We start from the raw sequence: 144,179 nt of genomic DNA, 5'->3' as shown, positions 1-144,179 counted from the left end.
CAGCACTGTGGTTACAACTGAGCTCACACTTCCAACTGGAGGCAACTTGGAGACAGGATTGCAAGAACCAGACAGGGCTTTTCTGACCTTTCCTTCATAGGAAATAACAGGGAGATAAGGGACATAACAGCTTCATACTTAGATCATTACGGAAACTTTCAAGGCATCATGCTGTGCTAGGAAGAGATGTTTTGAAGTTCAAGCATGCTATAAAGCACATTAGGGTCTCCATTCTAATGTTGGTAAGTACCATGCATGGACAACAAAGCAAGCGTGCAGGATCCCCTCCTTTCTGAAGCACAAGTATTTATTGGGGTCATTATTTCCTTGCTTACAGTGCACCCAGGTGGGACATGCACCTTGCAGGAGCACCTGCTTCACTCCAATGGTCAGTACAAAGAGCAAGCAGCTCATCCCAGGGCAAAGGCAGACCTTGCTGGGATGTGGTGGAAATGTAAACCACGTGCATATATAGATACACACGCATAGAGGGGCTGGAGCAGCTCTGCTCTGGAGCCAGGCTGAGAGAGCTGGGCTGGGTCAGCCTGGAGAAGAGAAGGCTCCTGAAGGGGAGACCTGAGAGCAGCTCCAGTGCCTAAAGGGGCTGCAGGGAAGCTGGAGAGGGGCTTGGGACAAGGGCCTGTAGGGACAGGCCAAGGGGAATGGCTTGAACCTGCCCGAGGGGAGACTGAGCTGAGCTCTTAGGCAGAAGCTCTTCCCTGTGAGGGTGCTGAGGCGCTGGCACAGGGTGCCCAGAGAAGCTGTGGCTGCCCCATCCCTGGCAGTGCTCAAGGCCAGGTTGGACACAGGGGCTTGGAGCAAGCTGCTCCAGTGGAAGGGGTCCCTGCCCGTGGCAGGGGTTGGAGCTGGAGGAGCTTTGAGGTCCCTTCCAACCCAAACCAGGCTGGGGTGCTGTGATTCTATAGCAAATAAACAAACAAATACATAAATACATAAAGACACTTCCACCTGTTAACTGGGATGCTGTGATAAAAAATTTGGACTGTTTATGGAACGTGAGGCAGGAACATCCTTAGCTGAGTTTCACACAAATCGTTTCTCCTAAAATGACAGCATTCCCCAAGGATCTTGTGACCTGATTTTCAACACTGCTGAAGCCATTCAAATCCCAGCGGAGCCAGAGGGGTTCAGCACCTTTAGGGCTGCAGGACTGTGTAATTCTGGTCAGGTGTGTAGTAGTTCCAGCATAACAGGGAGAGCAGGGCCCTGTTCTTGTACCCAGGCCAAGGAAAAATGGCTGATTTTCCTGCTTTGTGAATTCTGCTAGTGGAGAACTACACGAGCCCATCAGGGTTTCTCTGCTGTGGAACCCTCCAGCTCTGCCTGAGGAACAGATGAAAATGATTCTGCATTTTTGTTCCCATTTAGCCAGGACTCTGTGCTGATTCCCAGCACCACATGATGGGTGCTGTGCATGAAATGCTTTTACTGTATCCTCAGATGATTTATGTTTTGTGTATTGGTATTAATATGTGTCTAATGTCACTGTATGTGTCTAATGTCACTGTCCTCGAACAGGCAGGGGTCACCAGCATCGAGGCCACATTGCTGAAACTGCAGCTGCGCTGGGCAGGGCACGTCTCTAGAATGAAGGATCACCGCCTCCCCAAGATCGTGTTTTACGGTGACCTTGCCACCGGTAGCCGCAAGAGAGGTGCCCCAAAGAAGAGATACAAGGACTCCCTGAAACAGTACCTTAGCCTTGGCCATATTGACTACCATCAGTGGTCCACCTTGGCCTCCAATCGGGAGACTTGGAGGCACACCATACATAATGCCGCTGACTCCTTTGAGAGTTCACGAAGAACTAGTCTCGAGGAGAAAAGACAACGCAGGAAGAATCGTGTCCCACCTGTTCCACCCAAGGAGACCTTCTGCTGTGCTTTTTGTAGCCGGATTTGCCTATCCCACATTGGCCTTCTTAGTCATCAGTGCGCTTGTAGTAAGCGTGGGTAAATGCCCTTCCCAAATCTTCGTTCGCGAAGTCAAGCCATAATTGGTATTAATAGCACAGAAACTTCAGGACATTACTCCTCTGGCATGGGATTTTCTATAGGCTCTTTACTCTGTCCACACCTGGAATTCATATGACTCTGCTGACTAACCTGCTTTGGCTCTTAGCCTTGTTTTCTTTGAAAAGACACTATTCTACTTTACTTTAGTCACCAAAAGAGATGCAATATATCATTAATAGAAGTAGTTATCAAAAATCCGTTATAGGATTGCTGTGTATCAAACTATCAGGAAAGTTTACCTGTGCTCTAAGGTAAAGTTGGTGCAGTTTTTAAATCAATGATTTTTCTGCTAGAAGAAAGGACCTGAATTCAGTTTTAACTCCATGACTGCTACTGTTGTTTTGTAATAACCTGTGGGGCAGGCTCAAAACCTACCCCCAGATAAGGTCCTTCTCTGGCACTGCTGCTGCCTCCTGTCACCGCACTTGGTGTTCCTTTGGCAAACAAGCCAGTGTCCTATAGAATCAACCAGGTTGGAAAAGACCTTTATGATCATCAGCTCCAACCATTAGCCCAGCACTGCCAAGACCACCACTAACCCACGTCCCTAAGGGCCTTATCTACACGCGTTTTGAACGCTTTCTTTGCCACTAAGCACAAAGCTCCCGCTGTCATTGCCGCTGCAACTGCTTGCAATCACTGCTCAGAGCTTTTCTTCGTCGCTGTGTGGCAGCACTGCTCCATGCAGCGGGTGCTGCTTAATTCCCTGCAGCTTGAGGACCAGGTGAGCGATCGCAGCCCTTTTGTCACTAGACCTATCGCTGTTCCTCTTTATTTCTTATCCTTCCCACGCTCATTTTGCATCTTCCACTGTCCTCCCTTCCTCAGAGGTTTCAAAGTGAGTCACATTTCTCTGGCTTTAACATTAGAATTTTCTTTTTTGTACGTGCCTTCCAATTAGGAAGTTCTTAAGATGTGAAAATATACGTGAGGCTGTAACAGGCTTGGAAAAAGTTGTTGTTCATCCCTGTCTGAGAGTATCTAACCTTGGGTTCCCAGTTTAGATACTTAATCCTGCAATAGAGGCGTGTGCTCCTCCGCAGGGCTGGTCAGTGTCTAAATCTGATGCCTGCTCCCAGTGCCTCTGCAGGCTGCTCCTCCTCTCCGTATACCTGTGTAGGTGTTGTGGTCTAACCCCACCAGCAGCTCAGCCCCACGCAGCTGCCTGCCTCTTGGTGGGATGTGGGAGAGAACTGGAAAGTGAGAGAACCCATGGGCTGAGATAAAAACAGCTCAACAGGTAAAGGATAAGCGATGCATGAAGGCAAAGCAAAACAAGGAATTCATTCACTACTTCCCACCACAGGCAGGACAGCAGGGCTCCATCATGTGTAGCCGTTACTTGGGAACACAAACACCATCACTCTGAACATCCCCCCCTTCCTCCTTCTTCCCTCAGCTCTATATGCTGAGCATGACACATAGAGTATCCCTGGGCTCAGATGGGGTCAGCTGCTCCCACTGTATCTGCTCCCCCCAACTCCTTGTGCACCCCCAGCCTGCTCTTTGGTGTGGTGGGGAGCAGAAAAGGCCTTGACTCTGTGCAAGCACTGATCAGCAGGAAGGAAAACATCCCTGTGCCATCAGCACTGTTTACAGCACAAAGCCAAAACACAGCCCCAATACCAGCTACTATAGAGAAGATTAACTCTGTTCCAGCCAACACCAGCACAGTGAGGACCAAGGGAAACTGATCAGATGCCTCCTGCAGATGGTGTGAGGGCTCCCCTCAGCCCCACTAAAGGTACAAATGCTGATCTCAGCCCGGACACCTCACTGGAGGAACAGAGAACCAGAATCCTCCCAGCCTGATGCTCCTCAGGCTCTGTCTCAGCATTCGCTCCCAGATGTCATAGAATCATGGAATAATTAGGGTTAAAATGGAGCTTAAGATCAAGTCCCTACCCCACTGCCATGGCCACGCAGCCTCTTTTTCTATGGCTATGGACAGAACCACCAATGTGAAAGAAGGGGTGAAGAGTAGCTGCTGCCTGCGGCCCAGAGCAAATATTTGCCTGAAAGTTGTCTGTCCTTGGCAACAGCCACTGTTGTTCTGTGGCTCTGCTCCACGCCACGTCTGCAGATGACAACTCTCTCCACTAAACGACACCCTCTGCCCACCTTGCCCTGCCCCTGCTAACAACTTCTTTTTACAGCAAAATATGTTGAGTTTTCTGGACTCTTCCTGTTCACCTGTTTCCTGCCCTTTGGCCAATTTTCAGCTCATTTTGTTGTTTTTTTTTTTTTTATTCCTTTTCTTTTATCCTGTAACAACCACCAGATGAATTGCATTAGAATGGAGGAAAATATTCTTTTTTTTTTTTTTTCTATTAGATAGGATTTGTATTCAGTAAGAATATCAGAATCTTACAAATGAGCATGAATTCTGTAGGGAAATAGGAGAATGCCAGAATCATGGAATCCCAGACTGGTTTGTGTTGGAATGGAGCTTAAAGCTCCTCCAGTTCCAACCCCTGCCACGGGCAGGGACCCCTTCCACTGGAGCAGCTTGCTCCAAGCCCCTGTGTCCAACCTGGCCTTGAGCACTGCCAGGGATGGGGCAGCCACAGCTTCTCTGGGCACCCTGTGCCAGCGCCTCAGCACCCTCACAGGGAAGAGCTTCTGCCTAAGAGCTCAGCTCAGTCTCCCCTCGGGCAGGTTCAAGCCATTCCCCTTGGCCTGTCCCTACAGGCCCTTGTCCCAAGCCCCTCTCCAGCTTCCCTGCAGCCCCTTTAGGCACTGGAGCTGCTCTCAGGTCTCCCCTTCAGGAGCCTTCTCTTCTCCAGGCTGACCCAGCCCAGCTCTCTCAGCCTGGCTCCAGAACAGAGCTGCTCCAGCCCTCGCAGCAGCCCCATGGCCTCCTCTGGCCTCACTCCAACAGCTCCATGTCCTTTTTACACTGGGCCCTAGAGCTGGTCTCAGGACTGCAGGTACCTTCCAGCTAACAGTTCCTTGGCACCTCCGAAGCCAGAAGACCCACGGGTGTAAGATGCAAAATCCACCTTGGCTAGGAGAGTTTACACAGTCACAGAACAAATCCGTTCAGTTCGGAGCCAGGCATGTCAACGCCGGCCTGGGGCAAGAGGAGGAGGACGCTTTCAGGTGTCTTCAGGTGAGGCACTTCTTGCAAGAGGCTTGATCTAGGTCAGTCCAGGGCTGTCAGTGCCTTACACATTGTAATGTTGGTATGTCTGATCTCCCCTGTGCTGTGTTGAATGTGGCAGCCACGGGCAGGACAAGGAATCACTCGTGAAGCTGCCAACTGCTCGTGTGTATTTTCGCCCCTCATAGGGGAGGGAAGGCCAGGCTGGAGTGTGGGCTGGGACCATGAGAGTCCCAGTGCTCTCCCTGCACCATTTATCTTATCAAGGCCACACATGTTACACTCGCAGCGTGCTGGCACTAAGGAAGGCGCCTGATTCAACACAGCTGCCTGATACTGCGCAGAAACATCCTGTAGCTCTCTGTGTCAAAGTGCTCCTGGTTCCTGTTTCCAGACAGGGGAAATATTAATATATAATGAGCCAAGAAAATGATTCTGTATGTAGGAAATGCAAACCCAAGAATTAAAAGGGGCTTTTTTTTATAATAAAAAAATGATTTCAGTTTTGCAGGAAAAAAAGAAAATGTTCTGGGAGCCACCCAGATCTGTGAAGAGGGCTGGAAGAGCAGGAACCTGGAGAGGGGCTTGGGACAAGGGCCTGTAGGGACAGGCCAAGGGGAATGGCTTGAACCTGCCCGAGGGGAGACTGAGCTGAGCTCTTAGGCAGAAGCTCTTCCCTGTGAGGGTGCTGAGGCGCTGGCACAGGGTGCCCAGAGAAGCTGTGGCTGCCCCATCCCTGGCAGTGCTCAAGGCCAGGTTGGACACAGGGGCTTGGAGCAAGCTGCTCCAGTGGAAGGGGTCCCTGCCCGTGGCAGGGGTTGGAACTGGAGGAGCTTTAAGGTCCCTTCCAGCCCAAAGCAGGCTGGGATTCTATGATTATATAAGAGGGGAATTTTGGGTCACGGTGACTGTGCCTGGCTGAAGTAAAATGCTTACAAACCAGTCAGCACTAGTTCTGTAGCTGAAGAAGTAACTCATGTTGTCATGTCCCCAACACTGCATCACCCACCCTCTTGCTTCCCCCACTCCAGTCCTCCCAGTCATCCTGCCCACTAATGGAGCAAGACATGCTGCGGTGTGAAGGGTGCAGGGTTTTGGCAGGTCAGACACTACAGATGATTGCCCAGTGAGCTCTGCAGCTTTCCTCTAGTGTGATTTGGGTGTAATGAGAAAGTGTAATTTGGGTCTCCAGTTTCTCTCTGGCCATTGGTGTTCTTAAGGGAGGTGGATATGTAAAATCACTGAGAACACCAACCTGCTGCCAGATGCAGCAGCAGATCTTTCTAGAGGAAACCAGGCAAAAATAACTTCCATTATAACATTAATCTCCTACATTCACTCTTACACTGCTGTTTCATGAAGAACCAACCTGCACAACAGCAACACCACGATAAACCTGAGATTTTCATCATTATTTATCTGTTATTGAGAGCTGTGCTGATTAGTACTGCAAAGATTCTTAATATGGCAGTGGACTTACCAGTTCTCAATGCATATTTTAATGAACTAATCACATTAGTGTTATTTATCTTTGTTTCCATTTTCACTTTCTCATTCCACTTGTACAAGAAGCTTGTGCTTCAAAAGACAGCATGAGAGACAGACATGTGCACACCAATTTCCCCTCTCTTCTCATCAGAGGCAAGGAAATCAAATGCTTCCCCAATTTACATCCTCCTTAATCCTGCTGATATTAATTTACTTAAATCTGGGTATGATATTTGTCCAATTAGATCTGTACAGTATGCAAAACATGAGGGTTTGGCTAGGTCTCTTCAAAATGATGTACTTTAATGTATTGCTTATTTTAAAACACAAGCTACCTGTATTTCTCCTTTATCAGTATTTGTTATGGAGGAGGCCAAAAAAGACCATTTCTAGCTATTAATTTATTTAAAATCCACTTTTTTTGTTTCTTCTTGTTTCAGGTGTACGTTTTGTGCGTGGCATGTTCAGCTCTAGGAACCTGGGCACTTCAACTGATACCACTGTTCTCAGCAGGGACCTTGAGGGAGATGAACTGCATACATTTGGACATCTGAGGTAAGTGAAAAACAATTAGATGCATTAATAGTGGCTGTGAAGTTTTTCACGTTTTTCATGGTTTGCATGAATCATACAATGGTTTGGGTTGGAAAGGACCTTAAGATCATCCAGTTCCAATCCCCCTGCCATGGGCAGGGACACCTCACACTAAACCATATCACCCAAGGCTCTGTCCACCCTAGCCTTGAACACTGCCAGGGATAGAGCATTCACAACCTCCCTGGGCAACCCATTCCAGTGCCTCACCACCCTAACATCTGGTTGTTGACAGTGGCATGAAGGTGCATTTGAATTGCTGAGGATAGAGAGTGTCTGATTTTGCCAGCTGAATCTCAGTCTTGTTGGATGTTAATGCCTGGGTTCTTATGGACTTCACTAGCACCAGGTTTCCATCTGCTGGATTTCTGACCTGGCACAGCAATTCTGAAGCATTGATGCTAGAAGCAACTCATGAGGGTCCATCAAGACTTGCCTTCAGCTTTTGGGTATGCAGTGCTGGTAACAGCTGTGCGGTCTCAGATCCACAGGGCAGTATAAGATGGAATTCAAAAAGCACCTTGGCTCCCAAAATAGCAGAACAGCCTAAGTACATCATGGTACAGCTTTTTGACAGTAGGCCAACTACTGTTCTCCACTGAACATCAACATTAATCAGTTGTCTAGGTCTGGATCAATCTATAGAGGTGGAATTACAGGGACATTAGGAAGGTTAATCATGTTTATTACACAAGTGCCTAAGGCTGAGAAACTACAAGGTTTCTCCCCACAGGTCACTGTACTCCTTGCTCCAAAAAAGCTCAGAGCTGGAGAAAAGCAGTTTAATGTATGTATAGAAGTGAAGGTTGCAGTTTGACAACAAGCATGTAGGTTATGTAGCAATTTGGTGACGTGAGACTAGTTATGAGAATACAAATGGGAAGAAAACAGGAGAAGAGATACAGAAAAGAGGGTTGTTGGGAGTGACAGTAACAGGAGTGGAATGAAGCTGCTGTAAAGACATTTTGGCACAGGAGCTGGAACACACAACCCGTGAACGTGGGTGAGAGTCGAGCCAGAACTGCAGGGTGGCTTTGGGGATGGCTGTCACTCCTGCCTTAGCAGCTGCCCTCATGACTTGCTTCTTCCTGCTCTGAGGCCTGGTTCCCCCAGGAATGGGGACTGCTGTCACCACAGATGTGAGCCAGAGCACCTCTAGTTTGGATTTTTTCCCTTTCTGAACTTTGCTTTTAAGCAGACTTGAGGAGTGAAACACATGGCACATGGCGTACATTGCAGTAATATCGGCCCAGATCTTCAAGTTTAGGGACTACAACTAGGTATGCACAAGCTGAATTAGAGAAACTCCAATGCTGCTTTGAAATGAAATCTGTCTGCTCACAGCTTCATTTGCCACGGGACATAAAACTAGAGATGTTTTGATGCCCCCTTTCACTACATCAGCTCTGGATCTGTCCTCCGCTGAGGGAGTTCTCCTGTAACACACTGAGCTGGCTGTTTGTTTCCCCCATCTGCTCCTATCTGCTAGAGCAGGGATTAGATTTTGTCTTGAGGAATCCCCATTTCCTTTTTATAGCTTCATGCAGATTCACCATGGGAAGTGGTTCAGGTATGAGGAATGTCAGGCTGTGAATTATATCCTGCTCAGCTGTACGCCTACAGCTTCCACTGCCTTGTAAAAGAAGACTGACATGTATTCAAGCGTTTGGGCCTGTTCCTGTTATTAGACTTGCATGACTGGATATTGCTCAGAAATCGTTTTATAGCTTTTGGAAGCCTGTTGTTATCATTAGGAGACTCTGCTGCTCTTTGAAGGAAGAAGCAGGCTTTTGACAAAGAGTAATTCTCCTCTCCGTATCTTCAAGCCTCTTGTTCCCTTTTCAGTTATGTTCAAACACAACAGCTGGGACAAAAGAGCCGGTCTCCTTTCTCTGCATGGACAGGTCATTTGTAGCTGCATTCTCTCCAAGATTCTGTATAAATCACAAAGTGTGTGTGGTGTTTTTTTCACCTATTTCTTTGATCCAAGCAATTCCTGTCCCCCCAAAGGAAAGAAAACAATGTCCAATCCTGCAAAGGAAACAGCAAAGAAGACATTATTTTAATGCATTTTAAACCCAGGGTGTATTTAATCAGAATCCTCAGGAACAGCTGATCCAGCTGGGGGTAGGAGAATGCAGGGAATGAGCCCATCTCAGTGTCCCTTCCAGTTATGTTTTCTCAGATATTATGATTGGGAAGAGGCTAATTATCAGCACTATCCAGTGCGAACACAGGAGCAGATTTGGAGTACTGCCTGATTACAAGGTATTTGTCTAACACTCACTGTCATTGTATGAGAGTGCTTTAATTAGCACTGAAAATATTTAGTTGCACAGACCGTCTCTGGCAAAAATAGACTGTGTGCTTGATGCTTTTTAGACTGCATCAAATGCTGAGTATTTAGACCTACATGAGCACACAATATCATCACCTGAAAAGCCTAAAACCTGTAAATCCCTGATTTGCATTTGCAACAGAAATACCATGAATCATGCAGATTGTTGATGTATCAACACTGATTTTGATGCTGAGATGACTGAACATATCAACCAGGCAGCAGATTTCAGTGCCAGGTAAACATTTTCTTGTCAGTAAGGATGAACAATCACAAAGTGTGTTTTATCTACTCAAAAATAGATAATCAGCTTATAATCATGAAGAGGACTAATGATCCTGATCTGTTTCTACAAAGGTAGATCCTGTTCTGGCATCTGAACAGCTGAGTAGGAGGGATGTATATATTTAAAGATAAGATACTGCACATACAGAGCAGATTCCTGTTTGGTTCTTACACTGGTTTATATCCAGTTCCCAACACACTTCAGACTCCATATCCATATTTCCCATATTGTTTACTTCTCTTCCTTTAGTTCATCAAAGTTATTCAAACTTGGATTTTAAACCTGTGTTTCTACCAAGCTGACTGGAAGCGAATTTCCCTAATGGAAAGGTTAGACTTGGCACACAGATTAAGAAACCTAAATTTAGGTGTCTGCACGTAGGTGTTTACATGTGAGCTAGCTGGCATAGCTCCCATCATGGTCAGAGGAGGCACCTACGGTTGGTAAGCTTGAGAGCACTCAAAGTTCATTGACTACTCCTCAGATCACCATTATCTGCAAAGGGAGCTTGGACACCTAACTTGCATCTTGAAGATGTGTTGTTAGGTGTCTCAGACTGCAAATTGAACCTGATTTTAGGCATTTATAAACCAGACATCTAAATCTGAGAAAGTACTTAACCATTTCCCAGTATAATCAATGAAGAGCTGATCAGTGGAGCTTAGGGTGTGATTAATCCCATCAGCTATAAATGTCTGTTTTATAATGAGCTGAATCATGCCCTAGTCCTTTGACTAACCCTCCAGCAACCACAATGGGAGCCCAGACACCTAGTTTACATGTAGGTACATACATTGTAGACACAGGTTAAGTGAGATCAATCCTACTCTAAGTGAGGAGATCCTCTCACCTGACTTCTTGCATGAAAGAGGCTTAGAAGTGAGTTCAGCCATCTCTGGATAAGCAGTCTCACAAAGAGGGGATCAGATCCACTTATGACTCCACTCACCTATGGCTTTCCTGGAGACTCTGCACACCCCAGGCTTTTCCCAGCTTTCCCACAAAGTCCAGGCAAGGAGAAAAAAAGATTCCTTTATGCACAAATAAGTGGGGTCATCAACGATTCCTTCTTGCCATGGAAAGACTTGGGGGGACTGAGGCGGGACACAATATGATTATGCTTTTCTACCTCAATGTCAACGTTCCAGAACTCAATTATCAAGAAAAGGCTGCTGCAGCTTGTGTGACAGATTGTCATGACTGTACGGAAGGCACGGCATGTATTTTAAGTGTCATTTAATTAACTGATACAGTGGGTATGTTGGCAGAAGATTTCTAAACTCTTTTTACAACTAATTTAGTTGAGAGACAGTACAATGAACTCACTCCATTTTCTGCATTTCCCCAAAGGCAGATTTCACCCTTTATCTTAACTGAAGTGGGAGCAGCACCTTGTATTTTCCATCACCTCCCCTGTTTCTAATTTAAATTCAACTATAGGTCAAACCTTTGTCTGGAAAGAGTGTATACAGACCAGGATCTGCCTTGTATAAGAAACAAAAACAGGATGTGTTTTATTTGACTGTAGTGAACTTAATGGTCAGGGGTCATTTTCATTTAAGCCACATTTTTCTTCTCATGGTTTTCAGATGTATTTTGTTTCTTAAATGAAAGTAAAGATAAAACAGATTTTTCTCAGCATTTTTTTTCTGAAGCATCTCAAGGCACTTTTTTGGCAGTGATTTGCTGCATCTTGCAGTCTCCTGTACAGTGAATCTATCGCTGCTTGCCTTATCTGCTTTCTCAGCTTTCAGGCTTGTTTCCCTCCAGTGGGAGGGAAGACACTGGGTACTTTCCAATCTATAATTATTAAGAGGACAGAAACACCATATGCTTTTACAGACTACTTATGCTTTTCTGTTACTTGTGGTTTCTTTCGTTTTGTCTTCCCAATCTGAACACTTGGTAATAGGTTCTTCCTTTCTTTCACTGGCATGCTGGACTTTCCCCTTGTTTTTAACTGCTCCCCAGCGAGTCTCCGGTTTGCCCTGTTCCATTCATTCCCTTTGGAAGGGCTTTCAGGTTTTGAAAGTTCACTTCAGGAAGATTTCATAATAAGAACTTGAGGAAAATAATATAATCTTGCTTTAAAACACTTCCTTCCTCTGTTTTGCTGATGAATTGTAACACTTCACAATACCAGCTGGCCTGCGACGGGTACAGAACTTACTTCATTGTTTGAAATGTATTTCTTTTGGTTGTCGAGCACATAACATGAGGATTCCCCAGCTGCTGTTCTGTAATCAGACAGAACCAGGTGACATGGGATGAAGATGTACCCAAACGTTTGGAACTGGGCTAGAAAAAGCTTTCGCAATTGTTCTGTAGTTTTACAGTGAAGCAGAATGTGAGTTCTGTGGTGGAGCGCAAAATGCAGGTCTGAATTTGCAGCTTGAGAGAAGTCTGAAGAAAAATCCAAACTTCCCCTTTGTTGAACTTCTGAAGCTCATAGATCCAATTCAGAATGAGAAAGGAACCTGTTTTCTGAATACAGTTCTGACGTAACCCAGGATAATGGAAACAGAGCTGGACAAGCTCCCGCAGGCTTCCTCCAGTCCCAGTTTTGAGGAATTTCACAGAACAGTTTGGGAAGCTGGGTGGTGCTCTAGACCCAAGTCTAGGAAGGATAAACTCCATTCCAGAACCCAAGGGACACACTAAGCATCGTCCAGCCCTGAATTAGACCATGCATGGACGGGAAGCATTTGTGGTGATGTGGAGGGCAAGTACTGGCCTGAGCCTCTCAATACATCATCTGAAGCACTTAATGCATGATGTGAGTGAGACCACAGGGCTTTCTAGGTAAAGCAGGTTGGGAACACAATGACTACAGGACTTTTAATGCAGAATTTGAGGCCTGATTCAGTGTGGATCTTAAGGTGGTGCAATTTCAGTGAAACTACCTCTCTTCATCCTACAGCCAAAGTTAATTTAATTCCCTTGTGTGTTTTTGAATAGACTGCAGACGAAGAATCAGTCAAAACAGTCTCCAGTCATGTGGTTTTGAACTAACAGAGGGGAGACTGAGATTAGACATTAGGAAGAAGTTTTTCCCTGTGAGGGTGCTGAGGCGCTGGCACAGGGTGCCCAGAGAAGCTGTGGCTGCCCCATCCCTGGCAGTGCTCAAGGCCAGGTTGGACACAGGGGCTTGGAGCAAGCTGCTCCAGTGGAAGGGGTCCCTGCCTGTGGCAGGGGTTGGAGCTGGAGGAGCTTTAAAGTCCCTTCCAACTCAAACCCTCCTGTGATTCTATGGTTCTATGATATGGATGTCCTTGCAGCCATTATTGTAAGCTGAATGTTATGGTGTAAATGTACAGAGCACTTGGCAGCAGAGATTCACTGCCTGACCCGTAGACAAATGTTAATCTCTAGTATCAGCGCTGCTGCAGCCACAGCCCTGCTGACCAATGCCATGTGTGGTGTTGAGTTTTTCATACACATCTCTTGATCACCAGCTTTTTCATATAAGCCACGGCTGAGTAACAAGAGGCAAAGGTTAGCTTCACTCTGATGACAGAGGGGGTCATGTTCTTATCATTTATTTTTAGTTCAGCAAACCATTCCAGTCTCAGATTTAGATTCTCTAAAGCAAACATAACTGTTTACCCCACACATGTATTTTCTCACATTGCCTCATTTTCCTGTGCTCACATCACTCCAGTGTGAATTCTGGCATGATGAAAAGCAATGCTGTATTCTTTTAATTTTGATACTGAAGGGTTTCAAATAGAACTGAACATAATTAGATTACGTGTAATTTTGTCCCATTTGGATCCTATTCTCAAGAGTGTTTGCAAGGATGCTTACTGGAGCCTTACATGCATAACTTGAAATTATGCTGATGATGACTAGGAGAAGCACACTCTTAGGCAAACACACTGATGGGCAGGACAACACCTCATGACTTTAGCAAAGGAAACGGGAATCTCTATTGGCAGTGCCTGCTTTAAATTTAAGCTTCTCCACAAAACGCCAACACGTTGATTCAGAATCTTTCCTTACCCATTTTTCTCCTGAATCAACACAAACCCTTACTAATATCTGCTCTTAACAGGCTTCCCAAAGAGATGGTATAGTTTCTATTGAGGTGTCAGCCTTCAACATAAACTGCAGTTTAGAAGCATTTTCAAACAGCCATTACCTTCCTGGTAGTATATTAGAAGAGATTATGCGTTGCCAGACACAGCGAGCCTTGTCAGGGCAGGGCAAACCAACATTTTAAGCTGCTTGGCTCATATATCTCAAGGTACATGTGTCCCTGCACAAATTAACTTTCCCTTCAACCCAGTAGTTAAGAAAACCCACTGTTCATGATGTTGATCGATCTGCAGTGTGGTCAGATTGAATCCTGTTTCTTATTTTAAGCGTAGAGAAGGAGAAAAAAATTCAAATGTGATAGTAAATGATTGGATTATATGGAAATTTTGAGGAAAAAGCCTGTTATTTGGTTCTTGGTGCCTCACCAAAGCAAGCTCTTTGTACAATTTTTCTGGGGACAGGATAAAGCATGTTTACATTTCATAGGTATCTGCCAAATGGTTGTGTAGATTCAGACTGCTTTAGAGCCCAAAGCTGGCTCTGTCTGCCAAAGGTGAGTGGTGCCTCGACTAATGATGGTGGCTGTCTACAGGGTCACTTGGCTTCCTCAGAGGATGGAACTGGGAAACTGGTCCCCTGTAAGACCTGGTGTAAACACCAGTATCTGTGAGCACATCTTCATCAGCCAGGAATGGGAATTACTCCACAGCCCCCATACATGGGCAGGCACACTGCTGGCCCTCTGTGGGGAATGAACTCAGTTTCTTACTGGTGTCAAACAGCTTGAGGGAGCTTGGACACCCTCTAGTTGGCTTGTTTCACTCTATGGTAGCCATATGGGCTTGATTAGGGAAAAGATTAACGGATGGGACTTGTATTTCCCCAGCAAGCTATTTCTACAGTTAAGGCTTCACAGGAAACCTCCACGCTGCCTCACCTCAACAGGAGGCTGCCTGAGCACAGATGGCTCAAAGCTGAAGAGGAAAAATGTGCTTAAAACCCCAAATTGCATCCCCCATTTCATGTTGTGCTGTATAAATTCTACATGAAGTGGAGTCAGGAAAAGACTCTAAATACCATGCTGTTAGAAAAAAACTCATTTTGGTCTTCCACAGGGAGCTTTACATGGCTTCGAACAACCTGCTCTAGTGGAAGGTGTCCCTGCCTGTGGCAGGTGGTTGGAGCTGGAGGAGCTTTATGGTCCCTTCCAACCCAAATCATTCTGTGATTCTATGACATTCCTTCTCCATCAGTCATTCACATCTCTCTCTGCTTGTTCAGCAGCACATGGAAAAGGTCATGAAGATCTAACTTTTCCACTATGTTAGAGAAGTAATTACACCTTTTGCAGGACACACTCTTACAGCACAGAGCATTGAGACATTTTATCACAGGCTCCTGTTTCCATTTGCTTATAACTTCATGAAAATGTATCCCTTTGAGGTTTTGAAAATTGCTGGTATCTAAGCAATTCCTTCTGTTAAAGTCTGAGTTACTTCTGACATCCTGGTGGTTACAGGTGAGTGATAATAAACTTCCGTAGTGACACTAAAACCTGACTCCATCAAATACTGTCATGAGATTCCAGGTTCCTTCTCTTACTGTAACTCTACGTCGGATAATCCGTGCTTATAAAAATGTATTTTCCAACTACTGTCCTGGAAAACCACACTAGGGAAAACACAAGAGATGAAGGTGATGTTTTGTTCTGTTTTGTTCTGTTGTGCGTCACTGCCAGCAAGACCTAATCTGTCTTCTTATCTGGTCCTTTTCTTTCTCCGTTCTCCGTTCTCCTACTTTTCCTTGATTTGATTATAGCTGTTCCCTCTCTTTCATCAAATCCCTTCTCCTTCTGCTGGTGGAGTGGGATGAAATCTGGTTAACGAAAATCTAAAATTCAGATTCAGGAGAACACTCTAATTTCTAAGGTTAAACCCATCGTGTGCTTCAGCTCTGATACCGCCACAGGTGCCTTCTCCAGTCAGGCTTTCTAACTTATGCATTTGCTTCATAGAGCCCTCTTGCACCATCTATCAAGTGAGTGGAGAAAGGGATCTCTGGGAAATTCAGTGATATGGTATATGCAGGTAAGAGATGCATTTTTGGTATTGGGATGTTCTGATGGTAAGGAGACATTTAAAAAAGCTGTAGTGCACTGTATGAGTGTATTAAACTTGATGTGTACTTTTCAGAGAGAAAAGAATCCTGAAAGCTGAATCAACATTTAAAAAGAGAGGGAAAAAGAAGAGAACATTGAAGTAATGGAAGGAGTAAGACAGAAAGATGTGAATGGATATGCAAGAAAATGTGAGAGGAGACAGAGAATCTGGGAAAAAAGGAAGGAGTTGAAGAAAATCTGTCTTGACAGACAGAGGGGACATAAATAGCCCTTGTCATCAGGCAGCAGCAGCAAGTGCTGCATACACTCAAATCCAATTCCCAGGGCAGCAGCCACCAAAAGCAGGAAGAGAGGCCTTAGTCAGTGAAACCTGAACCTCAGTGAAGCCATGAGCCTGCAGACAATGGGACCGAGTGAGGGCAAGTGAACAATCAGAACTAGAAGGAAAACATACTTTAGGCAGACAAAAATATTACATCAGCAGTCAATAAGGAAGAAAAGGGCAAACCCTCCTGCTTAAGAGTCCCACTCCCACCCCTGCTTTTAACACATTCCTTCCTCAGTCTGATGCAGTGATTTCTTTTGGCTGTAATATTGCTGCTAAATACTGTCAGTGGCCATGCTGAGCACTTGGCATCTTGATGAGGAATGGCCTAAATGCAGGCTTGATGAGATGAAGTGTGAGCTTGCAAGGTATTCAGCAGCTTCACTTCTATGGTTCCACTCACAGCTGTGGGTGGCTACATCTGAACCTGAACACAGACCAGGTCATCTTTTGAGGTAACCACTAACATTAACAGGTATTACCAATTCAGAATGTCTGACATAAAGGTCTAGACTGTGATGCCCAACAGAAATCTCGATGTGCCTTACATCTCTCTCCAGTCTGAGCTCACACTCTGTGAGCAGACTGCAGCTTTCCCATTTCAGAGCAGATAGACTTGACACAGGCAAGTTTTCGACCATGTAACCACAGTGCTCATCCTACCTACATGACATGGAGGACAGGTCAGCACACTGGGAATTGCATGAAGCCAAGCAGTACAGGGTCAGTCAGCAGGTTACAGAAGGACTAGTTTTGAGGGCAGCGCAGATATACCAGTGGCCAAACAGCAGGGAGAACCACGCTGAGATGTGCCTGCTTCCTGGGGCAAAAGCAGCAAAGACGCAGGAAACATGTATCCGATGTTCCTGTTATGTCACATAGAACTTTAAGCATTATAAATAACAATGATCACAAATACTTTCTCAGATGAAGAACTGTTACAAAAATGAAATGTGGTGGAAATGCTATTGCAGGATTTGTATGTGGGAGTAGTGATAAAACAAGTATGATCCCACAGTCAGCCGGTTGGAAAGCTGTGAGTCTAGAACGATTCCACATCCTCGTTATAGTAGTGAGACAGGAAACAATGAGCATATGGGGAAACAAAAATGGGGATCTGTAGTTTGAGAATGTGTGAAATAGAGACGAGATGGTTCAGATGGAGAGGAGAGCTCCCCATAGAAGACATTTATCTTAACTAACTAGCCATTCAGGGCAGAAATGAATCCCTAGCTGCAAGTATGGTTTTATATCCCAACACTGTCTGAGATTTTTAAAAAGACAATTAAGACTTGGACTTGGAAGGATTCAGATCCAACCACAGCTGCCTCTTGGGATTACGGGATACTGATAGGTTAGTGAATCACAATTACTTTCCAAACTGGATTGCAAAGCAATAAATAATGTCTGTTTTCTGTTCCACTTTGTCTGCCCAAGGAGCGGAATCATTCAGACAACAGCAATGCAACCTGCCATGTCTTACTTACTGCCTTTAGCCATTTTCTCCCACATGAAACACATGTCATCTGCATCCGTGCTCACACACAGCTATGCAGGTTTCCCACATGCTCAGAGGCAGTGAGATGTGCTGGTAAGGGTTTTCCCTATGTCAGGGATGATACCTCCAGTTTCTCCAGAAGTAACACTATCTGTGCTAGTTTTAATCTAAAATGAGAGAGAACTCCAAGGAAGGAAAGCCTATCAAAAAATGGAAGTATCTGCTGAAAAGATTAACTGATCTTTTTCTAACCAGACAATAATTACTCAACCCATTTCATTTACCCTGGAATAATGGAGTTTTCTACGGACTGTCACAAAATGTCCTTGTACTGCAGAGTGAGTAAAAATTCATACTGGAAGTTGAAAGCCCCACAACTCAGTGCAAGTTGTCTAGAACTGCTTGTCTTAAACAGGTTTCTTAATATGTTATGCTAAATTCCTCAGTTACTATTGGACTGGGAAGCATTTAACTATAATGATTTCACAAACACAGGATTGTTTAAAACACTCAAAATATTTACTAAGCATGCTCTTTTTGTACCATTACTGGGTGTCTTTTGGTTGTATATTTTAACTACTGTTTATTTTAATCATACTTCTTATGTAGCATCATATTTTACTGCTACTTCAAATTCCCTCTTAACCACAATTGTTTTTTTTTAACCCAAAGTTGCTCCTTCTGCTCCTAACACCGCTGTGGCTTTTTAGATGTCAGTCTCAAGCAGCTGTCTGTCGCATTCCCATGCTTCCAGCCCTCCAGTTTGGTTTGCTGCCCCATGCAAAGCACAGGGATGTATATGCATAAGGAATTTGCACACAGGGAGTGGGAGCACTCTGTTTAAGGAAGAGGTGGGGCTGGGATCAAAGTCATCCCTCTCATGATGTGCACACGAAAGTCAGGAGAGCTGGAATGACGAACCTGGCCTATCCCGTCCTATGCATTTTCATCTACCAATAGAAGCATTGAATGGTTTGTGTTGAAAGGGAGCTTAAAGCTCATCCAGCTCCAACGCCTGCCACAGGCAGGGACCCCTTCCACTGGAGCAGCTTGCTCCAAGCCCCTGTGTCCAACCTGGCCTTGAGCACTGCCAGGGATGGGGCAGCCACAGCTTCTCTGGGCACCCTGTGCCAGCGCCTCAGCACCCTCACAGGGAAGAGCTTCTGCCTAAGAGCTCAGCTCAGTCTCCCCTCGGGCAGGTTCAAGCCATTCCCCTTGGCCTGTCCCTACAGGCCCTTGTCCCAAGCCCCTCTCCAGCTTTCCTGCAGCCCCTTTAGGCACTGGAGCTGCTCTCAGGTCTCCCCTTCAGGAGCCTTCTCTTCTCCAGGCTGCCCCAGCCCAGCTCTCTCAGCCTGGCTCCAGAGCACAGCTGCTCCAGCCCTCGCAGTATCTCCATGGCCCTTCTCTGGCCTCACTCCAACAGCTCCACGTCCTTCTTTTGTTGCAGGTGGGGTCTGGCAAGAGCAGAAGGAGAGAACCACCTCCGTCAACCTGCTGCTCACACTGCCTTTGAATTTGTGTGTGATTTTCACACAAGCCTCAGAAATTCACCCATAAAGCTGCATAAGACCCATATCCAATGCTGGTGGTTTGCAGGGGAAACCAGAACAGGGGTTTCCAAACGAGGGTGTTGTTTTCAAAGCACAGCTGCCAAGATAAATTCGAGGGGAAGAACGCCTGTTTTATGATTTCCTCTCTTTATTTTTTCACAGGAAGCCTCCTCCTGCCAGGTACCTCAGCGCAGAGGCTCAGCCTGCCGCTCCTGGGTAGGTGCCCGAGATAGGTGTTGGAGGGAGCAGGGCTCAGCCCAGGACCCAGACACGCTCCTCGCTGTGCACTCATCCCTACGCGCACCAGGGCAGCGCGGCCCAGGCGAGCGCTGGCTCCGTGAGCCCCGGCCCGCCATCCACTGCCCAGGCCTCGTCACGGGCACAAGATGGCGGCAGCGGGCGCACAGCGCACAACGCGGCCGGTCACCTCCGCGCCTCGTTGTGAGTCCAAGATGGCGGCGGGTCAGCGCTGTGGAACGTTGCTGGCGCGGGAGGGGCGGGGACGGTTGCCATAGTGCCGGTGTCACACCGGGGCACTTCCTGGTTGGAGGCCGCCGGTCCCGGGGCAGTTGGGCGGGGACCTGCCGCTGGTGAGGGGGCTGGCGGAGGCCCCGGAGAGGAGGAGGAAGCTGAGCAAAGGTAAAGGCGAGCCGGCAATGTCCGGCCATTGTGCGGCTCCCCCCGGGGTGGGGGAGCGCCCCACGCGCGGCAGGGTGGCCGCCTGGACCCTTCCTTTCCCCTGGCGTGGTGGGGATGTGTGTGTGTATGAGGGGAGATGCCGCGCCGGAGCTCTCCATCGGGGCGGCCGGGGTGGGACCTCGTTCCTACAGAGCTGAGAGAGGTGGGCGATACCATCCTCCCCCTGGGGGGAGACCGGGCTGCGCGCACCACCCCCGGGGCTGGGGAGGTGGAAGCGGCGGGAGCCGGCTCCCGGAGGGTAGTGGAGGGATTCGGACTGTTCCATTCCAAGCGGAGGGGCTGTGTGTGTGGAGAGTCCAGGCTGTTTCTGCTGAGGGGAGAGGCGGGAAGGGCAGTGTATATGGAGCTGTGGGGCCGGAGAGCTGCGGAAGGCGGTTGAGCCCAGAGGGCCGCGGGAGCCCGAGGGGAGCCCCGTTGGAGATGCCCCTGGGTCCTATTATAACGCTTGAGTGAGGTGTGGTGGCGGCTTGGGGGGGGGGGGGAAGGGATCCCCAAACGTGGTGAGGGGTGCACTTCCATCAGGAGAGTGAGGGGCACTGGGCCTCGCACAGGGGCTGGGGATGCTGTGTGTCTGTGGAGTGTTTTGGGGTTCACGGCTTTGGGGCCTTGTTGTGGATCACTGTCCTCTGTCCAGGTGGGAGCAGGGAGGTTTTGGATGGCTGAGCCCCTGTTTTAATGCGACTTGCGGGCTGTGCTTCTTTCAGTACCTGCTCTCTCTTCTGCCTTTTGTAATGCTTCAGGTATGTGGTGGAAAGTGCCAGGTCTGGCACACAAGGGTCGTCAGCCCTGCGTGCTTCCCTTCCCCCAGGCTGTGCTGCCAGCAGCCTTCAGTCTCCCTCACTTGGTCCTTGCTGGGACCATCCACAAAAGAGCCAGTTACGAGATGTTTCGGGTTCTTTTGGTGGTGTGGATGGTTGCCTGTAGGAAACCACCAGAGCCGTTGGACTGCGGCTGAATGAGAGTCAACTGGTGACTTAAATCGCTGTCGCCAAACTCCTGTACCAGTCGTTTGCCCGCATGCACTTGAGAATAACTTTCTTTGTGCCGATCTCTGGAGCAGGCAGCTGCACAGAAAGCTGTCTGTGAGTGTAGTTACTTTTTAGCTTTCAGTTACAGTGAAATGACACTAAGTGCACATCTGCATTGTTCAGAGCAAGTGCATTTTGTGGAGGATGAGTTTTATTAGAATCATTTTATTAAGTGGTTGTTCTCTGTGCTTGTTTAGCTTGGTGTGTACCCTGCAATCCGCAGCTGCTGTGTGACACTCGAAACTCAAACTCTGCTAGGCGTGTGTCTATGAAATACAGTGGCCAATCAGCAGTGCCTGAAACTCAAAGCAATTTGCTTCAGCGCTTTGTAGTGTAAATATTCCTACTATGAACAAAGGAGGGTGTGTCATTGTGCTTGTTTCGTTTGTGCTTCCTCATTTGTCGCCAGTCAATGGTTGTGTAGGTTCTTAGACAGTAGTAGACCTGTTTTGGTGTGAGTCTTGCATGTGAGCTGTCTTGGGCATTCTCCTGAGCTGGAGCACTCGAAAGCTTGGTGTTGTATTAGGAATTTTTATGGTTTTCTTCTTAATAGTCGTGCTCTTAAGTAGCTTAGTTTTGCTCTTTTTTAACTTATGTTTTCACTGCTTATAACTTTGAAGTTAATTTAACTTGGATGCAGTGTGAAGTAAGTATTCAGTAGAACTGCCTTTTAACCAGCTGTTCTTTTGCCCTCTGATTATATAGCATGGAAACCAATAATTTCAGACTTAATGTTTTGCCAGCCAGCTATCTATAAAACTTTGAAGCATGTGCTTCTGAAATCTCTGTGTTTTCTTTGAGGTACCATAACATTTTGGTTCAAAGAAAAAAGCAAAGGCAGTAAAATACTGATTTGTGTCAGTCAGGCTCTCTTCAGGCTATTTTGTCTTTGTGTGTGTGTTTAAACAGTGCAGTTGCATGGTGCTCCTGTGATTTGAGGTACTTGGGAATTGGGGATATAAATTCTTAATGTTAACTTCTTAGCATCTAAGTTAAACGGATACTAGAATTTCATACAGACTAGACACACATCTTTAATTGACAATTTAAAGGAGTATCTTTTCTCTAGTTCATACAGTTCTAATATGCTGTAATTTACGTGCAGTCTGGGTCCTATTAAGTATCCTGAAACAGAGTACTTGGTAAAAAAACAAACAAAACCAAACAAAAAGAGACCTGTAGGTGTGGAAACAGATAACTGAATGTATTATTAGTGTGCTTGATTTGAAGTCCTAAAAGGCTTCTCTCATTTGAAGTGTTCCTTTCAAATCTAGGATAAAACCCTGGTAGTTTCACAGCTCCTTAAGGTGGATACCACCAAGGGCTGGTGGGTGTGTGTTAGCAGAGGAAAGAGTGACTGGAATACAAGGATTGGCTGTTTAGGAACTGAGAGGGATCAAAGGTATGTGTGTGGGTTTTTTATAGCCTTGTTAATTGCAATGGAAAGCATTATAGGACGTCAGGTATTATTCTGAATAAGAAGACAGTTTTTCCAAGATTGTATCTTTCAGCAAGACACTCAACAAGTAATGCTCTTTCTTTCTTTCTTTCTTTCTCTGTTGTGCAATAGTTGGAGAGAACCTTATAAGCATTGAAAGAAATCAGGTCATTGGCTGGGAGAGCTGAAGAATAACTGTTTAGTTTTTTTTACACATATCGTAAGGAAAAGCATCAATGTTGTAATGTGCTAGTACAGACCTGATTTTTGCCAGTGTTGATTTTTCCTGACTTTCTGGTACATCTTGCTAATGCTATACTTGAAATTACAGCCTAAAAATGAAACTTTCTTTTTTTTTTTTCAGGGACTTAAGCACTTTCCAGTAGTTAGGTAAAATGATAAAGTTGTGAACTTAAGAGAAATCTTATAAAGCAGTGTTATTTCAAAGAACAAAATGTGAATTTAACCAGAAGTGTGTATTAGCTACTAAGCAGATATTGGCAATAGCTAAGTAAAATACTTAGATGGAGAAGGCAAGATAGGAGTGACATCTTGGAGCTGGTAATCCAGTTCTGTGGTGTACTGCAACAGTTGCTTTCATGGTTCTGGCACGCTTTTAGGTAGTATTTAGCTGCTATATTTTCCCCTACGTGTTTCCTTAGTATGTGACTAGATTTTTGTAAACCATACAGTGCATAATTATCTATTATTAGCCTTAAGTGGTTTTCAGAACTGATGTTTTGTTTTTTCCTAATGAACAGCCTTTTCCTGTGTATACACACAATAAAATGTCTTGTAAAGTGGTGTCTCTGAGGCATAGGGGTGTTAGTTCATATTTACAAAACTAAGGTGAGACTGTATCTTTGGAAAAACAAGTTGGATGGGAGACTCTGTGGAAGATTAAAGAACAATTTGGCCTTAAAGGGTAGTAGACTCTGGTCAAAAGTGCTTTGAACCTGGGTTGAAGGGCACCTGTTTGACTCATTTGATGTTCTCAAGATAATAACTGTAATTAGTCCAGTAAATAATTAAATGTCATGGAAGTCCTGTCTGTGAATTCTGACACCAGTAATAAAAAGTAAGGTGGCAAGACTGCACTTCTAGTGATGTGTTTTAACCAAACACTTTGGTTAGGCTGTGTGTGCTTCATGTGGCAGCCGTTCATAGAGAATTGACAGGACCAGCAGTTCAAACTGTTCCTCTTCAGTGACTGCACCATTTAATGGCTTTATGTTCATCGGGGTTAATTTATAACATTTGCATACGTATTTCTTCAGCATGATACCATTTTCTTCCCCTATTAAGCCTCTTCCCTGCCTTTTTCAAGGCAAAAAGAGTTGCTTGTAATTGTCAGTCTGCAGTGTTTTCAAAGGCTTCCTGTTGCAGTTGGATTCTTTTTCTTTTACAAAACTGGTTTTAGCATTTGATACAGGAGCCTTCCTGTGATGTGAATCCGGTCCTGTGATAGTTCCTCTACTTCTTTGGCACATGCTGTAAATCTGGAAACGTTGTGTAAAGTATCGGGAAAAAGTTAGATCCCTACTTTTGTCTTTTTGTGTTTAAACCTTAAGAGATCAAGAGAGTTGAGGCTTGAAATCTGAGTCAGCACAAGATCCTCTTTGGCTGGATTAACACATGTGGTCAGGTTCAGCAAGTTCTGGTTGATTTTGGAAAGAGGAAAGAAATCTCATTCTGTAATTTACAGGAACTTTCTGCTTGTGCAGGTATTAGAGGAGAGCTCTTAAGCTTAATAGATGTGTTTAGTTTTCTCTTTTCATCTCAGCTGTGAGGTTAAGTTACTTTCGGTTCACTGTTCTGTCAGACTTGTATAAACTTGCTTTTAGCAGCAGGAGGGAGATTATATAATAAATTTTCCAGAATGTCCTTGCTGTGCTGTTGTTGTTGGAGATTAAATCCTCTACATCTCGCTTCGGGGAGAGCCAGGCACATTGTTAGTGAATCCATATCTGCCCTACTTTGATACCTCTTCTCATTTTGGTTATGAATTGACTGAGCTGATGAGTTACGGTTGCTACAAACAGAAACTTCTCTCAGGTTTTGTTCCTGAGGAGGAAGTGTTGGCTGCTAATGCCAACCCATGCTGCTTTAGTAAACTGATTTGTAGTTCTTGTGTGTTCATTAAAGAATATATTACACCTTCCTGCTTGCTGAAGGAAATACTACTGTGGTATTTTCAGTTACTGTCTCCATGTTATAGTCTTGTACTTTTAAATTCTGAAGGGAGAAGTTATGCTTTATGAAATAGTGCATGCACACAAGTTTCTAATATGAATGTTACAAGAAAGTACACATTTGGAGTTGATAAACTACAAAATATATCCATAAGCAGTGAAGTTCCCCAGTCTTAACAAATACATCTTTGTGTTCCTTTTTTTTAACAAGGAGGATGAAAGGATAGTAGGAAAGGCAGTTTATATGTAAACATTTATTCTAGTTATTTGAAGTTCAAAAATGATTTGTCTCTTTATTTTCCTACCGTCATTAGGACATGTATACATCTGAGAAACCTCCTCCAACAACATACTTTGCTTCAAGACCTCTCCTGGATTATACGCAAGGAAGTTTCCAGTCATGAGTAAGTAGATTTATTTATTTAAGAGAAAAGAAACGCCTAATTTGCAGTTGAGAAGCAGTGTACTTCTGTAGTGGGTTTTATAAGGTGGTTCCTCCTCAGAAATGTTCATATGAAGTTTTCTCTCCACAGTCATTTAAAAATAACCAACTAAAACTGAGATTTGGCAGATGCTGTTCTTAATCTGCAGGTTTCTGATCTGTGTATGCTCTGTAAGACTCCTGTGTTGGTAGTCTGGTAGAGTTTTCAAGAATGTGAGTTCTGTTACAAGCCAATACTTGTTTTTTTTCAGTATAAATGAAACATAAAAAATGTCTTGAGTTTGTAAAGAGCTACAAAATATGTGACCAACCAGTAAAGTAAAATAGCTGGTAAAAATCCAATGTAAAATGAATGGATTTCATTTTATGGGGAAAAATACATATATTACTTAAATTTCAGTATACATGTCTGCTTCCAAAGGAATTTTGGCATGAGTTGGAAATATCTGAGCCATAGAAAACTGACTGAAGATCTGTTTTGGAAAAAAAACAGATGAAAGACATCAGAAGTTTTGTTTTAGGCCATATCTGATGGGTAAGATAATCTCTTTTTAGCAAACTGTTTTGAGTATTTGAAGGACTTTCATAAATTTTGTGAATGTGAGAGTTCTTCATGTAATTCTTGGCAGCAACGTTATGCAGACTTACACCATGTAGAAATAAGGATATAACTTTATATGCACAGGAACTGTATTTATAATGTAACTTGGTCTCAACACAACTGTACTGAATCTCTTGAAGAACGAGCATCCAGTTCATAGGATAATTATATTCTGTGGTAGTAAAATAAGACCATTTGATTTTCTGGGAGGAAGTGAGTAAAGAAAATTGTTGGTTAAATTTCTTGTCAAACTAAATGAAAAATGACTGTTCATGACATCTGGAAGGAAAAACAAGCATGATAAAGGAAATGGTTGCTAAATGCAGCAAAGGGAAATCTAAACCAAAAAAGAAGGTCTGCAAGTATTGCTGAACTTTAGAGTTTGTGCTTTGAGTAGATAGAATTATTTTAGTATTTATATAGGATACCTGTTTTCTCTTTCATATTACTATTCACACTTGTTTCCTTTCTGGCGTTTAAAGTATTTGCTGTATTGCATCGATGACAATGTTCTAGGCAGTTATTCAAGTAGCTGAATGTTCAGTTTGTGAAATGCTGCTGTATTAATCATCACTTGTTTTATAAAGCATCTCATATGTGCTGTCACTGCCTTATGTATAGTCTTAAACATAACTAAAGATTGCAAGTCTTCTTGAGTCATAGTTGCTGTGTTAAATGTGACTTGTGAGTGTGTTGTGACAGTTTGAGTACAACAAACACTGTTGGGGCTGAGCAAAACACCATTGGTTTTTGGGCAGATTTTGACAGGATTCCAGACTGAAGAGTTTGCCTTTATATTAGGAAGAGTGAAGATCCTTATTCAAATGAAAGATAACATTTTAGCAGTATTTTTTGTGGCGGTTAATAAAGATACTATGCAAAATACAGTCTCTGCAGGACACTGTATTCTTGTGATAGATTAGCTGCTTAAGTCCATGCTTAAGTGATGAGCTTCATGGGCATAACAGAAAATTTCTGTTCAGCTGGTACTGGATTTCTTAGTTTATGGTTTACTTCAGAGAAACTTGGAACTATAAGCACAGTCTACATTTTAGGTTTCTCTCTACTAAATACATCAATCTATAAGGTATTTATCATCTTACAAAGATGCATTTATGTGCATACTTCTGGAGATGTAAGCTATTCACAAAATCTGTGGGCACCTAGAATAGCTAGATGTGCTAAAAGCGATGGGAGTCTCTAGTATTCCAGACTTGTGCATCACCTAGTGTAATTCAAACCAAAAATCTGTATAAAATTTGGGAACTTCAGACTTGGGAATGTCAATAACTTCATGGTGTTAAGAGAATTCAGAATGGTATGTTCTGGCTGCATTATAGAATCCTACTTGTTAATTTCTTGTGATACACTTGATGAAATTTCTATTTCCATTGCTGCTTGTGAAGGGCTGTTCTGGAATTTCAGATTAAATCCCTCTTCTAATAGCTGTCCTAAATTTACTCCCAGGCAGTTCATATCTATTGGGTTTTTTGTTGCCAAACTTTATTCTTTAGCTTAAAAAGTCATTTTTACCTTATATCATGTTTGTCATTTCAGCAGTTTGTTCCATAGAGTGTATTACTTCACTGAAATAGCTTGTAGAAGTAAATCTGTAATATCTTGGTGCTTCAGAAAGATGCAAGCTTATTTTTAAGCAAATAATTAGTTAAATGTTTTTGAAAGGTGAACAGGGGAGCTACTGTTGTGTAACTTGTAATAGTTACCAGGTGTGTGGGTAAGTGCTTTGGATCCTGTTGTACTGGATCTTCCCCCGAGTATGGGAAGAGTATCCACAGAGTTAAGAAGTCCAGCATTCATGGCAATATTGGGCAACACAGAGTGTCTGAAAAGGTGTTAAAACTGAGGCAGTCTCTATTAATAAGGCTTTTATTTTGTGGAATGCCTTTATAAATGTTTGCTTTCATAAATAAGGATAAGAGAAATCTGTATTTGAAGTTACATTTTAACGCTGTGTGCTCCATAGGACAGTGATGGCATATGCTTCAAGGGTGGGTAAGAGTATACAGTGGAGCTAAGTTAGACTGACTTTTGTTTTATATTTAAAGATAACTTGTCAGAGAAATCCTGTCTGTGTGTAACCTGCCATCAGTGTCACACCACAGAAGCAGCTGGTTTCATAGAATCATAGAATAGTTAGGGTTGGAAAGGACCTTAAGATCATCCAGTTCCAACCCCCCTGCCATGGGCAGGGACACCTCACACTAAACCATGCTACCCAAGGCCCTGTCCAACCTGGCCTTGAACACTGCCAGGGATGGAGCATTCACAACCTCCCTGGGCAACCCATTCCAGTGCCTCACTACCCTAACAGTAAAGAATTTCCTCTTTATATGCAATCTAAACTTCCCCTGTTTAAGTTTTAACCCGTTACCCCTTGTCCTGTCACTACAGTCCCTAATGAAGAGTCCCTCCCCAGCATCCCTATAGGGACATGGAACTGTTGGAACAAGTCCAGAGGAGGGCCACAAGGACAATCAGGGGACTGGAGCACCTCCCATATGAAGATAGGCTGAGAAAGTTGGGGCTGTTCAGCCTGGAGAAGAGAAGGCTGCATGGAGACCTCATAGCAGCCTTCCAGTATCTGAAGGGGGCCTATAAGGATGCTGGAGAGGGACTCTTCATTAGGGACTGTAGTGATAGGACAAGGGGTAATGGGTTAAAACTTCAACAGGGGAAGTTTAGATTGGATATAAGGAGGCAATTCTTTCCTATGAGGGTGGTGAGGCACTGGAGTGGGTTGTCCAGGGAGGTTGTGAATGCTCCATCCCTGGCAGTGTTCAAGGCCAGGTTGAACAGAGCCTTGGGTGGCATGGTTTAGTGTGAGGTGTCCCTGCCCATGGCAGGGGGGTTGGAACTGGATGATCTTAAGGTCCTTTCCAACCCTAACTATTCTATGATTCTGTGATAAATTCTTATAAACCATGCTCCTTATGTTTGGGATTTTTCCCATGCTTTCCTGTGCTTTTTCCTTTGAAGCAAGTTCAATGCAGTGAACTTACTTGAGTTGCTGCAGTGAACTGTGCAAACAATTAAACTTAAATGTTAGTGTATATTGCAACAAGCTCCTGATACCTTCATACTCTTTCCCCTCTTAAATGCATGGGATGCAGTGCCAACCTTGTTTTTTTTTTCTGTTACTCTGCTGTCATAATAAATTGCACAGAAGAATTCTTTCTTGGCTGTGTCTTTCTGCTTTTAGTTTTGTTCCTCACACCCTAGAGACTTAACAGTGCAGGCAGTTGGGAAGTTAACCTGCTATTCTTCATGGTTCAATATATCTCTGTAGGTTTGCCTTGTGATTGACGGAGGGTAGGAGCATGTTTAGTGTGTTTGCAGAGACGCTGTGCAATGTAATCTTGTATTTTGAAAATGGTCAGTGTGGTCTGGTGATGAGGTGGGAAACTTTTTGCTTCAGTTCAAATCAAGACCACAATGGTGTGATTAAAGGTTGCTTCTGTTTGATAGCTGATTATATATCGTGACCTCTCATTACAGCTGGCTTTCTAGTTTGTGTTCACAGAGGAGTCTTTGCGCTTTGTGACTTCTAAAAAAACCTAGAAATGCTTGCCTTTCTTTTTGAGCTCTTGTAGTGTGTGTAAAGAAATACTTCGGCTGTCAGTTTCTTTGTTCATGAGCAATAAACTTGGGAATTAAACCAGATGTTAAGGTCAGCCTTAACAGGTAAACATCCAATGCTTTAGTAAGCATGAGTTGTTATTTGTATGCTTGCAACTGGGGAAAGCGTGCTGTGGGCTTCTGTAAAGCTTCCTATGCTATGAAAAGTCTGTCTGGTTGAGACTGGCTCAATTCTCCCTCCTCACTTTCAATCTACCTTCCCTGTATGCCAGAATGAATTTGAGCCGAGGATCAAGGCAAAGTGTTCATTGCTAAAATACCTCTTGAATGGAGTAGTATAATGAATAGCTAAAGGATATTGGATTATGTTGTTACATGCTAGTTTTTTTTTTTTACTTTTGAACCATGAACCCTGAAAACCCATTTATAAAATACAACCTTGAAGATGGAGAACATGAAGTATTTTCTTCAGTAGTTCTTCTGACTTCATTGCACAGTTACCTCCTAATATATAAATACTGTGACTTGAGAAAGTGGAAGAAGCTTGTCTTCTAGGTCAGCTTTACTGAGATTTGAAATAGTTATGCTTTATGAGAAACTGAAGATCTGAATGATAAAGAATTGTAGAGCATAGGGAATAAAGGACTATAATGCAGAGTTGGAAAAGGTTAGTTTGAAGACTTTGGATACATTTAAATTACTTTAAGAGTTAAATAACAGTAACTCCCCCTGCAATTCAACTATCTGAAAAAGAATAAAACCCACAAGATGTTTAAAACAGTAAGCTCCTGTAACAACCCCATAAAAACAACTCCATAAAAATAATGTTTGCTCTTTTTTTTTTCTTGAAACTATCTGTGGAGTTTATCACTGTATGTAACTGTAGTGGCACATGAGTGCTTGGGTCAGAAGTAGCAGTGTAGTAACTATTTGTTTTTTTGTAGTGAGAGGATGAAGCATGAAAAATACATTTGTACTAAGTTGTTTGGCTCCTGAGCCTAGTGGTCAGGAGAAGCTCTTAACCATTCTTGAACTTGCTTTGCTGTTATGCTTCTGTGTTGTCTTAACTTTTTACTTCTGTTTTCTTCAGACACTTCTCCTTACTGCTGTAGGTGCTGGCTGTCCCCGCAGTGTAGTGTAGCTGGTTGGGGAGCACTAACAGCAAGCTTGTTGGAGATAGTATTCTGAGTTTAAATGTGGATTCAGAGGTCAGAGTTAGTGGGTTATAGAAGCTTGTGTGGACCTGCAGCAAAGCTTTGCACAGAGTTGAGTTTCATTAGTACAGTCTGGCCTGTAGGAGCTAAAGCTGAACTGAGGGTCTTTATTCATGATCCCCTTAACATGTTGCTGTTGCCAATAGAGAGGGTGGTGTCCTTTCCCTTTCTGAATTCCTGCATTCTTCCTTGTTGCAGGAGCATTCAGGAGTTTGGTTTGAATTGAGTGGGCTCCTAAAGCTGTTTGTTGCGTGGCTGCATGAATGGTTGTACTGATGTAAAGCAGGGAGAGAACATGGGTCAGAGTAAGTGGTTGGTGGGTGAGGCTGTGGTAATGCTGTTTTTCCCTTGAAGCTTGTATGGAACTGTAGGTCAAGTTGTTTAGGAATGTGGTAATCTCAGGCTTCTTCTATACTAAGTGCAGAGAGGCATCTCCAGAGGGTTAATCAGATCTGGTATGACCCAGTTTCTCACCAGTGCTGAAGTGAAACAGCTCCTCTAAATAGAGTGTGCATCAGTAGCAAGAAAGTATAAACCCAGATACTTCACATGCACAGAACTGATGCATCACATTGAGGAAACGTTGGCATGTTAGTAGAAATTTAATTGTTTTCTTAATACTTGTATTCCGTAATGTTTGATTTCTTCTTACTTATCCAATTGACAGAATGATGCAACTTTTCAGACCTTGTGAATTTTTCTTCTTTGCTGATAACTATTTAAACATATCAGAACACAACTGAAAGCTTTTTGAATTTTTTCTGTAGTTAAGCTGACTTTTTAGATTTATTTATTTATAATAAATAAGAGGAGGCTGTGCGGAGACCTCAGAGCAGCCTTCCAGTATCTGAAGGGGGCTACAAAGGTGCACGTGACATTTGTATTATATATTTTTATTATTTTCTATTATTTTATGTAAGTGTATAATTTATATAACTATTTTTTATGTAACAGTATTTTTTTTTCATTCTTTTTTTCTATGTGTGTATACTTAGAGGGAGGGAGTAATCTTTCTGAGTTTGCCTCTCACTGTTTTGGTTGGTGGCCAGTAAGGACTGATAAGTATTATGACTGCCTTGCATACACAGAAGTACATGCTTTTGGCATGATAATATTCTCGTGTTACAGGGCGTTTTATTTAAATCTTAGTCTTTGAGCCTATCTCTGTACTTTATATAGAATGTTGCACAATAATGCCTTTATTATGGGTCTTTGGTACTCCTGCAGGAGAGAGTAGCAAAAGAACACTGTAACCTTGTTCTCTGGAGTGAGTATCAAGTATCCACCACTATGTAAGCAATTCATATTTCTGGGATTCTATTCATCCTGTGATAAGTTGAGGGTGGTGTTCAAGTACATTCCGAAGGGGGAAGGATGCAGGAACTCACAGCTGAAACAGAGATGAAAAGTGAGAGCTGTAAACGTAGCTGTTTTGGCAGACGCCCACTCTTCGCATGCAGACACAGAGCAGTGTTCTAGCAACTGCATGGAGGCTGCAGTAACTCCCCACTGGTGTTAAAATTTCCTATTGAATTGGAGAAGTCACAAAACAGCAGCTGAGTCAGATGAGGGATTAGAAATGGGCTGAAGAAGGTTTCCAACACCAGTGTTAAGTGAGGTATTTAGAGGACTTTCCTTGCCTGTGTGAGTCATATTGTTCTCCCTTTCTTTACAAGCGATTGAGTAATATGTGCTACTGTGTTGGAAAAGTGAAGCTATTGGTGCTCATTAGTGTAACTTTGCCACAGATGACAAAAAAAGTGAGCTGCAGCCTCGTTTTATGTTGTATTCCATTACTTGCATACATATTCCAGGAATAAAATGCCTGACGTACAAGATGTGTGGTTATTTTGAGCTGAATAGACCATGTTTCAAGAAAAACAACTCTTGACATTTTTTTCATCCAATTTTTGATAGGAAACAACTTTGATTTGTAGCATGGATGAAAAACATTTGGATTGTTGCCATCAGTGGGGTTATGCCAGCAGTCCCAGAAGGGTTACTGGCTCCATGTTTGTTTAAGGTTAAGATCTTCTCTGTGCTTAAACTGTCAAATCTGTTGTTTTTCTGTTTAAAGGATGGTTGCAGATGTTTGTGTAAACAAAGGAGCTGCACATAGGGGATACCTTATCTATCAACTGATTATAAGGTTTGCTTCATCTCTTATTGCATAAAAGCCCCCTATAACGATGAGATTTTAATGCTTAAAATAATGTGGAAGAATGACAGAATGGCACTGGAATTTTTTCAAGGCTATTGGTAAACCTGCACCTATCCTGTTTAAATTCCGAAAGGAAGCAGAAACCTGTGTAGGACTTCCAAGTTGCTTTGGTAGCTGGTATGTTGCAGTCTCCTCTTCTGTTTTTCTTCGTTTCTCCATTTTATTTTATGTAACATAAATATTCTCTGGAATGCAAGGCATCCCAACATGCTGTAGAATCTCAAGTGCATTTGGCCAGTGCAATCATTAATCTAATAGATCATTAATATAAAAGGGCACTTTGTTTTAATAAAGCACATTGGTTTGCCATAGTAGAGGATTCTTGAATGCAGTCTTTCTGTGTTACCCTTGAAAAGCTCTTTGAAACCCTGCCTAATTCCCTGGTAGGTTGCTGAAAGGCTCCTTCAGAACCCTTTTGAGCAGCAGTCCAACTTCCCAGAACTTCTAGACATTGGGAAACAAGTCTCTCACCAGAATGTGTGCTCTTGCTTTCAATATAAAGCTTTTCCCATTCCTCTCTTTTTTTTTTTTGGTAGTAGAATGTTGTACAGTGTTACAGGAGAAGTTTTACTTTGGGATGCTTGTATTTGAGCTGTACGAACGCTGTGACGTACCCCTCCTTCCCTGCCATCTCCCAAACTCACTTCTTGAGTGACTTGTCAGCTGCAGCTCTCTGCTGTTATGATGCTGTGCTACAGCCATAATTTATGTCAAGCCTGTTCTAAGGACCCAGCTTGCCTTGCATGCTTCAGAGTGGCTGTATTTTCATATTACATTATATCTGGTTTAAACTAGGCAAGCTTTGAGCTTCCTGTTTCTTCTCTCCCCCCACCAAGTTACAGCAAGTTAATGTAAGAATGTTTGAAGGACATCAGGGTTGGTCTTGGAAAATGGGAGAGGCAAATTTAGGTTTATAGTTTGCCTTGAGAAGATTAGCTACAAACTGGAAAGTGTCAGTTTTGCTTGGTATTTCCTCCCCATTTCCTCCATATGCTTTTCTATGCCAGAAGCAATTACAAAAAATGTCCATAGTTTTTACTGTCACACTATGGTATGAAAGTAGTTCTTTTTAGAGCAAAGGCTATTGAGTCACTTTTAGTGGCATTTCAAGGTTTGTTTATTCCCCATGCGATAAAACAAGCTCAAAGAAATCGTGGAATCATAGAGTAGTTAGGGTTGGAAAGGACCTTAAGATCATTAAGTTCCAACCCCCCTGCCATGGGCAGGGGCACCTTGCTCTAAACCATATCACCCAAGGCCTCGTCCAACCTGGCCTTGAACACTGCCGGGGATGAAGCATTCACAACCTCCCCGGGCAACCCATTCCAGTGCCTCACCACCCTCACAGGAAAGAATTTCCTCCTTATATCCAATCTAAACTTCCCCTGTTTAAGTTTGAACCCGTTACCCCTTGTCCTGTCACTACAGACCCTAATGAAGAGTCCCTCCCCAGCATCCCTATAGGCCCCCTTCAGATACCGGAAGGCTGCTCTGAGGTCTCCATGCAGCCTTCTCTTCTCCAGGCTGAACAGCCCCAACTTTCTCAGCCTGTCTTCATACGGGAGGTGCTCCAGTCCCCTGATCATTCTTGTGGCCCTCCTGTGGACTTGTTCCAACAGTTCCATGTCCTTTTTATGTTGAGGACACCAGAACTGCACGCAATACTGCAAGTGAGGTCTCACGAGAGCAGAGTAGAGGGGCAGGATCACCTCCTTTGACCTGCTGCGAAACTCAATCTAAAGCTCTTGGGTGGCGTTGGTATTTCTTAATGTGTCAGTCATTGAGTGGAACATCTACCATAGAATCATAAAGTGGTTTAGGTTGGAAGGGACCTTAAAGCTCATCCAGCTCCAGCCCCCTGCCATGGGCAGAGACCCCTTCCACTAGAGCAGCTTGCTTCAAGCCCCTGTGTCCAACCTGGCCTTGAACACTGCCAGGGATGGGGTAGCCACAGCTTCTCTGGGCACCCTGTGCCAGTGCCTCACACTCTCATAGTAAGGAATTCCTTACATGTAATCTACTCTGTGTTTTGGAGATCTCACTCTTAATTTGTATTTTTGTTTACTGCTGTGTATTCAGTGGTCTGGCAAGGTCAGGTTACCTGTGTGCTGTCCAGCAAACCTGAAAAGATCAAGGGAGCCTATAGGGAGGCTGGGGAGGGACTCTTCATTAGGGACTGTAGTGACAGGACAAGGGGTAATGGGTTAAAACTTAAACAGGGAAAGTTTAGGTTGGATATAAGGAGGAAATTCTTTCTTTCCTGTTAGGGTGGTGAGGCACTGGAATGGGTTTCCCATGGAGGTTGTGAATGCTCCATCCCTGGCAGTGTTCAAGGCCAGGTTGGACAGAGCCTTGGGTGATATGGTTTAGTGTGAGGTGTCCCTGCCCATGGCAGGGGGGGTTGGAACTGGATGATCTTAAGGTCCTTTCCAACCCTAACTATTCTGTGATTCTAAGGATAAATCTACTGCCAAATGAAGGAAGATGGTGCTTCTTTTTCTTTCTTTAGCACTGGTGTAGTACCACTGGTAGTTAAAATAGCGGATTACGATGCCTGAGTAACAGTGAGTAGAGTGTTGCAGTTCAGTCCCTTTTTGTCTGGACCGTGAGCAATTGTTGGCTAAAACTTGGCAGCTACAGAGAGAGTGAGGAGAACAGTAAGTGTGCATCAGTCTTCTGTCTGCCAAAACTTAGTCACTAAGGCATGTACAATTCCTCTATCTTTGCTCATGTAATAGATAGGTGAGATGTTCTTTATTTTGATAGTTCGATTGTCTTAAAGCAAACCTGAATCAAGTGTGTTTTACACTGCTGCTTCCAAGCTCTGTCTAGCAGAGTTTATCTGCCAGCAGCGTTGCTGAGATGCCCAGGTCTTGTAGAAGGAACTAGAGGGGTAAAAAAGGATGTGAATTGACTGAGAAAGGCAACAGTAAGAGTATTGTTCAGTGTTGGGGTTTTGCACTGTGTAGTCTCACTGTGTGCAAGAACATACGGAACTTAGCTGTATGTTTTTCTGACTTCCCCTTTCCCTTTTTTTAGCATTTGTTTTTCTTTTTTTTAGTTCAGAAGTTTTTGCCTGGAATAGGTGGAATTAATTTCATTGACCATTTATTGGAATTCTCCATCATCATCCTGAATTTAATGAGCAGTTTTCTTGTATGCTTAAAGGAGAAAGGACACTAACTTTGAAAAAAAATGTGAACAAATGCCTCTCATGCTTTTTAATCAGCCTTCACTAAGATAGCTTTCTCTTACAATTATTTATTACTTTTCCAACCTCTAGATCAATCTACTTTCTGCTACAAAGATGTTTTCTAAGAGAAACTCATATATCTAAATCAGTCTGCTTTAAAACCTGCAGCCACACTTTCATGCTTTGAAAGTGGTAAAAAAAAGTACTATAAATGAAGGTAAAATATTCCTAAGTCAGTGCAAATTCCATTGGATGAAGCAGTTACTGACATATTTATTATTTTAATGAATGCTTTGCAAAATGCAGAGCCGAAAGCAGTTGTCTTTGAAGAATGAATGACTTAAATAATAAATGGAGTCATATCACTTGTGGAGGCATTTTCACAGGAAAGGGTACTGAAATTCATGTAGCGATAGGATAAGGGGGAATGGCTTTAAATTGATAGCCGGGAGATTGAGATGAGCTCTTAGGCAGAAGCTCTTCCCTGTGAGGGTGCTGAGGCGCTGGCACAGGGTGCCCAGAGAAGCTGTGGCTGCCCCATCCCTGGCAGTGCTCAAGGCCAGGTTGGACATGGGCTTGGAGCAAGCTGCTCCAGTGGAAGGTGTCCCTGCCTGTGGCAGGGGTTGGGACTGGATGAGCTTTAAGTTCCCTTCCAACCCCAAAAAATCTGGGATTCTATGATCAGACTCTTGGAGAGCACTAGGCTGTCTTTATCCTTTTCATAGTTCCCATTAGTGTATTGCTGCCAAAGATTAATTTGTAGAAAATAATGAACATCAGAATTTAGAGGCTTAGGGACTTACAGTGAGGGTTAGTTATTGATCTGACAATTTAGAGTTCTCCTGTTCCATCTATAGGAGCTTATTTAAATCTTAAATGAAAACTGTAGCTTTCAGTTCATAGATCAGAAAATTAATCAAAAATACTAATAAGAGAGGATAACCTACTTTATAGCTGCTTTATTAATAATTTGTACCATCTTTTTATGTTAGAACTCAGTGTCTGTGTATTTCAGGATACTGATTTGAAGACCAGTTGTGACAGGAAGAGTCAGAGGAGTCTCATAAACCAAAATGTTGCTGTTGATACTTAAGGCTATGCCAGGACTTTGCTGCCAGGTGGATTTTACCTGAATTTATTATTTTCTCTAAGAAATACTCACTTTTTGCTCTGAACTCACGGCTCAATTTTTTTTACAACACGTTCTTCCTTCTATTTGATATTTAAACAATCCCTCTGATGTGCCTTACTTGTATATCCTTCATCCTTTAATCTGTTGTTGAAAACTTTTGTTGTCCTTATGAAATAGTAGTTGTTCTGGTATGAAAATCCTCATTTGCTAAGATGGGAGGGAAGCTGTGCCATGTGTCACTTTTGAAATCACAGCTTTTAAAGGAAACCTTTGTACTGGTCAGTAGAGCAACTGCCCTAATTTCTGGTGGTACTTGTCTTTTTATAGCCCTTGTTATGCCCTGCTCGCTTTGTAACATACCAAAGCGCCATCTGTAATTCACAGGTGTAGAAAGAAGCAAATGGAGCACTGCTCTTGGAAATCACCATGTCTTGTCTGTAATGTCAGGCTTTGCCCTTTTGCACAACTGAAGAGATCAGGAGGAGTGTTTTGTGAGTGTATTTATCTGCTTTATAGACTTGAAGCTTGCTCCCACTTCCATCCAAACAGGTAGGAACAGGACTGGATCTCAGGCTGGTACCTTACTGGCCACTATGCTCTGGGCTGTCAGTTTTTTTGATGTGCCAGGCCTGAAAGTTTGGTCTCTTAACTGTGGTTAGAGTGGAGCAGGTAGGGAAAAGGCCGTAAATAATTCTGGCTCTGGGGAGTGTGAAGTAGGATTCTGAAGATGGATCTGCACAGGTTTCTGCAGAGATGTGGTGGAATCACCTGTGTGCAGCTGGACAGTTCAGGTTGGTGGGAGGTGGAAAAAGAAGAATCACAGTAACTTCGCATCTCAAATGGAATGTGTGCAGGCCTGTTGTTCATACGAATGAATGCCCACAAGCCACTTCAGTGTGGGTTTTCTTATTTTATTAGTAGCTTGTCCATCTTCCTTTCTGTAAGTGAGGGCACAAGAAGCAGGAACTCCTTTTTTTGGGTAGCTGCAGTGCTGCCTGGCATTACCCTGCGGGCTCTTGATGGTTCGTTAAAAGCTTAGCCAGAATGTTATAAATACACAACCATTAGAGATTAATAGAAGAGCGTGAAGGAGAAAATAGGAAGTTTTTCTCAAACTGAAATTCTAAATTGTGTTTTTTCCTCCAAGTGTCATTCGACAAATACCCACTGAGCCATCCTTCTGTAGCATCTTTGCTGCTGTAAATGTTAGCTCCTGGCAATATGCTTCATGAAAAAGAATCGTTTTCAAAAGCCAGTTAATTATAATTATGTTAATTGAAGCACTTTTATTTTAAGTGATGATAGCTAACTAATCAGATGCAGGTCATTCTTTCTCTGATGGTTAGGAGAGGTCAAGGGTTGCACACAGTGATCCATAAAATCCCATCGTGGTTAAGTGCTCTTATCACACCAACAAATTACATCAGGTTGGTGATGTGTGCATGGCTGCTGTATTCCTTACCCTTTTGAAATTAAGGGAGAAAAGCAAACTGCAAGAACATCATCAAGCACATCTTGCTTAGAAAACTGAAAATGCTTAGCAGGAATTCAGGTGATACTGAACATGTAACACTGCTTTTCCCTTCAAACAGAAGCTGCTTACATTGTCACACTGCATTTATGATGTGGTTTCCTTTTGGTTTACGTTGTTGTCTGTGTAAGAATTGCTGGGATGTTTTTGCCTGGTAAATATTCTTGCCCACAGTTCAAGTTTTGTAGGATGTGGTCTGAGAGATGGCTGTTGTAACAGATTGTGTGGTAATGTCAGCTGGGTGTCATGATTCAAAGATAAAAGTGAACTATAACCAGGTTATCGCTTATGAGTAACAGATGAAGTTACATGATTTAGCCAATTAGTGTGTTTTGCTTCATAGAATCCTGGACTGGTTTGGGTTGGAAGGAACCTTAAAGCTAGTCCAGTTCCAACCCCTGCTACAGGCAGGGACACCTTCCACTACAGCAGGTTACTCCAAGCCCCATCCAACCTGGCCTTGAACCCTGCAGGGGATGGGGCAGCCACAGCTTCTCTGGGCACCCTGTGCCAGGGCCTTGCCACTCTCACCGGGAAGAACTTCTTCCTAATATCTAATCTAAACCTATTCTCTAGCAGGTTAAAGCCATTCCCCCCTTGTCCTGTCCCTACAGGCCCTTGTAAAAATCCCCTCTCCAGATCTCTTGTTGGCCCTTTAAAGCAATGAGAGCTGTTCTAAGTTCTCCCCATAGCCTTCTCCAGGCTGAATAAGTCCAACTCTCTCAGCCTGTCTCCAGAGCAGAGCTGCTCCAGTCCTTGGAGCACCTTTGTGGCCCTTCTGTATATTCACTTTAACTCTTTAAGACTGTTGAAGCCTCTTTGGTATTGCCACTTTTTGAAGGAGATTTACTGTTCCTGTCTAGGTAGGTGTAGAAACTGATCTGAGGAAAAAGAAATAGCTACAGTGCTTTGTATAATTCCTCAAAGTTTCAGTCATTTGTCTAATTTTGTTACATTGTTCACCATGAACTCCACGGTCCTGCTTCATACTTGCACCATTTTCTCTTTTTACATTGCTCACAGGATGTTTAGTATTCTTGTCTGCATTTTGTGAAATTCATTTTAAAGCTAGGGTTTTTTTTCCATTTCTTTCTACATGACATTTTCCATGACAAAAGAGAGGGGAAAATACTGTGCATGTCATCTCTCGAGATTATTTCATGTCAAGGGAGGTAGGTGTGTGTGAAAATGATTTCTAGTCCTTAAGGTCTTGTGTGTGTCTCTTTAAAAGCTCTGAGCAGGCTTTAACTGTTAAAAATACCCCTGCCACTGGTGGAGAAAGAGAAGTACTGGTAACTGTGGAATGAAAGCTTTTCTAATGGCTATTCTGCAAGCTTTAGTAGGTACTGGTTTTGTATTCTCACCATAGTCCCTAGGCCTGCAAATCCTGTAAGAGTCCTCTTCCAGGTTGTCATCTTTGTTATCAGCAGGACAAGGGGTAGTTTTGAAGAAAAGGGAACAACCCCCTTTTTGCAGTCAGGAATAGCTGTAATCCTTTCCTGGGTGTTAATTCCTTGCTACTGAAGTGCCCCATTTCTTTTTTAAGTAATTTTGACACAAAAGCAAGTACAAAGCATGCCTTCTATTCCTTTCCCTCTTCTTTTGCTCCCTCTTCCCCACTGTTCTTTTTGTCAGACCATCATCCTCTCCTTATTCCAGCACTTGAGAGCCGTGCTGTAGAAACGAGGTAATCTAGTTCAGTTAAAAATCACCTTCAGGAATTGCAAGGTGTGCTCATACTTCAGTTGGTTAAGCAGATGTTAATAATGAAGATTTTACTCAACCTTATTCCCCTCCTTTATTTCTGTCCTTAATAGAGGACCATCAAAAGCTTAGCAGTGCTGTACAGGTAACTGTGTTCTGTGAACCATAAACTTAAAATCCAGCTTTTTAGAGGAAATCTGCAGTGTAATACAGCTGTAGGTAATGCTGTTCCTTTGACTTTATATCTTTAACTTCAAGGTGTTTGATAACCCAACCAAATAAATAAAACATCATGGCAAGATAATGGTGGGAAAGTTTGTACAGCTTTAATTTTGAGAACTGGATTACTAAATGAAAGACCTCCAGGTAAACTTTGGTAAGACAACTCCTTCTTTAAATGTTTTGAAGTTATAGTTGTTCAGGAAACATCTATTTATGGTGATTTTTTTCCTTACCTCTTTACATGCAAAGACATTTGTCTGAAACCTAGAATTTAAGTGTAGATACAGGAGTTACAAATTATTCTTCATATAGGAAGTGGAAACTTCTGTTTGTAATGGTTTAAGCAATCCTTTTTCAGGAAGAGGTAAGTTACAGTTGCACAGTTGTCCACAGGCTTCCTATTGAGAATAGTCCTATTGGACACCTGAGTATTTGCACGGTGGGAGAAGAAATCAGTGTTCAGAGAGAATGATTTTAACTTGTCTTTGTTTTTCCAAACCAAGTACTTTGGGCTGGTTAGTTCTTTTGACAGCGATGGATTAATGGGCAGCTTGTAAATGAGACCGACAAAATAGAGTTTGTGGAGCTTGTACTCTTTGTGTTTCAAGAGACTGATGTGCATGTGGATAAACAGACCAGTAAATGTAAAATCTGAAAAGCTTATGATCAGCAGCTAGAAATGGGAAGAGATGACCTCTTCCCCCTGCCATATAAAACTTAAGCAATGGGAACAGAAGGTCTAAAGGCCAGAGAATGTGTCCTGCTGTGCCTTGATGGTGGCCTGTGGTTTGTTTCAGTGTTATGGTAGTTGGCTTCCTAAATCGCTGTCTTTGTGTGGGTAAGGCCTCGCAAGGCTGTGAAGGAATTTGGTCTCCTAAAGTGTTCACAGAGCCTCTTCAGGGCTGACATTTAACTTAAGCCTATAAAACATGATTTCTCAAGGTTTTTGTTTGTTAGCTCCGTAGAGGCTGTGACAGAAGGTACTTCTGAAGTGCCTTTGTATGTTTTCCAAATGGTGTTAAAAACGGTGTGGGGCACGTACTGCAATTTGACTGCTTAAGATTACCTGACAGAAGCAGTGATAGCAATTTAGCTGAAATAGTTCTCTTGGCCTCTGCTGGTGGGAGAGAGAAGAACGCCTGAAATACTCCCAGGATTTCCAGCGTGCCTCCTGGTGTGCAAGAATTCTGTTCACATTGGAGGGTGTCAGAGATGTGCATTCAAGGGGGGGGGAAAGGAGCTGAATGACTCTTTCTCAGGTGTTTCCTTGTGCCTGATGGAGTTTCGATTCAACTTTAATTCTGTGAACAGGTCTGATGCTGGCTCTACACTGCACTGATAGCTCTTCTTAAAGCATTCCATGGAATTTCAGGACTTGAGACAGACTTTTAGAGGATGCAGACACGGCTGCTGAGCTGAGAGGAGTACGTTGCATCTATCCACGTTAATTTTGAGTGGTGTTTTCTGTAGTTTCTTTGTGGTGTGAATGTTTCCTGTAAACTTTATTTAGAGGAATTGGTATGCATTCTCTGCAGTAAGTAATTTTAAAATGCTCTGTAGAAATAAATGTAGGACTGCTTGCAGTTTTTTTGTCTCCTGCTGAAGTCACTTTAAATCCATCTCCCCAGCCTGTACAGTCATCAGGCAGAAATCTTTCTGTGAAGGTAGGTGAGTTGTTCCTGCATCAGTTTTGCTTGAGCATCCTGAAGACAGCCATATAATCACATGTAGTAATGAAACCTGTTGGAATTTTAGAGGAGCATCTAATCTTGTTGATCTTGCTAATGAGCAATGATTCAAGTGCTGCAGATTGTAAAGGATCTGGTGTCGCCAGCAAGACGGAGAACAGATGCTGCTAAGAGAGGTAAGAGCAGCACCGGGATGTAGTCAGTGTTCCGAGTCATTTGCTGTAAATCAGAAATATCTTGGAGTTTGGTTGTAGTTAAATTAAATGTGTGCTTGAAACTTACAAATATTTTTTTCTGTGGCATGTACAGCTGCCGTTATTTGGCTTTGAACTATATTAAACCTAATGATTATCGTTTTGCAACTGCAGCTTTCCCAGAGCGAATCCTCATGACATAAACTCCATCTTCAGCATGATAAATGTCAGGATTTGTAACTGCTGCTTGTGGTGTAAAGATCTTTTCCTTTTTTCTCTGTGGTAAAAACGTTTTTCTTGCCTGGATAGCTCAGGCTGTGAAAATAGCAACTGCGTTCTGTGTAATCCCATCAGAATAGTGTTTTTTTAGAGTCTTAATGCTCTAAATGAGAATAAGAGCAAAAATAGGCTGCTTTAGTGCTTATGGAAATGAGACTGAAAGTCCACAGCTGCACTGCTGCTTAGGTTTTACAATTAGATTAATTCTAGTTTACAACTAACTTCAAAATCCTAAATGGCTCTTGCAAGTGTAGAAAACATGACTTGAAATGCTCAATTCTTGTTTGAAATGAATTGATGTTAAATGCGTTTGTTTTCCTCAGTGCGTTGAATGCTTGTTAGTTTTGCTTCACTGAAGTAGAGCTGCCGTTTCTGGTGTTGGCATACTTACTAGGAACTGATGAAACACGTCTTATCTTTACTTTTACATCTTAATTCTTTGCAACTGCTGAGTATATGCTTTGTAGAAAAAGTAAATAATTTGTAGAGATGTCTGAAAAAGTAATTCCTTTCTTACTAGAGTTAATTTTCCAGGACCACTTGGTTCTTTATTGAATAGATAATGAATAATTTAGGATCTACAGCTTTTGTGTCTGCTTGTTACTATGTCATTGTTCTGTTCTGCCCCTACACGTAATGTGTGGCTATAGGCAAGTGCCTTTTATTTGAAATCACTCATCTAATAACATCAGGGTGCTGTAATTCAAATGAGTTAGTTCATGGAACACCTGTAAGAAAACAAAATGAGTAAAGGTAGAACTGGGCTCTACTGTTACCCTCTTACTCTGGAAAGCAACAAGGCATTTCATAAGGCCAAACTTCCTAACTACTCCTTTGATTTTTGCAATGATTGGTTGAACATTCCACCCAACAGCTGTATAATCTCATCAAGAGTGAATTGCTCTGGTTCTCTGCTCACTGTTCATTTTTGGTTTGTGTACTTATACTCCACTGTATTGGAGGAGAACTGAGGGGATAGGAGCTCTCCTTGCCTGTTGTGCACATAGCAAGCTAGTCAGGCTTGATGTTTATAGAAAGTAGTGTAAGGACTGGTTTAAATAGATAACACCAAACAACAACAACAACAAACTGTTTACTGAAACAGATTCAGTGGAATTGGAAGGGGAAGCCTTGAAGAACATAAGGAAATGCTGATTTTCTCAGTTCTAAAGCTGTGAGCTTTTTCTCTCCGTTTGTATTGCTCCCTTGTTAAAAGACAGTAATTCTGGGTCACTGTTTGGGTGGTATTCTCAAGCTGCTAGTAACTGAACCATTTAGATGTTAGCTTTAACAGAACTTGGTAGTACATTTTGACAAGCAATATTAAGATCTTAACATTAAAAACAAAATAATTCCAACATCCTGCCGAAAACATTGACAAAAGATGCAAAATGCTGACAGACTTGCGTGATAAATACAGCGATCTGAGTAGGCTTTAGTTGCATCTGGTGTATGTGAAGGGCTGTATTCTGCAGGAATGACTCATTCTTGTTATTGTTTTCAGTAAATGGAAAAATGTATTAGTAAAGGAGGAGTTGCTAGGAAGCCCGGTGTGAATGTGAGGTGAATTCACTGAGGCAGGAGGGATGATGTGTGAAGTGTTTACAAATGTGCTTTCAAATTAGTGTTGGGAGATGGAAAAGGTTTTTAATCCCACTCCTGGGGTGCATGCTCTTATCCCCCTTCAAAAAGAGTGCTCATCATTAGAATCTAATTGATTGTGTGGAAGGCTGAAGTCCATTGTTTTCAGCACAGGTGAGAAGTGTCTGTAAAATCTCTTGTCATGGAAAATAGGAACTCATGAAACTGAAGATAACAGCAGAGATACTTGCAGAAGGGTTCTTGCACATGGGGAGTGGAGGAAGAGCGCATCCTAACTCTAGGCAGGAGCCTAACTTGCACTTGGGAGACAACTGTTGCAGAGTAGTATAATCACAGAATGGTTTAGGTTGGAAAGCACCTTAAGATCATCCAGTTCCAACCCCCTGCCATGGGCAGGGACACCTCACCCTAGACCATGTTGCCCAAGGCTCATGTATCAACTGCATATTTCATGTCTTGTACCTAGTTTAAAACTTAACTTTTTAAGGTTAAATGAATGTCCTAACTGTATAACTATTTCTGTAAGTAGTACACAAGTTTGTGGGGGAAAGGATTCCTCCAGCCTTGATTCTCCCAACATGTGCGTTCAGGCTGGGACCTAGAAACGTCGTTGCTAGCCAAGAGTGTCTTTTTGCACCCGTAGTTCCACAGCAAAAGCTTGCTATAAGGTCTATCTTAAGCATAGCTACTGTAAAGAAAGTCAGTCCCTACAGAAGAAATTCTTGCAGAATGTTCTAAGTAACATTCTAAGGAACCCATTGCTAACACCTCGTGGGCTGGGATTTGGATTTAATGGGATAGTTGCTGAGTCTTGATTGGTGTTTTACATGCCAGAGTTTTTCATTGTGGCCCATGCCACTAGCTAAATTAAATTTCATTTTCTGTAGCATAAGAGTTGGTTTACAAATAGAAGAGTAAATCCTGCAAAGCAGTTAGGCAGTGTGAATATGAGTACCCACCTTGTTACCCATGTTCTGTGGTTATGGTTTTGTGTTCAGTCTGAGTACTGAAGCTGACATCAGAAAACCCTTCAGTAGGTTCTCGCTTAGTGATACATGCAATGAAAAAAATCCACCTTGTAATTACGTTCCATAGTCTCCCAATTGCAGGTAAGCTGAGTGCGTAGAGCTTTTTGTTTGCTTCTTATGGTTTTTGGTGTTGGGAAAGCCTACACCCTTATCACATGTTGGTAATGTCAGTTAAAGGAAAAAAGTGCCTCTCATCTGTTTATTGTTAGAGGGGTAACACTTGCTCTGTACGTCTGAAGGTGAACATGAAGTTGTAAAGGCATTCTGAAGAGGATGCTGTTATTTGATTTCATAGGACTTGTATTTCTTAATTTATAAAATGGAAACTCTGTCTTTGGATGAAGACTTAAATCATGCCAGTATAAAATTCTCTTGGTAAGCATTCTAATTCTAAACTAAATATTCCACAAGATCTGAAATCTGAATATCAAGAAAAATATTTCAAATGTTGCTTCTAGAGAAATCCACGTAGAGTACAAATTTATTATTTTCTTTTTTTCTTCCATCACTAAAATCCTGCTTGAAGTCCAAGTTGTTGAAAATAAGAAAGAAGTGTTCATGTTTCCTCCCTCTTTCCTTTTACAGAGGGCCACAGCAGAACTTAGTTGGCAACATCACCTTGATGTTAGGATATAAAAAGAGATGTTGTATTAAAATACTTATAGCAGATGAGACAACTAAATTAAAATCATTGAATTAAAAAGCCATACAGTATTTTAGTGTGAGAGAGAAATCTGGGAGAAAACTTTGGTCTGATTTTTTTTTTTGTTGGGATTGCAAGAGGAGACACCTGTTTGGTCACTGCAGTATTTGGGTCGTAAGCCAAAGATAATGCTCATCAGGGATCCCCTGTATTTCTTCAGGTGGTATATCTTTTATCACAGCCTTTGAGCTTTCAGATAACACTTATAGATAATCTCAGTTTCAAATATAAATTTCATTCTGGAAATGTGGGCCTACGAGGTATGTAAATGTTGGACCAGATAAGGATAATCATGTTTAAGTGTGCCAGTAATAGCTCACACTTGGGTTCGCTTGCAGATGGTACCATGGTAGAACCTTATACTTTAGACTTAGACTTGGCAAGAAATCTGCTTTCTGGTTTTGGTTTATTTGTTTTGGAATGGACTAAGTTGATTCCTTGCAAGACAGAGAAAATAAAATAAAGGTCTGACATAAACTAGTCATGGTATTTGCTCATTACTTTTGGTGATAGGAAAGATACAACCAAATGCATTCCCTCAAGGCAACTGGTGAAACAGTGGAAATTCCTTTCACAGTCTTTTGATTTTTCTATTTGTTATCTGAGAATTTTTCTTCTTGTGGGAGGTTTCAGGCTTACCTGAATTTGTTCAATTTCTTTTTTTAATTATGTGCCTTTTCCTTTCTATTTCTTAGGTTATAATTTTTTTATTTAGTATTTCATTCTGAAGTGACTTTTGTTTTATATATGTGAGACCCATTTTTTCCTCTTTCTAATTTTTATTGTTTCACTTTTCAGTTTCTGCTTATAGGAATTTGTTTCACTCCTTTAGAATTGCCCCACTTTGACATATGATGAACACTGTGTACGAAATGTCTATTTAAAATCAAACTCTTAGGACTTCTTGATTTATTTATTTTTTTTGCCCTGGACTTTTGTAAGAGCAGAGCTGTATGTCATTGCAGTTTGCTTTGAAGTCTGGTTCCACAAACTGATTTAATGGAGCATGCAGCCTAAAGCTTGGGAAGTTCTTGAGGAATTTCTAGGACAAGTTCTTGACCGTCATTGACCAGCATCTCATTGGCCCAATTTTGCAGGCTTGTGTCTGTCATAGCCCAGTGTGTATCTTCTCCATGTTCGTGTGATTTCGTTATACACAGAGCTTTCCTCAGTCTTTTCTTTCAAATACAATCACCTCTCCTACCCTGTGGTGTCTTCTGATGGACAAAATCATGATTTAATGGTATTTTAAGTTGAAAGAACCCTAAGAAAAACTTCAGCTTCCTTGGACTATATCTAGATAGTGGTAGAAAGTAAGTCTTCTCATTCAAGTGTACCTAGAAAGGCTGTTACTATAGGAAAGTTACTATATTTAAAAGCTAGGTGAGATTATGATAATCTAGTGTGACATCTTGCTTGAAGACAGACTGTTGACTATAGCAGTTCAACCCTACAACCAGTGTTATTGCAGTTCATGTGAATATGACTGAAAGTTGGGTATCCATGGGCATTTTGTTGTTGAAGGAATACCACCATAATCCAGATTGGGTAGAAGTAAAGGTTTTCTAGACATTTCTACATGTCTTGAATTACTCTGGTTTTTAGAGGTTAAGTGGGCAGTGGAGAAGATAAGGCCAGAATGTGGATGAACTCTGACAGCAGTGAGTTAAATATATTTTCTTGTGTGTCATTAAATATGGAATTCTGCCCCTGGCAGCCAAGATAACTTACTGTATTCTGCAGCTCATCAGTACATATACATGGATGGCTTCAATTCATTATTCACCAATGTGACCAAATTTAAGTGTATTTCAATAGGCTCTACTGATACCATTATTTCTGTATTAGTTAGGCCTGTTGGATGTGGTTTCACAGATTATTAATGGAGCAGAAGTGACTCATCTCAAAGATTCACTCCTGCCCTGCTTCTGCTGCTCACTTTGTCTCCTCATCCTGATTCAAATCCCTATAGAGCTTCACAGTCACAGTACAGCCATACAGTGATTTGAATTGGGAAGCTGATCCCAATTAAACTATGCTTTTTTTCTTTCTTGTTGGGGTACTTTTGATCAGTTTAACTAATACAGTTGCTGATGCAGCTTCACAAATGCACATGCCAGCTCAGATGAGCAACCAGCAGTGGGATGTGAGTAGATCCATGGAAGCCTTTGCCTGTGATACTGGCCCATGCTGGTGTAAAATGGGGGCTTGCTACTGCAAGAATATGAAGACTTCTATCTGATGGTGATATAAACACAAGCAAGTAATGATACAGTTGGATCACTGTTCAACTGGATACCTGGACACTCACTCATCTAGAGGATTTTTCACTAAAACACTCTGTCTGTGGCTGGCATTCACTGTCTCCGAGTAATAACTTTCATGGGATACCTCTACATTATGGCTTTTCTATTGCATTTCTTATCCTGACAATTCATTGCCCTTTTAGTTTGTTTTTAAAAAAAATAAAAAATGCTTTACATATTTCTTCTCACTTGTGTGATGCCAGATGCAGTGATTAGGAAAGGTCACAGTGCTGCTCAGCCATATGTAGCTGTTAATGACTGACTTCAGTGTGTATTTGGTCTTTGATTATTAGGTAGGTAGCATTATCATTTAACAAAGTACTTAGGTGTTGTATTGTGGGAATTGATCTATGGCTTAGCAGAATGAATACAGACAGCTTGAAGTTGATTTACGTATAGAAGAGCTACAGGAAAATGAAGTACTGCTTGTTCTTTCTGTGTGCTGTAACGTTGGTCAGATGAAATGAGCTGATTTACAAGAAGGAAAACACAGCAAAGACAACTGATCTCCAGCTTCATACCATGATTTTTTATTCCATCATGTGTTAGGGGTATTTTTTTGGGGTGGGACCCTAAACCCATGAACTGTCAATTGTCATACTCTCAATAATCCTGAAATACAACTTTAGCTTTCTTATTTGTAGGTATGTGAAGTACAGTAACTTAACATAAAATATTCCCATAAAAAGTAGGTTTGAAAAAGAATGGAACAGTACACTAACATAATGGGGAAAACCACAACAGGTTCTCAGTGATGTTTCTGCTAGATGGGACTAAAATTCAGTTTGGCAGAAATCAGCACAGTTGTGCTGGCATCAGTGAAGCTGAGCTGATTTGCTCTGTGTGTGTGTATGTGTGCTGTGGTGGTTCCAAAGCTCCAAGAGACATTCCTCTTGTTTCCTTAGGGGGGGTGTGTGTATTTGTATGTAGCTACCGAGTTCACAATTCTTGTTCTGTAGTAAAATGACACATTTAAAGTACTGGAAATGAGTTGTGGATAGGTTGGGGGTTTTCTGGTGTTTTGGCTCTACTTTTCTCTAGGCGCTCTTGCTGGAATTGCTGACTGCTGCAGTTAATTTCAATCCATCCAAGGACAGTCAAATGTAAAGCAGTGGTGAGCTGCAAAGCCTGGGATGGTTTCACTGATACTGCAAGAGTCTAAACAAGCCTCTCTTCATCTAGGTTTAAAAATCCCCAGTAGAAGTATAGCTCTGTATAATTTTTATTGACACAAAATAGTAAAAAATGGAAGCAAGCAATACGCAAGCTAAAAGACTGATGATATATGGTTGCAATATTCTCTTACAGTAATAAGATGTAGAATCATAGAATAGAATCATAGAATGGTTTGGGTTGCAAAGGACCCTAAGATCATCTCGTTCCAACCCCCTGCCATGGGTAGAGATGCCTCACACTCTAGGCCATGTCATCCAAGGCTCTGTCCAACCTGGCCTTGAATGCTGCCAGGGGTGGAGCATTTAGCACTTCTTTGGGCAACCTGTTCCAGTGCCTCACCACCCTCACAGTAAAGAACTTCCCCTGTTTAGTTTAAACCCATTACACCTTGTTCTGTTGCTGCAGTCCCTGTAGAATCAATCCGTATCTTGCGGTTCTCAGTCCTGTGGGCAGTGGGATGCCCCATGTGGCCTTCAGAGCTTTGTACAACTCAAATTCATTGGTTTGCTCCTAGCTACCAGCTAAGGAGAAACAAGAGAGCCAAAGCCTTGTATTAAACCTGTTTTTAAGACTTGTGTTTAGGATCAGTTTAATCTTTCCCTGTTGTAGTATGCAGATGTGTGCTGTTCAATCTGTCTGGACTTCGTTTGTGTATCCCTTGGGATTGTTGCTGGCCTGGAGCTACAGGACCTGCATGGACTCAGCCTTGTGGGCTTCCTGCAGCAGGGGAACCTGCCAGCTGGATGGAAAGACCAACTGAAACCAAGGTGGCTTTATTGGCTTTCTGGAAAGCCAAGAGCACAGCTGTGTGTGGGGAGTCAGGGATTCATTCAAGTGTTTGCTTAAAGTTTCAGAAGGTTAATGGGTTACACAGTTTTCAGCTGGTAAGCGGAATGGATGTGGGTTTCTGGTTTCAGTGATACTGCAGCTCAGACAATGATTCTGTTCTGCCCAAGGCACTTGTCCAGTATGTTTGGAATAGACACAAGACCTTGAGCCTGGATGTGAAAATGGCAAAAGGCTCCCATGTCTTGTACCTTCCCTTATGTAGCTGCTCTCGTGCTTTTATTGTGATGTAAATAAATGCCCAGACATTTTAGTTTTGGATTTGGAGATGTGTGAACAGGCTGGGACACTCTGCCTGAAGGATCCAGAAGAGCGAGCTTCATTTTCTGTCTTGCATTTTCATAGTTCAGGTGAACATATTTTTCTGACCTTGATTTTGGTAAGATCATGGCAATTGTGCATGTGCTGTTTTCAGGGGTGTACAACTTCTTTTTTTTTTTGAAATTTGGACTCTAATGGTAAATATGAATGCTAGCACCTGCGTTTATTGGTTGTGAAGTTTGCACAGAATTTATTTGATGCATTTACAGCTTAAGAAGGTGACAGTTTTGTTTGTTAAGTTGCAGTGGATAGGAACAAGAAACAGTGCAGAGATAGGTAATAAATTTGCCTATTTTTAATAACTTAAAATGTGGTGAATATTTCGAAGTGACAGGGGCTCAGCTGGACCATTCTACAACAGAGAACTATAGCAGTTGGGTGGATGAATGGTGTTTTGGTGTACATTGACAATTCACACGTTTCCTGGACATCTTACCTGGCCTGCCCATAGTATTTAATGTCCTGGTGAGCTTCTAGATCTTTTGGTGTAGCTGCAAAACATCCACACTTCTCAAATCGGGTAACATAGCCATTTCTTTTCTTAGCTGATCATGTCTAACAGCAAATAAAAATCTTGGTTTCTCGGTGGAGTAGTTTCCCTGTTCTGTCCTTGCTGCAAGCCCAAGCATCGTAGAATCACAGAATGGATTGGGTTGGACAGGACCTTGAGATCATCCAGTTCCAACCCCCCTGACATGACAGGGACACCTTGCCCTAGACCACGTCACCCAGGGCTCTGTCCAGCCTGGCCTTGAACACTACCAGGGATGGAGCATTCATAGCTTCCCTGGGCAATCCATTCCAGTGCCTCACCACCCTAACAGGAAAGATCTTCTTCCTTATATCCAATCAAAACTTCCCCTGGTTAAGTAAACCCACTTCCCATTGTCCTATCACTACATCTTCTAAAAGGAATTATCTGTCAGCATTCATATTAAACTTTCCATAAAAATGTTGATTTGAACTGACTTTCCAGATCAAACAGAAAACTTAATTAATGCCAGTTAATTAAATTCTTGGTGGAAATGAGAAAATAAGTACACAGATGCCCAAGATTGCTGCTGTCTCTGCTAATAAAGCAGCTAATGAAGCATTTTCTAGCTGTACCTGGAGGGGGGCAGGTCCTTGGTGGGAATGATTTCCTCAAGGAACTAACCCTGCTAGCATCTGCATCGTGTCCCGGGTGATGTAGGTTTGTTTTTCCTGCTGTTACTGTCTGCAGCATTATTACCTGGCAACATAAATAAAATAGCCATGAAGACACTGGATTGCACTCACTCCTTTCCAGAAGGAGACACCTGAATCAGATTTTATGGCCACTTAACTCTCCACTGCCCACGGTGATGACGAGTGTGATATAAATCTTGGAACATGCCAGCTATCAGGGCTCTGTGTGCACACATGGGCTCTGCTGTAAAACATATCCAGGCTCACTGACCGCAGTTCTTGTAAGCAGCTTCTGTCCATATGGAGAAGCTCATTGATATTCAGCTTGTAGACTTCTAATGCCCTTGTTTGGCAGATACCACTGCAGAAGTGCTGCTGGATTGCAGGTGTTTTCCTGCTGCCACTTGGAAGTAGCTCGAGTGCATACTTAATGTGGAATTTGCAGTCTGAGCAGTAAATCTACAAGAGTTATTTGAAGGGTCATACAGGATTCAATTGTGCCTTTAGTCTTGGGGTGTTCTGAAGACCTGAGGGGGGTTGTAGCTTTTCAGTCAGGTACAATCTCGATGCAAGAGGTTGAAAGCTGTGTGGAGCGCTTGATACTTCTCCCTCTGTTCCCTGGTGTGGGTTTTTGGGTGTGTGTTGTGGGGTTTTTTTTGTATGGTCTTTACTCCATGTGACAGTATAATGCAGGTATTAATGAAATATAGCTGGAATCATAGGAAATCTCTTGATTTCCTTTTGTTTTAATGCTTCATTTAAAAATAGGTTTATATTTCAGAATATAAAAGTTAAGCGTTTTTCATCATTCAGTAAGAGGGATAAGTGATATCTGCGCATTCCTCTATTTGCATCAGTGCAGGCAGTGGTTATATCTGAATGTGAAGTGTTCAGAATATCTTTCTGTCTTCTCCAGAATGAACTGGCAGAGGCCTATAAGCTATGGGTTCATTACACTGCACAAAGCTGACTGGCATATATTTTTTTTCCTTGGAAATTGAAGGGGAAAATGTTTTTTTCTCCTTGATTTTAGATGAGACACATTTTTCTTTTGAGATTTACATAAAGGACCAGGCAAGATTAATATGTAAGCATTAAGGGGAGCAGGGAGAACCTGAGTGTGAACAGGCAAGCTTCCCCATGTCTGCATCTACAGTACGTTCTAGGGCACTCTTTTCCATGCTGCTTTACCTCCCTTTTGTCGCTATTTTCCAGAGGTTAAGGCTAAGTTTCAGGCTTGTTTTTAGAAATACTTTCTTCAGAATTGTGTTTTTAATGATTCTGGTTCACTGATTCTGTCACCGTTAGAAGTGTATCTTTTGTTGTTAAACCGAGTGGGAAATAGCGGTAGTCTGGAGGAAACAGTTTCAGTACAATTCCTGGGTCTCCACAGGAATGTGAGAAGTTGCCTTAATCTGAGACTTCCTCTTTCTGACAGAAAAGGAAATGCTGTTTGTACTAACGAAGGGCCTTTGGTGAGATGAATACGCTGTGATCTTTCATAGAGAAATATTTTTATTAGTGGAACAATTCTTCATCGTTTTCAAGTGTTGGGTCATTTTGAGATGCTTCCAGGGCTCCCCAGTGTGTGCTATACTGCTGAGGGTGGGCATTGCACTTTGCTGGGTGATGGATAAATGGCTGCACTGTTGCTCTGTGTCCTCATTTTTCTCCTTCTGAAAAGAAAAGAAACCTGACTAATCCTTTCCTTTTTCTGATGACAGCTGTACATTGAAAAGACTTTAACATGGGTTGAAAAACCTCTCCTCTATGCTGCAGCTGCACTGAGTCCTGGAGTCACCATGTCTCATCACTCAGCATGTTGTGTGGAGCGTGGGTTACACATAGCAAAGATACCCAGGTCGATAAAAATGTTTCTGTCAATTCTGTGCTATGAATTAGTACCCTTGTTAGGTTCTAAACTACATGGCATGAATGCTAGTTGGGAGCTTGCTGAATCTATAACTGCAAAGCAAAAAAGCTACACAGACTCCAGTTCCCATTGCTATTTATTTTATAGGCGTTGGAATGACCTTCTAAACCATGCAGTGATAATTGCCTGGTTTACATAATGTAGAAAGCTTCACAGAAAGAGTATTTGTAATGATGGAACATGCATTAAAAATCATTGTCTGGTAACTAATAAGAATGTAAAGCCTTTCTATAAATAGTGCACATGGGCTCTGAGGGGAAAAATGAGCAAATATGCTCAGGCAAATCAAAGGATTACTGGTTGTGCTCGCCCTGTGCTGTGTATTTAACAGCAGCTTCCAGACTGTCTGTGTTAGCAAGTAGCATGGCACTGTAGTGACAGATCCACAGTGGAACACTGAGGGTCCAACATCCCTCTGTGTTTCAGCAAGTTGTTTTTCCAGGCTAGATCAAACCTCAGCCTTATTCTTTGGGCAGGACATAACTTAGGAGTGCGCTTGCAGATAGCTGAACATGGAAAGAATCCAGTTTTGCATACTTTCATGTTGCTTCCCAGCACAAACTGAAGAACAGTAAATAGAGATGATTTGGAGATTTGCTTTTCCAATCTAAACTACAGTGCTATTTATAGAATTGTATGGAACATCAGTAGTCTTTTACCTCAGATTTATGATCTTGACATTGGACAGAATATCTTCATGAGCTTTTTTAGGACTAAGTGGAAGTTCTAGTACAATTGATATTTCAGGGGCAGAAAGAGGATAAAGGAATTATGCATTCGTGTACTGAAGACAGACACGACTTGTGTTTGTGTTTTGTCTCTCAAGATTAAGTGCCAGTTTCATGGGAGAGTTACCCAGATATCCACCTGCAACCTGTGGAGGACCATGCTGTAGCAGATACCCACCTGCAGCCTGGGTTGGACCCCATGCTGGGGCAGGAGGATGTGCTCTGAAGGAAGCTGCAGCTTGTGGATGTCGGCTCCTGGAGAGGAGCCCACACAGGAACAGGTTTTCTGGCAGGAACAACAGCTCATGGGAAGGACCGGCACTGGAACAGTTTGTGATGGACTGTATCCTGTGGGAGGGACCCCATGCAGGAGCAGGGGAAAAGCGTGAGGAGGAAGGAGCAGCAAAGACAAAGTGTTACAGACGGACCAAAACCTGCATTCCCCATTCCGCTGTGCCGCTCGGGGTGGGGAGGAAATGGAAGAATTGGGACCGAAGGAGTGAAGCTGAGCCTGGGAAGGAGGCATTGCTTCTCAGTTAACTTCCCTGAGCCAGGTCTGGTTTGCTCATGAGGGTGGTTGGTAAGTGATTTCCCTGTCTAGCTCAATCTATCTCATCTTACTTTCTCCCCCTGCCTGTTGAGTAGAGAGAGTGAGAGCATCTTGGGAGATGTCTGGCAGCCAGCCACCACAACCCACTACAGCTACACCAAAGGTGCTGGCACACTTACACGTTGCACGTGTGGTGTTGTGTGAGTTCTTTCCAGTCTGAATTCCCTTAAACTGCAGGTGATGGAAGCACAAGCCAGGTGATCAGTTCTGTTTTTCTTGTGGATGGTGGTGCAACTCGCATGATCCTGTTAACTGCACAGCCCAGAGCAGCAGCTTGCAGCAGAGCAATGTCTTGTTCAGCAGGTGCTGTAAATCCAGGATGGGATGTCTGAATGATGTCCTCCTACAGTTCTGCTCTCTTAATGTACTGCTGGATTTATCTGCCCATGTCCAAAAACCCCTTCTTAACACTTCCAACTACCAGTCTGTACTAGCTGGTTTTGAAACAGTGTCTATTGGTACAGCAGCAGATTTCTTTTAAGCAATTTTAGCTGGTGTTAGAACTACTGAAGTCATTGCTGGCATTAGGAAAACTCAACAAATTATCCCTCTTGCACAGTAGCCACAGAAATGGCATGATATGGGAAGAGCTAGTAGGAGATAGAATTGAATTAGGGTTAATGGGAATACATTTCAGTGTGAAGTGTTTTTTGGGGGGGGAATGTGCAGATGGACAAGGAGGGCACAACATTTATTTGCCATATCCTAAATTCCTGCTTCTGTGGAATTGTTGTTTAATAGTGATTTGGTTTGGGCTTTGTTTGGCTGATTGCCTTTCTTGGCAATTTCTGATTCCTGTTTCATTTAAAGCAACTTTTCTGCAGTATTGTGTATGAGCTTTCCCTTGCCAACTTATTTTTGCCTGCCTTTTATCTATCACACAGGTTTCATCAGTTAACTTCATAGATTCCTTATTAGTGGGAAACCAGTTGTTTCCAATTAAAAATGAGGAAAAAAGTTATAAATCAGCTTCAGATTTGAGGATAATTTAATACAAAGATGTTACAAAATTGTTGTAACATGAAAACTCTTCCAGTTCTCTTTTATTATTTTGAATGTTTTTTTTCTTCCACAGTTAAAACAACTGCAGCTGAGTTTGTTTCCAAACCATTCTTTTTCAGTCCAAGACAAACCCGAAAATTTCTCCAATTAAAACTTGGTCTAAATCCTTTAGTCCCTTGTGAAAGGCTGTGTTTGGTGTTCCATTTATATGAACATACAAGCTTGAACTTAAAATACTGATGGCTAATGATGAATGCATCATACAGGAACTCCTGATATGGGAGTAGTAATGATATACCAGTTTCACTGAGAAATAGCTGCTTCTGAGGTCCAAGAAATCAAAGTTCTCCTGGCCTGCCCTGAAGTGGTGATGCAGATTGTACCTGGCAGTCAGACCAGCACAGTGGCTTCTAAATGTGGGAGCTCCCTATTTGTATAGTATGTGTATTAATTAAATTGAGCTGCCTAAAAGGTGGAACCAGTTCAGAGTCACCTTATTTGTATCCCTTTCATGCTGGTAAGTGTTTTTCCACAGGTCTCATTTGTGTGGGCTTTGGCGAATAGCTGTGTTTTTCTCTGTGTATATGGTGGTGTGTTTTTGTCATTCAGAAAGTTACTTACAGTTCAGTGGGCCCCTTTACACTAGCTTTTGGCGCAGCCTCGTGTGCCCTATTTCTTCTCCATCCTTCTCAGCCTGTGCAGTGTTTTGCCTCTGTATTCACAGAAAGGAAATTTCCATGGATTTTTCTTTAGGTTTTAGATTTATTTAGTTTTGTGTTCATTTCAGCGCTGTGTGTGTGTGCAGAGAAATACATAATGCTGCTGATCTAACGTACAGGTGGGAAGGATGAAAATAGAGGCAAGGCAGTGGGGAAGTTGATACTCAAATCTGATGGGGTAGTTGTACAACAACGCAGTAAAAACTTCGAGCAACTCAATAAATTTTTCATGTATATAATTTCCTTTTTGAGTTGGTATTTGTAGTTTTGCATATTAAAATACGATGGAAGATATCTTGTAAAATCCATTTCTGTTGACTTTGAGTCCCTTACCCCTTACCGATGAAGATGCTTTAACTTGTCAGCTAATTATATTCTGGCAGTTTTGTACATCATCCTATTAAAATGCTGTTCCCCAAAGAACACATCACCCTTCCCTCCCTCCCTGTGGGTTTCTGTATCCTCTTTTCATACTGTTTGCACGTGTCCTTTTCATTAGGTATGACTTCATGTCAGTTGTCATTCTTCTGTTTTTCTAGTCTTGGAAAGGGTTATATTGCCAGAAAGCATGAAACAGATCATTGGTCTGACAGCGTGTTGTGTGTCAAGGTATAAGTTGCATTGGGCAGGCTGTATTTCTATTGGCCCTGAAACTCTGGCTTTTGTAGGTCTGTGTGCTGCAGCCTTCGACTGTATCCCCAGCATCTGAATAGACATGGAGCACTCAGAACCATAATAGCCTTTCATTACATTCCCACCAAAGAGTTTTGATTTAGTAAAACCTGAGTAGTTGGGGTGCAAACCCATGTGTTTGTCCTGTGCCTTCACTTAAAGTCCTCGAAGATCTATCCCTTTATGTGAAGAAAAATGTGGCTTAGTTTGTGTTGGAGCCTGTGATTCAGTGAAACACCATGGCAGCTCAGTAGCCCCTGATGAATAGTGGCTGTTTGTGACAGGGTTTTAATGAGGGAGAGAACTTCCCCCAGGAAGTGCATCTGACTCATTTGTCAGAGAAACCTGTCAACACCACATCTGAGATGGCTTGAATGCCACCCTGGGATTAAGCAGCCTATCGTACCTCAGGTACAAAGTACCCTTTAATGCTTTTGTTTTTCTACATTTTCATAGCACATACTATAACAGTAATGTGAACTGTTGGTCCCTGTTGTCAACTTTTAGGTTTCATGTTCTCTTCCAAAACAGCAGGTGTTAGCAAATAAAGAGTATGTGTGAGTAATTTTATAGCGTTCAGTAGTGACACCCCTTGTGTTTTCATGTGCCAAGGAAGAAAGTGAGGTAGGGAAGGAGAAAACAGCAGAACTTCGAGGCTGAGTGCAGCTTTAAGGTAGGCTGACTTGTTTGTAAATTCCTTTGGGAACTTAATTGTATGACAAAAAGTTTGCTGTTAAATTAACTCATTTCAGAAAATATTCAAAACCAGCAGAAGCATTTGGTAATTTTCACTCGTATTCAGATTTATGTGGTGTCAGAGGACAACTGTACTTGTGCTAAAGAGGAAAGAGGTGATGAAACACTGTTGGATTATCATCAAGTTTGAAGCCACTGGAGTGATAACTCTTAATCCTTCCAAAATGCTGTAACTAAAGCAACAACCTTTTCATTTCCCATTGTATTGCTAGACCTTTGGGGAATACTTTGGCAGAGGTGATGCCTTGCTTTACTACATTAGAGTTCCCCGTTTCAAGCTGATCCTTTCGCTTTGTTTATAGTAACATCAGAACTGTAAGCTGGGTTTTTAATGTATACTGAAGAAATGTCTTCAGTGGTAAGGTAAGAGGGAACCAAAATCATAACCAAGATAGGATTTTTCCCTCCCAAGTTATTTTGGTTTTAACTTGTGCTCTGTGAAGCTGATTTTTAGAATGACTATTGCACCTCATGGGAGGGTTCCCTGTCTGACCACTGTGGCTACAGTCAGAGAGGATTTAAAGGTGATTTATGTGTACCAAGTGCTTTGTTCAGTAAGTTTTCTGTCTGCTGGTTGTAGTTCAAGCTCAAAGCTATCTTCTTGTGAAGGGTTCTGATGTTTGTTGATGTCTGGGTAACCAGTCAGCCCTGTTGCTCCAGATCTGTCCAGGCTGCACAAAGGAGAGCTTGAACCCTCCCAAAGCGCTGAATATCCTTATTGCCTGTGTACACACACAGAGAAGACAGTGGATGCATCTGTGTTTAAATCTCAACTTGCGCTTCCCGGAGTACAGACGTGCTGTTCCCCTGCTCCCTGCGGGAGAGGACAGCTTGTGCCTGTGCTCTGGGAGGGTTCTGCAGTTCCTCTGCGTTCTCTGGGTTATGGAAGCTTGTTTTCCCAGATGCAGCCTCATGGGCTCAACCGAGTCTTCACTCCTACTGTGGATTTGGGTTCTGTAAAGGGTTTTCAGAGCCTGGAAAGGGATCTGTTTGGAGTGAAACAGGTAGTTGAGCGGGACTGACATCCATAAAAGGCTTTGTTTGTGTATTATTCTAGATGTAATCCTTGAAATAGGTGTTGCTGAAGTGTTGCATCAGTGTTGAGGGTAGATGAAGTAGACTTTCTTCTGTGTACTGAGTTCAAAACCACTTTTTAGCCATTTCGGGTCATGTTCTCATGAGATACGAGAGTCTATGACAAATGATCAGGTTTTGGGGGGTTGTGGATTTTGGTTTTTGGGGAGATTTTTTTAACACTATAGTGTGGTATAAAGGCTGGATCTTCACTAGTAGGTTTAGTGCATCATTGACTTCAGCATTAACAAATAAATGGGTTTTTGCTTGATGCCTGTGCACAAGGCCTGGGCTGGAATTAACTTTGTCTTGTAACAAAACCTTCCTAAGGCCATTGCAGCGAGTACTCGTACCTCTTCATAGTTCACCAGTACTAAAATAAACTTCTGATTTTGAGAGATTTGAGATTGAAAACTTGATGGTAGTTCCGTGAGTGTCATTAAGGCACCTCGCTGTAATCCTACTCTAAATTAGTAAAAAGTAAGTATTAATGATATCTGTGCATTGATTACTAAAGTACTTGGCTTTGTGCAACAGAATAAAGTAATAATTCTCTTATTTGTAAAACACTTTCAGAGTATGCAAAGAATGAACTCAGTGGTACATCTCACACCTCCTTCAAGTAAGAGATCACAAACCTCTGGAGAATTCTGTTCTTGTTAACCTGTGTTACCCTTCAAAAGCAAATATTCAGACAATGCCTTTTATTTTTGCTTTGTGGTCCTGTGTAACTGCAGCTTGGTCCTTGCCTCTCAGTGATAATGGGATCTCAGCGTGGCCTGTGCTGATTGTTCTCAGTGTGAAAAGATTTCCTTTTGTGTCTAGCCAGATTCTCCCCAAAATAACTTGTGCCCATCACCCCTGTGACTCCTTGTAAAAAGGAGTCTCCATGTTCTGTGTAGCCACCCTTTCAATACTGGAACATGGTGATAAGGGCTCTCCCGAGCCATCTTTTCTCCAGGCTGAACAAACCCAGCTCTCTCAGCCTTTCCTCACGTGGCTTCCCTTGGATCATCTTTGTGGCCCTTCTCTGGATCCTCTCCATCCCATCCACAGGCCCCAAACTGAACACAGTATTGCAGGTGTGGCCTGACAAGTGCTGCACAGCGTGGGCCAATGACATCTTTATCGCTGCTGGTGATGCCCTTAGTTGATGCAGCCCAGCATCTTTTATGTTAAGAAATGTTTTCACTGGTGCAAACAGATTTGTACTGGTGTTGCTGAATGCCAGCATGAATGTACCCCAAGTTCCATTTGGTGGGTGTGCCATTAGGCTTTATTGCAGCCTCTGCTGTGTGTTCCCTCAGCTTGAGGCTGGGACCTGGACGGCACAGGGCAGCGAGGCTCTAATTCCTGTTTCGCATGGGAAATGCTGGGGCTGTTTACTTTGTTCTGTTTACCAGTCCTCAGGCAGTGAAACTGAAAACAACAGAACCTCCTTGTCCATCACTGACTTCCTTTTCTTGGAGCAAGGATGAAGAAACTGATAGCAGCATTTTCTTCCCTCAACGAACTTGTTTACCTTGGATTTGACTGTTGTTCCTCTAGCCCTTCCTATATTCGTAAATACAAAATCCCATCAATATAGTGCTTATATTAAAATAATTTCAAATGCTTAGAGGGGATTTCAGTCTCTTTTTTTTTCTTTTCCTCTCCCAAATTTAATTTTAGTTTTTAATAGTGACTGACAGATACTTTAAGTAGCTGATTACTGAGATCTTCCAAAGCCAACTCTGCTTTGTGCTGTGGAGGCATGACTGATGCTATAAGCAGGCAGGTACCTAAATCTCCCTTGATTTCTTTTTGCAGACTTACTCAAACTTATCATAGAGTCACCAAGAGTGGGTTTAGTGTCACAGGAGCTTCTTGGCACCATTCAGACTTCTCATAGGATTTGCTTAGAGGATCCTGTTTGTATTTAGGTTATTACTGCAATTGAAGTGTTTATCTGCTCAAAGATGAATAGTGCAGGGACAGAGACACGGAAGAAAGCTGTTCAGCAAGGGTGAGGAGAGATGTAGCATGTAACTCGGTATCTTTTTTGTGGAAACACATGTTCAGCTTGAATTATAATCTTAATATAAGGACCTTGCAGCTCCTCTGTAGCTAGTACTGTGTGATTCCTGATGGTTCCTTCAGTGTATCACCGTGGTAGTTGGAGGGATGCCTCAGATATGCACTGGATCACAACAGCTTGTCCAGGAGCCCATAATAACATGTATAACTTTCCTGGAATAAAGCAAGAAATGTTTTTTTTTTATCCTGACAGAACTGCAGTACTTAAGATTTCATTTTTCTGTTGTGTATCGGGATGAAACCAAGCTTAAAACATCCACATAACTGCTGAGGTCTCCCTCCTGCATCAGAGGCTATGCCCAGACAGGCAGAGCGTCTGGAGTCTGAGGTTGAAGTGTGGACAGTGCCTGAAGGCTGGTTTTCTGATGCTTCTGTGGATGGACTCATCCCTGGGTGCCTCATAATGTCTGTTCAAGAGAAGGCAGAAGAATCAAAGACTGGTAGTGTGTGTGCATCTGGTGGGTAAAAGCTGGTTCTGTCAGTAACTGCTCTTGCTTTGAGGTGCAGCAACAAGGTTTCAGCAACCTGTTTGAGCAAGAAGGTAGCATCAGCCATTAAGTAATACTTGTGGTCACTGGGCAGGTCCAGGGGAGTTTCTTCTTCTTCCCCATGATGCTGTTAGCATTTTATTCCTGCCACTTGAGTCAGTGCTGGTGTTTTTCTGAGCTGGCTTGGAACTTTTTAGTCTTGTTAACTGACAGAATAACATCTACTACAAAACCAAGCCCTTCTTTTCTTCCTGTTTTAATCAGTTAAATTGGCTGTGTAATTAAATGATGAGTTGGACTGTGTGTACGTCAGTATTCAAAGGTTGTCTGTGCAGAGAAACAAACCTTTCTATTCTAGCCAGTGAAATGACACAAATATAGGTGCAACTTCTGCAAGCAGGGAACTTCAACTTCTTTGTCCCTGGAGAAGAAATGAAACAGCTTCCTCTAAAGTGAAGAGCCCCTTTCAAAAACTCCTTCCAGAGGATGCATGAGTGTTGTTTTGGTGATATTTTAAGCTGGGAAGAAACTTCACATCATTAACACTGCATTTTAAAATATAATGATTGTTTGCTCCATTAACTTTGACTAATGCTGAGATAAAAATGATTAATTGCCAGACTTAACGGAATTAGTGCCATGTGGCATCTGACTACTTCTATTTAAGTCTGTTGATGTGGGAAGCATAACTCTTGCTGTGAAATGTTCTGCCTTGTGTCAGAATCTGAAATATTAGAACCATTTTAGTGTTTAAATTGATACTGCAAATCTTAGTGCTGTGGAAACATTAACAGTCTACTGCTAGTGAAGGTCTACAATAGAGGAAATGTGAAGTTATGTCTGAAATGATGTCAAAATTTCAGATACGTTTTTAAATGTTTTTGATTTATGTTGCTGGGAAAAAAAATGATTTTTGTATGTCATCCTGATGTATGGCATTGGGAAAACAAAAAGGAAATGTGGTGCAGAGAACTCTTCTGTTTGGTCTTGCTGAAAGATCGCTCTGCTTGCATGTTTAGTGGCCTGTCATGGCTAAAAGAAGTATGAGTAGAGAAGAGATATTTCAGTTTTCAGGAGCCTCTAGGGACTGCAGATGTGATACGCTTTTAAAGTACAAGGGATCAAAGAGGCATTTTCAGCTAAATTTGTTTATAAATACCTGAGAAGGCGCTAGTGTGGAAAGGATGACTTGACTTGCATTAGGTTGAGGGTGAAATTCCTGAGGTATTCCTGCTTTTTATCTACCAGTGCTGCTTCTGTCAAGTGTCTGATCCTCACATGCAACACAGCAGCTGATTTGCAGCATATTTGATTAAGTCATTAATTGTAAAAGCTAGGACTAGTACTGGGAAAGGTCATGGATTTCAAGGGGAGTGTGGGAGTAATGCTCATGGGCTGTAGATGAAACAGATTACATGCTACAGTGGGATCAGGTCTAGCCACAGTATGAGTTCCAGGAAATATTTGGAAGACTGTAAAATGATTTCCATGTAGCAGAAAACCTCCTGTGTTTTTCCATGAAGGCTCTGTCTTTGTTGTTTCTTTGCTGCTGGGTTATGGTGTGTTGCAGAAACAAGGCTTGCTCTATGTCACTGAACAGGGAGAATGTAAATCTGTTCTGTGTAGCCCCTGGGCAGCTGTTTGTGGGGCTGACTTGACTTCAATCAGCAGAGCCTTTCCATCTTGTTAAAGACAAAATATATAGGTGACTGACTGCTTGGAATGGTCATAATGCTGCCCTTTGACAGCAGCGAGGAAAGAGAGAAATAGGAATAGACTGTTGAAAAGGCCAGATACCAACTACACTCTTGGGAGGAGGAGAACAAAGGGTGACTTAAGCTTAGACACAAGACATGAGGCACTTGTTGCACAAGTCAGACCAGTCTTTACGACTTGCAAGCCCCAAATTATACCCAGCCCAGGTCTTTACATTTGTAAAGTCTATTAGGAGCTGTCATAAATGTTTCAGCTGGTGTTGACAGAGTCCTGGGCAGGAGGGTGGCTTGTGTGTTAGGTTTGTTTTCCTCTTTTCCTTTCAAGAAAGGAGCATTGTTCAAAATTGGCTTTACTCCTTTCACTGTAGCTTGTCACAGATTAGCAATTACGGTTTCTACTGGCTTTGCAACTGATTGTGTTAACCTTCGGCAAATTAATTATCTTTTGGCTCAGGACTGCACACACACCACTTTGTAAAATGGAATTACAGTAGAACCCTGCCAGTTCTTGTCACTCCACTGTGTAACCCTTGTAACATTCATAAGGCTTAATAGTGAGGTGATGACATGAGTGTTCAGACTGCAGCTTCCAGCTGGCTCTGTTGTAGGCATAGCTGATGGAGATGATTAAGTTTTAAGGTGTACTTTTTATGTGAAATGCATATAAAAATAATTGCAAATGAAGACTAAGTAAAAGGCCAAGTTGTGTTTTATTAGATAACATTCTTTTTCTGGTTTATTGCTGTTTTATTCTGAGTTCTTTCAGTGCTCTGTTAACTAATACATATTAGCAAGGCTGTGTTGTTAAAAATAGTCATAGACAGATTGCAGTAACTGATGAATATTAGCAGAGTTCTTCTAAGTCCTTTACTCAGTTGCTGCTTAAAAACAAGATCATAAGAGTAGTTGATTTAAAGTCTTTGTATATATAATTCTCAGTATATATTGGACTCCTAAACTCTAATTTCATGTTTTGACACAGGCTTCCTTTATGGAATACTGCTTAGCAGGGCTGCCTTGGTTTCCTTGCTCTTGCTTTGAGTCCTTTGGGGATAAGTTGAAAATTGCTTGAAGATAGTTTGTAGTAGGAGTTAATTCTACTGATTTCCAAAGTGACCATTTTCCACTGGTGACTGTGCAGTAGGTCACAGGGGCTGCAGCAGAATGCAAGTGTTCTGCTGTAGTGAAACTTGATTTCCATTGAGTTCAGTTGTGTTTCTTCAGGAAAGTTAAATCCTTACTTTCATATCTTCCACCCGTTACTCCTCATGCAGTAAAACTACAACTGGGTAGTTACATGCCTCTAAGTCTTTACTTGAAAACACTCACAGAAATAGATATGTTAAACCTGAAAGATGGGAGAAGAGTATCAGTGTAATGTATCTCTTAGTTATTGCTGAATGTGCATGGTGTATGTGGTGAAAGAGTACCAGTGATGTTAAAGAGCGAGCTGTTTTAAGGTGCTGAGGGTATCTGTTGAGTTAACCTGGAACAAGGGCTCATGCTTTCATTGTGTGTGAGATCTTTTTGTCTTCCCCCACAGATACGCTTTTAGGTAAGGACACAGCCAGTAGCTAGATTCACAAAACCAGTTCAGTAATTCTGTCATGAGAAAAATGGAAGATGATTTTTGTGTAGCAGGAAGATTCCTGCTATGTGCATACGGATGTTGGCAGTAAGGAAATGCCAGTTCTGAAGTAAACATGTCTGGTGGTGGATATCACACTAGCTTAGTGTAAACTCATAGTGAAGCCATAGACTAAACTACTGACACTTGGGGTTGGGTAGGCTCCATGGTCGCTAGTTAGTGGCAATGACCAAGGAGCTGCTGCTAGTTTCCAGGCTCAGGGCTCTGCCAGGCAATGTGGGGAGGAACATTAAAACAATTGAAGGAACTTCTTTTTCCATTCCCTGGGGGGAAAAAAGAATAGTCCAATGCACTTGATCAGATCTCCTGTTCCTGGCATTCTGATGCTTTTCAGGGTTCAAGGAAACCACAGAATGAGGTTGGCAGGGACCTATCGTGTTCATTTGGTCCAACCCCATTGCTCAAACAGGGTCACCTGCAGCAAGTTGCTCTGGACCATGTCCACATAGCTTTTGAGTGTCTCCAAGGATGGAGACTCCACAAACCTCCCTGTGTGACCTGTGCCAGTGCTTGGTCACCTTCACAGGAACAAAGTGTTCCGTGATGTTCAGAGGGAGCCTCCAGAGCTTGAGTTTGTGCTCATGGCCTCCGGTCCTGTCACTGGGTACCACTGGGAAGAGCCTGGCTCCATCCTCTTCACACCCTCTGTTCAGGTATTTATATACAATGATAAGAGCCCCCTGAGCCTTTTCTTCTCCAGGCTGAGCAGTCCCACCGATTTGCTTTCTGTTGGTAAAACAGAGCTGGAAAGAAAGAGCTGGGAGCCCACACAAGTCTCCCAGGCCAGGTCTGGTAGCATGTGTGCTCTGATTTGCTTAGGTTAAGAAGCAGAATTGGTTGGCTTCTGGCTGTAAGTATCACATAGGAGCTGATATTTTAGTTAAGAGATCATGTGTAAGGACAAAAATCTGTGTGGGAGAATGGCCTGATGTGTGTGTCCTTGAATATAGGGCATGGAGGTTTATTTTTCAGGTTTTTAGCATGCAGATGAATTCTGCCAATATTGAATCTTGATTTTCTTTATACTTTCATCAACAAAAATGTTCTTTTCAGCTCCTGACATCCCAAATATCAGGTCTCCACGATACCCTGAATAATAAAGGAGTTTTAAACAGAAAACATGTAAAATCTCTGTCCTGTAAGCAGAGAATGCCAAGCAGTTAGAGATCTAAAGCGTATTTTTTTAGTTACTTAATTCCATGGTTTATTAAGTAGTTACCAGAAACATGGTACTTCAAGCCCCATTTTTAGGAAGTCCTTTAAATAAGGTGCTTTTCATGCAGCACTTGATAAATCCTGGTCCGAATTCTTACCCCAGAGCATAAGTGACATGTCACAGGAGCCGTGTCCTCTGAGGCTGCTTGTTCAAGTCATCTTGTTTATTAGCTGGAATGCAGGGCTGTGGGCTGTGGTGGAGAACACCAGCACGGGGCCTGCATGACACTTGTTGTTAACAAACAGCATCTTTGTTCCAGTATCTGCCACTCATGTCACTGCAGAGGGGCACTGTCTGGAAAAAGGAGGAGCACGTGTCAAGTGGCTTGGTTCTGTGGAGCAAATGCGAGAGGATGAGGAGAGCTCTCCCTGTTTGTTTTTGATAAACTGATTCAGGATATGGTCTAGAAACACAGATTTACTTCATGAAGACTAAACCAGAGCTTTACAAGGACAGGGCAGAAATCTCCAATCTGAAGACTGGTAAAGTGCTGTGTTGTTTTATGTACTGCTCTTGAGCTGTTTGTTATGTGCTGTTTTACTTCTCTCTCCTTTCACATTAGTGATAACTGAGTTTTAAATACTTCAATAGTATTAAAGTAGATAATTATGTTTAATGATGGAAGAAATGTAGCTCAGTTAGCTTCTGGAAATACTGTTTTCCTGAGCAAATTTCCCTTGATGAGTAGAAGGGATTGATTTCTAAGTAACTATTTCATTTTAGGTTAAAAGTTCCTCTCTCTGCCTGAAGAGAAAAATAAAGTGTAATAAATAATACTTAATCTTTTCTGTTCAGAGCAAGCTTAATATCTGTGTGCAGGCATTTATCAAGGTTTTTCCTTTTGAACATTGTCTACCCACAACAAAATACTATTAGGTGCACGTCATGGCTTTTATTTCATTGTTTGTGGGAATGGACTCGAAGGAAAATAAACAGCCTGAGTATTAAAGAGACTCTGATATGACCAGAGACTTAGCAAATGTTTTGTTTATTGCTCTGATATGTGCTTTGGATGTGTAGATGTGTAGCAGCTGGTGGTAGAGCCTGCAGACACACAGGAATTTGTGCCAGGGTAGTTCTTTGTGCAGTGGAATGTGTAATGTGCAAACAAGCAAGAATCTGAGTGAAGTAATGGAAAACAAGTTGGCATGTTCCAAGTCTCTGGGGTTTTAAACTGCTCCACAGTGAGGATGGGTCAAGGAACACAAAAAAGGGAGAAATCAATCCAGGATCTGGGATGAGGTTGTGCAGGATGCTCTCAGCATTGCTGCTGGGGGTGTTGGTTGACAGCCACTGAACATGAGCAGCTAGTGCTCAGGTGGGCAAGAAGACCAAGAGCGTCCTGGCCTGTATCAGCACCAGTGCGGCAGCAGGGCCAGGGCAGGGATTGTGCCCCTGCACTGGGCACTGGTGAGGCTGCACCTCGAATCCTGTGTTCAGTTCTGGGCCCCTCACTGCAAGAGAGACATTGAGGGGCTGGAGCGGGGCCAGAGAAGGGCAATGGAGCTGGTGCAGGGCCTGGAGCACAAGTGTGATGGGGAAGGGCTGAGGGACCTGGGGGGTTCAGTGTGGAGAAGGCTCAGGGGGGACCTGATGGCTGCCTCCAAGTGCCTGAGAGGAGGATGGAGCCAGGAGGGGCTGGGCTCTGCTCCCAAGGAACAAGGGATGGGACAAGAGGAAATGGTCTCAAGGTGGACCAGGGGAGATTTAGACTGGATATTAGGAAATGTGTTCACCACAAGGGTTGTCAAGCACTGAACAGGCTGCCCAAGGAAGTGGTGGAGTCACCATCCCTGGTGGTATTTAAAAAGACATGTAGAAGTGTCACTTAAGGACATTGTTTAGTGGCAGACATGCAGTGTTGGTAGCTAGACTTCATCTTAAAGGCCTTCTCCAACTTAAATGGTTCTGTTATTCTACTTAAATTTATTGCATATCTGTAAGAGGCAGTTTACCTGTGTCAGGTCTGGGTTAAGAAGGATGTGGAGCTGTTGGAGTGAGTCCAGAAGAGGCCATGGAGCTGCTGTGAGGGCTGGAGCAGCTCTGCTCTGGAGCCAGGCTGAGAGAGCTGGGCTGGGTCAGCCTGGAGAAGAGAAGGCTCCTGAAGGGGAGACCTTAGAGCAGCTCCAGTGCCTAAAGGGGCTGCAGGAAAGCTGGAGAGGGGCTTGGGACAAGGGCCTGTAGGGACAGGCCAAGGGGAATGGCTTGAACCTGCCCGAGGGGAGACTGAGCTGAGCTCTTAGGCAGAAGCTCTTCCCTGTGAGGGTGCTGAGGCGCTGGCACAGGGTGCCCAGAGAAGCTGTGGCTGCCCCATCCCTGGCAGTGCTCAAGGCCAGGTTGGACACAGGGGCTTGGAGCAAGCTGCTCCAGTGGAAGGGGTCCCTGCCTGTGGCAGGGGTTGGAGCTGCATGAGCTTTGAGGTCCCTTCCAACCCAAACCGGTCTGGGATTCTGGGATTTAAAAGCATGGAGTTTTATTTTAAATGCGCATATGATACATACAGAGATGACCTAATTGTGGAGAGCAGAATTCAGTTGGAAACCTTCTGCTACTCAGTCACACTGGCACCTCCAGATCACTTATTTCCTCTCTGAGAAGAGAAGTACTGGGGCTGTTTAGGATTGTGTCCTTGTGTACAACTAGTTTAATTTTTCACCCGTGTACTTACATTTCTTACATACCACCACCACTACTTTCCGTTCCTGAAGAAATTGTGTCTTTTCAACTCCTAGAGTGTTGGTGAGGTAAGGAGAGACTGATAAAGAGTGCTGAAGGAAGAAAGCATGTAGTGATGCTAGGCAATGCTCTTCTTTCACTTTGTAGGGTTGACAGCAGTCCACAGGTGTCTAGTTTAGCAGCTTAAAATTAGGTTGTTGCAAAATGAACCAGATTCTAGTCCTATCCTCAAGTATCCTTTAGAAAGTTGAAATCCATCAGTTCATGAGTTAGCAGCCCCAAAAAGTAAGGTAACCTGATCTAGAAGTGCAGCAGAAGAGGACTTAACTGGCTGTTATCTCAGTCCTCTTTCTTTTTTGTCCCTCGTCTCATACTGGGACATTCTGTTCAGTGTTCTGACTCTGCCAATGCTTCAGTTCCTTTGCATGCTGCTTTTCTAAACTTACACATTTATAATACTTGTAAATGTAGGAAATAGGTTAACGTGACAGATGATGAGGGGAAAGCACAATGATTGTTGCATGTAGCAGGCTAACTGTTCAGTAAACTTTGTTCCTGGCCTTTCTCTCCCTGGTTTCCCTTTTTCCAGAGGTAGGTGTGACATTGCTGCTTGTCAGGGTTGTAAGTGCTCTTGTTGTACCTTGTAAGCCTGATTTTTGGAGGGAGCTCAAATGCAGTGTTTTAGCAAGCCACATCTCACCCAACCTGTAGCTGGGTCTGGGGTTGCCCTGGCCCTGGCACAGGATCTTACACTTCACTTTGTTGAACCTCATGAGGTTGGCATTGGCCATTATTTCACATATTTAACTGCTTTCAGTTATATAAGACTTACTGAATAAAACTGGTGAGACTTCAGAATACCAGTTACCTGTCTTCAGTGATGCATTTTTGTGCCTAGGAAGGTATTTCATGAAGAATTCTTCTTGTTCCCATATTTAGCTTGTACTTCATCAGGAATTATTGTGCAATTCCTAACTTGGGGATATTTAAATAATGCCTCTTAGAAGAATAAAATCACATTTTATGCTTATCTCTCAAAATATAGCCTCTTGTCCCCAGCTTGAGCTGTTCTCTGGGTTTTCAGTACGGATGGATTAATGTAACATTAAACTATCTTAGTGCAGCAAGAAGGTTAAGATGATTCTGGCAGGAAGTGAAGAGGATTATTTGCAAGGCAATGAATATGATAATTTCCCCACTAAATGTAATTGAATTGTCATGAGGCACGGAACATGCCAAAGTTTGGTTCCTATGGTACTCGTGCAGATGAGAGGAAGGTAAGCCCTGTCCATGCTTTCAACCTTAACAATTCTTTTAAGCAAAGGTTTAAACTTTGCTTCAGCTTCTGCCACTTACCACGTGTGTGTTGTTGAAGAGCTGTGCATGTATCACTGTGCATTACAATATTGACTCATTATTCAGCCACACTCTTTGTCAGATCAAATCTAATCTCTCCTTTACTGGGAAAGCCATAATAGAATTCTGTTCCCCCTTTCTCCAAGCCCAGCAGCAGTGGTGCTTTACACAAGTAAATGTTTCCATCACAACAGTCCGTTGGCAAAGAGATCATTAGGGTTGCTCAGTACCTGAGTTCTCTGCAGGAACATCAGCTTTCTAAGCAAGCATGAAGTTTACTTTTGAAAACCCTATGATTTGCCTTTTATAAAGATTTATTTTAAGCACTTTGTGTCTTACAAAAGAAAACACAATTTATTTTTATTATGGTTTCTTTACCTTTTCACTTTGAAAGTAGTACTTGGCTTTGTTTACTGTTTCATGTCAGTGTAGATTTGGTAGCTTTAGTGGACCTTGTTGGTTTAGTGGGCATTGTGTGGCAACTAGTAAAGGATAACCCCCAGATTATTATAGCTGTGTTGGGGAATATGTAGTGCTTGAATGCACTCAGAGGAGAGTTCAGTGTCTGCCCTTGTGTGGTGACAGTGCTGGGGAAGGTTCTAGAAGGACGATGTGGTTGGTGTATTAGTGTTGTGTGTCAATGTTCATGTAGGTAGCTGGGGTAACAGATTTCTGCAGTTGCTATGAAACTGTGTCACAATAAGCCAAACTGCTTTGTGCGTTGCAGTCCTCTTTAGGCTTCTGAATAAAGGTGGGTCCAGCACTGGAAGGAGCAGGAGGAACAAGTGCACTGCTTGGACAACACTAAAGGCTGAGCTACCTGAAATGAGCCCATTTACCTCTTACAGGGAGGACATTATTTGTCAGTGGTGTGGCACAGAGATGTGGAGGTCCCAAACAAAGCAAATGGAATTAAAGGTTGTTTTTTGCCTCCCTTGAATAACTGTGTCAATACCTCTGTGTTGGTTCTGGTGCACATGGCAGGGTGAAAAGGACAGAGCTTGATGTCTTCACTAATAAATGGGAGTGATATGGTTGCCAGATGTTGGTGACAGGCAGAAGGGGCCAGAATGAGGATAACTGAGGGTAACTTCTGGGCATCATAAGTGAAAGCTTTGAAGCAGCTGTCAGACTTACAGTTTAGGGAAGCTTGGGAAGAGCATCAGTGGTGTTTGTGTCTGCTATGGGGCATCCTGCTCAGGTTCTCTCTGCATTCCCCTACAGCAGCTTCAGGTGGAAGGATGGAGAGACCATGCTCAGTGTCTGAGAGCTTAGAAGGCCCCCTTGGCAAAACTTCTTGGCTAAATATTGAGAAATCTGTAGGTAAATTTTACTAAAGAAATAGTGGGTTTGAAGAAATGTGTTAACAAAGTCTTGTGATAGAGAACAGTAATTTCTGACGTGTTTTTTCTATGTCATGGCCCAGATGTTGTATACATACAATCCTTGAAGTTCATTATGTTGCCATGAACTGGTTAGTGATGAAAAACCACGTGCCAGGAATTTTTTATAACTGTGTGCTTGAAAATTGTTTCAAACCTGTTCAAAGCTTTGCTTTAACTGGAGTTTGTTGCTTTTTAATAATGGAAACCAATGAACTCTTTCACAATCTTACCATTGATTAAAACTGATGTTCCTCATTGTTTTAAAATCATCACATTTGGGATGTTGAAGTTGAATATATATGTTGTTGAATATGTGAAGCAGCATCTTTCTTATTTTTGCTTTCTTGGTGCCTTCTTTACATTCCTGTCCATGTCCTAGAGATGGTTTCTGCTAAGGAAACAAAGGTGAAGAACTGAATTCAGTTACACCCTCAGTCTGCTTCACCTCTTCTCCAACAAACCAGATTTATCTATGCTTTAAGTCCACTGCTGTAGTAAAATCGACTGCAGTGTACTGATGTCCAGTGTGTACCCACATACCCATTTATTCCTGCCTGTTGAGCTTCCTTTTGTCATATCCTTACACTTACTCCAGCTCTGGGTTACCCTGGTTGCAATTCCAATCCTATACTAATGTACTTCCCTGTTTCTGAGAAGTCAGTCTTGGGCAGTTTCTCAGCTGAAGTCATATGGTAGTTTTTCAGCATTCAACAGTATTTAACTCCTCTCTACAAATCCTGTAAATAGTTCACACTTTTTCTTTAACCACTAGTGTATGTTTTCCCTTTCTTTGGCTATGTGAACGTTTGTGGAACTGGCCGCTGGTAGCTTTTACCAATGTCTGCAGTCCTTCCGTTAGTGGGTTGTGGAGTATTATTTTTAAAAGACTTTTATTTAATACCTGCTTTGGTGGAAAACTGGGAACATTCTAACTGAGCAGCTCGGACACCAGGCAATAATTGTGTTTTACTCTGAATGGCACTCAAGACATGAACCAAGGTCACATTTTGCTTCGATACAATTGTTTTATTGGCATTTCTCCGTCCAAGTAGGCTCTCTGAAGTTGAAGATGGTTTTCCAGATCATTAGCTGCAGTTCTTTGCTCTCAAGGGAGAGACTCTGAACAGCATCATCTGAATTCTCCACAGGTGCAGGTGCCGAGCAGGATGCTGCTATCAGACTTGCCCAAGAACGAGCAGAGATAGTTGCCAAGTATGACAGAGTAAGTGAACTTGATAATAATATTAAAGATAGCTTATAATTAGTGTTAGTAATATGTCTGTTTCAAAAATGAATAATGATTCCTGCTAGCTTTTGTTTAAAATACTCTATGTGGTACTGATCTGATGGTTTTGTGATACACTGCCCTCTGGATGAATTAAGTTTTCCATCCATGGGGGGGATACTCTGTATAAGGACTGAATCAACTCATTTTTCAGGTGCATGGCAAATTGCTGTGGGGCGATTTTAAGGTATTGTAATGTATTAGATGTAATGAAACCGAGGTGTTTGGGGATGCTCTGTAGATCTATGAGATCTGAGGTACTCTAATTTTTATTACATTTGTGGTTATGGTAATGGAAACAGTTAAATCATTACAGAGAACTTGAAAGATGAGTGAACTGCATTGTTTGTCAGATTACTGTGAGGAATTGAAGAAATACCCCAGGTATCCTTTTTCTTGACCCATTTGCCAAATAAGAGCACAGAACAGAGTATGCCTGGAATGCTTACCCTGTGTTAACATAATCTTGGAACACTTACGGAGCACTGTCACTGCAGTGTCACTGGAGCACTGAGCATTAGGCTTCTAAGTTGAGTTCATAAAATGTTTTACATGCTTTCCACAATGCGCACTTAAGGGAGTGACTCTGGGTTCTTAATAACCACAGCTGTGGTGGGTTGACACTAGCAGGACATCAGGTGCCCACCAAAGCCACTCTGTCACTCCCATCTTGACAGGGGAAAGTACAACAAAAGATTCATGGGTTGAGATAAGGACAAAGAGAGATCACTCAGTAATTACCATTATGGGAAAACCAGGCTTAAATTGGGGAAATTAGCTTATTATCAATCAAATCAGAGTAGGATAAGGAGAAATAAAGCCAAATCTTAAAACCACTTCCTTCTTGGGCTTAACTCACTTGGAATTCTCTATCTCCTTCCCTCAAGCAGCACAGGGAGATGGGAGTTGTGATCAGTTCCATCACATATTGTTTATTCTTCTTCCTCCTCAGGGGAGGACTCCTCACACTCTTCCCCTGCTCCAGTGTGGGGTCCCTCCCACAGGAGGCAGTCCTCCATGAACTTCTCCAACATGAGTCCTTCCCATGGGCTGCAGTTCTTCACGAACTGCTCCAGTGTGGGTCCCTTCCATGGGTGCACTCTTTCAGGAACAGACTGCTCCAGTGTGGGTCTCCCATGGGGTCACAAGTCCTGCAGCAAACCTGCTCCAGCCTGGGCTCCTCTCTCCACAGGGCCACAGGCTGGCACTCCTCTATTGGACATGGGGGAAGCTTCTAGCAGCTTCTCACAAAAGCCACCGCTATGGCACCCTGCTATCAGACCTTGCCACACAAACCCAGTACATTTTGTGGTTTGACTGCTGGCCTCTCTTCATACTCCATAACCTATGTGTAACCCATACCAGAAGAAATTATATCTGAAATAACTTAAATTTCTGCAACTCTTATGAAATCTGGTAATTGGAGTAAACAGAGGAACATGGGTGAATGCTTCATTGAGGGAAAACTCAGTGCTGCATTCTGTCTGACAGCTGCTGGAGCTCAGCATGGGCATTAGGTCAACACTGCCCATAGTATGTGACGTTGTCAGGTAATGATTCAGGAAAGGCGGGCAGTGGAAATGAAACGAATAGAAGGTACTCTCTGGGGACCTTCATGGGCTATTGTGGAGGTTAACAATGGGTGTGAGATTATTACAAGTTTGTAGTTGAAATCAGTGGTTGAAACTTACTCTGTGTATAGCAGTGACCAAAAGAGATTTCCTCTGATGAAAATGCTCTTCACAGGGGCTGGGGGGGGTCTGCTACTCGCCTTTTTCTTGCTTGGTCAGTTTAGGACTAGTGTTCTCCTCCCCTTCCTCTATCCTACTACAAGTGTGTCCCAAAGATTAGTCTTTGAGTGGTTGAATCATCTGTTTTTTAGCTTACTGTGTCATAAAACTCATTTTGGGTCTTTTTTTTTTGTTTCCCTTTCCCTCTAGGGCCGGGAGGGTGCGCAGATTGAGCCATGGGAAGATGCTAACTATCGTCTCTACAAAGTCATAGATAGATTTGGGTTTCTACAGTAAGTAGCAAGCTTGGAAAGAAAATAAGATTAAGAATTTGCTACTATTATTATTTATACTTTTTAGTGTGCCAGTGGTTTTGAGTATTTTATTTGGGAATGAAAATTGATAGTCTACAAGAAATCTATTTAAAGCTGAATTAGATTTCAGAAAAGTTCTTATTTCAAGTGTGTTAGAGACAAAATTGAAGTTACTGGAAGGAGTTTTAAAATTTTGTTATAATATTGATCTTTAAGAAAAAAACCCCAACGCATTTAAGGTTACTTAATGGTTTATGTGAAGAATTGTGCATCCCAGTCCTTAAAAGCTAAATAGCAATTAACTTCATGTGCTTAGTAGCCTTACTGAAGTCTCTTCTGGTTTGGGACCTAATGCTGTATGAAGATCCAGTGACCCTGTGGGTACCTCCTTTCTGACAAATGATCTCTGTCTCTTTGGCAAATAGAAGATGAGAGTATTAGCTAGTATTAGGACTTTTGAGGTTGGCAGATGTAAATATCCAACTGGCAGGGACTGAACGCAAGCTGACTTGCTACTTTTGGTAATATCTACACAGTGTTCTCCACCATTCTTTGGCATTGGTGTTTCAGTACATGAAGGGCAGTGAAAGTGCAGGAAAATCAGCAGTGAGTGGAGAACTTAGTAATAACTATGTATTTTTATAGTAATGGGGGAGAGGGGAGAGAGTGTGTGTGTTTTTGGGGGATCCCCTTCTGTGCTGTTACTGTTTTTATAAGCTGTCAGTTAAACCGTCTTTACCTGTAGACAGCGTTTGCTTTATCACAGTGAGTTAATTTGGTGTGTGACCTCCAAACATTCTGTTTCACACAGAGAGGTCTTTGTGTTGGTAATCTACAGCTGCAGTGCCACGTGTCTGGTGTAGCTGCAGTTGCAGGCATGCTTCATGGAGAGTGGATGTCAGAACAACTGCTTGTGCAAAAGTAATTGAAGCTACTCTTAAGTTCACCACTGACTTCAGTGGAAATTGAATCAGGCCTTCAGATTTGCAAGTGGAATTACTGATTTTGGGATCCTTATGAGCTCCTCAACTTTTCCTTTTAGAATCATAGAACAGTTAGGGTTGGAAAGGACCTTAAGATCATCCAGTTCCAACCCCCCTGCCATGGGCAGGGACACCTCGCTCTAAACCATATCACCCAAGGCCTCGTCCAACCTGGCCTTGAACACCACCAGGGATGGAGCATTCACAATTTCCCTGGGCAACCCATTCCAGTGCCTCACTACCCTAACAGGAAAGAATTTCCTCCTTATAGCCAATCTGAACTTCCCCTGTTTAAGTTTTAACCCATTACCCCTTGTCCTGTCACTAGAGTCCCTAATGAAGAGTCCACCCCCAGCATCCTATAGGCCCCCTTCAGATACTGGAAGGCTGCTATGAGGTCTCCACGCAGCCTTCTCTTCTCCAGGCTGAACAGCCCCAACTTTCTCAGCCTGTCTTCATACGAGAGGTGCTCCAGTCCCCTGATCATCCTCGTGGCCTCCTCTGGACTTGTTCCAACAGTTCCATATCCTTTTTGTGTTGAGGACACCAGAACTGCACACAATACTGCAAGTGAGGTCCCAAGTGAGCAGAATAAAGGAGCAGGATCACCTCCTTCAACCTGCTGGTCACGCTCCTTTTGATGCAGCCCAGGATACGGTTGCTTTCTGGGCTGCAAGCGCACACTGAAGCCGGCTCATGTTCATTTTCTCATCAAGCAGCACCCCCAAGTCCTTCTCCTCAGGGCTGCTCTGAATCTCTTCTCTGCCCAGCCTGTAGCTGTGTCTGGGATTGCTCCGACCCAGGTGTAGGACCTTGCACTTGGCATGGTTAAACTTCATGAGGTTGGCATCAGCCCACCTCACAAGCGTGTCAAGGTCCCTCTGGATGGCATTCCTTCCCTCCAGCGGATCAACCGAACCACACAGCTTGGTGTCATCGGCAAACTTGCTGAGGGCGCACTCAATCCCACTGTCCATGTCAGCGATGAAGATGTTGAACAAGACCGGTCCCAACACCGATCCCTGAGGGACACCACTCGTTACTGGTCGCCGTCTTAGGCATTAAGAATATTATTCATGTCTGCTCCAGTTGCTGCTGCAGTCAGTTTTCAGGAGACACACATTTCATGGCTCCAGTGCTGTGATATATTTGAGATGCAGTTATGGAGTTAATGCCGAATGGCAAACGGATGTGTACCTGTTTCCCTGCTGCTCTTGCTCTAACTTCAAGCTCCAGTGGGCATCTGCAGTTGTTCTTGTGATGGGGCAGGATAGATGGACCTTAATTGTTAGACTACTTCCTCCCTAGTAATGTCTCTAGTCAGCACTGCAGAAATACTCTCTCTAGTCAACTTCAGGGGGTGAAATTTGAGAGATTATTTATACATGAAGGTGACATAAACCAACAGAGTATGCAGATACTGTCTCTTCATTAATTGTGTATTTGTTGTTCCTATGCTAATTGATGTCTTGCCATAAGGCAGATTCCACCTGAGACTACCATCAAGACTGCTTCGTGATTCTTTAAAGCAGATTCATTGCAACTGATGCTTTTTATTTTCTTGAGAAATAAAACCTGTTGTAATAGGAGCTCTATAATTAGAATAAGCATATCAACTGTCTTTCTCTGAGAAGAGAATTTATATTGCACTGTGGATTTTAACTATGGTCTGGGTTGATGTACACTGCAGTGCTGATTGTGTGCAAGCTACTGTTTATGAAAGAAACTCCTGTTCTTATGGGACTTTGGAACTAAGCTGTGTGTACCAAAAGCCTCAAACATTATCATCCAGGAGAGCTGTAATTCCCCATGACCCATCTGTCAGGTGCTTACAGTGTAAGTTAGCAAACAGGCTGATGCACATGGAGAAGCTGAGGACTGCATCAAACTTGGGATCTGTTATGATCTGTAATCTTGTTTACACTGGCATCTTAAAATACTAAAGAGCTGAAAACAGTCTTTTGTATCAGAAGGCTGTTGGATGTGGGGAGCCTGATGGAAAGTTAGGGCCTGTTTTCTCAAGTACATTAGGCCTTGATTAGTGTCAGTAGTTTATAAGCTTCTTTCTCCTTGGTTGTATCCCATCTGCAGCTTTCCTGGGCTCTCTGTAGGTGCATTCAGTTGGTTGCTGATAGGGTAGAGAAGATAAGTTTGATGGGATGAAGCACTCTAGCTGCCTGCGTAGCTTGCCACTGAAGACAGCTTAAAGAGTAGTTTTGGTCTAGATCTACTATTCTTCTGGTGTCCTAGTGTCCTTGTGTGCCCAACTGACAATCAGTGAACTGGGGAAACCTGAAGATGTGCTCTTATTGTCTTCCTGTCATTCCAATGGAAGTGGGTATAGCTGTTTGGATTTTTCCTCTGAGACCATACTGAGTAGCAGAGGAAAGGTGTCTTTCTGTGGAGCAGTGTAGAAATGGCTAGTGGTTAGTAACAGATAGGACATTTCCCTTCAGGTGGAATATCTCACCTTAAGGATAACCTTCATTCAAGACCAGCAGGTGAAATATCTGGCAACTTCGGTCAGTTCTAATTCTTGTTGTACTGTTTATTGTCTGTAATAGTTAGGACCATCTTTACCAGCACTGTCTGAAATTTTTAATAGCTGCTGCCTTAAGAACACAATTTGTTCACTGTAGTGCTTTTATTTTGCAAATATGTCAATGAATGTGGAAGTTCTGGTTGACTTTGGATATTAAAAGGAAATTGGTGTGTGGATGGCTTATTAAAATAGCTATTTAAAACCAAGCTGAGTTAATACCTAGTGAATTTAGAGAACAAGCAAATAAGTTCAGTGAGAATTACCACAGCATTCTAACAATGAGAATTCTTTGAAATGAATAAAGGGAAGTTGGATATGAGGAGAGGGTTCCAGCAAACATGCTAAGCTGTGAAATAGCCCCATGGGGAGCTGTCTCTTGAGATGTTGAAGACAAGATTATACACAACAAAATGCACCTGTGAGGAGTTCTGTCAGTGGGACTAAATGGGTGTGTTTTCAGTAGAGTAGCTCACCAGTTGTATTTGAGAGGCATGCATGAACCAGAATGAGTTAAAATCTCATTACTGGCTGAAATGTTGAAAGCTTGGCCTTAGCAGTTACTGTTTTTGAGAGGCTGCAAGGAAGTGGTGGTCGTCGTGGTTTGTTTAAGCCATATGGTGTTGTGGGCAAACCAGTCTCAACATGGGGAATTTTTTATGTAATTCAATTTATTGCCAAATAACACAATATTCTGATTGCTGATTTGGATACAGAGACACCCCAAAGCATCAAACATTAATGGGGAAATACCTCTCTCCCCTCTGCCTCCAGGACAAACTTGCTTTGCTTTTTGCTGTAGGTCACTCGTGGGTCACCCTTGGCTCACCCCAGTTCCTTTGGTGAGGGAACAGGCAGTGCAGGACGGCAAGGTCTTGTATGAAAGGGCTTCTTCCTGCTGTCCCTGGTTTCTTTCTTGTTTTGGCCTACTGCTGCTTGTGTCTTTCTGCTGCCCCAGCCTGGGTCTCATCTGGGCTGCAGACCCCTTGGAGGTGTTCTCCTCTACCCTGGCACAGTATGCCTCCTCTGAGACCACATCTCCAGCCATGTTCCCAACATCTCCTTCCACGTGTCTCTTCTGCTTCTCCCCACATCTCTCCATTTCATCTGTATCTAGCAGCTCCCATGCATTTAGAGTTATGTTTTTAGTAGAGGCATCATGGGTTCCTCCAACTAACTGAGGCTTTGGCACATGTTGGGTTGGTTGCAGCTGTTTTGGAGCTGGCTGGAGCAGCCATGACTGGCACAGGGCAGGTCATAGCCCTGTCCCACAAAGGTTATTGTGTGAATTTCTTCCTAATACCTAATCTAAATCTCCCCTCTTTCAGTTTAAAGCCATCCCCCTTGTCCTATCCCTAAGACCTTTTTACAAAGTCCCTCTCAAGCTTTCTTTTTGGCCCCTTTAGGTAACTGCTCTAAGGTCTCCCCTTCAGGAGCCTTCTCTTCTCCAGGCTGACCCAGCCCAGCTCTCTCAGCCTGGCTCCTGAGCAGAGCTGCTTCAGCCCTTGCAGCATCTCCATGGCCTCCTCTGGACTCTCTCCAACAGCTCCACGTTTTCCTTCCATTGTTGCCCCCCGAGCTGAATGTGGTGCTTTCAGTGCACTGTTTTCCAAGGGAAAAAAGGGCCATTTCAGAGTCTCAGAGGTCCCAGATGACTCTGAGGGGACAGATCAGTTCTGAGAGCCACGTTTCAGGTGCTGATGTGCCTCCTTTTACCTGAGATTATGCTGTCTGTGCGTCCCCTGGTCCCAGCTGATGGCTATTCATGCTTTCCAGTGCAGGATTTCCAACCCTGTTCTTCTAATCTCAATTTATAAAGCAGTACAAGGCAGGTGAAGTAGCATTGAGTCATCTCGGTGCCATCTCATACAGTATTAATTCCATTAGTGTTGTTCATCTTAATTGATACAGACTTGTTTTCTGTCAAATGCTGTTGGTCTTCCTCAAAGGCACCACATGGAATAATGCCTATTAAAATGTTACTCTTCACTTATGTTTATGTAGGTGTAGCCTGTGTCAGGGAGCTCTTAGTCTTATCTTCCTCATGACCACAAGAGTCTTGAGAGAGCAGCAGCTCGGTGTATTTCTTCCAGTGCATTGTGCTTACCTGTAATCCTAAAAATGTTTGTTTTCTTCTTAAAATAAGGCAGCAACATCCCTACTCACAACTTTCACGCATGGTCCTTATTTAATACAGCTTATTTTCCAGTAAATTTCCCTGATTTCACATTATAGTGTAGGAATACTGAAGAATGGGGCTGATGTGCAAATACACTTAATTTTTAAAAGGAACAGTTTTTCCTCCAGGAAATCCAGCACCAGTGTCTGTATATACAGTGTGATAGTGTTTTGGTAACTCCATGCTTGAAACTGCATCTGATGAGCAGTTTGTTCTATACCTGCAGTTGGTGGAGGTCCAGCAGGCCATCCCTGGGGACCACCACAGCACTCGGAGAAGCCTTAGTCTATCACAGATGACTTTTTCAATCAAGTATTTTAGGAATGGGAGAAGTGCCTCAGATCACTTCAGGTAGTCATAACAAAAACTGTTTCAGCTGTTTTGGAAGTGAAAAGGATGGAATGTGGTTGGTGCTCTCCTCCCCCAGAAAAGCACTCTGCACCGCACAAGCAGTTTCTTTGTGTCACTTCTTGTAAATTGTCCCATAGATGTTCTTAATCTCTGCACTGTGGACTGTTCTTTTGTAGAAACTTTACTTTGTAGATACTTTTGTTTGCAGATTTTCCGGCAACAGCCCTTGGTAAGGGAATAACTTCAGGGAAAAAACCTAAGGGAACTGGAATGTCTTGAAGCTCGTAGCAGACATTCCAGCAATGCCTTAGGATCTGGGAGTTCCCCCTTCCCCCTCCTTAAATTCTTTAGCTGATTTGATACTGCTTTGGGATGGTTAAAAAAAAGCTACTAGAATTAATCCTTTATTCCTTGGGTGGTGGCAAGTTCCCTGCTACTCCCAGTAAAGTAATAAAAGTTGGGTTTTTTTTAAGCCTACGTTTAAATAATAATATCTGTATCAGTTTGTCTGTTTAGAAGTGACACTCATGAATCATTTCTGTAGTTATAAAATTATTGAAGGTCTTAAATCAACAAAAGAAAGGAATAAATCCAAATGACAGTAAATGTTTTGTAAATAAATAACATCATTGAGCACATATTTGAAGATACGTTTTCATGACTGTATTCTTGTATTTATCAGAGGGCTGGAGCAGCTCTGCTCTGGAGCCAGGCTGGGTCAGCCTGGAGAAGAGAAGGCTCCTGAAGGGGAGACCTGAGAGCAGCTCCAGTGCCTAAAGGGGCTGCAGGAAAGCTGGAGAGGGGCTTGGGACAAGGGCCTGTAGGGACAGGCCAAGGGGAATGGCTTGAACCTGCCCGAGGGGAGACTGAGCTGAGCTCTTAGGCAGAAGCTCTTCCCTGTGAGGGTGCTGAGGCGCTGGCACAGGGTGCCCAGAGAAGCTGTGGCTGCCCCATCCCTGGCAGTGCTCAAGGCCAGGTTGGACACAGGGGCTTGGAGCAAGCTGCTCCAGTGGAAGGGGTCCCTGCCCGTGGCAGGGGTTGGAACTGGATGCTTTATTCCTTCTCCTCCCTTCCATATAATATTAAGGTTGAACGGCCACAAGAGCATTGGCTGATTGGGGTTTGCAAACCAGCCTAAACTTTGTACGTGCTTCTGAACTAGGGCAGAAGCTGGAAGCAGCATTTTGCAACTCCAAAGGTCAACACCAGTTGCATGTTTAAAGAGCTGAGCCTCTTTCAAGCCTGTCAGCACCAGGGCAAAAGTCAGCAGGATAAGCCCGTGGCCTCAATGTCTTCCTAGGATGGCACAGAAAGCTAGCAGTTAATGTAAACATCATAATAATTTAAAATAGATGAAATTTAAATGATGAAACTAATCCAGACATCTAAAAGGCATCTTTACTGAAGTCTCCACACCAGTGTGCTCCAGTTCAGCGTATTGCCAGGTTCTGTGCTGCTTTGTACTGAAATCTCTAAGTCATTCCCTGTTGAGGGTGAGATGTCAGGTGGGATCATTTGTTTGGTACCTGTCAGAACTTGTGATTTCAGTCCTTCATCAGGTAGTGGCCAAGCAAAAAGCATTAAAAAAATCAAAAATATCCCTTTTTAGCTAGCAAAAAGGGTGATATTATCTGGTCTTTTGTTATCTTGTATTGAAGTTAGCTTTTATTTTCTTGTGTGTATATTCTTGTTTGATTCTTTTAATCATCTGTCCTACCCAGCTGTGAGGGAGATCTTCAGCCTTCTCTTACAATAAGACTTTAAGACCATAGTTGTGCCTTTGTAAGCTAAAGAAAATAGCATTGCTTTTCAGAATTCAGGGCAGGTACAGCTCAAGGCCAATTTTTACTACTCTCCATTGGGAAACATAGATCATGACTAGCGTACGCTGACGAATGCATTGTGGAAAGTGTTGTAATTGTTCACAACTCAGCAGGTACAATGTAGAAATAAGAAGCAACAATTTATTTTCTGCAGCTTTCCAAGGCATTTTTGCTTTGCACTGTTCACTGCTGAATGCCATCAACTGCATTGTCCTGTTAACTTCCCATAAAGAGCTGTGAAAATCAAAACCTGCCATGGCATCATTTAAAACATGCAGCTGTTATTTTAAAGGCTTTCATTTCTCTAACCTGCATGATATGAATTCTTTTCAGGTCCTGTTATTATCAAGGTCTCTGTTAACTTGTATTAATAGCTACTGTCTTGTAGCCATAACCAGTATTGTCAGGGTCTATGGTCGGATGTTGGGTAATTCAGCTTGAATATGCTTTTCTTTGCTACCTGTTCAAGAAATGAGAACTGTGGATGCATGTGCAGTGTGGCAGGTGCTCTTGTGTCCATAAATACCCAGAGATCAGGGCAGTGACGTTGGACAGATTGGAGGTCTACTCTTCAAGGTTGTTTCTGTGGGCTTTGTTTTTCTTTTCCTGCTGAAGGAAAAGATGTACAGTAAAAGTCTAACTGGTAGAAAATACAGCTGTGGTTTCCCCAGCCTTGATTCATGAAGCTCTGTTAAATATTTGGGTTAGATTCTTGTACTGCTCTTACAGTAGCTCTGTGCTGATTTTGATGGATTTGTACCAATTTACAGCAGCTGAGAAACTGACTCATACGTTCATTCTTTATCCCATGAGTATTAAAGCAGTCAACATGCTTTTAGAATAGTTTGCTGATGAAGATTATTGCGTTGCCAGAGGCTCTTTTTCAAGTAGCAGAGCTCATTTATTCTTTCTTCTGCTAAGATAGAGGCCTACCTGCTCTTCTCATCAAACTCTTTACTAGTTAAAATATGTTGCATTTTTATCAGCTCTGTAATGCATTTCTGCAGCATGCAGGGGAGCAAAGATGTGGAGAGCTAAGTCAAAGCTTGTGAGATCCTCCATTAAATGCCCCCAAATGAAGCTATTGATTTTTCTTTTTCCAGTATTATTATTTTGCCCCTAAGTTTCTAATAGGGAGCAATATGATGAGCAACTGGTTGTCTTCTCATTCTGATTCTTGCTTATTTATGCATTGCATTGCTAGAAAATAGTCCTTGTCTCTAAAATAGTCTTTGTGCATTCCTTATTACTTTCTACAGTGTGCCTGTCACATCGTGTGTCCAAGAACAGTAACTCCTACACAGCTAACCCTGGTGACTGGAGTAGGTGCAGTTGAAGTCTCTCCAGATAACAGATGTAAGGATTGGTCTCTGAGTGTTCTAGGTGGCAAAACCACTTCTGCTGCAATGCCAAAAGGTCTTGGTAATACAAATTAAGGAGAAAAGCGTAGGAGCTGTAACTTGGTAATAATCAAAGTAGTATTCAAAAAGATGGGGTTTTGTTTAACTTTCAGTTTTCAGTAGAAAAGTTGGCACATCAAAGCTTAAGGAAAGAGCTCTAAGGAGAGTTGCAGTGTTCTTGTTCATAGTGACACACAGCCACTATCCTTAATTTTCTAGGCACAGGAGGTACTGCCAAACACATGAAGTGATACAGTGATGTGGCAAAAGAGCAGTGAAATGTTTATTCTTAACAGTTCAATCATAAATGCAAATCCTCTCCATTTTTATCTGCTTTGGTCATTCAGTAGGGACTTGCCTGTCATTTTCCTCTGCTCCTCTTTTCCTCTCAGCTTTGTGAGACAGGGTCAGACTTACTTGTCAAGAGAGTTGCTTAACTCTTCCCCCCCCTTGGGAGAAAAGTGTGCCAAGTTCAGTCTCTGTCAGCTGCCAGAGACAAATATGTATTAAATATATATATATATACACACACACACACACAGATCTTGGATGTTGGAGAAGTTGTGTTTCTCTTAATTCTCTTTTTTACTATCTCACGGATATGCCTCACTTTGTATAGAATTTTTAATGTGGGATTACAAAGATTTACTGTGAAAACTCCACTGTAGTTTTACATTGTGTGCAGTGGATTCTGCCACGCTTCCCTGGACTGATTTTGCTCTGGAATATCCATTGCTAATCAATGTACTGAGGAAATGCTGTTTAAAAAACCCAACCCAACCTAAGCACAAATTTCAGCTCTATTTAATGTTCTTTCATTATGCCCTTATGTGCACTGAGGATGTTATTTAAGGAGAGAAGTGGAAGTTTTTTTGGATTTAGTAATTGGGATTCAGAACTCAGAAATGACTCATGATCCATTCTGACTGTTTCAGTTCACAGCTCTGCTTCCATGATGGGTAATGAACTTTGCTCCCTGCATTTGTCTCCAGTTGTGGTGGTGGTTGTATTTCAGTCCTCTCCTTTGCATCGGTGAATTTGAACTTCTATGAACACAAGATGTGCATGGCAGCTCCCAGCAACTCTTTCCTTAAATCTGTGTCTTATTTTGCAATAGATGTGGTCAGGTGCCTGGATTTTCCCCCTAACCCTGTGTCACCATTGCAGCCATTTCTTGAGCTTGTTCTTAGGACTAGAGTTGAAATTTGAATTTGAAATCCAGCTGAGTTACTCCAGGCTGTCACTTCAGCAGTCCACTGCAGATGCAGAAAGAAATGAGGTGAATGCAGCCCTGCAGACTCGATTGCAAACACAGAAGTAAGCTGCAGGGTAATTCTGCCAACTAAGGGCAAATAGCGTGGTTTTGTTAACAGCTGCTGCTACTTGATGTGAGTAAAAGATCACCCATCATGTACTAGGAATTCATGAACTACTTCCGTTTATGAAAAGAGTTTTTAAGTAGCACAACTGAAAGAACGATTGAATATGGTAATATGATTTAATTTATACAACGTAGATAAAGCTATACACACTCGTTTTGAGTTACTGCTGAAGCCCTAAAATGTAAGGATTTACCATAATCATTATTGCCACATATATTTCCTACTATATTTAGCATTTATAGAAGATGAAAGTAACTGAACATAGGGGATGGCCAGAGTGTGCTTCACTGGCCTTGATTACTAAGAGTGCTAAAAGAGGTCTGGGGCAATACTTTTCACAAGTACAAAGATGCTGCTACTCTCAACCCAACTGAAAGACCCACCAAAGTGGAATTTTAGACTGGAGAAAGTTATTTCATAAGAGAAGCAAGCATTAAGGACATTGAGCTTCAGCACTGAACAAATATATATTGCTGGAACACTACCAGCTCAGTTAATTTATGTTGGAATATGCTTTGCATAGCACATGAATTTTAATACAGATGAAGCTGCCAACATATAAGTCCTCAATTGCTATTAATATATAGTGTAAATGATCTGCACAGTAACTAACCTTCAAGCAGTACTTAAAATCAATATATATATATGTATGTGCGTGTGTATGTATATATATATATACACACACAAACATGTACTTTAGGAAAAAATCCTGGATGTTTTAGGCATTTATTTATCTAGTATAAATTGGAAGGCAAAAAGATTCATTATTTGTCATTTGTCTCTTAGCCTCTTGGGAGTTTTAAGCTAGCTTAGACTAATTTATGGGGTTCTGAGAAGATGTTTTCGACCTCTGTGTCTGTATATGTCCAATTAAAGTGTTACCAGAAATCATTAGAAATGCTGCTGTTCAGTTAAGCAGATTATATATTTTCTCAAAGGTTTTCTGATTCCAAGCTGGGAAAACTTTCAAGTTTGCATCTAGAACGCCTCTTTTACTAGAGACCCAAGAAAGCATGTATATTAGCATGTGGCAGCAAAACTATAGGTATCTTTTCTATGGATTTCTTGATCACTTTTAATATTGACAATAAAAACTTACACTGAAGTTATCTTCCCCAAGCAGAAACGTACTTTACTAAAAAGGCATCACTTTGAGATTCAGTTGGATTTTCTTTCCTCTCTGAGAATACGCATTACTTGAGTCTTTCTGGATAGGAGCTACATGTTCATGGCACTGAGCTGTGTGCATTGGCAGCAACATCCACTGAATCCACAAATAACAATTGTGATTAAACCTAGTCACATAATCGCATGCAATCAATCTGTTGCCAGCATTAAATTCTTTCTTGCAGGATATTTCCTGGTAATTATATTGTGGGATATCACGTTGGCTTATCCGTATGTTAATTAATTGCTTTGGCTTACTTATGAATTTTAACCAAACTTCTGCAAGCTGCTTCGAATCTGCTGTAGTCACCACCCCCATACTGTGCAGAGGTTATTCACTGAAAATTCAGACTGGATGATTACAGTAGCAGAGCCCCAGTTATTTTGATAGATACATACAGTCAAAATTGGGAGTTATGTAAGTAGAATCACAGAATTAAATGGTTTGGGTTGGAAGGGACCTTAAAGCTCTTCCAGTTCCAAGCCCCTGCCACAGACAGGGACACCTTCCACTAGAGCAGGCTGCTCGAAGTAAAATGTGTAATGGAAAGAAGGAAGTGTTCCATAAAATTTTATCTGAAGGAACATCATCCTTTAGTTTAAAAACCAGCTTTCTTACCTTCCCCTTAATATTTTCAGAAATCCTCTCCTGTGTTATTTATTTTGTAAGTGCCAGTATTGCCTTTAATTTCCATTCAAAGGTTGGAAGATTAAAGCAGTCATAATCAGAGCTCTTCTGAAAATTAACTTGTTTGGACTAAAGGATCTGAATTCAGTGCTCAGTTGTGCTTTAGATCTGTGCTATAAAGAGTAGAATAACTTAATCATGGGTCTAGAGGAAGGCGTGACATTGAAATATTGGTTGTTTCTACTTATAATGGTTAATGATTTTTTTTCAGTTGACTTCAGAATACAGTTTGCTTTGTAGCCCATCTTGGGACATAATTCAGACATGGAAATATTCATTAGAAGTAACAATGCTGTGTGTCCTGTGAATTGCACAATTAGTCTTAGATATCTTCCCTCCTGTAAGGTGATTGTGAAGCACTTTTCAGCTAAATTTAGAACGAAGATCAGTGTAGATATTCTATGGCAGGAGGCTGTAGAAGCTACCTGGAAATAGTACGGGGTTTTTTATATGTATATATGCCTCTGTGTGTGTGTGTACACTGTTTTATATAGATATATATATATATATAATAAGGTGCCATTCTGTAGCAAAGCACTGTTATAACTACCCATATTGCTTGTTTTATGTGCTGTCAGACACCGAAAGGCTGGCAGGGCTAAGACCTAAAAGCTCACCTGGTCAGTGTGTTTATTGTTGTAGAATTGGTTTCCCAGTGTGATGATGCTGGCATTTTTTGTCTAGTAAAGATACAGCTCCTACCAACTCATTTCTGACAAATTACACAGCCTAAAAACTACTTGTACTTGGGAAGGGAAGATTTACGTTTGCTATCAGAGTACTGAAATATTGCTGCAATTTATTACACAATAATCTGAGTTCTATATTGTACAGCAAAACAACTCCATTTGTACTAAAGCTTTTCTTGCTCAAACACCCGTCAAGTGAATTCCCTTCCTTCTTGTATCTTACCTGTGTGTCATCACTCTTCAGAAATTTATTTTGTGAGACGCTTTTGCTTTTGGGTTTTATGCTTTAGCAGTGTTTTTGTGGGTTTCACTCACAAATCCCTTGATCATAGAAGTTAAAAAATGGTACAGATGAGTTTTTTTCAATATTTTTAGAGAATTCTTTCAAAATAATTCAAAGTAGTAGCAAGTGTGTTTTCCACATGGATTTACACACTACATGCGTCACAAATGAAAAACTGAACACACAGCCTCTATTTTTACATGATTAAATCAATGAGAACACAAAGATAATCGTTCTGCAAGAGATTTTTCCCACTTTGTATTTACTATGTGACACCAAATAGGATTTCAAAATGCTTTTCAGTTCAAATGTTCCATGGAGTGATACAAGGTGATGCTATTGCACTTAGTAGTACTTTGAAGAGAGCATGAGGAAACAACTGAGAAATAGCTTGAGAAACTGTTTTGCCTAGGGACTGCACCACAGGTTTTGTAATGATCTGAGTTTTTTAATAGCCATGTTCTAGTGAGTTCAGTTGTAAAGGAATAGTGAATTAAGATGACTTATTTAATAATGACTTGCGCATACCACAATTATTCCTGCAACATGTTTCAGGTTGAAGGACCCCAAAGTTCTTCACAGTGCATTGGCTAATTCCCTCTGGGATAAGAAAGACTACAGCAGGTAGAGAGGGTTTGTAAGCAAGCGGGGTGTTCTGAAATAGAAATTATGAGAAATGAAAATACAACTTACATAGGAATTTTGAATGTAATAGCTCTTTGAGCAAGTAACCTTCAGCATAAAGATTTTTAGTTTATTACAGTCAATTTTTTCCACTTTTTCCCAATGAAAAATCGGATGTCAGGGTTCATATAACTTGGAGCAGTGAAGAATGGAGTTGATCCTCTGGAATTTACAGTTGTGGGGTTATCAACACCTCAAGGCTGCTGGTTGTTGCACTAAACATCTTCATCCTCAGCTGGAGCTGCAAATGACAGAGCAGCCTTTGCATTTCTTGAATTTGTTTTAGCCAAGCAGGGAAATGCTGTGATTTGAGCCAGCAGGGAACATATTTGGAATTTAAATACTAATGTGGGAAAAGAATAAATCTGATGAGTGATTAATATGAGAAAGTCTTTCCTTGTGTTTATATTGAACAAATATATCAAAGTGCTGTTTAAAAGGGACTGATTCAAACAGCAGCAGTGGGTCCCTGGCTGTGAGCTTGTTAAGTCTTGAGACTCGAGGAGGGTGACTACAACACAGCTTAATGGTCAGAACCATAGATCTGTTCTGAAGTGTCAGATGTTTATGCATTTAAGATTAATGTTTATTGTGAGTGATCTTGAAAACTTCATGGGAACATGCGTTAGCCATCGTGGTAGGCTTCGAGATGTGAAATCCATTCATCACTGATAATCTAACGAACCTTCATGTGGATGCTGCTCCTTATTTGAGTTAGGATTTGGCCTCAGTTCCTGTTCATTGAATCATTGAGTAGTTTAGGTTGGAAGGGACCTTTAAAGGTCACCTAGTCCAGCTCCTCTGCCATGAGCAGTAACATCTTTAATTAGATCATGGTGCCCAGCGCCCCATCCAACCTGACCTTTAATGTTTCTAGGGATGGGGCAGCCTCAGTTTCTCTGGACAACTTGTTCCAGTGTTTCACTACCCTCATCATAAAAGTTATTCCTCATGTGAATCTGCCCTCTTTCAGTTTAAAATCATCACCCCTTGTCCTCTTGCTACAGGCCCTACTAAAAAGCCAATCCCATGACTGACTAAAGGAGAAATGGCCTGTCCCATAGAGTCAAGCTTGCCACATCTTCCAGGGATCAAAGTTTTGATTTCCTGAAAGTCAAGATTGAGGCTCATTCATCCCTCAGTACACCCCAGTCTTGCTATATCCCTGGTTTACTGTGTACCAGTATTGTCTGTCTGACATCGCATCTTACGTGTGTTAAAGATCAATGGACTATGTGCATTAGTGTCTTTGTGTGTGTGATAAATTCAACAGATCATGTGTGTGTTTGCCTGAAATTATGGGAGGTTTTATTGCACATAAAATTCACATACTGAAGTTTATCTTGGATCTGACAGTCTTCGGAATTGTTTCATGGGGAGCGAGTATCCAGTTTGTTCAGTGAATTTAATGACAAAGGCAGGTTTAAGGCTACAAACCTGTAGACAACATGTTCAGACCTTTCTCATAATGCTGCACCACCAGAGCTGCTTGGCAGTGATGGAGCCCTTTTAAACTGCCCTTAGGTCACAGTGTGGGCTGCCCAGCACGCAGGTGGGAGGCTGCAGCCCTTGTGCCTGGGACAGAGGTGCATTCCATGCGTAATGAATCTTAATTCCTATGTGATTCAATGGGTGAATTTACCTAGTCTGGATCTTTCTTTCTTGTGGAGAACAGAGTGTTAAGATTCTGTTTCTGTTAAGTGAGACCTTACTTCCGTGAGTTCAGTTAAATGGTGTCTGTGACTCCTCTCTTGTATATCAACTGTTGGATGATTCCAAGCTATTTACATTAATCAGTCTTGCTCATCTTCTCTGTATCCCCTAAATGAGTATTACTTTAGCTGTTAAAAGTCGAGCAGTCATCTTAGGGCAGGATGTGTCCATATTACATTAATGTTTACTAGTTCACATTATTACTTGGTAAAGTACACAGATAAAAACAACTTTAAATAGTCTGGGGATGGTGGGAAAAGATTCAGCATTAAAAGAAATAATGAAGGTATAATAGTATTGGATTGGCTAGGCTGGGGAAGGAAGGGGGACGGTTCGTCGTTATAAAGAAAAAAGGTACAATAAAATTGCATTGGTGCATAGATGTGAATTGATTTGTGTCTGATCCCACCTTATCCTTTTCACTAAATGAATCTATAAAGTTCTTTTGCATAGAAAATACATACACTGAATGGAAATGTATTTATTTAAAGTATCTTTAGGGGCTTGGGAGAGTTTGTTTGCCCACTGTTCCTTTTCCTGAGTCCTTGCAGAATACTATGTGAGTACATGGGTGTAGGGAGTGTGAGCTAGTTAACTGAGAGGAAGATCTCCAGGAACTCCTGCATTCCAGTTCAGTGAGTTACTGAGCAGCCCGTGGCAACTCACTTGGCTTTTGTGCTCTTTTCCTGGTGCTCAGCTGCCAGCAGCATTTAGGGGGAATAAAACCATGGGGCTGGTTTAATGTGCTCCTGTGGAATTTCCGTGCTGGAAATGCACAGGTATGTGGTGTTAGTGCATAGCTGTGCAGCTGAAGAAATAATGAGGAATGTGGTCAGATGTTTGCTGCTGGGTTAGTTTAGCGAGGGAGTGTGGTGTCTGCTTCCCAGGACAAAGGAGCCTTCTTTCACTGCTGGGTAGATTCAGTTTGCACATCGATGCTAACTTATGAAATTAGCAGAGAGCAGCTCCTTAATAAATCATTGCAGTCCATTCTTTGTGATAAAATGAGATCTGATTAACTTCTCATGTGATTCACTTGCATGCCAGATTAGGAAATGTGAAGATAACCTGCCAAGTGATACCAGTTAAGCAGAGGAGTTGCGGTGTCCGGTGTGAATCCGTAGGGATGCGGAGCCATCCGACCGGTGTCTTGCAAGCTGCTGGCAGCACTGGAGGAAAAAGAGCTTCTTGTGTGTGCAGCCGGCTGCCGATGTGATCTTGTAGGGCCATGAAGAATGAGGCTGCTGTACATTTGTCGTCTTGTCAGAGAGGCTTCTGGTGAGGTGACAGCTCCTGCAGCTGGCCCTAAAGAAGTGAAGAATTTAGCAATCTTTGTACGGAAAACCAAAGCAAATGACAGCTCACCCCAAGCAGATTAATAAATTGGATTTTTTTCTTCCCCTTTGCTAGATGTTTTCACTTCTGTTTAAATAAGCTTAATTTCTAGCTGTTGTTTGGCATACGAAGGGCCTACCTTCAGTTTGTTTAGTTATATGGCAGTGTGCACAATACCATAACCTTACAGCATTTACAGCTTGAGAACAGGCTATTTGTAGCGTGTTAAATGTTAATCACATTTTTTGTATTTTGATGTTGTTTGTCAAGAAAACTTTCAGGTACTTGGGAAGTGCTTCTAAATGAGCAGATTGTGCTTTTTGCGATGGTGTTCAGAAGGAACACAGTGGCTTTAACCTGCCCGAGGGGAGACTGAGCTGAGCTCTTAGGCAGAAGCTTTTCCCTGTGAGGGTGCTGAGGCGCTGGCACAAGGTGCCCAGAGAAGCTGTGGCTGCCCCATCCCTGGCAGTGCTCAGGGCCAGGTTGGACACAGGGGCTTGGAGCAAGCTGCTCCAGTGGAAGGGATGCTTGGAACTGAATGAGCTTTAAGGTCCCTTCCAACCCAAACCAATCTGGGATGCTATGAATGCTCTTTTGGATTTTTTAAGTTTCTAGGCTGATCACTGGAAATTTTGACTTTTGTGTGTGTGGTCTTGGCAAATGCGTTGATTGGAACAAGCGTTTCCATTAGATGAAGTAATTCAAACAGGTTTCTTTATTCAGCTATAACTTCTGAATCTGAAACTGCATCTTTTAAATGAAATAAATGAGGTCAAATAAAATTCAAGCGTTTTGCATCAGACTGTTCTTACATTGACTGCAGCAGCAACTACTTTTGTAGCCTTGCTCGGTGTGTTTTTCACCCTTGTACAGATTTGATACGGGTCTAAGATACTGGTGTTTAATGTACTCTCTTTAGAAAGGTACAGTGATGTGGATAGGAATTCCTTTTATAATATCAAAACACAGTAGAATTATTATTTTCTTTTATCAAGAATCTCGTGTAGTATCTGCTTTTTAGTCCCTTTTAGGCAGGGTTTTGTTGGTTTGTTACTTCATTTGTATAGCAGAAAGAGGTTGAAACCTGGCTATTTACCTGTGTTCTGAGGAGCTGCAGATGATGCAGGTGAAGGAAGGCAGCCTGCTTGGGCATCAAAGTGGTCTGGTTACTTTTGCTAAGAAAAGTTTCTTTGATAAGAAAAATACAAGTTGGAGCCCTCAGAATGAAACAGAATAATACAAAGCTGGAAAATATATCTGTTCAATGGCTGCTTTTCCAGCTTCCAATTCGTGACCTGCCTTTTTAGAGTTAGGACATGAAGTGAAAGGAATGTATTTTTAGATGTTAATAAAGCATCTACCATGTCCTCCCTGTTAGTCAGAGTAAGTTTTATAGAGTTTTGAGAAAATTGAAATTAAGTCAAGCAGAGTCTCAGTGCCTTGGATAGGGCACAGTAGTAAAGAAAGAAACCATTTTAGGGGTGTTTCAGTAGTATGGTTTAATAAACACAACAAAAACACCACTTAGGTTTCAGTTCAGTAGTACAGCACAGTGTGCTTCTCCAAAAGAAGAAAACAGACTTATGTCCTTGTCTTTTGAAGCTGTGCAACTGCTTTGATTTAGAAGGTTTAAGATTGAAATAGTTCTAGTTCTGGATATTGTTTTACTGTGTCCCCAAAATAAATCCCAGGGCCTCCTGTGTGTCATTGTCTTAGTTCCCTAAAGATCTGAGTTCTTGTTTGTTCATTATTACATGTTGCTACTGTAAATGATTACTTGTAAGACCTATGCAGAAATGATTTTGTGCCAAGATGACCCAAGAGTAATGTGAACTCTTTGTTTTCAGTCCACAGGAGCTTCCTGTCCATGATGCAGCGGCAGAAAAGGTAAGACCATTGGCGTCCAGCTTTTTGACTAGGAAGTGAACATTTACTGGTTTATCACTCTCTTCACACAAATCCCTGTGAAATGAGGAGATGAAGCATTTAGTAGTTTGCATTCCCAAAGAAACATGTTCTGAATCCCATAAGCATTGTGGTCCTCAAGGCCATGTTAACTCACCCACAGATCCCTTGGGGCCTGCACAAGCTTAGAGTTACTAGTTGCAATGAGATGCGAGCTTTCCTCACCCATTGTATGATCTAGTAAAGGAAACAGAGCTCCTGAAGAGAGCACACCCAGCTCTGTCCTGAGGGAGCTATTGTCTCTGTGCTGTGAGCTGTCACCAGCTGTGCTGGGTGGATGGATTGTCCAAGTGAGGTGGTGGCGTTGATGCTGATGTGTAGGTGTCTGTCCCCTGAGGAGTGAAGCACGCTTTTCTGGTTTGGGAAATGGTGACAAATATCCTGGCTGCCACTGAAACTTAATGACCTCTTGCTAAGTTGATGAGACACACATATATGGACATGGGAGACCTGGCAGCAGCTGGTGCAGGCCCTAGTCCAAACATCCTGCTGCTGGTGGAGGGTGTTGGAGAAGTTTGGGATCTGAGGCTTTGGGAACGTGGAAAGCTTTTATTAAAATTATCTGGAACTGAATTTCTACTTGTCTGGGCCTAGTTACTATTGGTATTTCTCCTTGGTCTGTCAGCTCCATAGTTATAGCCAAGACCAGATCAGGTTATTCTTGTTTGTCCCATATTGATCTTCTGTATCATCAGTTAGTCCTTTTGGCTGCACAAATCAGTAGATGGCATGGAAGAGGGATGGAATGACTTGTTCCAAGGCAGCTCAGCTCCCTGGGTGTTGAGTAGGAGCGCTTCTGAAAATGAGTTATTTGGAGTTTCATTATAGGGCTGGTAAGAAACACTTCTCATAAAGGAAGGGAACTTCTGAGTCCCTTTTGTTCTGCCTTGGTTCTCGCATGTTTCTGTGTACACAGCCTGAAATAGTTGGTTTTCCTGTGATGTTTCATTACACTTAATAACATAGTGAGTGTGCATAGAATTTCATTTCCATCAGAAGGACGCGGCAGGGGGTGAGTCTATGAGCATACATCAGGCAGCTTGCAGTTACTGTGGTGTATGTGTACTAAAGCTCTGATTCACTGTGGCTTTGTAGGTAGCTTTAAATTGTTGGGGGGAAAATAGTGTCTCATTTCTCTGTCTCATATTCTGTTTGTGCTGTCTCAGACAGAATGTCAGCATAGAAACTGTATTTATTGAATCTATGTTAAATTGCAAATCTAGTGCTGTCTTGTAATCATGCAGTAACACTCCTGTGTTAGACTCCTGGCTCTACTCCTGGTGATGCCCTGACCTCTGCTGGTTTGAGGTTTATCTGCTGTCTGTCAGCTGTGTTTGGATATTTACAGTGTTCAAGATACCACTAACAGGGTAATTCATCTGTCATGTTAACATAGGCTAAGGCTAAAAGCTTTCTGTGCACTATATTTTAAAGGCATTTACTTGGTGGAACTGTTTATGTTTTCCTTTTGCCTTACTTCTGAATTTTAAAAGATATTCCTAAGCCATGTTTTCATTTAGTTTGCTACTTCTGTAAAGAATTGTTGTGTCCTTATGAATTTTGAATCTCTGTTCTTCGTGTACCCTCTAGTGTAAAGGGTTTAAGATGGGTTTTCTGCTTGTGTATTTACATGTGCAATACTTCTAGAAGCATTATTACAGCGAATGCAAGGCAGTTTTGATGCTTCATTACCCTGCTTGGTGCTTGGTGACTTAAATGCATTGAATCATTTTCCTGCATCATGGATAACTTATCCTTTAGGTTAACCATGCAGCACATTTGAGGTAAAACAAGGGGAGGAAAGATCAGCTAGAGGAGACAAGCAGAGAGAGAGCTGACCTCAGGAAATCTTGGGTCTGTGTGTGACTGTTGTTGAAGTGCTATGGAATGTTTTGTAGGTAATTTTCAGTTCGTTTGGTTTTCCTTAGTTTACTTTATTACAAATTCTCCAGGAACAGTTCAGTGAGTTCTGGTTTTGTCTGAGGCTTCTGCTGAAGCATTGCGTTAAACCTTATCTCCAGCACACTTGATCTCCAGGAAGATAGAGTGCTGCATGGAAGACGGATGCTTGCCAACCCAACTTCACGCTTTCAGTAGTGTGTTATTTACTGACACGGGAGAAAGAAACCTTCTTTGCTTTAGTTGGGGATTCTGTTATTGCCAGTGGCAAAATTGCTTCAAAGTGTAAAATGTACTCAGAAGGTAAATAAATGGATTTATTCTTTTTTTGGTGACAGCTACATGGAACTTGCCTGATAGAGCAGCAGCAGCATCGCTCTGCTCTGCAGTGACCTGTGTCAGATCTGTCCATGGTTCCAGTGTTGCATCTGTTAGACATGAAAGTGAGCATAAACTAGTTAAAAGTTTTCAGCCACTGAACACAGAAATAATTGCTATTTTGACTACAGTATCATCACTTGAGAACTAGGATAAAATGACACAGGAGACTTAAAAGCTTGAACAAACCTATGAATGAAGTGAACTGCAGTCTTGAAAGAACAAAACCCATGAAACCAGATCAAACATACAAACAAAAAGACTGTGGGAGCCGATTGGGTTTTATTTTTCTTGCAGATTATTTGAACAACATGTTGAGGGCAGAGACCTTTCCTGGCTTGATACCAGTGTTATTCCTGCAATCTAAACTATGCCTGGAGAACATCCGCTTGAAGAGATGTTAAAAAAGCTTATTTCTTAGAGAGGTTGTGAGTGTGGGGGAGAATCACAGTGTTGTGAAACTTGTGAAATTTGGGAAGCAGCAGGTTTTGGTAGTTTTTCCACAGGTCCCCTTTAAAATAACTCTTAGGAAAAGTGTTTTAATTAAATAATCAAAAATAGGTAAGTGGCTGAGCTATTACCATTCGTGGCATGGAACCTGAACAAGAATGTGGGCAGTTGATTGCAGCACGAATAGTTAGGTAAGTTAAGGTTGAAAGAGTAGAGGCACTTCTTTCCCCATAACTTTGTGTCAGGCTCCCGTCAGTTGGATTCAAATAAGAACAACTTAAAAACCCTAAACCAGCATATTTCGAGGACACTTCGTGGAGTGAATCATGGTTGGGCTGGACCGCAGCAGTCATCAAGTTGTATTTCTGCAAGTGCAAGGCTTTGGGCTCCTGGGTTGAAGAATTCCTTTGCCTATTTCATTGCATTGATACCCCAGAAAGAATGTACCAATTCTGATGAGTAAAAGCTGGAAGTCAAATTAGAATTCTATTGAGACAATAAGTAGTAATTTTTTTGTCTCTTTTTCCCCCACAAGTTGACTTAATGAATACTTAATGGAAGTATTAATAAGTTTGCAGTATCCTGCAGAGCTTTGAAATTAAACTCTTACATTATTACCAGGTTGCATCACTAAACATATGAAACATAGTATCTTTTCTGTCTTGATTAAGCCCTGGATTTGAAGTTGGACGTGGAGGGGAGCTGTCCTTTACAAAGCCCCCTGTCTGTATTCATCTCTGAAGAGAAGGCAATAGCCACACATGTACATTTTTCTGCTTTAGCTTTTCCAGTGTGGATCCTCAGCTCCAAAAAAGAGTTGAAAAGTGTAATTTTAAAAGAAAATTAAAAGTATAGTTAATAGTTAACTTTTTAATATATAATATATATCTAATTATATATAATATATAAAATCATATATATAATATATATAATCAGAGACACCTCCACTACTTTACAGCATGTGAAATACATACTAAAAAGCTTCTTATCAAGTTTTTTTGGTTCCCAAGTTCAAGAAATTGATGGCAGCTGTAGCAAGGTTTTCATAGGCAGGATGGCCTTTAAGGCAATAGGATTGTCCTGTGCTTTTAAAACTATAATATAAATAACGTGTGGAATTCACATTTTTATTATGTTACTTGTTATACTACTTAATATAAGTATTTATTTTGAGAAGATGGAGTTTGTTTTGGTTTGATTTCTCATTTTATCACCTTGTTGCTGAAACCCTCTTGTCAGTAATAGAATTTAAGCAAGTAGATCTCACCTTTAGAAGAAATCCTTGATGTTGGGTATGGAGCCACTTAGGAAAAATGTAGCAAGCCAAGGATGAGAATTACAGCAAGGCTTTCTTGCTCTTAATGCCCAGAATTAGAGCTTGGTCCCACTTCTGCTCCTGCACCGTTGCTCTTGCATCCACTTGTTTTCGTTCGTGTTCTTTGTGCTTTTTAAGTAGGGATGTTTTGTGTGATCACTGAAAATTTACCAAGTAGGAAAAAAAATTGCAGGTTTTTGTACTTGCCTAAAATGTGTAGGAGAAAAAACTTTTATAAATCTTGTAGTTAAACTCTTCTTACAAAATACAGTTCCTTACGTAGAGCTGAAAACAAGGGTTTCCGCTTGATTTTGGATTGGCTCTTTTAAGTGAACCGATGTTACTCTTTGTTGCTGTTCTTAGATGACTACATAAGGAGTTGATGATGCTGTGCTAAACTTTTTCACAATAGTTTTAGAAAATCATAATTTGAAATGTATTCATTTTGGAAAGATTAAAAACTTTTTAATTTCTTTTCAGCAAAAGCACCTTGAAATTGAAAGGACTACAAAATGGGTGAAGATGCTGAAAAGCTGGGAAAAATACAAGAACAGTGACAAGGTAAAGTTATGTGTGCTTTCTTTCATTAGCTGTCACATCTGAATGAATGTATAACCTTAAATTAGATTCTTTGTTTATGAGATCTGGAAAAAAAGGCCCACAACACCCTACACTGAAAGCAAAAAGCTTTTTATTTTTCCAAAGTGCAATAATATATAATAGCCCAACAAAACTGGTGGTCAAATGCAAGGAATTTCTAAAGGCAATAATGCGTGGGCTCTCTTAGCATATTAATAGTGATAATTCTGTGCTGCACTGCTGGACTGTGGGAACTGGGATCACACAGCACAGAATCATAAAATGGTTTGGGTTGGAAAGGACCTTAAGCTCATCCAGTTCCAACCCCCCTGCCATGGTCAGGGACACCTCAAACCAGACCATGTTGCCCAAGGCTGTGTCTGGTCTGGCCTTGAACACTGCCAGGGATGGAGCATTTACCACTGCTTTGGGCAACCTGTTCCAGCGCCTCAGCACCCTCACAGGTAAGAACTTCTTCCTTAGATCTAACCTGAACTTCCCCTGTTTCATTTTGAACCCATCACCCCTTGTCCTATCACTACAGTCCCTGATGAAGAGTCCCTCTCCAGCATCCTTGTATCCCCCTTCAGACACTGACAGCTGCTCTGAGGTCTCCACGCAGCCTTCTCTTCTCCAGGCTGAACAGCCCCAACTTTCTCAGCCTCTCTTCATACAGGAGGTGCTCCAGTCCCCTGATCATCCTCGTGGCCTCCTCTGGACTTGTTCCAACAGATCCATGTCCTTTTTATGATGAGGACACCAAAACTGCAGACAGTGCTGCAAGTGTTCATGTCTGCAAAATAATCTGGGGAGCAGAAGTGTCAGACCTGCTTGTGTTGTCCTGCAGAGAGCTGGAAGTTGTGTTTGATTTAGGTTTTGAGAATGTGAAAGAGGAAAAAGTCAGAAAGAGGGGCCACCTTTAAATGAGTATAGTTGAGCTCTTCAGGAGTCATAAATCCCCTTTCAGGGGTTATGAATTTTAACTTTACCTTTTCTTTATTACTTCATATTAATGATTAATATTCAAATTTACAGTTACTCCTTTGAGTTAGTGATGGCATCTTACTAAGATCTATGAGGCTTTTTATTACTGATCTTCTTCTCTTCCAGGGTTTCCAACTTCCTGCCCTCTTATTTTCCTCTTCTTTTGCAGCCCGGGTTTACTGGAGGGCCTAGGATAGGTTACAGCATGGATCAGCGAAAACCACCTTGAGTAACTCTCCAAGTAACATGTTGTAACATGGGGCATATAATTTAAATTTCTATATATAGAGAGATATTTAAATTATCATGCTTGCCAGCACAGATATATTAGGATATCCCAAGATACCTGGTTGTTTTGTTAAAAGGAGAGTTGTACTGAGTAATTTAGAAGGGAAAAAGTACAGGAAGCCATTCCATGCCCTGTACCCTTTGGGATAAATCTGGTTTAAATGTGAATAAAAAGCAACTCAGCATTCCTAATCTTCAAAAGAAGTGGGTTTTTTTTGTTGATGCTATAACTGGAATAGGACATTTTAGACCTTGGTGGGCTTTTTTATTCTGAAATCAAATGAAAGAACTGAAACCTGCAGGCAGCTACTCAACAGTGCCCAGCAGTGCTGCAGCAGTTCTTGACTTCTAGAAACAAAACAGAAAAAGAGTAAAGTGATTTTCCGTGGGGAATTTTAAGGAGGTGAATTGCCCATTAATAGTAATCCTTAAATTGCTTTGGGGATTTTTAGTTACAAAAGTATTTTTATCCTGTTCAGAGAATAAATAGTGGTCTGAGGGTAATGGTGAACAGTGGGCTATGTTAGGCATGCTAAGTGCTCTTACTTGCTTTAAAATCTAGGCATTTTCATGTGAGTAAGTTATTTGCTGAAGTTATAGTCTTGGTCATCTTAAAATTGTGGAGGCATTTCAGTTGGGAAGAAGCTTGCTGGAGAGGCTGCATTCCCAACACTCTGTTCTGGGAAGGTTTTCATAACTGTTCGTGTGTCCGTTTGGTGGCTAACGCATACAGAACATGAGGTTCCAAAGTTCAGATTTCCTCTTCTCCTCAGTAGGGCTTAAAACTTGCATTTTCTGATGGGGTTTCTGTTGGTATTTTTTCATGCTGCTGATCCAACTGTGTTTTGCTGAGGACTGGAGGTCGGCTGTTCCATCCTAGGTTAGTCCTGGATGACTGGCCTGCAGCCTGAGCTTACTCACTTACTAGCCTTTTGTTTTAGTAAGTTATCTGTGCACAGTGGAAAACTTTAAAGGGAGAAATTGAGACCACAATGCTTGTTAGCCTGATAAGCAGGGAACTGAGCTACTAGAGTTCAAGTAGAGGAAGAGATTTATTCACCATATCCCCTACTCATCCTGCCTGCTTACTACCTTTGGTTTTGAGACCAGTAGCTACATCTTGCTCTTTGCTTCCGTTAAAAATACCAAAGCCAGTGGTTGTTGTTTTTCAGGGTCTAACTAAGAAGTTAGCAAATTCCTTTTCTTAAAATATCAAGTGAGTGCATGAAAAAGCAATAATTTGTTTCCTAATTTTTTATCATAATCCTTCTTTCTGTCCCGTCAGCTCCTCTGGGAGGAGAAGCTTGAGGTCGGAAGACTTGTGGCTTTGTTTTACTGTGGCAGTTGTGTGACTTTTGAAGACCAAGTATGTTCTCATGTCAAAGAGGTGATAAAAAAGCCTGTGTGACAGCTACTTTGTTTGTACAGAGAATGTTAAGTACATCTTTCGGGGACACAATAGCTACATGTTGTCTAAGCAGTAGAGGTCTTCCTCGTCAGCCATCGGTGACATCAGTCCGTGGTACACTGACTTAACTCAATAATCCTCTATTCACCAAGCATGCAGAAGGTACAGCAGGTCAGCTGAGCTGAAAGAGTTTCAGTTGATGTAACAAATTATAGGCTGAGCTATAAATAGTGGCAGGAATAATTCGGTATGTTCATGAAGGGGATGAACTGCACTTGAGGCTAGGAAAAATTCCCACTGATTGTTGAACACTGGTGGAGCACACAAGTCTTTAAAAACAAGAGTGTTTTCCCTATTCCTTCTCACATCTGGTGTGGTAAGTGAAACAGAACATGCAGCGGAAAGAATCAGCCTCCTCCCAGTGGAAGCTCAGGCATTATTTGTCACTGCTGTGTATGGAAAACCAGGTGTTATTCTCAGGATTGTACAAAACTCACAGATCAAGATAGTTTTGATCTGAAAGTTTGTTGGAAGAATGCACCAGCTTTCCATGCTTATCTTCTTGAAGCACAGAAGCAGTAGTTGCACGAACAGTTCCTGACTCCTGCTTTCTTGTCTTCATTTGGTTGGATAAAGTGGTTAACACTAGAGGGACAAATTGGTAAAGAAAATGAACAGCCTGTATCTTAAAGGACTCACTTCAGCTGACACTGGCATGGTTTCTGTGCAGTTATATTGCCCCTGAAATCAGCGCCGTTTAGAAACAGCACTGAAGGGAAGACTGCAGCAATACTGTTGTAAGGTTATAGGTTATAATTGTAGTGATGGCTTGGTTTTGGAGAATGGAATACTTGAGAGATAATTGTGTTCTTCACAAGAGAGCAAGGGAGAGTCAGAGAAGATGGTGGTCCCAGGGATAGAGCAAGTACGTACAAAGTATAGGACTTGAGACCTCATACATGCAACTGAGAGAGTTTTGGCTTGAAGAAATCTGTTTATACTGCACACATACTGTAAGTGAATCCATACACTTGATGATGTTATGCTTAATTGCAAAATACAGTTTTCATTTAATACTCTTGCAGAACTGCCTGTAGGCTGCTTCCCTACTTTTTCTGTCATAACTTCACAGGAAGAATTAATGAAAAAACATTAACACACTGATGTGTGTGTGCGTGTGAGATACTTCAGTTTACGTCTCCCCTGATCCTTAGTGCAGAATATCTCAAGAGGGGAGTACCAGGAACTTCACACTCTTTCCCCATTAGAGCTTCTGAGCTTAAACCTAATTAAAGTAAAGGGGTGTTGGTAATAGCTCAACCACTTCCCCATTCTTTTAAATATCTCCTGCAGTGGGAGGTTCTTCATTCTTCCAGTCCCTGCCTTGGCCTGCCTCCCTGTGGAGCATTTGCTTGCTACCTTCAGAGAAGGCCCACATTTCCCCTAGTCTTCATTTTACCACTGACATACATGTAGAATCTTTTCTTGCTGCTCTTGACATCCCTGGCCAGCTTTAAGTCTACCAGGGCTTTAGCTTTCGTATCCAGATCCCTGGCTGCTCAGACAATTTATTCTGTTCCTCTCAGGCTACCTGTGCTTGCTTCCACCCTCTGTAGGCTTCCTTTTTGTGTTGGGGTTTGTACAGGAGCTCCATGTTCATCCATCCAGGCCTCCTGCTGTTTTTGCCTGGCTTCTTTGTGTCTAAAACTCCTTGATTCCTGTATGATTATTTCAGCATCTTTTCAGTTGGGGTCATCATGATTCTTACAGATGCTAGTCTCTGAAGTGAGTAACTGCCCTTGTGTCTTTGTAGGATTCATATTTGTCAAAACAAAGCTTTCATCTCTCTATCAGCCCTTTCTAATGCAGGGAGTGTCATAGAGCAACAAAGTTTGTGTTCCACTGTGGTCTTTCTCTAGCTTATGCTTTTATTTCCTATTTGTATTTTACTGCTTAACAATCCAGGGTACAATCAAGCAGACAGTAAATCCTTCCTGGCTTAGTATGATCATAACTTTCAGGAAAGATTAAATAAAACTGTTAGATGTTATATTCCCATTTGAGTCTTTCCATCGAAGCATTTCCATCTTTCACTGACTGCCTTCATCTGTCTGTGATTGAAGTTGTCTAAATTGAGAGGGAAAGGAAGAAGAGAGACAATCAGGGTAGCTGCAATTTCCAGCTGCTCTGGCATTCACACAGTATATAATCATAAAGTCTCCACTTAGTCTGGAGTCTGAACACAGAGACTTAATGAAGAATCCTCTTGGCATTCCTGAGATTTTTTTGAATGAGATAGAGCAACTCTTGTATTTGCACGTCTTCTTCCTTTTATGCAACCCACAGAAGCTGAAGAACCTCTAAAGGCAGCAACCTTTATAAATATACTTCCTTTTCATTATGAATATACTTTCTTGTGAGCTTCAGAGTTTAATTCCTAAGATTCTTTTTGAGGTGGCAGAGTCCCTCTGGTGCTAGTGCTTCCTAACATAACTGAGAAAGTCAAACTTTCAAGAAAACCAGTTTTACATCTTGCAGCAGTAGGAATGCCAATTCCTACTCTTCAGACTGTGTGATAGTGGCCTCATTTCTTGTCCAGGAACTTGTTTGGATTTGTGTGCAAAGCGTTCGACACTGCCCCATGTGACATCCTTGTCTCTAAATTGGAGAGACATCAATTTGATGGATGGACCACTCAGTGGATAAAGAACTGGCTGGATGGCCGCACACAGAGTTGTGGTCAATGGCTCAATGTCCGGCTGGAGACCAGTAACGAGTGGTGTCCCTCAGGGATCGGTGTTGGAACCAGTCTTGTTTAACATCTCTGTCACTGACAGGGACAGTGGGATTGAGTGCGCCCTCAGCAAGTTTGCCGATGACCCCAAGCTGTGTGGTTTGGTTGATCCGCTGGAGGGAAGGAATGCCATCCAGAGGGACCTTGACACACTTGTGAGGTGGGCTGATGCCAACCTCATGAAGTTTAACCATGCCAAGCGCAAGGTCCTACACCTGGGTTGGAGCAATCCCAGACACAGCTACAGGCTGGGCAGAGAAGAGATTCAGAGCAGCCCTGAGGAGAAGGACTTGGGGGTGCTGGTCGATGAGAAAATGAACATGAGCCGGCTTCAGTGTGCACTTGCAGCCCAGAAAGCAACCGTATCCTGGGCTGCATCAAAAGGAGTGTGACCAGCAGGTCGAAGGAGGTGATCCTGCCCCTTTATTCTGCTCTCGTGAGACCTCACTTGGAGTATAGTGTGGAGTTCTGGTGTCCTCAACATAAAAAGGACATGGAACTGTTGGAACAAGTCCAGAGGAGGCCACAAGAATGATCAGGGGACTGGAGCACCTCTCATATGAAGACAGGCTGAGAAAGTTGGGACTGTTCAGCCTGGAGAAGAGAAGGCTGCGTGGAGACCTCATAGCAGCCTTCCAGTATCTGAAGGGGGCCTATAGGGATGCTGGAGAGGGACTCTTTATTAGGGACTGTAGTGACAGGACAAGGGGTAATGGGTTAAAACTGAAACAGGGGAAGTTTAGATTGGATATAAGGAAGAAGTTTCTTACTGTAAGGGTGGTGAGGCACTGGAATGGGTTGCCCAAGGAGGTTGTGAATGCTCCATCCCTGGTGGTGTTCAAGGCCAGGTTGGACAGAGCCTTGGGTGGCATGGTTTAGTGTGAGGTGTCCCTGCCCATGGCAGGGGGGTTGGAACTGGATGATCTTAAGGTCCTTTCTAACCCTAACTGTTCGATGATTCTAATGTAACTTGCTGAATTTTCTACTTCTTCATTATTAATTCAGAGTGAGTAATTATAAATTCAGAAGAGTAGATTCTGGTTCTGCAATCGTATAGACCTAACCCAGCATTTCTCGACATATATTGCACCTTATATTACTTAAAGAAATAGAAGACAGCAGAGGGCAGCATTATTGTACTTACAGTAAAGTTACTCGATTAATACTCAGTTTGCTGGTTTATAATGTTTTTAACTGGCTGGTGACTGAGTGATTAACAGGAGTGTTGCTGCCATGTATTGGTCCCCATCTCCTCCCCTCAGTCACCAGCACACAGTGCAGCCGTGTCATTGTCACAAAATCCCAGAATCACGCAGCATCACAGGATGGTTGGGGTTGGAAGGGACCTCCAGAAGCCATCTCGTCCAGCCCCTTCTCAAGCAGGGCCGCCTGATCTCCCAAAATACTAATGTAGAGCAAGAGTTGTCTTGAGAATTTATTTTTCATAGAATTCCAGACTGGTTTGGGTCAGAAGGGACCTTAAAGCTCCTCCAGTTTCACCCCCTGCCACAGGCAGGGACACCTTCCACTAGAGCAGCTTGCTCCAAGCCCTGTCCAACCTGGTCTTCAACCAGGTCTCCTCACTAAGAACCTTACTGTTGTTGGAGATGTTTGAACACGAGTTACAAAATCATAATCAACTGGCAGAAATGTTTGCTATCTAGGTACACTGTTGTTGTACCATGGATTTGTGGAGTAAAGCTACACGTCAGTGGGAGCATAGAATAGTTTGGGTTGCAAAGGACCCTAAGATCATCTAGTTCCAACCCCCCTCCAGTGAGTAGGATCTAAAACTACATTTATTCAGAATTTGGATTTGGCTTACTCTGCTTTCGAGGAGACAGGAATCCCTTCTCACGATGACTCCACTGTGATTGGTATCGCTTGGCTTTCAAAAGGCAGAATTACCCTCTTTCTCTCAAGGAGTTATCCTTGTGTCTGGATTGACACACACTGAAATTCTGTGTGTGAGCTGAAGCTTGGATATGCATCTGTAGAGAAGGGTGCTTTGTCACACTGTAGCTGTTCTTTATCCTTACAGAACAATCTGTATTGACTTAGCTGTGTTCACTCTAGAAGTCTTGCTCCTTTAGCATTCCTAATAATACTGAAGCAGCGAAATTTTCCCTGAATCATCCTAGTTTCTTTGTAGACAGCTTCCAGGATTGCTGCTGCACTTATTCAAGTTTGTAATATTTGGAAAGGTGACAGGAAAAAAAGCCCTAGCCTTACCTGTGTAAGAGTTACACATTCTAAATTCCACATAGGAATCCTTGCTGGCATTAAAGGCACCTTCAAAGATCTGATCTCTCCCAAACAGCAGGAGGCAATGTTCATTAATGTTCCAGAAGTGGATGTGTGAAATACGTGATAAAGGAAAAAGGATCCTATCTTTATTTCGACATTTCTTTAAAAATATTTCTGATGTTGCAAACACAACTTTTATAAATGATACAAGGAAGTAATACCTTCGTCAACTGACATTTCCAAGGTCTAGCTTTCCTTGTAGATTAAATGGAAAGAACAAATTGTTTGGGAGGGGTTGTGTGTCTTTTGTTCTTTCAAGTCTCTTTCCTGTACCATCATGAAAGTAATGGTAATACCAGAACTTTGGAAAAGTTTTTCTTTGTTAGAGTTCTCTGTTTTTTCCTTTTTTAGACCTAGAAGCATAGAATGACAGATTGATTTGGGTTGGAAGGGGCCTTAAAGCTCCTCCGGTTCCAACCACTGCCATGGGCAGGGATGCTTTCTACTAGAGCAGCTTGCTCCAAGCCCCTGTGTCCAACCTGGCCTTGAACACTGCCAGGGATGGGGCAGCCACAGCTTCTCTGGGCACCCTGTGCCAGCGCCTCAGCACCCTCACAGGGAAGAGCTTCTGCCCAACACCTAAACTAAATCTGCCCTCTTTCATCTTGAAGCCGTTCTTTTCTTGTTCTGTCACTGCATGCCATTGTCAAAAGTTCCTCCCCAGCTTTCTTGCCAGCCCTCTTAGGCACTGGAGCTGCTGTAAGGTCTCCCTTCAGCCTTCTCTTCTCCAAGCTGAGAAATGCAACCTCTCTCAGCCTGTCTCCAGAGCAGAGCTGCTCCAGCCCTCGCAGCATCTCTGTGGGCTTCCTCTGGACTTCTTTGAAAGAAGATCTGCTGGCCATGTCCCCTGAAAGATGAAAACGTTATTTGGCATGCTTTTAGAAGTACTTGGATTCAGGTGCCCTGAGGCTTTGCTTATCTTGAGTCTCCTGGCTGTGTAAAGCCAAGTCTTTAGACATCTCCTTCACCTTCCTCTGTTTAGAGGCTCTTCATGCACGAAGTGCTGCGGCATAGAGATACAAATCGGAGTAGAACTGAGGAAGACAGTTGTCAGTGCTCCTGATTTTTCAGATAAGCCCAGTAAGAACCAAACCAGTGAATGCGAATGCCAGAGCAGGGGCATGTCAGAGGCAAGACTCATAGTTTATATAACACCTCTAGTTACACACAGGTACTCAGTTATCCCTTTATGAGCCATTTTTAGACAAGTTTTATGTGTCAGAACAGAATATGTCAGGAATGGGGAATTTCTTTTTCAGTTTCACAGCTAAGAATTGCATGGAGCATTTGTAGGTTATGCTGTGTTTCAGCTACACTTTCTACGGCTATCTTTTATACCTTGTGCTTGTGGAAACGTTTTAATACGCATTTAAAAACCTGATGGTTGAGAAATATGATCTAGAATCTGTTAACTTTAGAATTGGCATCTCTTGGGGTTTTTGGTGGTCTCAGGTTTGGTTGGTAGGCATACCTGCATTTCAGCACACTGTTTTAAATCAAATTCAAAATCAGTTATGCTTTTGGGTTTTTTTCCTCTTTTATTGGTAATCTGTTTAAAGCTTTGTAGTAATTGCTGCTTGTCTTTTGCTGTTGCCATTAATAGTTTGTAGTTACAGCCAGTTATCTGTGGCTTGTCCTGAAATACTGTGTTCCAAAAAACCTGATTTATTGGGTCCAAGTTACAGAATTTGGAGTAGTCTTTCCAATATTTGTAGAGTAAGTGCTGCTCAGCAGAGGTGATACAATTTTGATTGTATCAAATTTGATTGCTTCCTACATGAGAAAGCCCTGGCTCCTAAACATAACCTCCACAGAATGATGTTTTGGTCTGTGTGTCCATTTCTTTCCCTGTCCCATCGAATGTCACTGGACACTTCAGTCCCCCAAAAGACGGAGAACACTTTGTCCCCAGCAGGTCATCCCTTTGCTAGGACAATTGATGTACTTGCATTTCTCTCTCTTGTGTGTTGTGTGTCACTTTTCCTTTATTCAGGCCATTGTAGATCTTACTGCATTTATATTTGTTTGGTTTTTTATTTTTACAGTTTCATAGCAGAATTTATAAAGGAATCCCACAGCAGTTCAGAGGGCAAGTCTGGTCTTTACTACTTGACATCCCTAAAATGAAAGAAGAAATGAAAGACATCTATAATGTGAGTTTGTAGGATTTCCACTTAATACTAATCAAGAAATGCCAGATACTAAGAATACCGACTTTATTAAGCTTTTATTGTTACGTAATATTAAAAGAAAAAGGATAAGAAATTGTATAGAATTTTACTGTTTGTTTTAGCTAGGAAGAAGCCTACTTATTGAACAGCACTTTTCCAGCTGATTTTCTGTAATTCATAGAATTAATTTGATCTTCTTTCAGTTACTTTTCCCATCCTCAAGCACTTGCAAAAGCCCTTCTAAAAGCAAAGTAAAACAAAACAAGAAAACCCAACCCTGTCCCAGTAAGAAAACAGAAACCTCTGACTCTGCAGCTCTTTGAGAAAGGACCATTAAGGAAGTGCCATGTTAGCTGAGGTTCAATGAGAGGAGTTCAGTATTCTGAGGGGATGGAGGTTGGTGCCTTAATCCTGTGAAGGCCAGAACAAGCTGGCTATCTTTCTACCATCTCATCTGCAAGTGAAGCTTAGATATCCGTTACAAAGCGCTGTCTGGTTACTTAATTGTATTCTCAGAGGTGCAAGTCGTGACACGATTTTAACTCCACCAAATTCTACAGGCATAAATTGACCACTTAAGTGTATCTCCTACTTAGAATAGAAAGAAAATAATCTGTCCCCATCCTTACCCCGATTCAGCAACCCCTGAATTACTGTGGTCATGTTCCTCTAAGTTTTTCTCTAATAACGACTTTTCCTGTCAGTGTGAATACAGCTGATGGCCATCAGAGCTCAATTTCAGACCCAAGAGTGGAGAATGAGGTTCATGTGCAGGCTAGTAAGTCATGCAGAAGGGGATTTAAAGCCCTTAAAAGTCTGTCTGTTCCTCATTGTGTCTCTCTGCTAAAGGAATACAGGGAGAGTTTAGCTAACAGAAAGGTAATTTAATATTGTAGAGGGTTTAAATTAAAACAGGAATTTAACTGTTCATTACCTTTTAAAGAAGTAACATCCAGAGTTACAAGGAAATGCATTGCTTGTTTGGCTTTGGCATTTTCTTTTGGAGCTGAGACTCTGGGTCTGAGTAGACAAGGGATCTTGTACGGTCATGAAAGAAGATTGATGTTGGCATTGATGTTAACTAAATTTTGGTATCTGTAATCTTCCTCTTAAGAGATTTCTCTCTCTTTAGTCTGACAGGCTGCTCTTTGACTAGTGTATTTTGTTAACTTCATCAGTAAGATTAGTGGCAGATCCAAGAGGGGTAAAACAGAGTTCATGTGAATGATGTAGTTGTGGGATAGAATACTGAATAAAACTAGAAGCATTTTAAAATAGGTGAATTCATCTTCAGAAATGATTAATGCCATCTAGTGCTCAATGTAAAACAAGAAGTATTTGTAGTTCAAATAGAGAAGTAGAAAGAGTTTATTCCATATTATTCTAGCTTGTTTATTTGCACTAAGCTCATTTTACTGCTCTTCATTTTTCCCATTTCCTAGAGTTGGTTCAATGATTTACGAGTAATTCCTGATACGTCTGAAGCTTCTGGTTGTATTCATCAGGCTGAATGAATGTCACTGTTCCCTGCTTGATCCCTTGTTTTTCTTAGTTTTGGTATTTCTTAGCTGGGTTTTAATTAGTTTTGGTTTTAAACCTTTTTGGTTTTTTTTTCAAATAGAATGTGTAGAGCTCAGCTGTTAGATTGTCAGTGGTATTCTCTAATAAAGCCTATGAAGATGTAATGTTTTGAAAATACCATGTTGAATCCAGCTAGAAATATCTGGCAAACTCAGCTTTTGGGACAGATATGAGAATGAATGAGTGTATGGCAAGAGAAGATTATTGTAAGTGCAAAAATATAAGGTGGCAATCTAACCTGTTCAGGCTTCCTAAGTATTCAATTGCAAAATTGGATTTAATTATAAAACGTTAAGGTAAGTGCTAAAGTAGAGGTATTCCCCAACTGAATTGGATTAGAACAGAAAGACAGAGGAAATGACTAGAGAAATGTCCATTATCTATACTTAGATAATAACTGGTAGCTCTGTAGCTATTACTTCTGCTTAGAGAAAAAGGCAGGAAAAGTATGAAAACCACACTGAATCATTTGCTAAAAGTCTGGGCTGGAGCACTTACATCTTAGGTTCTTGTGCCTGAGGAGTGAAATGCACTTTCTGTCTTTCTCCAGTGATGTCCCTACCTGAGAAACGGCAATTAGAAATTTGAAGTGCTGAAACACAGCCTCAAATATAGGCAGTGAATGGTGTGCCACAAAAATGTGTATTATGGGATTGGTCTTTTTACATTTATACTGTGTGAATTCTGCCTCCATAGAACCTGTATGTATGTATTTTGGAAGTTAAAACTCTTACTTTGGGAGTTGCTGTTACAAGTAAGTGTTTTAAATTATGAAACGGCAGATGCTTCAGTATAGGTGTAAAGTCAGGCAGGTTTCTGCTGTTTTAGAGTTCACATTTTTAAACTTAATTTGTGTTCCTTACTGTTTTCCCAGAAATTGAAGTGTCACGCGCGAAGATCTTCACCAGATATTAGGCAAATTGATCTTGATGTAAATCGAACATACAGAGATCACATCATGTTTCGAGACAGATACGGGGTTAAGTAAGTAAATTAAAAGGTTTTGCTTTGCTTGCCTTAAAACTGCCTTCTGATCTGCCTCAAGCCTCTCTGACCTGCTCAAGCATATTGAATGTAAGCTCCAAACTATCAGAGCTGGATTATCTACGTGTGATAGTGTAACTGCTGTTATTACTGCACAAACCAACTAGTCACTTCAGCTAGTTTCCCCTAACTATGAGGCAGCCAGTCGCATTCCAAAGAAAACCGTTCCTAAGCTGTTCTCCTCTTGTTTCATATTTAATAAAAAGTCTCAGATCTTGTAAATACTAAAGCATGGGAATTCCAAACTAATAAATGAAGATTTATTTTCGAAAACAAAATAACTCTTTGCATCCCTAATAGCTTATAGATTTTAGCCTTCCTTTGGATATTGTATTTGTCTTCTCCTAGTAGCTAATTGACAGCCAAATAAAAGAGTATTTTATATGTCAGTATTTAACTATCTACAAATGTAGGCCTTAATACTTTGGGATTCCTTCAAAATTCTTGTTGGTTTGCTGGTTTTGGATGAGGAATTTTAAGCAGCTGTCAGCTTTAAAAATGCTTAGAAATTGAATAAGTGGTGATACAAACATTGGTATTGTTGCTAGCTTGCAGCATCAGCACCCTGCTGAGATGCAGAGGGTATTTTTTCCCCTCTGTGACTGTATTAGTTCAGTTTTTAATCTCCTTTTCTTTCCAAGACACATTCTACAGTAGTCAGCTATTTTCAAAAAGTACTACTTAAAAGATCTGTGGACTTTAATGTGATAATAAACCAAGCGTTTTCTTAGAGTATTATTCTAGCTCTTCTGTGGACAAATTCTAAATATGGGGAATTTCTCTGATGGGTGTAACACAGGATGGAGTCCAAAGCAGAAATTCCCAAGCGGAGAACTGTTCTGTGCAGCCACTCTGTGTGTGTGTATACTTATATCACAGAATAGTTAGGGTTGGAAAGGACCTTAAGATCATCCAGTTCCAACCCCCCTGCCATGGACAGGGACACCTTGCTCTAAACCATATCACCCAAGGCTCTGTCCAACCTGGCCTTGAACACTGCCAGGGATGGAGCATTCACAACCTCCTTGGGCAACCCATTCCAGTGCCTCATCACCCTCACAGGAAAGAATTTCCTCCTTATATCCAATCTAAATTTCCCCTGTTTCAGTTTTAACCCATTACCCCTTATCCTATCACTACAGTCCTTAATGAAGAGTCCATCCCCAGCATCCCTATATGCCCCCTTCAGATACACATATATACTATACATATATATAGACACATATATACACACACATATGTATATATATATTTGAGAGGTGCCATCTGTACCTGAGGCGCTTTTCCTCTCAGCAGTACTGACACAGTGCCCTACAAAAATGTCTGCGTTGCTTCCAGGCCTCAGTTATTTTTTATGCCCACATTTTAGATGTTAGCAGAAGCTTCCGACCTCCTCAGGTTGGGGTTAACAGAAGCAGAGCCAGCACCAGCCCTTGCAGCTGTGTTGTAAGAATGCTGTCCAAATCCACGGGAAAGAATTGGGTAGCCTAAAGCAATTTCACACTTGGAATAGATCTTGGTATTACTGGACATATATTATGCATTTCCAGTGATGCCTCAATGAAAAATTCAGAATCATTTCACATAGCAATGAAATAAAAGTCCCCTGGGTGAATCAATAGCTTCTTTGACTTTTAAGTAGACTGTACGTCTTTGAAGTTCTGTTCTTTTACAGGTCTTCAGTGGTATCACCTGGTGTAAATAGTACTGAAATTACCATTATTTAATGTACCTTACTGTGAATGAGATTGAGCTCTGATGTTCGGTTTCATAGGGTCAACTGAAGACACAGGAGCTTCCTGTGTACATTTGGGACCTTTCAGTTTGTCTTTGTAAAATAAGATTCCAGCTTAATGTCTAGTCCCCAGGCTACACTTTGCTTTGGTTACTGAAGAATAGCCAAGCTTCACTTCTGCAAGAGGGCAACAAAAAATGCTATAACCTTGATGCTTTGGTACGATTCTCCAAGTATGCATCTTCTTCCCAGTAGAAAACAGTCAGTTTTGGCTTATGCCTTCATTATTTAACCTGCTAATGTCTATTTCTATACATTCAGTTAGTGACATACAGAGAATTTCATTGGACAGAGAAAGGACAGTATGCAAACCTCAGCAGTTTAATAGCAGCTGTAGTCATAGATGAAAGGAGGCATTCAGGTTTCTAAATTCTCTCCTGAGCAGATCCCCAAAAGTCGGTGTGTGTTTAAAAACTCATTATGAGAGCTCCCTGGCATGACTTTGATGTCCCAATTTGAGAAGAGCAGAATTTTGTTTTGGTTTGGGTTTTATGCTTTTAGTCTTACTGCCTTCACAAATTAGATTGGTTTTACAGAAAGCTCTCTGTAATTCCACCTCTGAAGTACCTGGAAATCAGTACACTCAGGAGGACCGAGCATAGTATGTCGAGTCAGAATTGCTGTTTTTCTTCACTTTGACAGTAGCAGCCTTTGTTTGCCAAGATTAAGACACCTTGGTGGCTGCTTTGTGCATTTCAACTCTTCTACATCTCTGTTTGAAATTGGGAACAGCTGTTAGTGTTCTGCAAGCACAGAAATCAGGTCTGGGGTGGTTCAAGTTCTGGCATTCAGAATAAATCGGTGTTTGAAATGTAGCCCATCCTGTGTTTCACTTTGCCTGTAAAAATGATGATCTGACGCTGTTGCCTTCTCAAAGTATTACAGGCATTTCTTTTTTTTAACCTTTCAGCATGTAAAACATCAGAAAAGTGCTAAATATGGTGTTGGTTTGAAATCAGAACCTTGTATCTTTGTGAAGTGTGGTCAATCTTGTTCTTTATTGCTAGACAAATTATATTTTGGAAACAGGTTTCCAAAATAAGTTCACTACTTTTATGTCTGTCTCTTCTTACAAAAGACAGTATTATAACGTTTTCCTTTTCTACTCTTATTTCTACAGGCAACAATCTTTATTCCATGTTTTAGCTGCATATTCCGTATATAATACGGTAAGTTGTGTACTTTCACACTTAAATGCAGTTTCTCTGAATATGCCAGAAGATAGTAACTTGCAATGCTGTGTCTTTCTCCATGTAAAAAAAAACCCAGCAAACATTTCAGAGACCTTTGCAAGTGTATAGAAATGAGGAAGAAATTTTTTACAATGAGGGTGGTAAAACACTGGCACAGGTTGTCAGAGAGGTGGTGGATGCATGAGCTGTGGAGGCATTCAGGGTCAGGCTGGATGTGGTTCTGAGCAACCTGATCAAGTTGAAGATGTCCCTGCTCCTTGCAGGGGATTGGAACTAGATGTTTAAAGGTCTTTTCCAACCCAAACCTGCCACAGGCAGGGACCCCTTCCACTAGAGCTGGTTGCTCCAAGCCCCTGTGTCCAACCTGGCCTTGAACACTGCCAGGGATGGGGCAGCCACAGCTTCTCTGGGCAACTAGTGCCGGCACGTCACCAGTATTGTGGGTATCTTACTGGACAGACTGAACTGTGCATATGGTTCAACTGAAACTAAGTACAGTGTCTAATAAGAATAATGAGTTTGTGCTGGTCTGGGCTTTTAAGTACTGTTATTTTCCTCCCATTTAATTAAACACTTCCCATTCATTTGAATGATGTGAAGGAAGGCACTGCAGAAAGATGCATGTTGGAGTAAACAGTCATATTTCATAACCTGGAGGGGTCTAACATGCAAAATGATTTTAAAGGCTGCATCTTCTTTACTTAAGCCCTTGGTGTTGGCTGCAGTCTTGGATGAGGATTTGTTAGAGTGGTGTTTTCCAGACATAAGGGTTAGAATTTAGGTATTTTGTAATGGTTTTTGTCTGCATGCTAAAAATAGAAGAAACAGAAATCCTGTCATGTCCCCATTTAACTGTGGTTTTAATGCACTATCCTCTTGTTCCTTGTGCCCATTTGGATCATTTTTGTATGCCTTTCATTTTCTAACCAGCAGCAGCTCCCTACAATTCAATGGAAAAATATGTAAAGTTAAGAAGAAAGCAAAATCAAGCAGTTACTCTAAACAGCACTGTTCCATTTTTAAAAGGTCCAGGGGATAGAACATTCCTGTCCTGTTTCAGCTTCTGTCTCCTCACATTTGTTGGGCCATAAAAGGCTAGAATTTGTTGTCTTCCACTTGTTACATTGTCATAAGCTTTTCTTTGTAAGCAGCCTTGATTCACTGAGAAGTAAAACTCTGGAAGAATCTCTATATGTCCTATAAAATTGGACTAGTATCAATTTGCCTGAAAAATACTGTGTGTAATCAGCTGTTAAGTGTAATGATGAGAATACTGCAGTGGGGTTCTTATTTTGCACTTAACGTTGCATTTCTCCTCTTACGCTTTGGTTTTATCTCTAGAGCAGAATTCTGCAGAAACTCAGTCCAAGTATTTGTAGGGATGCAGGCTCAACTGTTACCGGTGAGGTTAGCTGAGCAGCTAAATGACAGTGAGTGACATTTGATTCCTGCCACAAAAGTAAAAATTAATGGCAGAGGAAATACCCAAATTCAGGTTTGGAAAAATAAAGGCTTTTTCTTCAGGTCTGTTACATGTGCTTGCTATGGGCTGCTAAACTTGAGCAGATTTATAGTTATAGGTCACGCTACACTAAAGTCTTGTGTTCGTCGGATGGTTCTCTTACTGTAAAGCCAAACTAAGCAGAACTCTTCTCCCCAAGCCTCCCTTGAATTACAACTAAAACACATCCAGTTGGACAGCAAGATACAGTCATTTGGTATTATTAGTACTGACAGTGAAAAGTTCAAATGAACCATCAAGATTTCCATTTACTTTTCAGTTGAAGGGTTGTGAATAATCCCTTCTATTTATCAGTGTTGTAAATACTTCAATGTTAAGTGTATTTGGTGGTGTCATAGTTAGGGAACTTACACCATTAAGTCAGGCATCCTCTTTCCTCCACTAGGTCAAGAAAGAACTAAGAGCTCATGGTTATAAGGCTTTTGTTTTCAGTGTTGTAATGTTTCACTGTCTGATTTTCAGGAAGTTGGATATTGTCAGGGAATGAGCCAGATCACAGCTTTACTCCTTATGTACATGAATGAAGAAGATGCCTTCTGGGCCTTGGTGAAGCTTTTCTCTGGTCCAAAGCATGCCATGCATGGTATGGAGTTTCCTGTCACTTGGTATATGTTAGGTTTCAAGTCATATATTATTTGAAAATGGAACTTCGCTTTTCTGTCTGTATAGTCAATATAAGACATAATGGAATCTTTATACTGGGGGACTATTGAATATTGTTAGACCTTTTATCCATAATGGTATTGTAATTGTTTTTATATGTGATATCTTTCAGATAGTTCTCAATGGAAATCAGATGATTTCCTTTCCTCTTAATCTCTTAGGGAATGTAACCAATTGAAAGCTGGTTATGTAGGGATCTGAATAGCAATAAAATAGTAGTGGAAACCCAGTATGTGTTAGAATGTGTTGGGTTGTATTAAATACCTGGCCTTGAACACTGCCAGGGATGGAGCATTCACAACCTCCTTGGGCAACCCATTCCAATGCCTCGACACCCTAACAGGAAAGAATTTCCTCCTTATATCCAATCTAAACTTCCCCTGTTTCAGTTTTAACCCATTACCCCTTCTCCTATCACTACAGTCCCTAATGAACAGTCCCTCCCCAGCATCCCTATATGCCCCCTTCAGATACTGGAAGGCTGCTATGAGGTCTCCACGCAGCGTTCTCTTCTCCAGGCTGAACAGCCCCAACTTTCTCAGCTGATCTTCATAAGGGAGGTGCTCCAGTCCCCTGGTCATCCTCGTGGCCCTCCTCTGTACTTGTTCCAGCAGATCCATGTCCTTTTTATGTTGAGGACACCAAAACTGCACACCATACTGCAAGTGAGGTCTCACGAGAGCAGAATAAAGGGGCAGGATCACCTCCTTCGACCTGCTGGTCACACTCCTTTTGATGCAGCCCAGGATACGGTTGCTTTGTGGGCTGCAAGTGCACACTGGAGCCGGCTCATGTTCATTTTCTCATCGACCAACACCCCCAAATCCTTCTCCTTGGGCTGCTCTGAATCTCTTCTCTGCCCAGCCTGTAGCATCCTGTGTTCTTGGATGTTCTCCATGTGCTAGATGAAGTGCTAGTTGGTCGTTTTCCTGTTTGTACTTCTGCAAAGATATTGCCTTTAAAAACAAAGAGGTGCAACCTGGCATGAGGGTCTTTGTCTTAAGTGAAGTTTTTAATCCATCAGGAGTCAAGTGCCTGTTCAAAGCTTTCCACAATGATAACACCGACTGAAAGCATCTCACGAAAGAAAACCCCATATATTTAATAATTATCAAGAACTATGCAGTGACAACTGTGTGGAATGTTGAAATCCTCAAAGCTCATAGAAGCTTTTAGGTGTTTTGGGGAGTAAATCTAAGTCAGCGCATTATATACCAAACCTGGTTTTGATACGTGAGAGCATCACATAGGTGTAGGTGCCTTTTTAAGATGCCACAGACTGCAAACAGGATTTTAAAACTCATTCCAGATTTTATGTCTTCGTGTTTTGTCAGTGTCTCCTTTTGACCTTCGAGTGTGGTGCTACTGGAGAGCTCTTTACACAGATATCTCAGGCTGATTCCTGTAGGCATCCTTTGACCTTGCTGTAAGGAATAAGAGGGTTCATCTGGTAGCTGGTGAGGAAGAAAAGCTGATACCATGTCAGCCACTTCCCAGACTCCTGGTGTTTTAAGCGAGAGGTTTCACATAATCCATGTTTCAGCTACTTGATCTTTGAGTTCTAGAGCTGTTTAAGGTTCTGGACCCTCCCCGGTGTTTTCCATGAAAAAACCTGGTTTTAGTATTGACTTTATCTTCTGTGAGCACTTGTAAAAATCTTCACAGACTGCTGAACTTACAAACTCTCTGTCAGGTTTTCTGCTTCCAAGGGCTTTACAAACAGATCTGTTAGTATTTTGTAATGCCTTTGGGAAGTTGCTTTCTTGGGGGGAGGCTTGTTTTCTCACATTGTTGTACTGCCAGTGTTTGAGCATCTCTGATCTGAGCACAGCTTCAGCTTCCTGAAGGACCTTCTTTGAGTGGTTCCTTTTCCTGCTGGGTAGCTGTGCTAGCTTTCCTTTACATTTCAAGGGCTTTTGGCTAGTGTTATATGCTTGCTCTGAGCCTTTAGCTGTGCTGGTAGCTCAGTTGTAAGAGGATCTCAGGCCTTTCATTTTCTAGCTTGTGATCACTAAAACTACTCGGTATTTTTTATATGCCCTTAGTTTCAGTTGTGTGAGCTCACAGTCTTTATACTATATATTAATTATATTTGTCTTGGTAGAATATCCCTCTTGTCGTCTTTATGATCTCCAGCGCAGACAGTTCTAGTAACTGCCTATGCTGTTTGTCCTTCTGGCGTGAATTTGCTGGGTATAATCCTGATTTATGTCTCTTTGCTCTTAAAAGTTTCAGTTGGTGTGGGTTGTAATTTTGTGTTTTAAAGAGTCATTGAACATTTGGTTTCCCCTGGGTATTATAATGGGTAGGCTAACATAGGACTGGTGGATCTGCTGTCCTCCAGCATCATTAATCTAATAGTAGTCACTAAAGGAATGCATTGGTATTTTGCTGTAGTCACTGAGGCAAGAGTATGTGCATATCCATATGAGGACTTCATAGTACTGTGCTGGATATCTGTTCAGATTCAGTGGCCTAATAGAAGAATGATGTTCTCGGGGCTCTGAATACATTTTTGATAACATTTTTATAGTACATACACCTGTTACATGGTCAACTTCTTTTCTTAGGTTTTTTTGTTCCTGGTTTTCCAAAACTGTTGAGGTATCAAGAGCATCATGACAAAGTACTGACAAAATTTTTGACCAAACTTAAGGAGCATTTGGTAAGTATTTACAGCACAATAAAAACAATCCTTATTTACAGCCTGCTGCCTTGTTTCACTTCAGGTTAACCCACCAGGTGAAGAATACCTCAAACCTCAGAAAAAACCATGCAAAACAGAAGGGGGAGAGGAGAAGTGCTGTTGTTTTCATTATAGACCAAGTTATGGTGCACCTTGACAGAGTTACTCCTAAGAGTAATTAAATTGGGTGTCCACCTCCCTTTTCACCTCTTAAAATATGCTGTACTTCTACATGGCCTTGTGCAAACTGCTGGATAGCAAGCTGATGTTAAAACACTGAAGCAAGCGTTTATTGTATGTATTGCTCTCTGGCTCATCTCTGGACAGAGGTGGTTTTGCAACCAACAAGTTTTAATCTCTGTTTAAAAAGAATAGCCTTTATAAGAGAGTTTTAATATTTGCACCTACACAGTAAGATTTACATGAAGCTAAATGTTGTGTTATCTCTTCTAATGCTCTTAAATAGGAAGTAATGCACTCTATGTTGCTAACACTGGCTGTATTTACTCCACGTTCTTTTTCTGATGGGAGAAAAAATGCTGTTCCAGTAGTCAAATTTGCCTTTACAATCACATTGGTTCTGTCAGAATCCATATTCAAGTGTTAAAAGGTAGTGTAAGAGATGCTCAGTTGCAGCAACATCTTTGAAGAGTGACTGCTGCCTTCCCAGGACTGTACTATTTTCTGTTTAGTGCATTTATCTCCTTACAAAAATAAGACAATGTGGGATCAGACTAGCACCCTGGCAATGATGAATTGCATCTAATGTGTGCCAGTTGTGTTATAAAGTAGAACTTAATGTCTTGTTTTTACCAACATGATCTAAGACCTGTTTATAACACAGAATTAGGCAGATCTGGTTAGGAAAAAAAAAACCAAACTCATTCCTCTGTTAAAAGGTTGAGTCAAAATTAGTCATGCGAGGTGATCTTGTCATATTGATAAAACATAAAAAAAGGAAAATACCAAGACAAGTTCTTTTACAACCTTGACTCTCTAAGTTTTGGATTTAGTTTTTCCAGTACAATTACAAGGTGATGGTTCTTGTTTAGAAATAGTCTGACTCTCATTTTTGAGGTTGTCACATTTCAGGAACAAAGTCTGGAATAATCCCAAGAAGACTGAATGGTTTAACAGGAAATGGCAAAAGGCCCTTTCTAAAACTCCCAGAATAATTGTATATGATTGAGGTGCTACAGCCTGAGGTGGCATGTTACTGTACTTTTTATATTGCTTGTATACCTCTTATTACTACATTTAATGATCAAGAACTATTTTATTCTGCCATCTGTCCCCATCCCTCATGTCTGTGTCCCCCCCCCGTCCCCTCCCCCACGGGTTGGTTGGTAGAGACAGCTTCAGAAAAGTGTAGGAAGTTGCTGTAGTAACTGAAAAAGCTCATTTAAATAGAAAGCTTTGGTAGTTCCCTCTGAGGGAGTTCTTGGCCACTTGTTTAGAGGGATCCAGAAAGCATTCACTCTCTGTATATTTATTATATGAATTTGTTTTCAGGTTTAAATCAGAACTTGTTTCTATTTTTGTGTGAATTGGTTTAGTGGCATTGAATTTAATAGCAGTCAGGGTTTTTATGGGGGAAAGGTATGGTCCATTGTATCTGTCTTTCAGTAGGCTGATGGCCATTCCTACAGGTTAGAAAAATGTCAGAGTAAGGTGGTTTTTGCTCTGTCTGCTTTTTGTAAAGACTCCCAAAATGAAAATGCCATAAAGATTATTTCAGTTATACTAAGAATTATTTTTCCTCATTTCTGACTGTGAATATATCTCTTAGATGAACCCATTTTACCTCACTGAAAGATGAAAGTAAAGCCTGCAGATGAACCAGAGGGATTTGGTCCATTGCTAATTCCGTGTTTGGATACTTTAAATGTTAGGAAAGGCTGAATGTGGCAAGCAGAAAATAGGATGTTATCCCATAGTTCAAGTGAAGAATTTCTGAACTTTTTTGGCTTTTACTTCAGCTTTTCCTCTTTGAGTTCTCTCTCAACAAACTTTGAAGAGCTCCATGGAAGTGCCAAGAAGCTTTTTAGCCACCTTTTAAGGGGTGCCCTACCAGATGCACCATCTATGCTCTAGGGAAATTAATTAAGAAATGAAATACCTTATCAGCCTAAGTGCTGGTTTCAGGTCCTGTGTTTGAAGAATTCAACTGTTTTAAGCTGCTTTCTAGTAGCTAGGCATCCTTGTGACAAATCCCTCCTACCTTCAGCATGAATTGCAACCTTGCTGCAGAGCAATGAAAGACTAAATGGACGCAGTGCCTGAGCTTTGGTTGTGGCAGATTATTGATGTAATTTCATCAGAGGGGATTTAATTCTCTGCTACATCTGTCCCAAAAAAATAAGTGGAAGACTAAGATGTGTTAATACCCCTACATCTCCAGATGCATGTTACTTCAGGGGTTGAAGCTGCTGAGGAAAACTATAAAAGACAGAAATGGTGTTTGATAGACTGACGTAACAGTGTTTCATGGAGTTAAATTAATTCTTTATGGTGACTATTGGGTGCATAGGCTTCAAGGTGAAAGTGGTTTTCCATGGACAGTGTAAAACAGTACTGGAATGACTTGGATTTTAAACTTTTGCATTTTTTACAGGACTCCCAGGACATATCCACTGGTTTTTACACAACAAAATGGTTTTTGCACTGTTTCCTTGGTCATGTGAGTATGCTTTTCATATTTATTTCTGTTTTTAATTGTGACTTGTATAGACTGCTTTAACAGTGTTGCCCGATTCTGTCATTTCAGACTCCCTTTACGTTAAGCCTCAGGATATGGGATATTTACCTACTTGAAGGAGAGCGGATTCTCACTGCTATGTCTTACACGATTCTGAAACTACACAAAAGTAAGACATCTCTCAAACATATGAATGCTAAACAGAGATTCAGCTGTTTTTGATGTTATTTTGTGTGCATTGTGTGAAAATCTTGGTTTCCCATTAGCCTTATACTGTGTCTGAAAGGCATTTCTCATTCCTTATGCTCAAGAAATCTCAGTCTTTGCTCTATTAAATGTGTATGTGTGGTGGCTTGACCTTGGGTAGGTGCCAGGTGCCCATCAAGCTGCTCTGTCGATCCCGTACTGTGCTGAATGGAGGAGGGAGAAAATAAGATAGGTAAAAACCTTGTTTGTCAAAATAAAGGTAGTTTAATGAAGCAAAAGCCATGCATGGAAGCAAAGGAAAACAAAAGGTTTATTCTCTGTTTCACATCAGTAGGTGATATCCAGCCACTTCCCAGGAAATAGGGCTTCAAGAGGTGCAGCAGTTCCTCCGGAAGACAGACATCATGATAACAAATGCTTCCCCTTCTCCTCCATCCTCTAAACTTTTATTCCTGAGCAGACATCGCGTGGTATGGAATATGCCTTGGGTCAGCTGCCCTGGCTGTGTGCCCTCCCAAGATCTTGCCCGTCCCTAGCCTGCTGGTGATGGGGGAATGTTGGAGAGAAGCCTTGATGGCAGCACTGCTCAGCAGTAGTCAAACCACTGGTGTGTTATCAACACCTTTCCAGCTACCAATGCAAAACACAGCACTGTGACAGCTGCTGTGGGGAAAATTAACTCCATGCAAGCCAGACCAAACACAATGTGATTGCCAAGGAAAAATATCTTTTATAGTAAGAAAGTTATTTAAACATTGACATGAGGTGAGTTGTATTGCTGATTGAACAATGGAGGGGGAAATGTTGTAGTTCCATGATTTGGAAATGCCTTTTAGCCCCTCCAGGATTTAAGCTAATCATAAAAGCACATAAAGAGCCCCAAAATACCTGAATCTCTATCAGCGAACAGCTTAGCAATGGGGAGCCACCAGTGTGTGTGTGTCTCTATACTATTATCCAAGAATATAATTAAAAACCAGAATTTCTGTAGCCTGTCTGGGTGGCCTCTTCTGTCCTTTGCCTTTGGATAAAGTGAAATATGAGATTTTGAGCAGAAGGATTGTCTGTGCCTGGTTCCAAAGGATCCAGAAAGCTTTTGAGGATGAATTATTGTCTCATAACACCGAGCATTTCTCAGGATGATACCTTGTAGTCTGAGTTTGGAACAGTCTTATTCTGGAACTTTGGCTTTCTTAGTGAAGCCCTTTATGTGAATTGAGAGGTCTACATGGAGCCTGCAGAATTGGCATCTTAATTTGCTTGCTGATGTACCCTCTTTGAACTGGGGTGATACTACCTCACCGTCTCACTGGGCTGTGAACAAACGTTACGAACAAACATTGGTTTGTTGATAAATGGGTTTGAAAAATGAAACGTGTTACTTTTTAAATTACCATACTTAACTAAATTTGTAACAACAAATTTTTAGGCTTTGCATTTTGGTTTCTCTTCTTCATTTACAAATGGACATCTACTTCAAAATATTTTTTATTCGGAAGTCTTTTTATGGGAAGACCTGAGGAAAATGTCCTAGTGCAGGTTTGCTTGGTTAGCAAGTACAGAGCAACCTGCTCTGTCATCAGAACACTGAGAGTGTTTTATGTCAAAAGAGAAGAGAGGACTGGCAAGAAGCAGGCAGAAGATGGATTCTGATCTGTTATCTGGGCTCTTGTCTACCCTTAAAACACAAGAAGGATGTGGACCTGCTCGAGCAAATCCAGAGGAGGCCATGAAGATCATTAGAGGGCTGGAGCACCTCTGCTATGGAGACAGACTGAGAGCTGGGCTTGCTCAGACTGGAGAAGAGAAGGCTCCCGGAAGACTGTAGAGCAGCTCCAGTGCCTGAAGGGGCCAACAAGAAATCAGGAGAGGGGCTTTGGACAAGGGCCTTTAGGGATAGGACAAGGGGAATGGCTTTAACCTGACAGGGGAGATGTAGATTACACATCAGGAAGAAGTTCTTCCCTGTGAGGGTGCTGAGGCACTGGCACAGGGTGCCCAGAGAAGCTGTGGCTGCCCCATCCCTGGCAGTGTTGAAGGCCAGGTTGGACACAGGGGCTTGGAGCAGCTGCTCCAGTGGAAGGGGTCCCTGTCCATGGGAGGGAGTTGGAACTGGATGAGCTTTGAGGTCCCTTCCAACCCAAACAGTTCTATGATTGATAGTACAGCTATCCAGTCAAACTGTCACTGTGGAATACATGCTAGGAGCATTTTTATTACAGTGCAGAAACAATTTTTATGGCTCATGTATAGGAATTGTTCATTCTAGAGCTTGTGATGGCGTACTTACGCTTAAAGGAGCTACACAGCTATGGAGTTGCAGCCTTGCAAGCCATATAAGTTTCTGTGGGAAACATGGCCTTACTGCTGTGTAAAAGGGAAAGAAAAATAATCTGATAACTGTAAAATGGTTTTCAAAATATGACCTGAATTTGATTGAAGTAGCAAAAAGTACCTGAATTTTTTGAGAGCCTGAAGCAATGGTTCTGAAGTGAGAAGTGCCATCATCATTTCATTGGAAGTTGATTCAGTTGTGGATGAGGATACCGTAAATATCAATTTTTAAAATGTTTTATTGCTTTTCAAAGCCCTTATTGAGAGCGATGATGGATGTTGTACAGCTCTACAGCCGTGTCTTGTAAATTGAGGATGCAGGCTGAAAAGTAAAGAACTGAAGCTGTTGGACATAAGAAGGCTGAAGGAGGATGACTTGTAGTTAGTTTTCTGAAATGCCCCTTCTTGGAAAGCCTTGTCCTAAGTAGAGAGTGATAAGAAAAAACATTTCTGTGCCATTTGCAAATGAATTTTTAATGCATTTTATAGATTTCTGATGTAGAATTCTGATGTTTGCAAATGAATTTTTAATGCGTTTTATAGATTTCTGATGTAGAATTGTGATGTTTGCTTAGTTCATAAGTGTTTTTCATTCTGGTTTGAAAACAAAAGCATCTGATGTTCATATTTTAATGTATAATATTTTCTTCTTATATAGGGCGGCTAATAAAGTTACGAATGGAAGAACTTGCAGAATTTCTGCAGAGCACTTTAGCCAAGAATTTCTTCTATGAAGATGACTATGTAATAGACCACCTCCAAAATTCTATGTCAGAATTGAAACGAGCTAAGCTGGATTTACCCGTAGCTGGTAAGAAATTTGCACACATGTACATTTAGATACCTGTAGAGCTCTTTGCACATTGCCCATTTTTTTAAGTGTTAATTCACGCTGTTAAAAATATTTATCTCTTCATCACTGCATCGGTTTGGGGCAGTTTTGCCTCTGCACTATTTTACAGTTTAAAATGAACACCCTTTATTTCATGAGTTTGCTCCTTTTTAGTGTTTTCTTTACTGGTTGTAAACTAATGGGCAAGTGCTTTAAAACATCCCATGTTCTGATCATCATATTAACTTGGATTTATAAAAAATAGAAGAGTAAATATGAAGGTCTTAATTTACTTGAAGCAGCAGCATTGTCTGAGGATCCGGACTGTTTTATAGCTTGATTAGTTATGGAACAAAGTTCAGGTCAAATAGTTTCTTCGTCTTTTCATTGCTTGCAGGGGATAGACCTTCTGGGTGTCTAACTGGATTATTTTCTTTGTGTCTTCTCAGCTTTGTGCTTTCGGGTTGCAGAGCAGAGATGGTGGTTTCTTGGGGCCTTGCTTATGAAACGTGTCTAGGATATTTTCTTCCTGGGTTAAGATTCTATTATCTTTTCTATCCCTACCTCCACAAATTTTAATTAGAATTTTTCTTGTGATTATTCAGGGTCCTTCTTCTTTATTGTTGCTAACTGTAAAATACCATTTGAGAAAGGTTATACTTTAAACAAACTTCTAAAAACATGGCAAGAAATTACCTTGAAATTATTAAGTTGCTGTGGTTGGCTTTCAGAAGTTAGGAAGTATCAGAATAAAGGCTGTCTATATAGCCTTGTTGTGATAATTTGTTCCTGAAGCTTTCATTAATGAATTTCATTTGTCTGTTTCTGTAGAGCTTAAATTGCATGCAATATGAGGCTGCTTCAGTGCTACTCATCACAAACAGTTGCCTGTTTCATGTGGTTCTTCAGCAGATCTGTCCCTCTGGGGTACAAACACTTTCTGTACATTTGCTTCCCATCCTCTTGGTTGCTTGCCAGGCTTTCCCATTTCTCTTGACTCATATTCCTCTGTTTTGTCCTCATTCTCACTTTCTGGAACATGTCTCCAGCATGCTTTCTCTCACCAACAATAGGTCTAAGTCTTGTTCATGCTCTTGTCTTCTTGCGTGCTCACTCTTAGACCTTCTCATCTACATTTACGGTGAGTCTGCAGTTCTCCAAGTTACTGTGTACAGTGGTTTCCCCTTTCTATTGCAGCTTCAGATCCTGTCTTCTCTCCACTCTTTCCTCCACAAGCTGGGTTTCAGTCTTTACTTACTCTTCAGGGCCAGTTGCTCTTTTCAGCTCTACTTTCAGGCATGTGCTTTGTCAGACATCATGTCACATCATGGTCATGAGGTGTGAGCAGATACGTCAGAGAGCAACTTTGTCTTTTAGCATCAAATCCACTCCATCATATTAAAGGAAAATCGATCATGGGAGTGCTTTTTGTTAAATTTGAAATACAGAGTCCTCTGTGGTTATGTTTGAGGGGGTTGTCCCAAAAAACTTTGTAGACAGGCTTTTGGTTGTCCCAAAAAACTTTTTCCTGGATGTGGAAAAGTAAACGTCGGTGAGAAGTTTGGAGTTTCCACCTAAAACTGTGGGAGCCCAAGAGTTGGGAAAGACTTTTCTAGTTTGCTACTTGATGGAGTTAAATGTATCTTCCAGCCTAGAAAATCCCATACATGTAACTCATGTTGAGAGTTTCTGTGGAAAATACAGAATTCACTGGGAATTTTCTTGATGCAGAAAAAACTGAAGGTGGGCAGTTTGTTCCTAATTTATTGATGGTTTATGGTTTTTCTTTTGGGATGGTGGTAAATGGCTTCAGGTTAAATTTTGTTTGAAAACACTCTGGATTTTCTCAGAAGATTAGAGAAGCTTTTAGGTGACATAAGAGCCATCCAGCTTGCAGTGCAGTTACAGAAAGTGTGAGACACAAAGATTCCTCTTGTGGAGACCAACAGCAAAGGGTAGAGAATGTATCTTCTTGCCAAGGTAGTTTGGCAGTGGAATGCAAGTTACTTGATTTCATACTAGCTAAGAAGATGGTTTTGGTTTGAGTCATATTGGTTAGAATAATAGAATAGTTTGGGTTGGAAAGGACCTTAAGATTATCCAATTCCAACTCTCTTGCCATGGGCAGGAACACCTTGCACTAAACCAGTTCTTTGTTTTGGATAGCTCAACATCAGTGACAACTAAATGCCTTCTAATTTACTTTTTCAGCCCGAATGAGGGAGGTTTAATATTAAAGTAGGAAAAGCAAAGCCAGAGTGAAGTATATTTTGGTGCTGAATAAGGAATTGAACTTTTTCCTTTTTTAATTTCAGAGTAGCCTGGGAAATCCTCTTTGCGTGGCATATTTTTGCCAGGGTAAAGGGGAATATTACTCAACCTTTCACAAAATAAATACAAAATGCCTTCATCCTAATCCTTGGGAGTCCAGCTGATTGGTCTGCTGTTATGTACAGTTGAGTGAGGCTGCTCATATGAATTTCACAAGCCTTTGATTTGTAATTTTTCCCTTTTCCCACTCTGCTGTTCAGTTTGGTTTTACTAATCACTGTCTTCAGGCAATAGTGTTTTCCTGCAGGTTCTCAGCATTCTCTGGACATTTGGTTTGCTCACGTGTTGTGGTGGTTAACCCTGGTTGGACACCAGGTGCCCACCAGAGCCACTCTGTCAGTCCCCTCCTCAGCTGAAAGGGGACGGAGAAAGATCTGTGGGTCTGGGTAAGGGCAGGGAGAGATCACTCAGCAGTCAGTGTCACAGACTTGACCTGGGGAAATTAGCTTAATTTCTTATCAATCAAATCAGAGTAGGATAAGGAGAAATAAAAGCAAATCTTAAAATCTTCTCTCCCCACCTCCTTCTTCCTGGGTTTAATTTCACTCCCAGATTCTCTGCCTCCTCCCCTCCAGTGGTGCAGAGTGACAGGGAATGGGGATTGTGGTCAGTTCATCCCCTGTTGTCTGCTGCTCCTTCCTCCTCTGGGGAGGACTCCTCACACTCTTCCCCTGCTCCAGTGTGGAGTCCCTCCCTCCCACAGGAGGCAGTCCTCCATGGGCTGGATTCTTCCTGAACTGCTCCAGTGTGGGTCCCTTCCATGGGGTGCACTCTTTCAGGAACAGACTGCTCCAATGTGGATCCTCCATTAGGTCACGAGTCCTGCAGCAAACCTGCTCCAGCCTGGGCTCCTCTCTCCACGGGGCCCCAGGTCCTGCCAGGAGCCTGCTCCAGCACAGGCTTCCCAGAGGGTCACAGCCTCCTTCAGGCATCTCCCTGCTCTGGCGTGGGTCCTCCCCAGCTGCAGGGAGATATCTGCTCCAGTGTGCACCTCCTTGGGCTGCAGGGGAGCCTCTGCTCCGGTGCCTGGAGCACCTCCTCCTGCTCCTCCTTCCCTGGCCTTGCGGTCTGCAGGGCTGTTTCTCACCCATATTCTCACTCCTTCCTGCGCCTACAGTTCCTTCTGCACAGGAACTTCCCCCCCCATCTTAAATATGTTACCCCAGGGGCTCTATCACTGTCACTGATGGGCTTGGGCTTCTTCCGAAGCTGGTCCACATAGAGCTGCTGGCACTGGCTCTGCTGGACATGGAGGAAGCTTCTAGCAGCTGCTCACAGAAACTACCTCTGTAGCTCTCCAGCTACCAAAACCTTGCCAGGCAAGCCCAATACATGTGTCTGACTCTACTGTCTTTCCTACCTTCAGACTCTTTTACTGTTATTCTTCTAATTTCATGTAAAACTTACGAAACCATCATGTCATGCAGTGATACAACAAATCTGTTTATGTAAGTATCCACTGTAGCCTGAGAAAATAGTGTCTATTTTATTTTTATCAGCTGAAATCAAAACATTACTGCCTATCTTGTACTTGTTTGGTGGTTTTTTTTGATTGCACAATAATTACACCTTTAAGTAGTAAAGTAAAGTAAAGTAAAAATGCATCTTAGGAAAAAGAAATAAAATATCTCCATCTTACAGTTGCATCAGTATCAGTCATCCAGGAATAGCAGTGAGCTAATGAAGCTCAGTGGAATTTTCCATCTGTCATCCTTTGTTAGGCTGTATAGATTCTCCTGCCCTAGTAGGGTGAGCTGCAGTAGGATATTATAAGAGGTAGGAAGTTCTGTGCTACTGTCAAGTGAATGTCTGCTTTATGTGTGATGTAGCTTTCCATGCCTTGCTTCCTCCATGGCTTCTCCCGCTGAATGAAGGAGCTGCTTCTTCCTTTCAGAGCCGAGTGGAAGGAAGGGGCTTTGTTGAACAATTTCTCCCTGATAAAACCCTTAAAATGCTCAGCCAGAACATGGGTGTTAAGGGGATCATGCTAATTTTGGATGTCAGTGAAGTTCTTTACCCAATTGTAGGGTGATTTTGCATAAAGCAGACCATGTGATGTAATTCCATTTCTCTTTATAGTAATCTCTAGTCACAGAAATGTAGGGTAGGATAGCCTGTACTTAGCAACTGCAACCTTCAGGCTGTATCTTAAGTGCTGTTCTCCAAAGCCAATGTAGGCATCCCTGTTCCAGTGACTCTGTGGAGACAGTATGGAGAAGCACACTTCTGACTGGCAGGCTCCTTGGTGACCAGGCCCTGGGAGAGGCAGGCTGGGACAAGCCTAAGGTAGAAACTGTGGATCTGCTTGAGTGAGTCCAGAGGAGACCACAGAGATGCTGAGGGGGCTGGAGCACCTCTGCTCTGGAGACAGGCTGAGAGAGTTTGGGTTGTTCAGCCTGGAGAAGAGAAGGCTCCAGTGAGACCTTGTAACAGTCTTCCAGTACCTAAAGGGCCAACAAAAAGTCTGGAGAGGAACTTTTTAACAGAACAAGGGGGGTGGCTTTAAACTGACAGGGGGGAGGTTAAGATTATATCTACGGAAGATGTTCTTCCCTATGAGGGTGCTGAGGCGCTGGCACAGGGTGCCCAGAGAAGCTGTGGCTGCCCCATCCCTGGCAGTGCTCAAGGCCAGGTTGGACACAGGGGCTTGGAGCAAGCTGCTCCAGTGGAAGGTGTCCTTGCCCGTGGCAGGGGTTGGAGGTGGATGAGCCTTGAGGTCCCTCCTAACCCAACCCATTCTATGATATGTCCTTTGGCCTATCAAGCAAATTAAGTAGAAAAGATAAATTCTCTTTTCTGGATTGTCTGGAACATTAGGAAGGGTGTCCACACCACAGCAGGTTCTGGAACAGCGCTCATCTAAATCTGTGTGACTCCTGTTTACATTCTCTCAAGGAGCAAGTTCTGATGTGGAGCTGGCAATCTTCCTTAATTCAGGGATGATGTCTAGAGCATAGTGAAAGCAATTTTCATGGTATATACCATTGATCTCCAGAATTCCTTGATGCAGGTTATTTCCTTGGCTGTTATTTAAAACAGCATCAAAACTCTTTGAATGCTCACAAGAAACAGAATTTCCAGCTTTTGCTTTAAGCTATTCCTGCAGGACTACATAAATAATGCAGTGTTTAATAAACAATATTGGCATATTAATACATTTTTTTTTATAGTGTCTGACTTCAATAAACAAAAGTGCTTATCAGTGAAAGCTTCATATTCTACTCAAAAATATGTGGCTGAAAATAGTTTGTCTGATGCTTGGGTCTGTTCTTGAGACTATTTCTCACCTGCCTTTTGGTGTAAGGTACCCTGAAAAGGGATGGCAGAGGGGTTCTGGGTTGGACTTTTTTAATGACTGAAAGTTTAGTGGACCTTACAGCAGCTGAGAAGGCCTTAAATCAGAGATAAAGGTCTTGTACTTTAATTTTAAAGCAGTATTGGTCAATCTTGTCCTTCCCTTGTCCTTGTGATCATCTTAACTATATTTGTGTGTGATAACAGCAGCTTTAAACTCTGACTCAGTTCTATTTCTCCCAGCCTTTTCTGTGTTCAGGGAAAACTAGTGAAGTTTGAATCTTGTATTTGCCATAGATTTTAAACGTTTGCCTGCTCTTTAAAGGTATATTTTATTACATTTCTCATCACCGTCTTTTATACAAATAATGCCTGTTTTAAGTACTCACCAGTGACAGTGCAGAATTGTATAGTAGGTTGTTAATCTATTAAATAACGTCTGTTCTTTGCTTTTAATGTGCCTTTTGACAGCCAAACCAATAGAAATCCTCGAGTCAGTTTGACTTTCCTGTCTCTGATGGTCTCTCTCTTTTCGTTGTGTTTTGTTTCAGAGGAATTTTGGATTTTTCACTTGTGCTTGGAGAACACACAAGTAGTTATTTCAGACAATGCACCTCACATTTTAATCAACTAAACCTTTTTCTCTGCCTCGTTTCTTGCGTGGTACAAATACTTTGCAATATGATGAAGGAAATTAATATATGGGAGTAAACTAATGTAATTAGTATGTTATTTTCAGCAGCTTTACATTTGGCTTTGCATAATTTAAGCATCTTTACTGTTAAAAACGTGCATGCTTTTTACAAATACAGTCCAGATAGTTAAGTTAGGCATGGTTCATAGACTTATTTTAAACTCACTTTTGAAGAAAGGGTATTTTCTGGGAGAAGTGTGGAATTAGGGATGTAAAGTGGTTAATTTTAGCAAGTTTATTTGCAAGGGCAGCTCACAGATACACAGCTGGCGTCCCGCACCTTCTGGTTGATGACCAAATCTGTTGCTGTTTCTATTTTCATCTACATGAAGGTGTTTCTAAAGTAAGTTTTCTATGCTGTCACTTACAGAAGTGACATAGCACCAGGAAGGCAAACAGTGCATTTTGTTCTACCTTCAAGTTGTCAGCAAGATTTCATGTTAGTAACTCCTTAGTGATGGCCTATAAAGGAGGAGGAGCAGAGCCAGGCTTCCAGACAGCAGCTTCAGTTTCTAGTGCGGGCACTTAGATTTCTTTAATATTCTCTTGGACTTGTAAACTGAAGAAGTAAGATGGGATGTCACCGATGGAAAATAAACACAAAATATCAAGAAGTCATTTGAAGAGTTGTTCTTATGGCCATTACCATCCTTGAAAATTGCGTTAGAGCAGTCAAAGTGCATGTATTCTGGTGCTGAAATTAAGGACTAGACTGTTATTCACCGGAGAGAGCACTTAAAGCACTTTACTCCAATTATGTCTGCTATTCAATGCATGAAGCTGTTAGTGCCTCCTGAAGTAATTATCTGTAAAAGTCTTGTAGTTGAGAGTGACTTCCACTGGGTGGTGACCAAGACTTGTTAGAGCAGGAGGCAGGCAGTAGACTAAAACTTTCTTTAATATGACTTGAATTTGGGGAACAATCAGATCTGCTCATATTTGCTTTGCTCCTTTTCCTGTCAGGTAACATGTTTACAGCAGCAAACAAGCACCTGATTGTTCTTGTTTTGCTTAAATTATCTCCTCCTACTTCTATTTCTCTCCTTCTTCACCCATTTTTCACCCTATTTTCTTTGTTGTTCGCTTATTTTATGCTGTGCTGCATGCAAGCCAAATAAATCACTACCTTTCTTTTAAAGGAAAAACAGAGAATCCTGTAGTCCCATCTCTGTAAATTCTGAGATAAAGTATTATGTTTGTCTTTGGGAAAAGCCAGTAACTAAACTCTCTTTAGGAACCTGTTTTGTTGAAGGAGGAGGAATAGAGACCTGGCACAGGGTGCCCAGAGAAGCTGTGGCTGCCCCATCCCTGGCAGTGTTCAAGGCCAGGTTGGACACAGGGGCTTGGAGCAAGCTGCTCTAGTGGAAGGGGTCCCTGCCCGTGGCAGGGGGCTGGAACTGGATGAGGTTTAAGGTCCCTTCCAGCCCAAACCATTCTGTGATTCTGTGAGAGTAAGAGTTCTGTACCTCATGTGAATACTGCCAGCCTGGGAAAAATCTGAGGCCAAAGGCACATTTGGTCATTGTAAAACTCACTGCAAAAGTGAGTCTCAGCTTCTAGTTTTAAAATGCTTTTAAACCTTGTTTGTAAACATCATCGATTACATAGAAAACACACTTGTCCCAGAAATACTTCTTGTAAAACACAGTCGTTTCTCTGTTCCTCAGTCAGACAGGTATGTCCAGAATTAACTCAGACTTTGAAAATCTGTTTGTGCTGTTGATTCAGTTGGATGTCCTTAAAACCAGCCAGATAAAATTATTTCATGCTCAGATCTGAGGAGTTTGAACAGTGAGTTTAGTTGAAGTAGTAAAGAAGGTGGCTGAGAGCTGCTTGTGAGGCTTTAGGCAGATTTGGAATGGAAAATTGGCAGGTAAAAGATAATGTGGCTTGCAAGAATTGGTGCTTTTGCATGCTTCTGTGGTGAGCTCTGTGTGGACCTCTTAAGGATAGAGATGTTTGTTGTGACTTGGTTGCTTTGCTTTTCCATTATGGTTTCTTTTCCTCAGCTTTTTGCTTTTATGGCCTTTTTTCTTTCTTGCCAACATGCAGCATCTTGGTTTCCTTGCTGCTTAAAGCATTCACACACATAGTTCACATGCAGTTTTCTGCATGTGAGGACTGTCTCATTGTATTCATGTGCATGGTGATAAATGTGGTTATTGTCGTCTTTAATTTTGTGGTTTTTTTTAACTTCAGGAGGTTTTATTTGTTCTTAACATTTTTTTAAAGTTGTTTTTAGTTCCACTGGAAGCGACAGCTCTGCATGCGCCTATGTGTGTGTATATATATCCTCAAATAGAATTAAATACCTATTTTCCAGTTTGAAACAAACTGGTTTTCCTTTAGAAGGTAACCAGTTTGTAGGATGTCTTTGTGCTGCAGCTCGCAGATCCTTACACAACTCCTTTCCTTCCAATGCTTTTCCTGGCAGGAGGTGATGAGAGCTCAAGCATTTCTGAAGCAGAACAAGACCTCTGCTCTGTAGCTTTGATTCAACTGAATTGAGTACCTCCAGCAATGTGGCCTCAGTTCCACATGCAGATGTGGATGATTCAGCAAGCTGTGTCACTTGTTTCTGTCTGAGGGTCAAGTTATACCAACTCCTGTAGAAGGCCTGTGGCTAAGATTTAAAGCTGTATTTCTTCTTTTCCCCACTGACCCTCCTTCTGCACATATTCATTGTTCCCTATATTTGCTTTCCCTCAAAGCACTAAGCTCTGGTATTACCAGCCTATAAACATGGGTTTCGTGCTGTTGGAATGCAGAGGTTTTCTTCTAAATGAATTACTGTGTTGGAACACTTTCCTTGTTACTCACTGCATGAATTAATGTCGAGTTTTCGCAGTTTCGCAACAGCCATGGTAAGATTTCTCTGGTACTCATTTTACAGCTGTAATTCATGTTACAGCATACATCATCTAGACAGTGCAGCCCACATATGCCTACTTGTAGCGTGTTCTTTTACCCTGAAATGTGAAGGAAAGATGACAGAAAGTAATCTTCAAAGCAGCCTAGCTAGAACGCAATAAAAATGTCTGCAGTATTCTCACTTGGATTTTGTTAGAGCTTAATGGTAATTAAGGAACCCTAAGTGTGTGAAATTAAAACCCCAAAAAACTCACACAAACCCCACCTTTATTGAACAACCAAGTCTATTTCAAAGGGTCTCGTATGGCTCTGTATGCATTTCTTGGACTAAAAGCTGGAAGAAAGGAAATCTGTTCATGCTTTTAACATCTTTGTACAAATTAGGAAGCACTACAGCTACTGGAGGAACTTGTCTTTATTTTTTTATATATATATGTAATAGTTTAATTTCAGGCATGGAAAAAATCATTTTTCTAGAACATTTATTGCATACAAGGACAGAAACTAAGTAAGTTAAAGATGTTGAGGAGCCTTTTTCCATGCTATTCCATACCTACTGTGGATCACCTGGAGGTTATAAATAGATTAACAGCATAAAAGACGAGTTCTGTATGATTTAGATGACAAGTTCTTGGCATGTTCTTTGAGTATTCTTTCTTAATTCAGACTTCATGCTATTCTAACATTCAAAATTAGTAAGATTGAAAGCATGCTAGTGTATAAATCCAGTACCAGGAATATTTATTATGGGCAAAATTGACTTTTATTCAGAAGACAAGAGCTCCAGCTTTGCCTGACTCTGTCTGTGAGGTGCAGATGGAATTAAATCAAGCAGATGCCTTGTGCCAAACTGAAGCAAGTTCCAAAATTGAACTTCTGTTCATACAGAATAAAGAACAGTTTTGAAGAGGCTGGTGCAGCACACAGTATATTGCAGAGCAGTTTAAGCGTTCATGCAGCTCATTGCTCTGTCCCTCATTTGCTCTTCCAGTGCTGCATTGTGAAGAAGTGGAAGTCCACAAATCCATGCTCCAGATTTTAGCCTGATTTGTGAATAGTGGGGCCCTGTAGTGAAAGAGAATGGACCATGAGACTTGTAATTGTGTGAGCTGCTCATTGGAGCCCACTGCTGAGGCCCTTTCCCACCGTGTAACCTGCTGCACTGTCTTGCAACCATTTATGTAGGTGTTCTCCATATAGTGTGCCAGGTGCAGAACGCTGTAATATCATTTAACAAGTAAAATCTCCCCTTTGGGGACAAGTAACTGAGGAGAGGGCTCAGCATGAGAATCTTCCTCTGCCAAGTTGTAGCAAGGTAGACAATGAGTACGTTCAGAGCATAGGCTTATATGTCTAAATAGTTGAACAAAGGGTAAGTAGGGGAAAATGCAGAGTTTTTTTCTACAGCAAGCCTGGGTAGGCTGTGCTTATTATATGTAAAATAAGGTTTCTGAAGTTGTGTATTCCTAAAGATAAGGGTAAGTTGCACATCACATTTGGCCTTCAGTGAAGACTGAAAAATCAAGACAATGGATGTTTAATTGTTTGACAAAACCAGACTGTTAAGTACTTCTGATTTATGTTTGACTCATCTTGTCATGACACATGGCATTGTTGTATTCTTCTCAGCTGTCCTCCTGCTATATCCTAGCTGGCACAAACTGTAAGTTTTCATTTAGTTTATATAGAAACTGATCTGTGATGGTAGTTTGTTATGCTGCTGTGATAAATAATACTGACCTTGGCTGCTGACTTTCCTCTGTGTACCTCTTATCATGAGCCAGTCACCAAAGATTGAACTCATAACAGTGACTGTGAAAACGAACATAGCTCACTTCTAACCACAGCACTTGTGTCAGGCACATTTGTATGTGTACGGTCCTGTGGACCCATATAGGCACATAAAAAGGATCTTAATTACAAATAGCTATAAAGAGTGAGGTGCTCTTTATGATTAAACAAAGGAATTAAACAAAATTATTTTCTCAACAGCTATTTTATATCGTTTATTTTGCATAACATTTGAGCAAGGGTACCCATTTCTCTTTTTCTCCTTACAACAGAGCTTTTGCTTACTAAATAGATGCAGAGTGAATAGAATTTGTTTGGTTATGCTGACTTTAAAAGTTTTTTTAGGAAACACTGAACATTAAATTAAATTTAGATTAATACATTTAATGAGAAGTATGTGACCTTTTCTGCTTATAATAGGAAAGTAGCGTATTACATGAATTATATGCAAGTGGATGTGATAAAAAAACTTTGGCTGAGAATATGAAGGGTGTTGACTGCTAAGGAGAAAGATTGCAGTGGAAAACTCAATGTAAATGGTTCTATGACACCATCAAGCAGTGAAACACATCTTTATTCTTTCTGTAGTGGCAATGTGGATCATTCTGGGCCCCCACATAGCTGGTGTTTGCCGCTGGCTATTGCAGTGTGTTGAGCTTCAGTCTGGGAGAACTTTCCTTTCGTATCCCAGTTCTCTAAATGATCTCGTTGTGCTTAGGAGAACTTGTCCATTGAGCACTCAGTTGGAATCATGACGTAGCCAGTGATGGAAAGCTGAACTGAAAACAATGTGATTCTGCATAGAGCCTTTCAGTGACGCCGAGCTTTTTAATACTGAGGTTGAAATTTATGGCCAGGGGAAACAAGGACTTAACTGTGCAGATGTTAGTGAGGAGCTCCACCCCAAAAAAAGAAGTGAGAGAAGGTTCACAGGTGTCTGCGAGGAGGCTTGTGCATGTGCCCAAGGAGCTGATAGCATAGCTTATCAGAGGTGAACATTGAAAGGTGAATGAATTGGAGACAGTGGATTGGGAAAGGGATACTGGGAAGGATTTTTAAAGTGGAAAAAGTGTTGGGAGGATTACATATATAGTAGGTACTGTAACCGAAGTGTAATCTAGGAAAACGATCTTTTGCAGCAGTGTCATGAACAAGCAAAAGCTTGTCAAGTTTACATCAGCTGTAGAAAGGCAGACTGGAGCTAGTGGTTCAGATGAGAGCATACACAAAATCTCTGTTCGATGTCAGTATGAAGAAAAACCTTTGAGGTGTTTAGCAGAAAGGTGACCAGAGAGAGGCCCAGGTAGTGGAGTTCATAGCTGGTTTTGCTTGCATGACCAATAGATCAGAGGAGACTTTTGTACAAATGTGAATTTATGCTAATGCTGTTCTTCTTTTAGGTAAAGAAGATGAATTCCCAAAGAAGCCAATGGGGCAGATTCCATCAGAACCTCAGCCTCTGATGCTTAACTCTACCCCAGTGCTTAATGGGCAGAACAGCACTGGTACACAAACAAGGACAGAAAGGAGACTATCCACAGAAGAAGCAGTAAGTTCACCAAATAACTGGAAAAGAATGAATTCAGTGGGAAAGAAACCTTCCTTAAAACAGCAGAAGGCTCAACTGATAGAGACACAAAGTACTATGTCTAAGAATGAGGTAGACACCAGAAGAAAGCCTCAGCCAGCACAGCAGGAAAACTCGAGACAGTATAATAATGCAGCTGCTAATCAGAATTCTAACGCTGCTTCAAATACTAGAAGGGAATTTGTACCTAAGTGGAATAAGCCATCTGATACCAGAATAATTGAAAAGACAATGAAACTTTCTGCAGAAGTGAAAGGCAGGCCGGTAAACCATTCGGTTTCAGGCCCACCAGCAAGTCCTGTAGACACGCAGCCTTTGAATGTAAAGCAAAAGATGAGGGGTTTGGCTGCTGATGAAGGTAAGCGAGGGTCGAATGCGTCTCAGTATGACAACGTCCTGGAAGCTGAGAATGAGAATCTTGTTGAAGAGAAGCTTCAGAGAGCTCAACCACAGAGCCTGGGGCACGTAGCATATTCTAATAGTGCAGGTAAGCAACCTGACAGAAAACCAGCTCCATTAAAAATACCCAATTACACCTTCACTTCACAACCCAGATCTCCAAAATACTCCTTGCAATCCGATGGACCGCCTCACGGACTGAATGTAGAACAGCCACTGCCACATTACAGGAATCCGCCTCCTTACCATGGCAATTCTCGAACGCGTGTTTCCAGTATAGGCAATAGGAGTTCTGTTCCTCTACATTACCATGGGAGTCAAACCAGCCCTTCTGGGAGGCCATATGGTTCTTTTATTTCAGTAGATTATTCTCCAGACAAACTACAAATGAATTCCTATCCCGCCAGTCACCAAAATCCTCTTTCAACAACCCCTGGGCAGATAGAAGTAGCCCCTGTTGATGCTTCTACCAGCAACTCGAGATCCCCCCCAGCTGTCAAATTCATAACCCCTCCAGTGGATTATTTACCAGAAGATAGAAAGTGGCCAGAGGCCGCTTATATTTACAGACATGAGCCCTACAGGCAGCCCTGGAGCCGAGATGTTAACAAAGGCCACTTGGAAGGTTTCCAGGTATATCAGCATTTTCAGTCAATGGATTTTCAAGGCAATACTGTTCATCCTGTTTCTGTGAATAGTCCAGTAAGATACAGGACTTCCCCACCCTTTGAAGACCATGGCTCACCATAGCACCGATATTCAAGCCCATCTGCACAAGCCCAACACTCTCAAAATAGAAATGATAGTTTATCTGTGCATGAATCTGTGCCTGAGAATCTTAACTGTACTCAATAAACAGGCAAAGCCCAAACGCAATCAAACATTACTGTGTTAGCAGTCCTTCTATGAACTACAGAGAGTTCACACGCATCTCAAAAATGACACCATTTCAGAGATGTTTCAGACTTTCATTGAAGGCTGGTTGAGTTCTTAGACTTGCAATGAAGCTATTGAAGGTGATGCGATGCACATAGACATAGCAATAAGATCGTATGCGCAGTGTGGTTAGTACTGTCATTGTTCTTTATGTTTAAATAACTTGTGTTACAGTCCTGCCCAAAACCTGTAACACATTGACAAGTTTTATGTTGACCGACATGGTTAATGCACTGTATAATGTGTGTGTGCACGCATGTGTGTGTGCACTTACAGTACTTGGACATGTAAGGGGAAGAGCTGAAGAGTTTAAGTGTAAATGCATTTAACTTTGGGCAAAGCTTGTCAAGAACTTTTATTTCATATTAATTTTTCTTTGTAATTTATTCTAGAAGCCATTCATTTTGAATGGGATTTTCTGTCATTTTTAATACAGCTGCCTCAGCATCCCAGTATCTGTTCTGGGCAGGAGAGATGCTTTGGGATTAGAATCATAGAATATTTAGGGTTGGAAAGGAACATCAAGTTCCAACCCCCCTGCCATGGGCAGGGACACCTCACACTAAACCAGGCCACCCAAGGCTTCGTCCAGCCTGGCCTTGAACACTGCCAGGGATGGAGAGTTCACAATTTCCCTGGGCAACCCATTCCAGTGCCTCACCACCCTTACAGGAAAGAATTTCCTCCTTATATCCAATCTAAACTTCCCCTGTTTAAGTTTTAACCCATTACCCCTTGTCCTGTCACTACAGACCCTAATGAAGAGTCCTTCCCCAGCATCCCTGTAGGCCCTCTTCAGATACTGGAAGGCTGCTATGAGGTCTCCACGCAGCCTTCTCTTCTCCAGGCTGAACAGCCCCAACTTTCTCAGCCTGTCTTCATACAGGAGGTGCTCCAGTCCCCTGATCATTCTTGTGGCCCTCCTGTGGACTTGCTCCAACAGATCCATGTCCTTTTTATGTTGAGGACACCAGAACTGCCCACAATACTCCAGGTGAGGTCTCACAAGAGCAGAGCAGAGGGGCAGGATCACCTCCTCCGACCTGCTGGTCACACTCCTTTTGATGCACCCCAGGATACGGTTGCTTTCTGGGCTGCAAGCGCACACTGAAGCCGGCTCATGTTCATTTTCTCATCGACCAGCACCCCCAAGTCCTTCTCCTTGGGCTGCTCTGAATCTCTTCTCTGCCCAGCCTGTAGCTGTGCCTGGGATTGCTCCGACCCAGGTGTAGGACCTTGCACTTGGCATGGTTAAACTTCATGAGGTTGGCATCAGCCCACCTCACAAGCATGTCAAGGTCCCTCTGGATGGCATTCCTTCCCTCCAGCGGATCAACCGAACCACACAGCTTGGTGTCATTGACAAACTTGCTGAGGGTGCACTCAATCCCACTGTCCATGTCAGCAATGAAGATGTTGAACAAGACCGTTCCCAACACCGACCCTGAGGGACACCACTCGTTACTGGTCTCCAGCCAGACACTGAGCCATTGACCACAACTCTTTGTGTGCAGCCATCCAGCCAGTTCTTTATCCACCGAGTGGTCCATTCATCAAATTGATGTCTCCAATTTAGAGACAAGGATGTCGTGTGGGACAGTGTCGAACGCTTTACACAAGTCCAGGTAGATGACATCAACTGCTCTACCCCTCTCCATCAGTTCTGTAGCCCCATCATAGAAGGCCACCAAATTGGTCAGGCAGGATTTCCCCTTACTGGAGCCATGCTGGCTGTCACCAAGCACCTTGTTGTTTTTCATGTGCCTTAGCATGCCTTCCAGGAGAATCCGCTCCAAGGTTTTGCCAGGCACAGAGGTGAGACTGACTGGTCTGTAATTCCCTGGGTCATCCATTTTCCCCTTCTTGAAAATGGGGGTTATATTTCCCTTTTTCCAGTCGTTTGGAACTTCATCTGACTGCCATGATTTTTCAAATATGATGGCCAGCGGCTTAGCAACTTCATTTGCCAGCTCCTTCAGGACCCATGGATGGATTTCATCAGGACCCATGGACTTGTGCACGTTCAGGTTCTTAAGATGGTCTCGGACCAGATCCTCTCCTACAGTGGGCCTAGGGTCACCATACCCACAGTCCCTGCATCTGCCTTCCAAGACTTGGGTGGTGCGGTCAGAGCATTTGTCAGTGAAGACCGAGGCAAAGAAGTCATTCAGAACCTCAGCCTTTTCCAAATCCAGGGTAGCCAGTTCTCCCGAGAGCTTGCAGAGAGGGACCACATTGTCCCTAGTCTGTCTTTTAGTTGCCATGTACCTATGGAATCCCTTCCTCTTATCCTTAACATCCCTAGCCAAGTTTAATTCTAACTGGGCCTTAGCTTTTCTAACCTGGTCCCTAGCTTCCTGGACAACATCCCTGTATTCTTCCCAGGCCGCCTGTCCTTGCTTCCACCTTTTATAAGCCTCTTTTTTCCTTTGAATTTTTCTCAGCAGCTCTTTATGCATCCAAGGAGGTCTCCTGGCCCTCCTGCTGCACTTCCTCCTAGTTGGGATGCAGCACTGCTGAGCTTGCAGTAGGTGATCCTTGAATACCAACCAGCATCTTGGGCCCCCCTGCCCTCTAGGGCTATATCCCATGGAAACTCACTAAGCAGGTTCCTGGAGAGGCCAAAGTCTGCTCTCTTGAAGTCCAGGGCAGCGAGCTTGCTGCACGCTCTTCTCACTGTCCTGAGCATCTCAGACTCGACCATCTTGTGATCGCTTCATCCAAGGCTGCCCTGGAGCGTCACATTTCCAACGAGCCCTTCCCTGTTGGTGAGCAGGAGGTCAAGCATGGCACCTCTCCTTGTCGGCTCCTCTATTACTTGCAGAAGGAAGTTGTCTTCCACACAATCGAGGAACCTCCTGGATTGCTTGTGCCGGGCCATACCGTCATTCCAACAGATGTCAGGGTGGTTGAAGTCCCCCATGAGAATGAGGGCCTGTGAGCATGAGGCTTTTCCTGTCTGCTTATAGAGTGCTTCATCCGCAGATTCCTCTTGATCAGGCGGTCTGTAACAGATCCCCACAGTAATGTCTCCCATCGCTGTTTTCCCTTTAATCCTGACCCACAAACTCTCTATTGACTGCTCCCCTGTCCCCAGACAGTTCCATACTCTCCAGCCTATCCCTAACATAAAGGGCAACTCCCCCTTCGCGCCTGCCAGGCCTGTCTTTTCTAAAGAGTCTGTAACCTTCCATTCCAACACTCCAGTCACAGGAGCCATCCCACCATGTTTCTGTGATGCCCATTATATCATACCCCATAGACATGCACACATCTCTAATTCCTCTTGTTTGTTCCCCATACTACGGGTGTTTGTATGGAGGCATCTGAGCCGAGCTCCACATGAAGCCGGCTCATTGGCTGGAGCGGTGGAATCTCTCTACGTTGCTCCAAGCATTTATTATAGGTGCTGGCAGCTGACTGGGTGTGTTGGGATGGAATGATGCCCCCCTCCTCCAACACATCTACTTTAAAGCCTCCTTGACCTGCCTGGCAAGCCTCCTACCAAAACTGCTCTCAGCAGCTCCACCAGCCCGCACTAGACCTGGACTACAAACTTGGGTCCCGTGTTTAAGACCCCCAAACCCCTGAGTATGGCACGACCCTTTTAACCATTTATTAACCTATCCAGTTCTCCTAGGTTTTTTTTAGGTCCTCCCTTGTGTCCTGAAGAATTGACGAAACGACTGTCTGAGCTCCAGCTCCAGCCCCTAACCACCTCTCCCAGGGCTCTGTAGTCCTTTCTGTTTTCCAGGCTACTGCTATCTATATCCCTAGCACCCACATGGATCACATGGAGGACTTGAGGCTCCTTCAGTGACTCTTGCTGCTTTCAGTTGAGGCTCCTGGGTGCTGATCTTCCCCCTGCTCCGGTGTTGAAGGCCTCCTCTCTCGAGCTGCTCACCTCAGCAATTCAGGATTGTTAATATAATCTTATGTGATAGTTAATTTCATCTCCTTTGACTACTGTTTGTCATTTTCCTCATCAAGAAGGAGCAGGTAGGCAAAAAAGAGAAAAGCCAAAAATGTCTCTCTAATCTGGCTCAGAAACGGTGCTTAAAATTCAGGGCAGTGTTTAGGATTTTTAGGTGCAGAAAAGTGGAGAATTTTCGTCTTCTTACCCAAATCTACCTTCAGAATGTTGTCCCATATGCAAAATATTGGTGCACAGTGAGAATAATGCTAAACACAGAAATGGTGCTGCACCCTTCACTTGCTGCCATGCTGTGCTGTCAAACTAGACGAGCTGGTTGCAGGGCCAAGTCTCACAGGTATCAGAGATTGACCCGCTCCTCCACACTCTTATGAAGTACACACAGCAGTCTGAGGTTTGGTCAAGGCTTTTCATGTTCCCTGAGCTGTGTGAGTGTGCAGCGTCCCTTCTCTTCAGCTTTGTCATGTCAAGTCTGTTTTATGTCACCCTTTTTCACCCCAAAGAGCCCATAGGTTCGTGTTTGTGATCAGGTGTGTGCTGCTGTGCTGTCAGGCTGCTGAGAAACTGTGCGGTGTTTTATGCTAAAATGATCCTGACTGTTAATAGGAAGCTTAAACTCCTGGTAATGTGAGTATTTTTAATTAGCCTTTGCAGCCTTTTCTGCTTCGTGTTTTCCTTTCCTTGACTGTGAACTGGGGGGGTGGAATAAAAAGCAAGCAGGTTAAGTGGCGCCTGTAGGATGCAGTCCTG

At 42.1% G+C, this 144,179-nt stretch overlaps 1 protein-coding gene across 3 annotated transcripts; it reads left to right on the top strand.

Moving 5' to 3' along the window:
* The first annotated feature begins 41,698 nt into the window (after positions 1 to 41,698).
* On the top strand, positions 41,699 to 139,404 carry USP6NL (USP6 N-terminal like). Of its 3 annotated transcripts, none has more exons than XM_061346198.1 (14): positions 41,699 to 42,453; positions 73,102 to 73,175; positions 75,179 to 75,261; positions 94,346 to 94,385; positions 98,986 to 99,066; positions 108,911 to 109,018; positions 111,492 to 111,601; positions 114,577 to 114,625; positions 116,634 to 116,754; positions 119,405 to 119,499; positions 122,135 to 122,200; positions 122,288 to 122,387; positions 125,418 to 125,570; positions 137,973 to 139,404. In XM_061346198.1, exons 1-14 carry the CDS (start codon positions 42,381 to 42,383, stop codon positions 139,307 to 139,309), a joined length of 2,490 nt encoding a protein of 829 aa, XP_061202182.1. In that variant the 5' UTR covers positions 41,699 to 42,380; the 3' UTR covers positions 139,310 to 139,404. The 3 variants fall into 3 exon arrangements, with proteins under 3 accessions (XP_061202182.1, XP_061202181.1, XP_061202184.1); XM_061346197.1 differs by lacking the exon at positions 41,699 to 42,453 and adding an exon at positions 61,710 to 61,927; XM_061346200.1 differs by lacking the exon at positions 41,699 to 42,453 and adding an exon at positions 66,911 to 67,018.
* The last annotated feature ends 4,775 nt before the right edge of the window (positions 139,405 to 144,179 follow it).

The sequence above is a fragment of the Neopsephotus bourkii genome, unplaced genomic scaffold (genome assembly GCF_033783945.1).
Source record: "Neopsephotus bourkii isolate Nb327-2 ecotype Australia unplaced genomic scaffold, CSIRO-AGI_Nbou_v1 NB_266, whole genome shotgun sequence".
In the NCBI taxonomy this organism is placed as follows: Eukaryota; Metazoa; Chordata; class Aves; order Psittaciformes; family Psittacidae; genus Neopsephotus; species Neopsephotus bourkii.
Note: the sequence above shows the minus strand (reverse complement) of the source record. Positions and strands in the feature narration are given on the sequence as shown.

Coding starts and splice junctions, on each gene's coding strand:
- USP6NL (XM_061346197.1), top strand. CDS start 61,765: ATGCCCAGACAGGCAGAGCGTCTGGAGTCTGAGGTTGAAGTGTGGACA. Junction 73,176..75,178: donor TAGTTGCCAAGTATGACAGA/GTAAGTGAACTT, acceptor CTTTCCCTCTAG/GGCCGGGAGGGTGCGCAGAT. Junction 109,019..111,491: donor AAATGAAAGACATCTATAAT/GTGAGTTTGTAG, acceptor CTGTTTTCCCAG/AAATTGAAGTGTCACGCGCG.